At 37.2% G+C, this 129,786-nt stretch overlaps 7 protein-coding genes and 1 long non-coding RNA gene across 15 annotated transcripts; 5 read left to right on the top strand and 3 right to left on the bottom strand.

Annotated features, from left to right (window-relative positions):
• The first annotated feature begins 4,128 nt into the window (after nucleotides 1–4,128).
• LOC113058991 (odorant receptor 131-2-like) lies at nucleotides 4,129–5,103 on the top strand. Its single transcript, XM_026227230.1, has one exon. The coding sequence runs from the start codon at nucleotides 4,129–4,131 to the stop codon at nucleotides 5,101–5,103; it is 975 nt and encodes a 324-aa protein (XP_026083015.1).
• Nucleotides 5,104–14,690: 9,587 nt separating this feature from the next.
• On the bottom strand, nucleotides 14,691–21,415 carry LOC113058990 (E3 ubiquitin-protein ligase TRIM39-like). Its single transcript, XM_026227229.1, has 8 exons — nucleotides 21,342–21,415; nucleotides 17,524–17,571; nucleotides 16,866–17,365; nucleotides 16,666–16,761; nucleotides 16,278–16,511; nucleotides 16,059–16,200; nucleotides 15,689–15,715; nucleotides 14,691–15,593 (listed from the first exon to the last, which is right to left on the bottom strand). Exons 2-8 carry the CDS (start codon nucleotides 17,549–17,551, stop codon nucleotides 15,055–15,057), a joined length of 1,566 nt encoding a protein of 521 aa, XP_026083014.1. The 5' UTR covers nucleotides 17,552–17,571; nucleotides 21,342–21,415; the 3' UTR covers nucleotides 14,691–15,054.
• Nucleotides 21,416–25,888: 4,473 nt separating this feature from the next.
• LOC113058363 (uncharacterized) lies at nucleotides 25,889–41,312 on the bottom strand. The gene is made up of 3 exons (XR_003277961.1): nucleotides 41,169–41,312; nucleotides 34,341–34,345; nucleotides 25,889–25,900 (listed from the first exon to the last, which is right to left on the bottom strand). It is a non-coding gene; the product is annotated as an uncharacterized LOC113058363 (long non-coding RNA).
• LOC113058362 (transmembrane protease serine 5-like) lies at nucleotides 28,500–35,900 on the top strand. The gene is given in 13 exon segments (XM_026226180.1): nucleotides 28,500–28,919; nucleotides 28,922–28,963; nucleotides 30,401–30,533; nucleotides 30,662–30,760; nucleotides 30,875–30,988; nucleotides 31,583–31,718; nucleotides 33,440–33,553; nucleotides 33,639–33,682; nucleotides 33,774–33,936; nucleotides 34,825–35,009; nucleotides 35,102–35,200; nucleotides 35,315–35,457; nucleotides 35,567–35,900. Coding segments are annotated over 13 exon segments (1,692 nt in total). The 5' UTR covers nucleotides 28,500–28,664; the 3' UTR covers nucleotides 35,732–35,900.
• Nucleotides 41,313–41,728: 416 nt separating the features above from the next.
• Nucleotides 41,729–46,545, bottom strand: LOC113058899 (dixin-A-like; the record flags this gene model as incomplete). The annotated part of the gene is made up of 9 exons (XM_026227165.1): nucleotides 46,164–46,545; nucleotides 44,202–44,311; nucleotides 43,968–44,122; nucleotides 43,547–43,633; nucleotides 43,381–43,434; nucleotides 43,197–43,247; nucleotides 42,846–42,950; nucleotides 42,662–42,715; nucleotides 41,729–41,923 (listed from the first exon to the last, which is right to left on the bottom strand). Coding segments are annotated over exons 1-9 (834 nt in total), but the record flags the coding sequence as incomplete, so codon positions are not given.
• Nucleotides 46,546–47,932: 1,387 nt separating this feature from the next.
• LOC113058989 (alpha-crystallin B chain-like) lies at nucleotides 47,933–50,417 on the top strand. Its single transcript, XM_026227228.1, has 3 exons — nucleotides 47,933–48,528; nucleotides 49,356–49,478; nucleotides 49,832–50,417. The coding sequence occupies exons 1-3, from the start codon at nucleotides 48,340–48,342 to the stop codon at nucleotides 50,021–50,023; spliced, it is 504 nt and encodes a 167-aa protein (XP_026083013.1). The 5' UTR covers nucleotides 47,933–48,339; the 3' UTR covers nucleotides 50,024–50,417.
• Nucleotides 50,418–51,982: 1,565 nt separating this feature from the next.
• Nucleotides 51,983–57,833, top strand: LOC113058361 (coatomer subunit delta-like). Its single transcript, XM_026226179.1, has 10 exons — nucleotides 51,983–52,190; nucleotides 53,745–54,008; nucleotides 54,086–54,265; nucleotides 54,381–54,583; nucleotides 54,668–54,832; nucleotides 55,552–55,717; nucleotides 55,861–56,008; nucleotides 56,101–56,209; nucleotides 56,439–56,643; nucleotides 56,723–57,833. The coding sequence occupies exons 1-10, from the start codon at nucleotides 52,188–52,190 to the stop codon at nucleotides 56,810–56,812; spliced, it is 1,533 nt and encodes a 510-aa protein (XP_026081964.1). The 5' UTR covers nucleotides 51,983–52,187; the 3' UTR covers nucleotides 56,813–57,833.
• Nucleotides 57,834–59,661: 1,828 nt separating this feature from the next.
• LOC113058358 (pleckstrin homology-like domain family B member 1) lies at nucleotides 59,662–129,058 on the top strand. Of its 8 annotated transcripts, none has more exons than XM_026226170.1 (27): nucleotides 59,662–59,987; nucleotides 71,057–71,155; nucleotides 73,738–73,861; nucleotides 75,147–75,317; nucleotides 82,163–82,288; nucleotides 85,846–87,338; nucleotides 97,311–97,577; nucleotides 98,241–98,387; nucleotides 98,592–98,729; nucleotides 99,081–99,140; nucleotides 105,051–105,179; nucleotides 106,507–106,662; nucleotides 106,744–106,854; nucleotides 108,303–108,392; nucleotides 110,156–110,281; nucleotides 112,445–112,603; nucleotides 112,822–112,929; nucleotides 115,129–115,245; nucleotides 115,425–115,527; nucleotides 115,822–115,872; nucleotides 118,667–118,967; nucleotides 122,028–122,118; nucleotides 122,217–122,363; nucleotides 123,883–124,102; nucleotides 124,773–124,858; nucleotides 125,060–125,089; nucleotides 126,689–129,058. In XM_026226170.1, the coding sequence occupies exons 1-27, from the start codon at nucleotides 59,961–59,963 to the stop codon at nucleotides 126,827–126,829; spliced, it is 4,818 nt and encodes a 1,605-aa protein (XP_026081955.1). In that variant the 5' UTR covers nucleotides 59,662–59,960; the 3' UTR covers nucleotides 126,830–129,058. The 8 variants fall into 8 exon arrangements, with proteins under 8 accessions (XP_026081955.1, XP_026081954.1, XP_026081957.1 ...); XM_026226169.1 differs by lacking the exon at nucleotides 125,060–125,089 and adding an exon at nucleotides 108,760–108,864; XM_026226172.1 differs by lacking the exon at nucleotides 110,156–110,281.
• The last annotated feature ends 728 nt before the right edge of the window (nucleotides 129,059–129,786 follow it).

Here is a 129,786-nt window from a genome sequence, read left to right as displayed (position 1 = left end):
TACCTCCAGACTTCACTGGAGATGGCAATGAAAGCTTGTTTCAGTGGGCTCATCTTTTTAAAGTGTGTTCTGAAATCTCAGGTACGGACAAACCTCAGCTTGCCAAAGTACTTCCTTCAAGATTGGCAGGTGCTGCATTCAGTTACTGGGAGAGTTTGTCGCATGACATAAAAGCTGATTAAGACACCACTTGTAGCAAATGAGCTGCAGTTTTCGATTTTAAAAAAGGCATTCAAGAACTTGTCAAAGTATTTGCCATATTCAAATTGATGATGATAGCAAGGTGAAAACTGCTTTTACTACAGGTGATTCCCTCATCATTTTAAGGTCATGCAAACGAGTCTTACTAATGCCAGCCAAGACTTTAGTATATCTTGATGAGATAACAGTCTTCAGTAAGACCTTTAAAGACCACATTCATGGTCTCTCTGAAGTGTGTAGATTATGGCAAGCTGGCCAACAAACTCCATCCTCAAAAGTGTCAGTTTTTCAAGCAGTCTGTACTCTTTCTAGGACATGTTGTTTCGAAAGAAGGCATTCAATCAGGCTCCAAATGGACTGAGAAAGTGATGAACTGGCCTTGTCCAACTACACCTAAAGAGGTTAGAGCTTTCATACACCTGTGTTCTTATATATCTGCATTATTTCAAAGACTTCACAGAAAATGCAGTCCCTTTACACAGCCTTACGAAGAAACATGCCAAATTTGCATGAAGTGAACAATGTGGGGGCACTTTTCAGTATTTTCAACATGCTCTAGCTTCCACTCCTATTCTTACCTACCCTGATTTCAGCAAGTCTTTTATTCTGTATACGGATGAATCTGACCATGCCATTGGTTTTGTTCTTGCTCAACAACAACAGGGTGTTGAAAAGGTAGTAGCCTATGCCAGTCATGTGCTAAGCCCAACGGAGTGCAACTGGTGCTGAGTGCTGGACCCTAGACAGTCAGGTCACAGGCCTGAAAGGTATAATGATTATGTTGTAAAATAAGAAAATAATAAAAATAAAAAAAGAACCTTTTAGAACCTTTGCTGCAGTCCACATAAACACACTGTATTGTGTTTATTGAACATTTTGGTTGGATTGCACCACTGGCTTGTCTGGTTTCAGGACATTGCTACTCTCTATATGTTGAAAAAGTGGACATTTCCCACAGGGTATACCTTCTCAGTGAAAGCTGACAAACCCAGCTCATGGAGATGTTAGAAGTGTGGGAAGGAGGGACATATCAAGCTTGATTGTCCAAGTAAAAAAAAGGAATAAATCCCACAAGGCTAAAAATGTAACATATGAAGATGCAGAAGACTCATCTGAGAGTGCTTTTATCACTAAAAAGGCGAACCAGGATAAAAGATGCAGCGAAATGAGTGGTTGATCGACCCTGGAGTTTCAAAGCACATGACGTCAAGAAGAAATTCTTCAAAACTACCAGCAATTTCCAAGACAACAGTCTGTAAAGCTCAGTGATGGTAGAATGGTTAATGCCCTAGGATTTGGTAACGTTAAACTGAGAATGACATTCAAAGACAGTGATGTCTAAAATTTCACAATGTTTGATGTTCTGTATGTTCACAAGTTTCAGGGAATCTCTTTTCAGTGGGAGCTGCTGTCAGAAGAAGAAACATGGTGCAGTTCAAGAAATCTCGCTGTTACATCCGTAATAAACATGGAGATCTCCAAGGAATGGGAACATAAAGACCTGATGCGTTGTATCAATCTGGATGTCGAGGGAAGTTCGCCCGACTGTCACTGTGTGTCAGGTGTTTTAGTAACAGCCAGCTTGTGGCACCAGCGACTTGAGCACACCGCCAAATTGAAGGAACTTAAAAATCTGGTGAATGGAGTGGATCTTCCTGCAGAGAAAGAAGTTTCCTTCTGTAAAGCCTGCGTGGAAGGAAAGATGTCCAGGAAGCCAGTGGGAGAAATCCATTCTAAACGCAAACTGTAGCTGGTCCATAAGAAAGAACAAGACATTAATTGAAGCAGCAAGAACCATGCTCTCTCACGCTAAATTGCCTAAAAGACCTACTGGGAACCATTACATATAGAAATGTGAGTAACATGAAAGTGTAACACATTGGTTGTGTACCTTATGTTCCAGATGTGGAAATAAGCAAACTGGACAAGAAGGCTGTGAAGCTCCGTTTCGTGGGATATGCCAATAATGTAAAAGGCTACCACTTGTTTGATGAAGAAAAAAGAAGGCAGAATCAGAAAACCACCCAATAGGTATGGATATGATAAGTTTGTTGACCTAGTGATTGTTGATCATTATGCTAGTGTTTGTCTGGTGGCAGAGAGATATAAGTGCAGACTCGTCCCTAAGCAATACTCACAGAAGTATGGTGCTGACTATGATGAAACTTTTTTCACCTGTAGTAAGATTTAGCTCATTTCGTATGTTGCTGTCCTTCGCCATCCAGAATAAATTACAAGTGCATCAGATGGATGTAATAACTGCATTTCTAAATGGACACCCAGGTGAGGAAATCTACATGGAGCAACCAGAGGTATTTGTCAAACCAGGGGAGGAACATTTGGTATGCAAACTGAAAAAAATCAACATACGGGCTAAAGCAGTCTCCTCGCTGCTGGAGAAAAACTTTCACAGAGTTCCTGAAGAACACTGGTTTCAAAGAGAGTACATCTGACCCATGTGTGTTCATGAGATTTCAACAGGAGCTGGAGGTATTGGCTGTATATGTTGATGATCCGATTCTGATCACAGAGTTGATTGAAAGCATGAAAGAGCTGAAACTTGCGCTAAAGATGTGCTAGAAGATGAAGGACATGGTATATCACTGTCCTATATCTTGGGTATCTCTGTCATCCAGGATGAGGAGAGAAACTGTGTTTCTTCATCAGAAGCATTATATCAAAGCCATCATTCAAAAATATGGCATGCATGATGCCAATCCTGTTGGCATCCAACTGATGCAAATGATGGCGTAAGCAAAAATGACGGTGTAAGCAAGCCTGTAAACTCAAGTACTTACCAGTCCATGGTATGTAGCCTACTGTATGCTGCAATGGCCACACGTCCTGACATTCAATTCAATTCAAGTTTATTTGCATAGCGCTTTTTACAATACGAATCGTTACAAAGCAACTTTACAGAAAATTATGTTTCTACAATATTTAGTAGTAGCTTATGGTGGTGACATAGCACAAGAAGTGAGTGTTGTATCAAAGTTCAACGCCCATCAAATTGCTGTGCATCTGACGGCGGTGAAGAGGATTCTACGGTACTTGAATGGTAGCCTGAAACTTGCTCTCAAATATGAGTGATCAGAATCTAAGAACTTTGATCGGATACTCAAATGCTGAATTGGTCGAATCCCACACCTCATCCCAAAAGCGGAGGATGAGTATGTTGCACTTAGTCAGGCAGCTCAAGAATGCGCATGACATAGAAGACTACTGAGTGATCTTGGATTGCATGTTACACCTGTGGTGATTCTGGAAGACAACCAAGGAGTCATTGCACTAAGAATCCAGTTGATCATTCACAGACCAAGCACATAGACATTTACTATCATTACATTCGTCAGTGTGTGCAAAATGGTCAAATTCAATTACAGTACTGCCCTACAGATGAAATGAAGGCAGATATCTAGATCAAGCTATTAGTAAGACAAGTTTGAGAATCTTAGGAGTGAGATTGGACTTAATTTACTTCAAATTATCGTAACAGTAAATAGACTAGATTGTGCTTAGTGTTAATTATGTTACGATACAAAATATCTCCACATGGTAAAAAGACAAAGAAAAAGAACATACAAGTTTGTATTAATGTGATTTATTGTATTTTGACACAGTAGTCTTTTTTTTTTTTTTTTATTAAAATGTACCATTAAAATTGCGTAAAATTAAAGTTTACCATTACATTGCTTAATGCTATTGGAAAATTAAGTGGGGGTGCTTCAACAGATTCATCCCAGATGATGAAATCTGATGCCATATGAGTGTCTGTAAACAAAATAAGGCCCAGCCCATCTAAAGCTCTATAAAAACTGCGAGAAAGTGAGGACAGCTAGGAGGTTTTCACCATTTGCCTTGAGGTACATCACAACTCACATCGTCTGACTTCGTGATGTTTTTCCATGGCTAATTTTTGCTGTGAAGATGAACTTAACAGAAAACAACAATTTGAGCAGCACATCTAATTCGAGTAAAGAGAAGCTTTTGCTGGTGCAGGTACCGGTGGGGATTCTTCTCTGTGTGAACGGACTGATGATTTTCACCTTTCTGAAGAAAGAGACCTTTAGGGAAACACGCTACGTTCTGTTTGCTCAGACTCTTTTTGTTGACTCTACTCTTATGGTGTTGACTGATTTAACTCTTGTGGGGTCATCTAACAAGTACCCCGTGCACATAATTCCTTGCTATATCTTATGCACACTTTTGTCTTTGTTCGCTATTAGTTCACCCATGACTCTTTTAGCCATGTGTTTGGAGCGCTATGTGGCCATATGTATGCCTCTGAGACATGCCAGCATCTCCACACCTAAAAACACCTTCATTGGGCTTCTTGTCATATGGAGTTTCAGTTTTGTCATTCCATTGTTTATTTTCATAGTCTCATTTGTTTACATTCCTCCTGATGTCTTGTACCTTTATGTTGTGTGTACCTTGGAGGTGATGTTACAGAAAAAATGGCTGGCAGACATGAGAGTGACGAGTCTGCAGCTCTTATTCATCATAATGTTTTGTGTTATTGTTTCCACCTACATCAAGATTATGTTGGCAGCCAGATCTGCCTCCTCCGAGAGGAAGAACTCCACAAACAAGTGTCTCAAAACTATAATTCTCCACGGTGTTCAGCTGCTTCTGTGTATGATGCAGCTTTTAATGCCTTATATAGAAATGCCTTTATGGAAAGTAGATGTCATTGTATTTGTGAATGTAAGGTACACAAATTTCATATTGTTTTTGATCTTGCCTCGTTGTCTGAGTCCCTTAATTTATGGATTAAGAGACAAAAAGTTTTATGATGCTCTTAAATGTTATACCTTTTGTGGCATTTTGGTTTATAATAAGAACAAAACAGGAGATGATAAAACCTTTAGAGGTGTAGTAAGCACTTCCATACACAATTAAACCTCGCTCAATGTTTAGTGTATTGATTTATTCACATGAACAGCACTATTGTTAAGCATTCATTTTAATCATTTATAATAACTCATTTCTAAATATATTTTGGCTCACAGTGGGTATGCTACTGTATGTATCTATATGTCTATTAAATATAAAAATGTTTGTGACGGTAATATAAAAGATGCAGATTGTTTTTATTAAGACAAAGTCAATAGGATGTCACTATATATTAAAGATATGTTGTAACAGTGTGTCAGGTGCTAGCTATTGGTGAAACAATTTTTCATATATATATATATATATATATATATATATATATATATATATATATATATATATATATATATATATATAGTGCACATACATTGTCTTATTCATCAAGATAGTTTTGGGATAGGCCTATACTGACAAATGATCATCACACAGATAGCCAAATGCAGATTGTGGAAAGAATTCTCCTTCAAAAAGTTTTATCAATATTTTTCAATGTTTTCTCATGTAAAAGTTCTTTATAAACCAAGAATGACAGCTCTCTACTCTTCAGAATATATTGTATATGTTACACTACTGTATGAAATGATTTTAGATCTACATCTAAACTTTTCTGTGTTGTATGTTCATATAATCAATTCTATATAGAATACCAATTGCTGTGTTTTAGAGCACACTATATGCATCCTGTAATATCTGTACAATACAGTATACAATATCAAGGTTATTGCATCCCACTTGGAATAAAATACATTATTGAAGTAGTATGTAACCTGGATTTTTTCAAAGTATGCATCCATTCATGCGTTTTGGTCAATATCAGCCACAACCCCCTAGTGGGGTTTGTGATGCTTTATGTTCCACTTTTTTAATCTGTATAAAAGTGCTGATAAATATAATGCAGGTTGTGCCACAGCAGTTTTTAAATGCACAAACCGAAGTTAATTAATATTGAATATTAAAGTAATGATTTTAATGTTAAAACTTATGCAAAATACAGTATGAGAAGAGAGGGGATGAGCTGTGACATCACAGGTAGAGAGCAGGTGAGAGCTTTCAGTGCATGGAAACTACACTGAACAATTTGGCAAAATATTATTTTTAATCAACAGACCATATATATGAAATGGTATCACAGTTAAGACAACACCATTTGTGGACTGCAATTTAAAGTTTGATATGTGCAGAAATTTTGTCACACAACAGAATCAGGAAGCACATGAAATGCAGACAAACTGAAAGCTGAAGGTAAAAACTATGCTTGTTTTACATTGATATTTTACTATACAACTGATTTGTGTGAAAACATTTAATGTTTTTGATACTTGATTTTGTTTTCTTTTCCCCATTTGTTTCCAATAATTTGTGATTACATCTGTAAATAAATAAACTAATAAACTATTAAATTAAAGATAAACATTTATATTCAGCCAGGTTTGAGATTATGTGATCAATTTAGTTTTTGTAATATTTTGTTATTATTTATATATATATTTAAATTAATTAATATAATATAATTCAAGTCAACACTCTAAAAAAACGTTCTTTTTGATCATTTTGACCCATGTGTACAGCATGTTTAACTGCCAACAGTTGAATCAGTGAGACATTTCTATATTCACATATATTCACATAAATGTGTATATTTTGTGTTTAATGTGAATAGAGCGAAAAATTAGCGATGGCAGAATTTTCATCAGCAGCACAAAAACCAAAATATAGGAGGACAATATGAAAAGTTTCATAAAATCATATCAACTGCCAATTATTATTTTTTTTCAACTAATTGTAATTATTAATTTAGATGAATGGTGTTTGTTCATCTTACTCTTCAGCTCTGTCAGAAGAGATCCAGTGTTCGATCTGTCTGGATTTGTTCACTGATCCAGTCAGCACTCCATGTGGACACAACTTCTGTAAGAGCTGCCTGAACCAGTGCTGGAACAACAGTCAGACCTACAGCTGTCCATTCTGTAAAGAAACATTCAGTAAAAGACCTGACCTCGAGATCAACACAGCACCCAGACAGAATAAATCTGAGGTTCTCTGTGATATCTGTGATGTTATTAAGATGGAAGCGCTGAAGATGTGTCTGGTGTGTCAGAGCTCTTACTGTGAAACTCACCTGGAGCCTCATCAAAGAGTCGCACATTTAAAGAAACACAAAATGATTGATCCCGATGCCACAAGCATCACAACACTGTTGCTGTAGAGGAGGAGAGTGAAGAGAGGAAGGTAACAACAATGTGACCTTGGCAGATAAGGGAAATCTGTTTTATTACTTGGGTATTGCAACAGATCTGTATTGAAACGTCCACTGGGAGGTGCTAAAAGCCAATTATTTTTTTTCCAAAACACATGGACATAATCAAGGTTGAATTCGGATACTAGCATACTACTACTAAGCCTACTTTTACCATATATTTTTAAGCAAAAATAGTTAGAGTTGCATTAATATGCAGTTCCAAACTGATCAACTATTTCTTTAGATTGATTACTATTTCGCTCCATTGTAAACACTCCATTGAGAGATGTCAGTCTGAGCTGCTGGAGATGATGGAGCAGAAGCAGAAAGCAGCAGAGAAGCAGGCTGAAGAGCTGGTTAAAGAGCTGGAGCAGGAGATCACTGAGCTACAGAGGAGAGACACTGAGCTGGGGCAGCTCTCTCAAACTGAGGATCATCTGCGCTTCCTACAGGTCAGTGTCCTCCTGTCTGCTTACATCACAACACAACTCTCCCCATGCTGAGGGATTTCTGCTCTCTCCTGCTGTAGATTTACCCATCGCTGATCAGACCTACATACACCAGCAGCTGGTCTCAGATCAGTATTAGTGACACTCAGCTGAGTGTGACGACTCTGAGAAAAGCTCTGATTCAGCTGCAGGAGACTCTAGATGAGAAACTCACCAAGTCTGGTAAGAAACTGACAAATGCATTGTACGTGTTTTCTTTTTTTATTAAATCATGTTTAATATTTAAATGTAAAATAATGTAATTTAAGGAAATCAATTATAATCAACATGCAATACCATTTTATAAATAGGTCTAGTGTCACACAAATATATAGTTAATTTTTAAATGATTCAGTTAATAGTAAACAATATGGGGTTAAGTGAGGTTAACTAAAGTTCGCGAGCAGGGCCACGCCTCAAACAATCACCTGACTTCCAAACCTCCATATATACTGGGCCACCTCACACCGCTCTGCTAGTCTCGTTCTCTCGAACCCACCCTTCCCTCCCTTTATCATCCATTCAGCCAACCTTATCCCACATTATATTTCTATCAGGTTGTATCAGGGGGTCCTCATTGTCTGGCCTAAATATACGCTAGAGACGGTACCCCCACCCTGAGTCTCCCTGAGCCATCAATTCAAGATGCCCTGATCAACCTGACCATCATCCCTTTCCCTCGACCCCCTTCATCATCTTTCTACTCTTCCCCAGTTGGTTTGTGGCGTGGTCCTAGCTAGTCAAACTAATAGTGTTCAACACAAAATTAGATGAATTTATTTGGACACGGTTTCTTTTCATATTTTATTACCATTTTCTAAACTATAGCGAATAAACTGTGATAATGTGTGAAATGTTTTACAAATATCATGAATTATTAATAAATGTATTTACAGTTTACTTGAACTAACCTTCCCTTGTCATAAAGAGGTAAATTAGAGCTGCAAAATCAACTAATTGCATCCAAAATAAAAGTTTATTTTCATAACATGTGTGTGTTATATAAATACATGTATATGTTTAAGAAATTGAATCATATGAATTATATTATATACAAATCATATGATCCTTAAATATATACATGTATATGTGTGTATATTTATATTAACATATAAATATACACAGTACACACACAAATATTATGTAAAAAAAATTTTTTATTTAGGATGAGATTTTTTTAGATTAATCAATTTCACAGCCCTAGGTGAATTTATCTGATATTTTAAGAGACTGACCGACAGTTGGGTCTGTCAGGTCTTCTCTATGATATTTTCTGCAAGTTGATATCACATCACTTGGTTGGTTACAAAACATGAATTTAATTTGATGGACAAAATTTTAATCCGATTAAAATGTTAAAATAAATGTTAAAATAAATTTTGCTGCATCCAAGTCATGCAGTATATGTGAAATGCATATTAAATGAGTAGATAATCAAGTCTATGTTCAACTTTGTTTTTATATTAACAATACCTGGGAAGAAAGGATGGAGCAGGCTCATGAGCATAAGTGCGAGAAATATCAATATTTTATCCTTGAGAGCCAGCAAAATGGATGGAAGTCCTGGAATTTACCAGTAGGGGTCGGCTGCAGAGGTTTTGCTGGGCAGTCACTCTGGAGAACCCTTGGGTGGCTGGATATTGAAGGGATGGCCAGGAAATAGATGGGCAAGGTTACCAAACAGGATGAAACAGCATCTCAGTGGATCTGGATGCAGTTGGAGGTGTGGTGGCAGAGCCAACCAACTGAAAGGCAAAAACTAAATAGAGTTGGTGGTGGTCAGCAGGGATAGATCCAGGACACTGCATCTGCTGTTGAGCCTTCCCGAGGTGACATGGGCTTAAATCGGTGGAACACCAATGAAGTGCGGTGCCCATTTTACGACCAGCTGTAACTACCAACTACTGTAAGAGAGAGAAGCGATACCACTGGCTCAGGGCTAAGTACATGGAAAGGTGGGCCAGTTGAGATGGGCTTATTGTATTTTGCTTATAATGGTGGTTATCAACTCTGTCACACTGTCAGAATACTTTAATTTAACCCTATGAAATTTACTGTTGCTAATATTAGTTCATTTTATTGTTTAATGTGTATTGCCATTTTAAATTTTATGAGCCCCCGGAGGGAGATGGGATAGACCCCACCCAGTTGTGTAGTCAGTGCTATACATATGCCATATACTTTTTTACTTAGCCCTGAGCAAATGGTATACACCCATTGGTTCGTGGCTGTTTGCATATTATGACTTCTAAGGATCAATATTTACATATATCCTCCATATATTCACTTGTTTTGTTGCTTCACAAAACTGTAAACTACTGTCATATTAGCTTCCCCTTTAACTGTGTCCGATACTGTAGTGTGAAACTCGTGATTCTTTATTGTAATTTGTGCATTACCAGTCCATCATCGACTGAGTATGTCTGCTGCAGCGAAAGCATAATAATCCCCTTCAGGCCCAGTTCTACATGGAGTGCTAGAGGCTGCTGCTAACTCTGATACTGAAGCCTGATTTCTTTTATGTTTGTGTAGCTGCATGAACAAATGGTGCTTCAACCTACCAAAAGGGTGGAGCTGACTGCTATATAAGTCTCAGAATACCATTCCTCAGAATCTTTTTACATAGGGACAGTCATCAACTTGCATGCAGCCTTATAGCACAGCAGCTTATGCAATGCTCATTCCCTTATCTCCAGGAAGGCTGAGGTACTGCTTTGTACACTTATGGGGAATGCATCCAATAGTGCCATGCTATAAGCAAGTGCAGAACAAAGCCATTCTGTGAGCCCAGCCCTGGAGCGCCCATAATGCGGGTGCTGAAAAAAGCAACAAAAATGAGACCTAAGCCTACAGACTGGGGTTTACATAAGACCTTTGTAACTTATTCATGGGATTAGATAAATTAAGCAGACCAAATCCATGTCTGAAGGGCAGGGACACCCAGGATATAAGATCTGGTGAAGGTATAAGGTGAAGACAAGACGGCAGCCGCATCGATATCACAAATTGAAACTCCGTTGGACCAAGCCCAGGAGGAGGCCATTCCTCTGGTGGAGTAGAACCGCACTCTGATAGGAAACTTTAAGCCTGATGGGGGGAAGAGCCACATTCACGCACTTCGTAAAAGTGTGCAGGGTTGGAGACAATCCGAATGGCAGGACTGAATATTGATAAGCCACCCCCTCGAATGTGAATTGCAAGAACCATGAGGGGTTGTGATGACGGGCTATCTGGATGTCGAAGTAAGTATCTCTCAGATCCACCACTAACAACAGACCCCTGGATATATCTGTGTGAGGATCTGTTTCAAAGTCAGCATCTTGAACATCCAATAAAGGGCAGAGATAAGCAGCGACCGCCTTTTCAAGAGGACAGGGCATGCCATAACATTTCTCTTCAGTGCCATTAATGGAGATGAGGGCAGAAGTGTAGCAAATAACAGTGTGAATATGATGCATGCGGTGAGTGTGATTTCACCAAGTACAACATGTTCCTGGATCAACATCCTTGTTGATCCTGGAACAACATTCCAATCAACCAATCAGAATTGAGATATAACTTTTCAATAAATATCTATTTTACGCTTACAATGGGGGTTAGTTGCTTCTACAGCGTTGTTAAACAGCTATCATTTCCCACTGATTTTAGGAATAAATTATGTGTAGGGTTAGGTTTAGGGGTAGGGATTGGGTTTAGTCAATAATGTTGATCCAGGATAATCAAAAGATGTTCATCATGAATGGGAAAAATTGGTCGGGTGGGAGGATTGACCGCATCCTGGCAGGTACCACTCATCTAAGAGGCTGCGGGTGGGCTCTTCCGGAGCCAACCAGTCTAAGCCCACTTCCTCCACAGCCTCCAAGAGAATGCGAATCAAACATGCTGTCCAGAATTTCTTGGTGAGTAACACAGCACTGTAAATATTGTTTCCTCAAGTAACCTAAAATGTGCATCATTTACACACTTTTTTATGTACACACTTTTTTATGTTCACAGGTCTGATATAAAGAATGTTTTTTTAACGTGGCCGAAATTTCCCAAATAGAGAAAAGTTTTGCACCGCAAGAAAATAATTTGAGGTAACATTGCCCCCACACCCTTGGTCCCTGTCACGAATAAAGCCTTTGTTCACCAGAGGGTTCTATTTCCTGAATATGGACTCTTTTTCATCCGTGAAGTGCTCCTTAATATCAATAATACAATTTCTGATACTGTTCAGAACAAATTTTTTAAGTATATGGTATAAGAATTAAATTATAATGCATTAAATATATTGTAACGCTATAAAAACTTCATAATCAAGGGAAGAAGGAGGCGGGAACTGGCGGACTTTTTAATAAAAACTTTAATGATAAAATAAACACAAAACAGCGCGAAAGCCCTTCACGGACGATTGCCGCACACAAACCAAAACGCAAAATAAAATCCAGGCCTGGTCCTCTCTCATCCTTATATGTTGTAACTAAACCCCATTACACTTCCAGAGCTCCTCCGTGGGACTCGAGACCGGTGAGTGGTGCAGGTGTCGCTCATTTCTAATCACTCCACCAGCCTCGACCCATTCCCACGGCTCTCAGCCCCACCCCACTCGTCAAATACAATCATTGCCATTCGCAGGCTGCGGGTACCCGGGAGACTCCCCCATACCCCCCCCCCCCCCCACATTTAAATCAAATGTGTTTGTTTTGATGACCTTCTATTTTAGTTTTCTGCCTTGCAGTGTCAGAGACCATATAGCACAGATACACTAAATCTGGTAAGATGGTTCCAAACCCCATACACTACTCAGAGAGAGAGAAATGTTTACATATATTTCTGACATTTATTCATGAAACATATAAACATCTTAAAACCATTTTTATAAAGAAAAGAAGGTACAGATTAACCTCAAAATGCTCAACCCTGATAATTGAATTAAGGAACAACCAATCAGAGAACACTTGTAACTATATGCAATGCTAAGAAGAATCTCCTTACACCTAATCTGAATTACATAATTAGATTCCAAAAATTAAGTACTTGTAAATTATATAATATACCCTATAGAGTGTATTACATTTTAAAATGATCATACTCAGATTACAGTCACTTTTTTGTGAATTACATAATTACTTATCCACACAATGGCAGTGTATTAGAGTCTCCCTGATATGTATTTTTCTTTTTTAATGCTTCTTTCTTAAAATCCCTCTATTTACTATATTCACAATTGTTGTGTAAATTCATTTGCAAACCATTTTATTTATTCATTAAAACAAGTTTGATTAATAAAAAGTAATCTAGATAGTAGTCATATTACATTACTTAAAAGGACATTAAAAAGACAACATAGATTAGGGGTGAGCAGGGCACAAACTAATGCGTGGTTAGTTGTGACATGCATCGATAAAACTTTTCTACGCATGATAGCATAACAAAACTTGCAGTATTAACTAGTTGTATTATCAACACTATATAAATAAAAAAATGTACCAAAATTCAAAAATCTTTTTGATGGTATCACTGAACATGCTGGCTTAAAGGGGTCATATAACGTTGCTTAAAATAACATTATTTTGTGTATTTGGTGTAATGCAATGTGTTTATGTGGTTTAAAAAACACATTCCTTAAATGTACATTATTTTTTCTCCTCTACAACCTACCTTTCTGAAATACTTACATTTTTACAAAGCTCATGGTTCTGTAAAGTGAGGTACACTGATTGGCCAGCTATCCAGTGCATGTGATTGGCCGAATACCTCAAGCATGTGACAGAAATGTTACGCCCCTTACCATAATGTGATGCCTTGTGTCCTGGCTCAATGAGACAAAACAAATAAAACCCATTATAAACTAGGCATTTGTTGCATCCAGTTGGGACATAATTCGCATAATTACTGATTATAATGACTTATACTGTCATTTTTCACGTTGCGTTGAGTATCGCACCACGTAAAAATAAAACCATATCTGCATTTGGGATTGGAGAAACGACAAACAACAAGTGGTACTCTACAATGTTTAGAACTTGCGTATGAATCATCAGTGGCAAATCCTTTAAATATAAAAACATTCTTACAGACTGTGGGTCAGAAGAGCCAGAATGACCTTGCAAAGTTGGAATTGCCCCACATAAAAAAAACAAAAAAAAAACAGACAGTGGCATTTTAGGCTACTCTCACAGGAAATAGTCCTCGTACTCCACAAAATGCGCTGCACACATCTGAATAATTGGGTTGAACTATTCCGGGACAGTGAGTGTGATTTCACAAAGTGCAGCAAATATCTGTTTTAGGCTTACAATCAGAGTTAGGTGCTTCTACACCCTTGTTAATCAGCTATCATTTCCCACTGATTTTAGTAATAAAATATGGATAGGGAAAAGTTTTGGGGTTAGGGATTGAGTTAAGTCTATAATTTTGGACAATAATGTTGATCCAGGATCATCAAAAGATGTTGATCCAGGAACATGTGTTACTTGGAAAATCACGGTGACCGTTCCGGCACAGTGTTGTAAATACAACTTAACCACTGATTTCTAGTTGTTTTGGAAGGCCAAATAAAGTAGCTTCACTTTCACAATGAAACACTACATGGTGCCGGGGGCAAAAGCAAGAATAAAATTTACGCCTTCTTTCTTTGGGTGAGGATTTGGGCAGGGTTGTTAAAAATCTTCCAACATCATGACGTAGAAATGTGGGGGCGAGTTGGAATGAGCCTTTTTAAGTAGGAGTGGTTGACATTCAACTTTTATAAAGAATATCTCTTTGGATTTGAGACTTTAATCTTTGCAACTTTACAGATCTTCTTTATGCACCAAGAGCGTGTAACACTCCAATGAGAAAGAAAAAGATTAAATTGCATCATATGACCCCTTTAAGTAAAATTTGAATCTCAGTATTTTTAATTTATTGAAAATGAGACAAATGGGGGAAGTGTTGTGTTTTGAATGCGTTTCTTCATCTTTTTGCCCACACATAGCTGTGTGTTGCGATCAGGGTTGTTCCAGTGGGGCCTTAGTTGCAATGTTTTCCAAATTAGGTTATTTTTAATTCTTAGAAAAATGCCATCACTATGAGTACATACATATATCCATTAGATCATAACATATATAGAGTATATACAGCCGACCCACCATTGTTCCTCCATCATTCTTCCAGCACCCCAATTTTCTATTTGGGGGTTCTATTTGGTTTCTCTACTGTTATTATCCCAGCTTTAATTTAAAGTTTCATGTTTTAATTGTAATTTTAACTGACACGTAAAATGATCAGTGGATCTAAATTTTTGCCTTCCTTTTTACTATCCGGGCTAAACAGTGGGTAGAGTTTCTCAGTGAAAGACTGACCAGTGAAAGAATACATATGAGATCTAGATTCCACATCATAAAAGGAGACCAGACCCTCCTCATAATCCACAAACACACCTACGACCTGAGGCTTCACTTTCAGAGACAGAGGGACAGAGGGAGATTCACGAGCTCTGTACTGATACCCATCCCTCATAACTATAGCCCAATATCCATTCTCAGGACACTCTGAGATCATTCCCTTCCTGTTAATGGTTTCTCTGGCCACTCCTAAATCCCAGTCAGTCTTTCCCTTTACCTGCACTTCAAAATAAAATCTTCCTGAGCTGAAACCCTCTTTTGCCAGGACAAGGGAACAAAAATTAAACCGTTCTGGGTTATCTCTGAGTACAATATCAAAGTCTGCACTTGTCACTTGTTTTCTATCATCAGATAGAATGAGTTTTGGAAAAGCTGTATCAGGATCCAGAGTCACATCCACTGAAAGACAGACCAGATATGAATCACAGAATGTATAGTATATGACTTTAAACTCTTATTTGTGACAGTCTAATCAAGCACATCACAAACTGTACCTGCATATTGTTGCATCCTCTTTATCACTGTGAAGACAAATGACAATGGACAATTATTGCAGAAGTTTTAATATAATACAACTTAAATACAGCTCAAGTTCCTATTCAAACTCCGGTTTGTTTCTCTGCTGGTTTTATTATTGCTGCCTACATATTACTGAAATCAACATGTTTAAGGTCAGATCATTTCTATGGTTTTATTTAAATATATCCGTGAGAGGAGGGACAGCAAGTATATTAGTTTGTGATGTTGATTTTTTTTTTTTTTTTTTTTTTTTGTATGCATATTTTTATTATCTGTAGGATACTTTTTCCACCTTCATATTAGCTTTATTCACTGCTATCAAAAGATAATATTCTGTTTTCTTACCAGACTTGCTGAGTTTCTCGTCTAGAGTCTCCTGCAGCTGAATCAGAGCTTTCCTCAGAGTCGTCACACTCAGCTGAGTTTCACTAATACTGATCTGAGACCAGCTGCTGGTGTATGTAGGTCTGATCAGCGATGGGTAAATCTACAGCAGGAGAGAGCAGAAATCCCTCAGCATGGGGAGAGTTGTGTTGTGATGTAAGCAGACAGGAGGACACTGACCTGTAGGAAGCGCAGATGATCCTCAGTTTGAGAGAGCTGCCCCAGCTCAGTGTCTCTCCTCTGTAGCTCAGTGATCTCCTGCTCCAGCTCTTTAACCAGCTCCTCAGCCTGCTTCTCTGCTGCTTTCTGCTTCTGCTCCATCATCTCCAGCAGCTCAGACTGACATCTCTCAATGGAGCGCATCAGATCAGTGAAGAGCTCAGTACTGTCCGCTTTCTCTTTTTCTGACGCTGTCTGATAAATCAATAGCATTTTTCTTTATGATTGAAAAGTAAATCACAGCATATACAAAATGTTTTCAATGATCTTTATAGAAAATAACTCTAAGATCTAACCATTTTTTTTAACATCTGCATTATTTCTGCAATAATTTCCTGAGAGTACTCACTTTTTTTAGTTCTGCTGAGTGTTTGATGTCTTGAATTTTATTCATTCTCTCCTGGATCATCTGCTGCACGTCTGTCTGCATGTCCTCCAACTTGGTCTATAGACAAAGACACATTTTATCTTTAATATCTATTTATAAATTAAACACGAAAAAAGAAAAAAAATCATGTTGTTTAAATAAATAATGCATGTATCTCCAACCCATCTGGCTCTGCTCTCCTCCTCTACAGCAACAGTGTTGTGATTCCTGTGATTTGTTACAGCACAAAGCAAGCACACACATGTCTGATCATCTCTACAGAACAGCTCCAGAGGTTTCTCATGTTTCTGACAGATATAGTCCTCAAGATCTTCCCGGGGATCGATCAGTTTGTGTTTCTTTAAATGTGCGACTCTTTGATGAGGCTCCAGGTGAGTTTCACAGTAAGAGCTCTGACACACCAGACACATCTTCAGCGCTTCCATCTTAATAACATCACAGATATCACAGAGAACCTCAGATTTATTCTGTCTGGGTGCTGTGTTGATCTCGAGGTCAGGTCTTTTACTGAATGTTTCTTTACAGAATGGACAGCTGTAGGTCTGACTGTTGTTCCAGCACTGGTTCAGGCAGCTCTTACAGAAGTTGTGTCCACATGGAGTGCTGACTGGATCAGTGAACAAATCCAGGCAGATCGAACACTGGATCTCTTCTGACAGAGCTAAATAGGAAGAGGAAGAAACACAATTTATTATCTGCATTTAGAATTTATGTATACATAAACAGGAATATTGTAAAATCAGTCTAACTTGATGGGATGTTTTTTTCTCTCTTTATTTCAGCTGGAGGTGTAGCCAGAAGTTTTCTTTACGTTCTTACTTTGTTTTTGTGAAGTTAATGAAGCCATTGCTCTTCCCCTCTTTAAACCTATTCAGGAAAAAGTCATAACACATTTCTCATTTTGTGAATGAAACATTATTTTATATGTATTCTGTAATATTTCCCAGATCAAACTACTTTTTCATACAGTATACCAGTGTTTCACAAGTTCACGTTTACATATAATTAGCTGAGGTATGGTATGTGTATTTGGCATGCTGTCCAGGGAAGGGCGCCGAGCTCGGGGAATGGCCCGAACCTAGAGTACCCCCCCTTCCCCGTCTATTCATAAAGTGAACTCAAAGTGAGGAGATGGGGTGGAGGAGGGATGCTGATAAACCGTCAATGGATAGAGGAAAGTCAGCGATATTTATACTATGGGACTGATTACTTGATTATGGTCCACCTGTGTCGATTAGGCTAAGTATCTGATGCGCTCCTCCCGAATCTTGTTAATAAAAACGTAATTTCACTAGTTCACGCTTACATATAATTAGCTGAGGTATGGTATGCTTATTTGGCGTGCTGTCCGGGGAAGGGCTCCGAGCTCGGGAATGGCCCGAAACCTAGAGTACCCCCCAAAAAGCAAATGTACAAGAGGACAGCCGCCAGTTTAAAGAACGCCCCCCCCAAAAATGGCATAGAGTACTGGCGGGGGCTGATTTGATTTTCTGAGAAGTCATCTCGTTGGCAGGCCGGAAGGGCCTACGTACTCTGGTGGGAGCGACTTAGGCATTGGAAGAGTAGGCCCTACCGGCTGCAGATACTGAACTACATGGTTGTTGGCACCCGGTAGGTAGGGCTCAAGCCGATGCTCAACAGAAGCTTGTGGCGTTGGAACGGTGAGCCCTACCGGCCGATGAGGAGGAGCAGCGTGGTTGTGGTGCCCGACCGGGAGGACACGAGTTGCCTCGACCGGAATAGGTCATGGTGTCGGCGTACGGGCCCTACTGGCTGATAGTCCCTGCTATTCAGTGGGCAAAGGGCCTAATGCTGACCGAGAGGGTCCATGAAGCCTCCGACAGGAGATTGAGACTCAGGATGACGGACGTCTGGGTCCTCTCGGTTTGGTAGATAAAAAGCTTTGGGCTGGCCGACAAGGAGGACGGTTAAGCCTCGCCTACCGGCAAATGGAAAAGTAAGTTGCGTGGCCGAGAGACTCTAACGACGTCCGAAGGGAGCACTCGCATCGAATGGGTAAGCCTCGCTAACCATAGAAAAGGAAAAGGTAAGGTTGTCTAATTGGGAGGCTCTTGCCGGCATCCGAAGGGAGCACACACATTGAACAGATAAGCCTCTCCGGATGTGGGACAGAAAGGGTAACATTCGGTGGCCAGGAGGCTCTCGCCAGCATCCAACAAGGACTTCCTGTTCCCGGAAACAACTGGGTGAGCCCTGCAGGCCGTAGGATGGAAAAGGTAAGTTTGTGTGGTCGTGAGGCTCTCGTTGACGTCTTATGGGAGTTTGCTACTCACGCCATGAGACGGGTACACCTTGACGACCGTAGGAAGGAGGGTTTATTTGTGTGTTTGGTACTTGCGGCATCGGACGGCTTGCTTATTGGGTTTTGCGACCTAGACCACGTGGAATGGTAGTGGTTGTCTGGTCAGGAGGCTCTTGCCAGTGTCCGATGGGAGCACTCGCATCGAACGGGTAAGCCTCGCTGGCCAAGGCTGGAAAAGGTCAGGTTGCCTAGCTGGGAGGCTCTGACCGACGTCCGATAGGAGCTTACCTCCAGGAATCGAACAGGTAAACCTCTCTAGCTGAAGGACGGAAAATGTTGTCTAGCTGGGAGGCTCTTACCTTCGTCCAACAGGAGCTTAGCTCCCGGAATCGAACAGTTAAGCCTCGCTGGCCAAAATACGGAAAAGGTAAGGTTGTCTAGCCAGGAGGCTCTCACCTACATCCAATTGGAGCCCCAACTCCATGCATTGGATGGGTAAACCTCTCCGTACGTAAGACAGAATGGCAAAAAGGGTAGCTGGATGATTTCACCTACGTCCGAAGGGAGTGTGAGCTCCTGGCAACGAACGGGTAAGCCTTGCTGGCCGCAGAATGGAAAAGGTGAGGTTGTCTGGCCGGGAGGCTCTCGATCCGATGGGAGCTCGAGCTCCTGGCATCGAAGAGAGAAGCCTTGCCGGCCATAGGATAGAAAAGTGCTATCTGTAGTCCAAATCTATGCGCAACCACACTCCAGATCAGCAGGTGGCGGTAATGCATCTTTACGCTGGTTTGCCAAAACCGCCATAAAACACGAGTAGAAGAAGACGGAACTGCGTCATGACGTCATTTAACAAACTTTAGCCACGAACCTGCTTTTAGATGCAGCACTTTGGATGCCAACTGCCATAAAAATCCAATGAAGAAAAAGAAGAACCTGCTTTTAGCGTTTTCACATGAAAATGTATTGGTTAACGTTGCGCGGTCTGCGCAGCTAGAGGAAGCGGCCTCAAACAGCCAATCGGTCGGAACGCCGGGGTGAAAGGCTGAGGGAGTGAGGAAGGTGGGAAGTGAGAGAGGCTTGCTGTGGTGAGAACTGGGGTTTCGGCCTAGGCTGGTTGGATTCCTTCTGCTGCAATCCAGCGCTCGAGGAGAGCTCGGTCTTGGGCGGCACGATCGTTGTGTCGAGTGAGGCGAGCTTGGAGCTTGCACGGTCTATTGGCCACGACGTATGGCTTTGCGAGGAGAGCAGCTGTCGCGATGACGCTTAATGCTGCTCAACGGCCGTGTTTGGCTGGGTAGAAATGATCTTGGGTCCGGCAAAAGCAGCAGGTCTTATAAATCCCTGGTGTAGCTCTCTTCGTTGGTATGAAAATTGTGGCTGTGATAAGGTGACAGACGAAGCGAACCAGCATGCTGATAAACCGTCAATGGATAGAGGTAAGTCAGCGATATTTATACTATGGGATTGATTACTTGATTATGGTCCACCTGTGTCGATTAGGCACAGTATCTGACGCGCTCCTCCGAATCTTGTTAATAAAAACATAATTCTACAACTGGTGGGTCACAGCAACTTTAGGGTAAGTATTGTGATGTGGTTGTCTAGCAAATCTAGCCAATAAGTCTGAATAACGCTGCATGATTTTTGCACAGATTTGATCAAAATCACTTAAGTAGAGTTTAGCTTTAAACTTCATTCACCTCAAGTTTTAATGTCTCCTAATAAATAGTAGCAATAACAACAGAGTTCCCGGTAAAACATGTTTGTTTGTATCTGTGGCTCAGATAGGTGCTTGCTGTGATAGGAACGTCATTTGATATAAAGTATTTTAAATACTGTTCCCGTTTTTAGATTAGCATTTTTAGATTGCCATGTATCATGATACACCTCAGGTCTATCTGTTTCTGACAGTTCATTTGTATGTTCTTGATTATTTTAGTATCTGTAGCATTTGTGAATTGTGCATTGTGAATCTGTTTGGTAAAAAAGCAAAATTAACAAGATCAGAAATGGCAAAGAGGGACGGGGACATCCTGTGAAATATTACTGAGCACTTTTTATAGTGGCATGTTTGTAACATTATATAGATTATTAATTTTGCATAATTTAATTAGAATTATTTTTAATTTACAATGTAAACATTTAAAGCATTTATCTATCTATCTATCTATCTATCTATCTATCTATCTATCTATCTATCTATCTCTCTCTCTCTCTCTCTCTCTCTCTCTCTCTCTATATATATATATATATATATATATATATATACTGTATATACAGTATCATTTTATTTTTATATTTATAGATGTACAAATTAAACTACTGAGTCAAATTTACAAAATGTATGTCCCTTATAGAGAGAAAGTCTCCTTACCGATGAGTGAGTCTCAGCTGTAGTCTTAGATCACCCGAATAAACCTGTCACCTGTTGTGTAATGAGAAGAATAGTTATGAAGTTTTCAGACTGTTAGTCATCAGTTTTGTTTCTCTTTCACTGTACATCATAGCTCCTCCCATCCAGGAATGCAACAGAATTTACTTCATGAAGAAAACTCCACCTCATCTGTGTGATATATATATATATATATATATATATATATATATATATATATATATATATATATATATATATATATATATATATATATATATATATCCATCAGCGAGATGGTAACAGGTCTCTCAGAACATAACAAATGAGGGGGGAAGGTTGTACCAGTGTTTTGCTCATCAGTCCAGACAATCCTCTCCAAGCTTCTAAGGTGTGATTTCGTAGCTGAGCTGAACCAGACAGTTATAGAAGAGCAGAGGACAGATTCAGTGACTGCAGATTAGAATTTCAGCAGCTCCTGTGGCAGGTTGAACTTCCTCAGCTGGTGAAGGACATGCAGCCTCTGCTGAGCCTTCTTGACAAAGCACATATCAAATGCACACATTTATGCCTTACTCTGCATGACTGTCATTGGTTCTGTTTCTGTTTAGTTTTATACTATATTATACTAACACATAACAGAAAACTGCACCTAGAGAATGTAGATTTAGCTGTGTTTTCCTTTTTTACTGTTTTGTTCTTTTTTCCCTCACCCATGGACCTGCCTTCTGTTCAGCTGCTCTGCCTGGAGAACATTTACATTTATATTTATGCATTTAGCAGACACTTTTATCCAAAACGACAGTGCATTCAGGCTATGAACATGTGAACAACGTCTCCATGTCTCTTTTTGGGTCTCCACCTCAGCCAGCTCCATCGCAGAAGATCACATCTCTGGTCCATCCTCCCAGAGTTTTAACATGGCTCCTCCCTCCTGTGAATCCACCATAAAAGATCTCGCTGACTGTGGCCTGGGTACCTGTCTGGCTTCTCCTGCTCCTTGCTCCTCCTGCTGTCTTCACCATATTGGTTTCTCCCACTCTCACCTTCTCACAGTTCCAAACCTTCTCCTGCTCAATGCCCTCTTCTAGAGACCCAGCCCTCCTTCCTCATTTGGACATTGTTATTTCTATGGCACAAGGACTGACCTTCCGGGAGGGAGAAGTTCTGTTTTTGTTTAGTTTTCTCCCTGTTCCTGTATGCCTGCCTGAGTTAGTTCTATGGTTCTCAATTAATTTGTTCCCAGACCTGTTCTGTTTCCCCCTTATTATGTTCCTTATTTAAACCCTCAATTCATTGTCTTATATTGCTTGTTTGTATGTTTGTATCTTGAGGGTTTCTCCTTGTGGATTTATTAAAAAGGACTTCTTGGAATCCACTTCCTTTGTTGTGTGCTTTATATTATACACACATAACAATGACCATATTCTCCCTTAACCCTTAAATATATCAACAACAACAACTACCTTACTTGCTATCAACAAACATCAAATAAGAAGTTTATTAAGAGAAAATTCTTAGTTAATAGTGAATATGTAACACTTAATCTAAAGTGTTACCATGCATTCTGTAATGTTAAGATTGCATATTATTTGTCTAATGTCTGATGCAAGGTTTGGTACAGGTCAAGGATGACATTGTTAACCATACTGATCATTGTTTCCCAAACATTATAAAAACAGTGTAGGTGTGAGTGTTAACATGACTTTTGTGTGTTTTAAGTGGAATGTAGAATATCAGCTCACTTAATCGGGGCACATTCTCTGAGGAGGCAAGGAAGGGAGTGCCTCCTCAAAAACATTGATTATCAGTGTTGCATAAAATATCCAATCTTCATACTTCAGTAAAAGTACAAATACCTTTATGGAAACTGACTCAAATAAAAGTTAAAATTACTCATTAGAAAAATACTAAAGTAAAAGTATTTAAAGGGCTCATTTGAGTTGCTAAAAAGAACATCATGTTGTCTGTTTGATGTAATGCAATGTGTTAATGTAGTTTAAGATTTAAAAGCACATTATTTTGCATATAATGTACATTATTGTTGCTTCTATATGCCCCGACTTTCTGAAAAATGTTGATTTTTATAAAAGCTCATGGTTCTGAAAAGCGAGGTGTACGCTAATCGGCCAGCTATCCAGTGCATTGTGATTGGCCGTAACAGTTCCCCCGGGGATGGGGGTGGGTGGTGGGGTTTCAGGCGCCCTGGAGGCTGGTGCAGAGTAGGAACAGGGCAACAACTCAGGAGGCCATGACGGCTCAGGGGACTCAGGAGACCATAGCAGATCTGGAGATTTTGGAGACCATGGCAATAAGTGGACTCAGGTGGCCATAATAGCAGATCCTCCGTGACCTGAGCCTGCTCGGTCACCACGGCAATTGGAATATGTCCCTCCCCCCAAAAAAAGATGATTGGGGAAATTGAGGAATTCTGGGGGACACTCTGGAAAAGTGGGAACTTGACGGCGCTCTGGAGGAGCGGCCACTTGAGGGGAGTCTGGAAGAGTGGACACTGGAGGGCACTCTGGAAGAGCGGGTTTTGGAAGCTGCTCTGGAGGAGTGGGCGCTGGAAGGATCTCTGGAGAAGTGGAGTTCTTTGACACAGGATGCTCAGGAGATGAAGGAGGGCAGGATGGAACCAACGGAGGCTCAGGAGACAAAGGAGTGCTGGATGTTACCAGCGGAGGCGAAGGAGATAAAGGAGGGCTGAGGAGGGGCCGAGAACTCAGGAGGTAGCGCCATGTCCAAAATCACTGAGAGACCAGTGGCCGGCAGGCTTGACTTCGGGGAGGCCAGCGGCCAACACATAACAATGACCATATTCTAGATCCCTTAACCCTAAATAACAACTACTACAGCATCAAATTAGGAGTTTATTTAAGAGAAAACTCTTAGTTAATAGTGAATATGTGTTCCCTAATCTAAAGTGTTACCATGTATTCTGTAATGTGTTAAATGACTAAGCAAGGTTTGGTACAGGACGAAGATGACATTGTTAACCAAACTGATCATTGTTTCCCATACATTATAAAAACAGTGTAGGTGTGAGTGTTAACATGTATGTTGTGCGTTTAAAGTGGAATGTAGAATATCAGCTCTCCTAATCAGGGCACATTCTCTGAAGAGGAAAGAAAGGGAGTGCCTCCTCAAAAACATTGATTATCAGTGTTGCATAAAATATCCAATCTTCATACTTCAGTAAAAGTACAAATACCTTTATGGACTCAAATAAAAGTTAATGTTGCTCATAAGAAAAATACTTAAAGGGATAGTTCACCCAAAAATGAAAATTATGTCATTAATAACTCACCCTCATGTCGTTCCAAACCATTAAGACCTTCATTTATCTTCTGAACACAGTTTAAGATATTTTAGATTTAGTCCGAGAGCTCTCAGTCCCTCTATTGAAACTGTATGTACTGTACACATATTGTAGGTTCAGGAAACATTCCTCTATAAAATACATCACACAACGTCACACTCTGCATGCTTGATTGAAGAACGGCCAAGGGGTTAGAGTGAAGAACAGCCGGCGTGCTAGAGTGAGGAATGGCCGGTGGACTTGAGAATGATGTGGCCAGCAGATTCAACGAAGGAGCTGGCTGGGCTTGGGGCAACCACATGTGACGACCCCAGGCTGGACTCTGCTTTATCCACGGTAGAAGCCGATCTGGCGATCCACAACACGAAACTGATGCATTTCCTCAGCAACCAGCACGGATCGACTGTAGGAATTACGACGCAGATATTGTCTTCTTTTGGAAGGCCAAATCTAAGTTTCACAACAAAACATACAGCGTTTCAACAACATAGCGGTAGCGGCAACAGTGAGAATAAAAGTTGCATGAACATTTGGGCAGAGTTATGCAAATCTCCCCACACAGTGATGTAGACATGTTGGGGTGTGGGGAGTGGACAAGTCTTATCTTTTATATCTTTTTTATATCTACACTGTAAAAAATTTCTTGTTGTTTTTACAAAAACTTTTTGGCAGCTGTGGTTGCCAGAATAATTTTGTAAAAATACAGAAAACTTTAAACACATTTACGTCAAAAACTGTTAATTTTACAATATAAAGCTGTAATTTACAAACAAGAAAATGTGAATATAAACCAGTAAATTCAACAACACACAAAATTAAATCTGTTTTGTACCTTGAAAATACTGACAACCACCATAATAATAAAGATGGTACTGTATAAGAGAAAGCCACATGAAGTATCAAAGCTCATCACAAGTAGCTTCACCACAAGCAGAAGTATATATTAACATATAGAAGGTGCACATTTATGGAAACACAAAACACCATCATGGTAACACACGTGATACTTAAATAATGCAAAAAACTTTCATTAAGCAACAGAAGATGTAACATAAAGCTCAAATGTACATAACTGATAACAAGAACTATTTAAAAACATGATTATTTAAACAAAATACTTTCAAACGTGGAGTGTCACGCAGGGAATTCTGGGAATATCAGTTTACAGTTTTAGACTGTAAATTATACATTGATTTGTTCTTTTTTTACTTCTGAAAGCTGTATAATTAACAAAATTTTACTGTAAATTTACATTAAATGCTTTGTTAGATCTTTTACAGTTTTTCCCTGTATATAGTACGGGAACTTACTGTTAACCTAGTATCAGTTTTTTTTCCGTAGCGTTTTTACAAAATTTTACAGTTAAAATTACACTTATTTTTTACAGTGTACATATCAAGAGCTTGTAACACTACAAAGAGAAGGGAATAATTTAAATCACATCATACATTTTAAGTAACTGATATTAAAATAACTTAAGAATCAAAAGTACAGGTAAATTTTATAAATAATGGTACAGCTGATTGAATCTATGACAACCTAACTGCGAGTCTGGATATGTAGTATGTGATATAAAGATTCTTGTACACACACACATGTTGTAAACAGCATGAATAAATGAATAACAATTTGTGGGTGAACTGTCCCTTTAACTCCTTTACGTGCAAGGCCCCAGTTTATTATTGTTTCACTTTCACATCACATTCAAGAATGGCTCTAAACTATTCAGTGAGTGTGTCTGTTAGATTAAAGTTTTGGTGACTATTTGTAGCCTTTATGCAATCAATCATTAATTGGAAACAGGTGAACCAACCCCTGTGGTGTGTAGCAGCAGCAGCACAGAATTCTGGGAGAATGAACAAGCAGACAAACAGATCCAGTGTAATACCATGACATTCTGAACCACATTAAGTAAGATGGGTCATATGTATACCACAGGTTCATAAAATAGCATTTACAATGTCCTGCATATTCAATCAAAGGACACAGATATGTAAGTTGTGCATGTGAGCTTATTTGGGTGTGGGTGAGTGTTCTGATGTGTGTGTGCTTGGTTACCAGTGTGGCCAAGGTCTAGTTCTTGTTTTGTCTAGATGTGTGTATTATGTGTGTATACCAAAAGGATATTACAGAAGGACAGTCAAAAGTGAAGCCTTAGAAATATTAACAGTGTTCTACTACAAATACATTTTGATCCACAGTACAACAAAACATTAAATAAACAGTAAAATATGTAGAGACCTGGGTCCTCATTTTTTAAATGTTGCGTATAAACCATGCAGTGTTTCCCACAGCCTTACCCCCTATTTGTGGCGGCACTCCCCCGTCCCCATATATACATATATATGCAAATCAATTTTCTTCCAACAGGTGGCTCTTTAAGAGCCTTCCAGTCTTTTAGGTCCCCTTCTAAATCCAGCAGTCCCACATACACAATAAGCTCATCCTCAGCCATGGTGCAGTGGGTGTAGCTCCTCTCTGGCTCCTGCTGTCCACATTTTTTTTCCTCATAGCGGGCTTTATAGCCGGTTCTTGCACCTGTTCTGACATCGGTAGCAGCTCTGGCTCCGTGGTGATCTTCAGCTTTGTCACCCCATATGGCAATGGCTCGTCGGTTGTGTTGGGCTTGGGCTTTCCGTCATTGGTGCGGGCTCTGGCTTATGCTTCACACAGCGAGGTGATGGTGGGCTGGACTCTGGGTCGGGCTGTGCTCTGGATCTGGGCCGGATGCTCTCCAGACACCGGATGATTGCCTCCCTCCAGCTCAGTCCAGTGCTGTCTGGGAGGTCTACGGGGCAATGGTAATTTGCCCCGATACAGAACAGTGAGTTCTCATCCGCATACTCCAAGATGGGAAGTTCTTTACAGGCTAGGGCTGTGAAATCAATAGCAAGGACATCCATGGGGGAAAACAGGAAAAAAACTGAATGGAAAGCAAACTGAAGGAAACACATAATATACTTCTTTTTGTAGGTCGGGTGTTCTGTCAGGAACTGTTTTGGAGTAACGGACGCAGAGCGTGGATCAAAGGGACAGGCTTTAATGCAATCTAGAACAGGAGTAATCCACAATAGGAACATCTGAAGACACACATACATAACATAGTAGACCCAACAAAGACAGAACGCATGGACTGAGACTTAAATACATGGGTCAACGAGACTAATTACAAGACCTGGATGACGTGAACACAATCAAGCACAGGAGAAACTGGGTCATGGAGCACATGGGGAGGGAAACATATCAAAACGGGTTCATGTTCCTTCCTGACAGGTCCTTCTAACATGTTTCACAAAATAATCAATAAATCAATAAATAAAAATAAAAACCAACAACAAACAAACTTATTTTGTGGGAAACACAGTGATCAAAATTAGAGCAGCAGCCACTAGCATGAAAGAAGATTCCAACTAAAATTTTGGAGAGATAAAGTTTAAATAAATACAGGAAGAAGCCCTTGTTTTGAATTATTTCATCACATCACATTTGCGGCCACAAGACATCACTAGTTTCCAGTGTTGGGCAACTGCGAATTATTTATTAATGCGTTACTGTAATTTGATTAAATTTAAGGAACTTAAAGTAGTCATTTAACATTTTCCAAAATAGTAGTTTTGTGGTAAATAATTTTTGTGCTAAAATTACATATAAATAGGGAAATTTTGAAATAAGCATATTTGTGTGTAAACATTTTTAGTGATATAATATCAAACCATGTGTATTTAGCAATTTAACTTGGATGAGCAGAAGGTCAAATTTGTAGAACAATAATTATAGAACAATAATATAAGAATAATAGAACAATTGCAGCTCTAGCTGCGACGTGTAACACCATACAACAAGAAATACTGAAATTCTGTAGCATACTTGCTCTCCATCTGTCTGCTTAGAAATTCTTATATCCTGATATGAGACTTTTCAACATATTGTAATTACAACCCTTTCCCAGAAGCTGTGAACTGTCAGGTAAGCTCCATGACACACCTCTGTTGGCGCAGGTAAAAATGGTGCTAATCAGTCTGTATCCTATCAGTAACAGGTGGATATCTTTGGCCTTACAAAGGGCTAGTTCAGGCAGCCGGGATAGGCCCCATGACCCCCTTGGTAAAACAACGGGTTCATTCTTTGCTCCACTGCTGACCTCATTGTCTCTTTGTGGAGTGAAAATCCAGAGTTGCATTCTGTTCAGTTGTCAGCCAGCTGCTGGTTTGCAGCATCTCTGCTGTAATGGAGGTGAGTGGATGAGAGAGCAGTCCGAGCAGCTCCCTCCAGGAAACACCTGGATCCAAACAACCAAAACATGGTGAGTTACTCCCAGCATGTTCATATAAAGAAACATATCTAATAATATGCTTTTTTCAGCAGTATGTGTTATATTTTGCAAGATTAAGATCATATCTGTGTTATATTTTAAGTCTATATGAGTATTTTCTGCTAGAATGATTCTATTTGCGGGTGTGTCTTCCTAAAATGTGTTTTATCTTTAGTGACAATTAATTCTTTCAACTTAATTTAGTTTATTATTTGTTTATCAGGGGAAATTATTGTATACATATTTAATAAATGCACAAAGGAAGCAGTATTTCTAAAGACAACTCATCACACTGATTATCATCATATCGCTATTTTTCTAAGTTCTTTTTTATGTATACAATGTTACCTGAAATAGCAATAACTTCATAGTACTACTGCATAGAAGATAGCAAGAGTAGTCACAACAAAACACATTTACCAGTGTTGTGCTCTTTAGTGCTCCTTGATAGCTCATGATTAAAATGGTGTGCTATTTCTGAAATAGTGTATGTTATAGGTTTATTCAAATATAAACCTATTTAGAAAAAATAAATTCACATGACCCACAACAATTTGTCACAAATATATATATATATATATATATATATATATATATATATATATATATATATATATATATATATATATATCCATAATTTAAAAAACAAATGGTGACAACATATGTATTGCATTTTTTTATTTGCCGTACAAAGTTTGACTAAATCAATGTTAATTTGTATTTAAACTCAGCACAAGTATGAACGTTATGAAAGCAAACGTCAATATTTGTTAATCTACTGACATCAGTACATTAAACCAGATCTCTTTTATTATGACTTATTGTATGAAAGAACGAACGACACTTTATTGTCCCCATACAGACTCAAGGTGCATTTACATTGACACTTATTATAATAATATAACAATAAGCACATTGGATTGGGTCAAGTCTATATTTTTGAACAATAATGTTGGTCCAGGATCAGAAAAAAATCCAGGAACATGTCTTACTTTGCAAAATCACGCCGAGCATAACAACTCTAGGTGATATTCTCTTCTGACATTCTCTTTTCCCTATAGTCTTCCATATTTCAATTTTGAAGGAATGCGCAAGAATGATACTATAATGTTACTAAACCATGCAGTCATGGAGTACCATCTCCTACTGAGCTGGGGTCAAAATAATCGCCTCAGACTGTACTTTTGTATTTAAAATAAAGTGGTTTAGATCACACCATTCTACAGTATAAACCTTGATACCTCTAAAAAATAGACCGACGGATCAATATGTTCATACAGAAGGATCAAAACAGCATTGTTGTCTGAGAATTTCACTATGAAGTTATGAAGGGTTATTACAACTTGAACACTCATGAACAAAATAGGAGCATTTATTTTCATATACAATATGACACTGATATTGATCATATCAGTGGCTCTGTTACAGAGTCTTAGGAGAGATGCTGTGGCAGTGATTGAGAATCCTGTGGTCAGACAGACTTTCCATCCAGAGCATCTGCAGGTGGACAGGAATGAGAATAATCCCACCTGGATCCGAGAGCTACAGTTTCTCCATCCAGGCAAGATATAGATTGTTTCAGTATTATTCTTTGTAATTATTTATTCTTTCTAAGTAATACTCTTTACCAAAATATGATTATTATTATACATTTTTTTGACATTTGTTGACTATTATTATTTAATAAAGTGCCTGGCAAAGTGTCGGCCCATAAACTGGTGAGAGCGTTTGCAGCTCTGTGTGTACTCTGTCTGCTGGGAGGCGTTGTCATTGGAGTTTGGTTCATAGGTAAGAAGTTAAATAATTCAAAAGCTTTGGTGAAATCCGTGCACTTGTAATGTATACACACAGTAGCACTCAAATGAAATATTTCTGCATTTAATGTCTTTAATGTTTTTCCAGTGAAAATTCTCTTAAGGCCAAACTCAGCTCAGAGCCCTGTGAGTTTAGGAGACACCAAAGACACATCCTTCTGCAATGTAACCGATGACACCTCTGTGACAGATGCCAGGAAAGGTAATAAAGGTCCCTTTATTTGCTAATTTACAAAAACAATAGTGACCCAGCAGGTAAACACACAGTGTACATCCATCTAAACTCACTGGCACTATTAACAAAGTGACATAAACAATGACCAGCGAAAGCTGTAACCAACACATTAACAAGAGAAGCAAACTTAAGGGAGAGGACGTAAAAATTAAGTGGACTACATAGCTGGCATTGTAACTAATTAAAACCAAGCAACTCTATAACTTTAGTATACTATAATGTGTACATTTTTGAGTAGTGTGACAATAGTTCAGTTGTTTTCATGGTAGTTCTCCAATGGTAAAACCTTTACAGCAGCTTTTTGAATACATACTGCTGTTTTTAATGTCTGAGCAAATGAGAAAATCAAAGACACGCACCTAAACAATCATTTTTTATCATATTAAGCAATTGAACGTCTGTTTCATTCTGGTGAATCGTTCAACTTAAAAAGTCCTCTCCTTCATAAAAGCCTTGAAAATCTGGTCAGTCCTTGTGAACTGGTTATCCCCTAACAGCAGCCCTATTCACTGTGCTACAGTATGTTGTTTTAGGAGGGATTTTGACTGAACGTGGGCTCAGTGTTTTACAGGATCAGTGCTGAGAACTCTCTTCTGGAGATCCAGCTGGAGAAGCTACAGACGTGGCTGCCCGTATGTTACGAGAGGTGGAACTCCTCTCTGGGAACGCTCGTCTGTCGACAGCTGGGCTATCTGAGGTGAGCATGCTGACAGCTGAATCACACACACACACTTGCTGCTCTCAGCACCTTTCACTTGACTACCAGCTGTGGCTGTTTTCTATAGGTCAACCATTCAAAGAGTGACAGCAGTACTGAAATGTACTTTGAAGTCATGTTCGCTTCTAATTCAAAACATGACGTGTCCAGCATACAGACATTTTAAGGGGGTTTAAAGGGATAGTCCACTCCCAAATAAAAATTCTGTCATCATTTACTCTACTTCATGTAACTCAAAACTTGTATGAATTTTACTGTTGAGATTAGTTTTTTGCATAATCATGGAGCTGTTTCCCAAAACAGCTATTTTCCCTAAAGTACTGCATGATCTGATGGCTACAGCGAACACTGAGAAATTCTGTTTGGAATTAAAGCTGTGGTAGGTAACTTTTGAAGCTCTAGCGGTTAATAAACAGATCTGCTTGCGTCTTGCGGAAGAACATCGTAGCCGGAACTACTTCTTTCTGTTTATGTCTATGAAGAATCACAAAGGTACTGGGTTACTCTGCCGCGGTATCCCCAAAGCAATCTAAAATAGTCCGAATATAAAGACTTATTATAGGTGCACCCTAGTGATTCAGGACAAGCTAAAAACACAGCATCGATTCATGGTGTACTCGCTTATTATATAAATTTTTCTACATTTTGAAACCAAAACAAAGTTACGGACCGCAGCTCTGATTGGTTGTTTATTACCGGGAGCGGATGACTTTCTGCAAATGGCAATATGACCACTGGGATTATCTGTCTCATAAGCCCTATTCGGATGGGACTAGTTTTACAGGGGGTCATTAGAGACATCTGCGTTTCACAGATGTACTTGGTGATTTTAATCCCGTCCGAATCTGCAACGTCTGAGTTTTTCTCACACAACCTCTGTGATAATTCCAGAGCAAATTGCCTACCGTTTTTCAGCAAACTCAGTGATCCTCTGAGAAAACTAATCCTGTCCGAATGCTAATGTCTGTGATTGCTGGTGATATTTTATTTCACAACGCGTTTCCATGTGTGTTTTGGCCAACGTGAATTACCGTAGATGCTCTTACCGTGCGCATGTTTGACTAAGCAAATAAATAATAATAAAAAAATAATACAAATAATAAAATCAAGAGCAAGATCATGTAAACTGTTAATACCAACTATTGTAATATCAGCATCAGGTAAGATTACTCACGTTCATTTATATACTCAGTTACATAATGTTTTAATTACATTTAATAAAAAAAAAAAGGAAAACAAGTTAAACTAAAGGAACCACACATTAACATGGTTTTGCTATACTAGCCATTTAGTATTTATTTTGTAATAATACTAAGGCAATCATTCTGAATGAATGCAATGCAAGCATACAGAGCGCGTGATCTCTGTGACGCCCAGATGCACAAAACAGACCCTCCCACCTCTGTAATAAACACGGAGATACTAGTCCCGTCCGAATTGGTACATGAAAATCACAGACGTCAGGTGGTAAGAATCGAAACTCAAACTTAGTTTAGAAAACTAGTCCCGTCCGAATATTGCTATATTCTACTATCAGGACATAATGACAGGTTTAACAAATATGTAAAAAATATATTTTTACAAAAGTTACCTACTGCAGCTTTAAATGAGAAATTTGAATTAAATGAAAACTTTCTTTTTCAAAAAGACAATTTTTAGATGAAATATATCAAGTGTTGTCAAATAATCTCTCCTTTCAGATTGTCAAAGCACAAAGGGGTGAATCTGACTGATATTGGGCCGAACTACACAGACGGATTTGTCCAAATCACTTCAGAACACCAAAGCAATTTTGAGAGTTTATGGCGTTTCAGGTAGTAATGAAAAATACAAATTATGAATTTCCAGAACAACTGTCACACTTTTTATTTTTTATTTAATTATTTATTTTTTTTGCAGGGGAAGCTGTAGTACAGGAAAGGTCATAGCACTGAAATGTTTTGGTGCGTCTTAATATATTAGTCTGAAATAATACATACTATCCATATACACTGTCTGTCTGCAGCTGAGTGTTTATTATTTGCTTCATTGTAGAGTGCGGGACCAGAGCAAAGCTGCCTAGGATTGTTGGAGGAGTTGAAGCCACTCTTGGCAGATGGCCCTGGCAAGTGAGTCTCTATTACAGTAACCGCCACATCTGTGGAGGATCCATCATCACCAACCAATGGATAGTTACAGCTGCTCACTGTGTCCACAAGTAAGATTCTTCATTTACAATAACTGTGACTTTGGGTGAATCTCACCAGAGTTTATCACTTGCTCACCAATGGATCATCTGCAGTCATTGGGCGCCGTCAGAATGAGAGTCCAAACAGCTGATAAAAACAGTAAACCACATGACTCCAGTCCATCAATTAACATCTAACATCAATTAAAGTAAAAAAAAAAAATGCATGTTTTGCAAGAAACAAATAAAGGCGTTTGAACCCAAATAAGAGTCCATAATCTATAATAACACTTCCTCCAGTTAGGACTGTTTTCACTTGTAAATGCATCTTGATTTGTACATATTTCTCTCCTGATTCAAATTTAATTATTTATTTTTTTCATTGGAGAAAGCAATATTATGAATATAAGACTCGTTTTTTAGTCTGAAGAAACAGTACCTTGATTTTATGATTATTTAAAACATGCAGCTTCTTAATTTACAAGACATTAATTGATGGACTGGAGTCATGTGAATTATTGGATAATTGTGATTGTGAGAAGACTCTCATTCTGACGGCACCCATTCACTGCAGCCAAATTTCCCCAAAATCATTACAAAGAAGAAACAAACTCATCTACGTACCAGATGGCCTGAGGGTGAGTACATTTTCAACAAATTTTCATTTTGAGTAAACTATTTCTTTAACCCTAAAAGGACACGTTTTTGTGAGACTCACCCACTGTAACTATGTAGTTGTTGACAACAGTGTTGGAATGTGGTGCAGTTAATACAAAAGACACAGGGTTAACCAGATGACAGGCACTGTAACATGAAACATAATGCCACTAAAGTTTCAGTTTCACATTGAGTTCTGCAAAGGAATTTACCATAATACAATTAAGTGTGCATATCATCTGATTTGCTTGCTTATTGAAGCTACAGGCTACCTCAAGTGTCCAGTTGGGTGGTTTATGCTGGTATTGTAACCAGCAATTCAGCTAAACTGGCTCAGTACCAAGGCTTAGCTGTGGAGAGGATCATCTACAACAAGAATTACAACCACAGGACTCATGACAATGATATCGCTTTGGTGAAATTAAGAACTCTTTTGAATTTCTCAGGTGACCAATATCTAGTAAATTTGTCACTGTGTATGCCATGTATTTCATACCTACTAGTTGTTTCAGGTTGTAAATGTTCTTTATACACCCAGACACCATCAGACCTGTATGTCTCCCTAAGTATGATTATGATCTACCAGGAGGAACCCAGTGTTGGATCTCTGGTTGGGGATATACACAGCCAGATGATGGTATTGTTTTTCTACAAATGCATATTTAAATGCATGCATATTAAAATGATTTAATATTTGTTATTTTTAGGATTTAGACATTGCATTATGTCATGTATCCAATCTTTTTTTAAGTTCATATACCAGAGGTTCTCAAAGAGGCACCTGTACCTTTAATAAGCACAAAGAAATGCAATAGCTCATGCATGTACAATGGAGAGATCACCCCTCGAATGCTCTGTGCTGGATATACAGAAGGAAAAGTAGATGCATGTCAGGTGAGCTTCATTCTACTCTAAATGTTTTTTTGTTTTTGTTTTCTAAATTAAATTAGATTTATCTAATGAGTTGGTGAGAATATGTATTAATGTCTTCACATTTTCTCAGGGGGACAGTGGAGGTCCTCTGGTTTGCCAGGATGAGAATGTCTGGAGGCTGGTTGGTGTCGTTAGCTGGGGAACAGGCTGTGCTGAGCCAAACCATCCAGGAGTTTATACCAAAGTGGCTGAGTTTTTAGGGTGGATATATGACATTATAGAGGCAAGTAAATGAAGAGACAGGCTTCAATGACCCTTGATATATAAACTGGAGCTGTTAATTGACACTATGCTTTCAACTTGATTCCTTTCCTAGAGCTACTAAAGACACGTTTGATAGTAGAAGGGAAGAGAAGAATATCCTGACCATTTATAAATTGTGGCCTTTTATTTAATTTATTCTATTTGATTATGTAAAGCCTTAATATTTATAAAGAAATGTAATGATTACATTTAGATGTTTGTACATTACATGTTTTGCTGTATTTTGTGTTACTTTGTGGTTTTAAAATAAATGTTTATCAAAAATGAGTGCTGTTCTGTTGTTGTTGTTGTTGTTGTTGTTTTCTTTTTTCATTCTAAAAACCCCATAAACTAATAATATTGAAAAAGAAAACAAGTTTCAGAGGTCGGTTGAATAAACTACTTAAACTTGTCTTTAAAAGTTAGCCATCATATTTGTTTTCTTCTAATACTGGTCATTAAAGTCAATTACCAAAATGTAGATTGGCTCAATTTTAATCAGAAAAGTGACTTGGCTAACTGTTAGTTGGTCAGACTAGCTCATGTGTGATTATTGTTCTTTAGCTCAGGTATTTATTTATTTATTTTTCTGTCTGGAAAGCCTAATAAAGAGTATTTAATTAACTACGCGAATTTACAAGTTTTAACACCGCGTACATCAAGAGTCTGGTACTTGAATGCCAGGGCCCGCTGCTATCACGTACAAACTGTTACTTTTCTCAGCGCTGATTAGCCTGGTCCAATCATAGTCGCTTGTGATTACGCGCTTCGATTTAATACGTTTTACAAATTTGTAGAGACTATAAAAAATCATTAGATGAATCACCAAACAATTTTACTGTATTTAAAATCGCTTTTTAGAGTTTGTAAACGTCTTTAGTAACACAAAAAAACATATTTAATTCGGAAGATCCTGCGTTCTGATGCCCCTGGCAGTCCTGAATGGAAACAGTTATTTTGAGTAAACAGCGCCATCTATCAGAGGACAAGGAACAGTGCATGTATTAGATTAGTTTTTATGGTAACCTTTTATGAGTTTAGGGAGGGATAAAAGCTTGTCCTGAAATGATCATTTATCTTTCTCTTTAACAAAATATTGTCGTGTAAGACTAATTATTGATAGGCTATTAACATAAACATCCGTGTACCGTTAGTTCCAAACAGTTTTCATATTAGTTTAGTCTCTCCACTCAGCACGAGTAACGTTAAATTGTTGCACTTCTTTTGGAAGGATATTTAACAAGCATTTTGTTTAGTGGTTACAGTGGTTTTCGTACAATTTGAGCATGGAATCCCTGGCTATGATTATAAGCTCTGCAGCAGGTCTATCCGATTTTGAGGATTGTAGTGCAATCTTTGTGTAGCCCCAACACTCTTGCAGCAGATCTCCTCACTACGGCTGGCTGAGAGTAATGAGGACTCAACCATCCAGCTGAACATTTAGAGCAGGAGAAGAAACCAGCCCAATCAGGTCTCACCAGTACGTCAGCTTTGTGGGGTGACGTGTTAATTACAAAACTGTTGCCCTTTTTGTTTTATAAATTGAATTTTCCCAAGTTCTGTTTTTTTTTTTTTTTCGCAAACCTTATATTGTACATGTTTCTTGAGGGTTTTATTCATGTTGTGTACTCAATAAGAGGGTGTTTCTTTATTATTTAGGGTGATATTCTCCTGGATGTAGGAGACCTGTATTATCTTCATCTTCAGTTTCCTGAGTTGGTCAAGGAAGACACATGCACGGCAACATTTAATAAGAAGAAACAGACTCTAAAAGTTACAGTGACTGTAATGAGAACACCTAACTCTTATTTACCAAGAAACTGAAAATATAAACACTATAGTTGTTATTACAGACTGTTGTCTCCAAGTTCATGCAATGAAATTCACTTTTACATCAGTAATTATATAGATCATTCTTGGCCTCAACAGATATATTTTATTCACAGACTATGAAACTATAATAGATATTGTCTAGGGATGCACCAAAATAAATTCTGTTATAAACCAATAATTATTTCATGTTATTGCTGTTGAAAAAAAATAATTAATGATTTTAATAAATATTTGATTTAAAAAAATATGTTATTTTGTTTAAATAACTTCAAAATACAACAATCAAAACTTAAATCTCTCATTTTAAAGGGAATTTAGACATAGCATCATAAAATACAGTATGGAAATGGATATTCATTCATAGATTAGATGAAGATTACATTTAGTTTAGCTTAGAAAAATGAAATACAAGTGTCTAATATCAGCAAATAACCAATATAACACAGATATATTGTGCATTGCTGAGATTTTAGAAAATGTAAAGCACATAAAAAAGCCTCCACCTGTGCAGAAAAAGGTAGATATGTGTCAACTGCATTTGCATTCACAACACTACCATATACTATGAACATACACCTTAGTGAAAAATTACATTTTTGATATGCTTTCTTAAAATGGCATTTTAACTTTGGTTGAGGCTGCTGCACTAAGAACGGGGCTACTGTGAGAATGAGCCATCTCTGAAAAAAATAAAAATAACAAAGAATTTATGGAAATTGGTGTGAATCAAAAGTTAATATATATATAAATATATTTTAGCTATGCTTGAAACTATTGAATTTGTCTTAAATATTGCTCCTCTGTAGAGAAAACTTTGAATGTTCTATATTTAAGCATTTTTTTTTTCTTTTCAGTGAATTGCTTCATAAAATAAAGCAGGATAATTCAGTTTGAATGTGAATGATCTTTGAATCCAACAACCACAAACGACAGAAAGGTTACAGAAAAGCCACTCATTGTTCTAAAAAGTGGTACCCTGCATGAATTTCTAGCAGAATAACACTGAATTGACCTACTTGAGCTTGATGGCCATGATTCTCGGTCTGCGTGATTGGCTTTTCGTCCAGGAGACCTAGTTGAGCTCTGGTAGCACAAAAAAATTCACAAAATGCATCGCTTAAATGCATGTTTAAGATTTTTTTTTTTTTTTAATGTTCTGAACTCAAAATATCATAACTAGACAAGTGCACTATGGACTATGGACTTTTTTTCCCCTGGGACTGAAAATGTCAGACTTCTCGGTGGTGATGCATGCAGGACAAATGTAATGTTCTCTTAATGATGTCTCTAACGTTCACTTTGCCAAGAAGAAATATTTCATTGTCAAGATTTTTATAACATAACATCAATGTTAGCAAGCATTCTTGGAATATATTTTTGTTAGTAGTGATGCACTGTAAAAAAATTTGCCGTTAAATAACAGTAATTTTCTGGCAGCAGGGGTGCCAGTAAAGTACTGGTAATTTACAGCTCTTAACCATTAATTTACCACTCTTATTTTTTAACAGTATTTTACCGTAAATTCTACCATGGAAATTAACTCCACTCCCACTGCATCAAACAGTTCGAGATTTTAAAACTAGCATTCCTACGATGTTAGTACTATGAACTTATTTCATTTGAGTTCACTGAGAAGGAATATTTCTTAATATAACGATGCAAACACTTAATGTGCAGTAATAAAGTAACTAAATACATGACTTTTACTCAAATCACTGCAGCTCATTGTCAGCTATAGCATACATGTATGTGCTGAAGTACTTAACACAGAGATCACCACTGTATCAGCGACTCCACATTTACTGTCTTTATATAAAGCAGCAAAAGATCAGAATTTGTGGCTCATCATTGACTGAAGCACAGGCTCTACTCTACAGCACAATGGTGAACTACAAAACTACATTAAACTAAACGATCTCTCTTGTGCAAACACACATTAATACAGTCAAGTTCAGTATTTACTCTCATTATCAGTGTTTGACTTTGCCTAATTTTTTTTCTATGGATGTTCACAAATATTTTAGTTAAATTAACTTGAACTAAATCTTGAACTAAATCTGACGTTTACATTTTACAGTATATTACTGTTTTTCCTTGACTTAACGGCAACAAACTGTAGAAAAACACTTTTTTTGCTGGCAACCATTAATTTACGGCAAGAAACAGTAGAAAAACTGTTATTTACTGGCAGCAGGGGTGCCAGTAAATAACTGTTTTTCTACAGTTTGTTTCCTGTAAATTAATTACAGTTTATTACTGTTAAATTATGTTTCATGCTGTTTTTTCTTCATCTTAAATCTTTAACCCTTTAAACCCCACAAGAAAATCCTCAGTTTTAAATTAACACTTATAATGTGTGCATACTACAGAGTGTTAGAGTAACACTGAATCAGTGAAGTTAATGAGATAATTCGGTGATTAATTGATGATTGAGCATTAGTGATAAACACCTGCAGAATCACTGAAGGAAAGAGAAACACAAGAACTACAAATGACTTCAGCCACAGCCTTAGATGAAATCAACTGAATAAAAGAATACATCAAATCTCTCAAGATCTGATTAAACAACTACTAAAACAGCTTCACCAGATTCACATTACTAACCAGACTGACTTTATTTCTGTCAGATGTCTACAGAAGAACTTATGGAGAGTTAAATAGGTTTAGGTGTTTTTTTCACTACCATGATGGAGATCAGTGTTTACTTTAGTTGGGCTCTTGAACGTGACTTTTCAACAACTAAGGTTTTTTTTTTTTTACATGCTGTAACAATGTGCCTTTGGAACCTGTTATAACAAAACAAAAGTACACAGAAGAAAAAATACCTGATATTGTTGTTTTTAGATTGACAAGAACAAATACTATTATTTCTGATCTAATCCTGTGTCTCTTCTCTTATTGAATATTGACTACAGCATAAGAAGGAACACTGCTGAGACATAAGTGATAAAAAATACTGTTAAGAAAATTTCACTCATAATAAAAAAAAACCTTTGCTGAAGTTTAGACAGAAACATCAAAAATCAGTGTATGAATCACAACAATGGTGACAATCCACAAAATAAATGAACAGATCAGTTCTGAACATCACAACACATGCTACTAAAACTTAAAACAAATGCAAAATTATAAGCACATAAGAATTCAAGAAAATAAGTGAACAATTCAGTGGCATAATGTATTCATGCCGCAATGCATGCTGGGAGTCATGGATGAGTTTTATCCTGTGCTGGTACCCAGCATGCATTGCATCATAAACCTTTTGATTGTCACCATTGTTGAGATTAATATGCTGATTGTTGATGTCTCTCTTTCAATGTTGTGAGGACTGCTGCCCAAAATATTTAAAGCTCAAAATTTTGTTAAATCCATATCCAGATAATCACATTACCGTTCAATCTTATAAAATTGAAGAAACAAACAAAAGAAAAGTGTTATTCACTCATATGTTTCAACACCAAATTATTATTTGACTATTACAGCAACAAGTCAGTCTAGTAGATCATGCCTGACAGAAACAGTCATAATCACTTGACCATCAAGATTAATATTGCTGTAACAGATGTATCATAAAGATACAAATATAGCAATGAAACAAAAGTCAAGGGTCAGGAGCCCAACTAAAGCAAACAATGATCTCCGCAATGGTGATGCTAAAATAAACTAACATTATCATCTACATCTCTGTAATTCTCAATAAGATCTTTTGATCGCTGATCTGAAAGAAATAAAGTCAGTCTGGTTAGTAATGAGTGAAGTTGGTAAAGCTGTTTGTTGATTGTTTAAATCTTCCGTTGATTTCATCTAAGGCTGTGGCTGAAGTCAGTTGTATTTCTTGTGTTTGTCTTGTTTCTTTTTTCTTCAGTGATTCTACTCGTTAACAGCAGCTGTTGATCATTGTCTGAATTCACGCATTAGTTTTCATTCTCTCTGTTAGGTGGACTATATTAGTAAACTCATGTAGGGAATAGTGAATGAGAGTGTAGGGTGTGATTTGAAACACAGCCGCTGAGTGTCGACTTTGAACATTGTTAATTTACGATATATAGCAGCAGGCTACCTTCTCGAAAACGATGAATATTACCCAGAATGCACTGTTTTACTGAAAAACAGTATGTTACTGTCGAAATTTGGCCGTTTTTTTACAGCGATTTTTAACAGTGTGGATACAGTTAAACGTCGGCCTTGCCTTTCTCTCCTGCCTTTTCTTGTTCTCTGTGGTGTGGAGGCGGTCCACCAGATTGTTCACTCCCTGCTCCAGCGTGTCCAGCGTGTGGTGCTGCGGGTCATGACCACTGAAACTGTCCCCCAGACCGCGCAGAGCATCTCGCACCAGCTGTAGCTCATCCCTCTGACACACACACACCCAGCCAGAACCAAAGAACACACGATACACACATTTATTTGAAATTAAGCAAATTCTTTTTAAACTGAAGTATGCCATGACTCACCATTCTGTGTTGGAAAACATCAGAGGATGTGTCCATCATGTGACTGTAGAAATTATTCTCACAGCCTGACAATTGGAGCAAGCAGTTTTTGTATTTTTAATGTAGAACACTACGAATTTATGCACTACAAATTCATTTAAAGTTGTTTGTGCTTATATCTTAATCCATATTTTATGGGAATGTCTAATAAATACAAAGCTAAATAGATTAGGAAGGTCAGGAGACTCTTGGTGCGCTATGGCTTCCACTAGTTAAATAAATTACAGCTACAGAGTGTTTATGTGCAACATTATAATATAAAACTTTTTAAAGGACAAACAAATATTGAATAAATAGGCCCCTAGTAGTTCATTTAGTTACCCTATGAAAGCTTTCACTGATCCTGAGCAATGCTTCATCCACTTTTGCTCGCTGCTGCTGAAGAAGTCTGTCTTTCTGCCCTAATTCTTTCTACAAAGACAAGTGCATGTGAGAGAAAAAGTATTTTCATGAATGTACTATATACAATGTTCCAGCGGGTTCCAAAAAAATTGCTGCAAAACCACAATTCACAAAAGTAATAATAATTTGTCCATGAAAGCACAAAAGATGATTAAAGAACACTAAACCCTAAGCATGATTAGGATGAGTTTGCCTACTTTATATCCACTCAGCAATCTGTTCCGTTCACTCAGCTTTCTTTCTAGTTCGACCTAAAGAAGAAGAAGAAAAACCGTCAAATACTTGACACATTTATAGAGAAGAACCAAATGCGATTGGATATTTGTATTCTTTTAGTTTATTATTCTTTTCTTTTATAATTAGCGTTGATGTCAGACTCACATTCTGTCCCTCCAGCTCCTCTCTGGCCATGCTGGATCTGAGAAGCTCCTGCTTGAGCTGCAGCACTGAGTCCTCCTGCACAGACATTCTCTGCTGCAAGGCATCCTGGGTAGACAGATGGACACAGGGACCAAATTACATTATCCCAAATGGCAACAAATCTGGTGTACTACACTGCAAAAGCTAATGCTGAATAATTATGAATAATTACCCACACTTCTACAATATAATATAATAACATAAATTAATATATAGTTTTAAATTTTGAATTATATTTTGTATATTTCATGCAAATGCATACATATGTTTTATATATAAAAACACACTACACTGATTGTCATGTGGTCTCACCTTTATAGCCTGCAGATTACGTGCCTCCTGCTTGTATCTTAAAAGTTCTCTCTGCAAAAAAATACATTACAACTCTCATTTAGTACGCAAACTGTACTATGTTTGCACTCTATATATCTGTCTGTCTGTCAGTCTGTATCAGTAATTGTTATCATTCATATTTGTTTTCAGCAATATAATTTACCTTCAGATCTAAAGACTCCTCCACACTCTGGTCCAGACGACTCCTGGTTAAAATCTTCAGTGGCAGGATAAAATGAATATGTCATTAGTAATAGACTGTAAATGAGACATGCACAGCTTCTCACATTACTCCTCAGAAAGCACAGAAAAGCAGAATGATAGATCACCAGCTGTTGCTCTGAGCTGGTACTGTCTCCAAAGCTCAGGGTAGATGTCTGCTCGTCTTCAGGTAGAGAGCCATGCAGCAGTAAGGCCTGAATGAAGACACGGGTACAGTGAGTGTGAGGTTTTTAAAGCACTGAGGTAACTTACTGTGAATTAAACTAGACCAAACAACAGTCATCATGTGATCAGTCAGACTACATTGTCTCGCCATGGCTAATTTTATAACTAGCATTGTATGTATTCCTTTATACAATTAAATCATATTTTTATGTAATATACACCAATGAAAAGTTTTGGGTCTGTACGATAAAAAAAAAAAAAAAAAAAAACATTTTCAAGTCTTCTGTACATGACTTCAGTATTTGACATAAAAAGCCTGATGTCACAAAAACAATGATATTTAAATATGTCTAAGTAACTTACCTGTAGCCTGGTCATCATTTTCCTGGTCTCCTGCATCTCCTTCTCCAGCTGTTCCTGCTGGGCACATAGCTGTTCCTCCCATGTGCTGCTTTCCTCTGTCCCATCATGCCCTGGGTCAGGGGATGGCTCTGTGGCTGAGGATTTCACTACATCCTCTACAAAGGAAAAAAAAAATACAAGAAACATATAGAAACAGTATGGAAAGTAGGGTCAAGTATAGGGAAAACCTCCTACCTAGGCTTTGTGGTTGCTCTGTGTGGTTCAACACTAGCTCTCCTGAATCTTCAGATTTGGCAATAATGTACTCTTCCTTGGGTGTGTGTGCTGGACTGGATGAACTGAGGCTGGAGAGATGTTCCAAAGAATCAGTTAGGAAGATAACCATGTATTTGCATGGACCTAATTATTATTCATATATAACCACCTGGAGTAATTTGATGACAGTGAAAGCTTTTCGTGTGCATAAGGTATAATGTGTTCACTTTTAGCACATGTAAATAATAATAGGGAATTTCCAGTTACAATAGACATGTCACCATTATCATACAGGTTTTCAGTTTCAAAACTGCTCTAATAAAGTTTCAGGGAATTCATAAGTCACATGCAATTCATCTGTTTTCAGTAAAGACTCTATCTCCAACACTCTAGTTGCTCCTCTGGCATGGGAATGCAATATTGAAATTGAGATCTAGCAAAGAAATTAAGACAGAATGAAGTCTGTCACACAGAATAAGACACAAAGCAACTCTCTCAGTTGATTAGAGTCATCAATTTAGTATTGTGTGCATAAACTGATTATGACTTTTTGATAAGGACTATTAACCAGGATTACATCTTCTTGATTAAGCTTCTGAAAATGACTACATTAAGGGATGTGTACACAGGCATGAAATCAAAGCAGACTGCTGCTCTGAGGGGTGGCGTATTACTAAATGTTGATTATTTATACAAAGAGGAACATGTTGATTTATTGTAAACCAGTCATACAAAATAATATGAATGGCTCATCTAAAACCATTCATATCACACTGTACTTTACATTCACTGTGCATTATGGACAATGGGTTTGTTTCATCACCCATTTTATTTTGTTACAAGCTGTGGGGATGAAAAAGGGAGAAGTTCAGTAACTCTTCGTGATGCTTACATGATTGTATCAGTTTGCGGTGTTAAGTTATTGTATTTGTGAGTAAATTATTGATTCATTCACTCACCCATTTCATTAAAAAAAAACTGATTCATTCAGGAATAAAAACTTTGTGAATGAGTCATTGAATCATAAACTCAACCAATTTGTTCAAAACAATGATTCATACAAAGAACAAATCTCATGAAAGTCTTTGAGTGAATCACTGAATCATTCTCTCAACAGTTTTGTTGAACCCGAATTTATTCCATTAGGCCAGAATTGTGGGTTTTTCTCAGAGGCACATATCGTTGTTGAATCTATTTTCATTTGGCATAGCAAAAATAGACTGAAAAAGTAACTGAAAATATATTTTATTTAAATTAACTTGAATAAAAGTAATATCATGTGTTGTTGGCCTGAATGTGGACGTTACAGTTATACTTTTGGAATTGCTTACAGTTGGTCAGCTTGTGAATTCAGATTGTAAAATCAGTGTTTGGATTTCCTACCTGTAAACATCCACTTGATGCATGCGTTTGACCATTGTCCTTGTGTCTTGCATGTTTTGCAGTGCCTTGTGCGTGACACTGCTTTATAGAGTTAAAAGTTGTTAAACTTTTACAAAGTATGTCTCAAGACCTTGGGTTTTTAAATGAATCTATACACTATCTTGTGCAAGTAACCTCTTAATCGTACTGTCACAGTGAAATTGCTTAAATATCCACTGCCATGACATATCTGTGTGACACATTAGTGTTTTGAAGCTGGTCCAAACAGACCAAGTAACCTGTTTTTAAAAAGACTAATTACTCTAAAACAATAAAACATTTACAGGTGAGAACAAATACATCAATATTATGGGCAGAATTCAGACATACATTCAGAGGTCTCACTCCTTATAGGTTATAATATATTCATATACAGCCACATCACAACATTGCAGTCAAATGAAGAAAATGATAGACAGTAGTATGAATCTGATTTCTTGGGACCATCCAAATGGAAAGGAATAGAAGATGGACACAGGAAAGAAGAAATGAGAGGGAGCTGTGGAACTTCATTCATACCATTTCATTTGTTTGCCTCCCATGATGTTATTTGCCCTTTTAACCTCCCATTCTGATCCAGCCCAACCCGTGGGGTTCGAGGAAGCAGCAGAGTGTCATCAACATCGCAGACGGCACAGCGGCGGTCCAAAGTGTCCTCAAATCCAAGTGTCCACGTAGCTCCCAGTCTAGTCTGATGGAGGACAGATCTCAGTCCATGCAGATGTTGTTTGGCAGGTCGTCCTTTGGCCAGCCCTAACACTTGCACTGTAAACCCTGATTAAATCCCCACAGACTCAACGTTGAAAATCCTGATCAGAGGCAACATGTGTTTTTATGATGAGATGCATGAGGTAATCCTGTTTTCAGTTCTGAGCCATAACGGGAGAAAAGAGCTTTGGAATGGTCTGCCGTCCCCCCCCTCCATCTTCACCCCTCCCTGGGCTCAGTTTCTTTCCTAACCTTTTGAAAGGGAAATTAGTTAGATCCCCATAATTTAGCATGGGAGAAAGAAATCTGCATATATATATTGTGGCTGAATGGATACAGTCCCAGTTTGTGCTGAGCAGGATGATCATATTGGCAGTGGATTTGGAGTGGAATTAGAAAAACCTATTACTGGCAGAGATTGCTCATGGCCAGTGGTGGGAAAGCTACTAATGTAAATGTAGTTTGGAAAAGCTTCAAGTTTATAATCTAGAGAAGTTAAGCAGCAGTCAAGCCTGAAAACTGTGACTCAGTTTTGTTCATTGTCTTACCACTCACATTTACAGCTTACATTTGACCCCCCCAACCCCCCACATTGATATATGTTTGTTCATCATATAAATAAGTATTGAACAAAGAATACGTAAAAGTCATATATGCATTATATAGTATGTGCTATAATGCAGAAATACATGACTGTGCTACATATTATACTCTACAGTATGCACTGCTATATGAACTAATATTTAGCATACTGTACATAGTGTGTTAGCATTTGTATGTATACTTTATACTCAAGCTTCTTTGAATATACTTCTGAAACGTATCTGGTACAATCACAGTGATGATCTCTCTAGTGGTTTTCAAACTTTTTGATTTGAAGGCAACAAATTGTCCAACAAAATAATCGAAGGATTGTTGGCAGTATAAGTTAATGATATGTGTATTATTTTTCCATATTACCTGCACCAAGAATTCACCATTTATTATTTATTTGTCAGCAAAAGTACACCAGATGATGATTTAATTAAAACTACAGATCATACTTATGCATTTTTGTAACCCCACTCATGGACAGGCTGATCAAGCCCAGTGCATTGTGGGTGTTGAAGTTTGCTGAGGGCTTGTGCCATATACCCTAATTTATTTAATATAATCAATAACACTATATATAGAAGTATTTTTAAACAAAAGTATTTAACTATTTATTTCACAACAAAAATTACTTTTTTCTTTTCTTTTTTTATGACTGAGTGAATTTGGTTTTTGAATGAGTGAACCTCTTATCTAACATTAATCAGACTTCTTGCTTGAGGAGCACTCACTGTGTTCCTTAATGTAACTATGTCTACAGTGTGTATATTTTAATCACAAACTTGTTGAATAAAACATCTGCAATTGTTTCCAGCCCCATTCCAGAACACCTGATGGGACAGTGGTGATGCTCTTGGCCTAGAGGATTAATTTATCACGTATTTATCTGAATTACAGTGGATCACCAGTCTTGCTGATTCCTGCAGTCCTGTCCATTTTAGCGCATAACATTATCTTTCTGCCTGAGTTCTCCTCTGATAGCAGCCAGGAGGGAGCAGATAGTATCTGGCCGTGTCCCGGGCAGAATCCCTCCTGGCACAAGAGTTTGCTGTGGATGTGGCCAGTTGACACGGAGGCTTCACTCAGAACCATTCTAACTCAGCCAGGCACATATTTTTCCAGGCTTGTGAGCAGAGGGGCATTAACACTATTCAGAGCCCGGCGTTTGAGACTGTATGATCTAAGAGAGAGTGAATGGTGATTATATAGCTTTTTGTTTGAATGAGCCAGAGGGGAAGGGGGCAGCAGAAAAACACTTTAGATCATAACTGGAGATGGATCAGCGGGTAGCTGGGTAGTTAGCTGACATAAGGTTTACGGATGGGGAATAAATACAGGGCCACAGCAGAACGTGCAGCTGATCTGCTATCATCTCAAGCTGCTTCGCTGAGACAAAATGGAAATTTCTATCCAACATCCCTGGCACCGCCGACTCTGGTTCCCAGGCAACTGCCCATATCGAATTAATGACCAGTATTTCGGAGAGCACATACCTTACAGTGATCTTTTTTCACCTTTCAACACGTTTTACTATCGACCTTATTTCTGGCGGTTTCCAAACTGCTGGGACAGTGGCATGTCAGAGGTGAGTTCAACTTCTTAAATTGATACAGTGTAGGCCTAACAAAAACACTTTTCTATAAGATTAATATTTACTATACTATAAGAACACTTTATGTTAACATTAAGGACATGCGTAAGGTATCATCATGAACTAGCAATAAACATTGTTAACAGCACTTTCTAATTAATGTATAAAGTAAACTATTTTAATTCATCATTGTTAATTCATGGTAGTTCATAATATTATTCAACTAATAAAAAACATGTATCAAAAACACTACCATTAAAAAGTTTGGTGAGATTTTGGAAAATTTTGGTAAGATTATTATTATTATTATTATTATTAATTTAAGAAATTAATATTTTTATACACCAAGAACACATTAAATTGATGTGACAATAAAAGCATTATGTTACAAACGATTTACACTTCAAATAAATTTGTATTTTAAACTTTACATTCGTCAAACAATCCTGAAAAAATTTAAAATTATAGTTTCCACAAAAAATATTAAGTAGCACAAGTGCTTTCAACATTGATCAATAATAAATGTTTCTTGAGCAGCAAATCAGTAGAATGATTTCTGAAGAAAATCACGATAAAGACTGGCTGGTGAAAGTTTGGCTTTGCCATCACATGAATAAATTACATTTTACAATATATTAAACTATAAAACAGTTATTTTAAATTATAAAAATATTTCACAACATTTATTTTTTACTGTATTTTTGATCATTACCTCCTTGATGAGCATAAGAAAAATCTTAACCTCAAATAAACCATCACAATATTAGACACTATGCTTTCACAGATTTTGCATATTTAGTTTGCCATATTCTCCCGCACAGATGAGAATGGATAGAGATCGGTTTGTAATCAACCTGGATGTGAAGCACTTCTCTCCAGATGAACTGATGGTCAAGATCAATGATGATTTTATTGAGATTCATGGGAAACATGATGAACGACAGGTAACAAAACACAGTTACTTTCATTTTATTCAACATTTTGAACTTAAAGAGTTTTTTTTTTTTTTTTTTGTAATATTGTGCAACACAGATAACATATTAAAATAGAATGCAGCTCATTTTCAATGGCCAATGCCGCAGGAAGTTGAGTTGGAATGAAAAGAAAACATTCAAAAATCAAGACTGTGTTCATTTTGAATTTGATATCATTCATTTTTCTTGTTAAAAGATGAATTTAATTAATAGAATTTCAGTTCTAGTTTCTGTTTTCTCCCTCAAGAAAGCATTTTCACCTGAACTGGTAGACATTGTGTAATGACCTCAGTTCGAAGAAACAGTATCTGTCTCTGTTACAGGACGAGCATGGCAATGTAGCAAGGGAGTTTTACAGGAAGTACAAGATCCCGGCCGGTGTAGATCCAGGTGCCATCACTGCTTCTCTGTCCTCTGATGGTGTGCTGACCATCTGCACACCACGCCACCTGCTGGACATCCCTGAGCGCAACATCTCCATCACCTGTGGAGAGAAGCCACCAGCGCAGAAGTAAACCTGTCCACAGCTGCACATCTGCCTTTGTTCCAAAAAAAAAAAAACACCATTAAATCATCTACTGTATTAAGACCATGTGCTTTAATGTAACACAGTAGAGCCAAACAAAGTTATATAACCAGAAATAAACCTGTCCGTTGTGAACAATACAGTACCTTGCAAAACGCACGGTAATTCAGTGTTTTAAGTCAGTGAACGCAAGCTATCATTGGAGTTGGGTTTGGTTTGATATATTTCTGGCCTACAGTTGGACATTGTATGTAATTATGTGGCTGACTTGGATTATGTTTGTAACTTTGGTTTTGTGAGGAAGCAGTATTGATGTGGGATGTTGTGCAGCACTGGCCTCTGTTTTTGACTTAAATAAATCCCCAGATCAAAATACTGATAAATGCTGGTACTATTAATTCATATTTCAGCATATGTTGTTCATTTCAATGTAAAGTATGCTGCACTTGTTTATACTGATACTGGGGTCTAAACACACAGACTAAGTTAAATGTGTTTTGCTGATGTTGTTGCATTTAATGGACAGTAATAAAAATGACCTTGTAAACTTACATATTTGATGATTGTTGACGTAGAATCTGTGACACGATAAGACAAATGTGCCTCAGTCAATGCCATGGATCATCAAATTTATGGTTGTCACATGTGAATGAAAAAAATCAGAAGTTTGGATTGCTAAGAGCAGGGGTGTAGTTTACTGAAATAAATAATTATTTTTGTTTAGTCCACTGTCATGCACAATATGTTTCATATTTTATTTTTAATACCTCTTAAAGTGCTATGTTACATCTAACAAGTGTGACTGTTGCAGTAGCTACTTTCACCATAAAAAATAAAAAATAAAATAAAAAATAAAAGTCTAGAAATAAATGGCTGTTTCCACAGACAAGGGCATGGTCTTCTGAGGCATTATTATATAGCAGTTACAGTATAAAACAGATCAGACTGTACACAGTTTGCCACAATTTTTACTCAGTCATTAGGGAAGAAAAGGTTTATTTATTTATGTATCAATAAGCCTTTTTAGCTAACAGCATGTTAAAAATCAAACAATAGATATTTGTATTTTAAGATTTTATTCTCTTTAAAAGTCTTATTTCTAAAATGATTAGAATTATATTAAATTGTATCAAAATCTCTCACACTTTTCTTAGTAACTATGATTTTTTAATTGAAAAAATCTAAATAAATTATTCATAAATAAATTCTACTTTCTCCAGCAGAGAATCAACAAGGGATTCGTAGCACTCAGAAAAATTTCAAGGTACATCAAAATTACTTAATGATTTCAAATAAGACAAAATAAGCTTTAAAAATTAACTTTACAAATTATTTCTCATAATTTATCCCCTCAACACCTTTTTCTTCTTTTACTTCCTTTACGTAACGTACACGTAGCACGTTTTTTGTTGTTGCTGTTTGTTTGTTTGCTTGTTTTGTTTTTATACAAATACAAATAAAACAATCAATAGAACAGAAAAAGAATAGATAGCCTAATGCTTGTGTTAAGAGGTCATAATTTGTAATAAATAAAAAGAAAATAAGTAGAAAGAAAAGAGAATGCTAGTGCTAAAGACTTTTTTCTTTTTAAATAAAACAAGTAGTTATAGAAATAGAAATAGAGGGTCAAATGAAGATGAAAGAGCTGTATTTTCAGCCGTTTCTTGAAAATGATTAATGACTCTGCTTGGATTGAGCTGAGCAGGTCATTCCACCAGGAGGGAACAGTTAATATAGAAGTCCATGATCACCCTACTGTACATAATACATATTTTAAAAAATGAATCTTACTGAGCTCAAACTTTTTGAACGCTAACGTTAGTGTATTTTCTTCAGTCAGAAAGATCCTGGAAGAAAAAGCTCGTCACGATAACAAGCATGCAAGTTGTTCGCATGCGCAGTAGCTGTTGTTCACCGTTAGATGTCGCCGTCTGTCGTGCATCAGCTCGCGTCTGCTTCTGACACAGCGCGACTTTTTCCGGTTGGACTCTGAAGACGTGGCTCTGTTTCTTCAGTATTACGAGTTAGGATATATGCTACTGTTAAAACCCCGCATAAGTCACCACTCTGAGATTTTGAGTTGTAGAAACAGGTGGACGGGCAGAGTCCGTGACTGAGTCCACTGACGGATCCGCGTCTGAAAGGGAACAGAAATGGTAAGTTACAGTTGTTTTGTTTGTGTTTTTAGCAAGATAGAGCTAGCAGCTAGCGCTATAGCTCATACCTCATATAGTCTAAAACTCCATTAATTCCTAGGGTCAATTACTACTAAATAATGTCTGTCCCATCTGTTTTTAAAAAGACATCATAGAAGTAAACATTGGAAGATAAGCTTTGGTATCTGAGACCTATAAGCTAAACAGCTAAAGGTTAGCTAGCTAATTAGATGGTCTTCAGAATTAATTACAGTTTAAAGAAATAAACAAAATTAACTAGTTTCAGGTGTCTAACTTATATGACAAAGGGTTGATTTAATAAATTACCTTTTATTTTGTCTTTTTAAAATATTTTAGCTATAGATTGTTTATACAGGTAACTAAGGTTAACAGGTCGTAGCTAACTGACTTTGACAAATCAGATGTTGACTTGAATATTAATGACCTGATAATAAAACCTATACACACACACACACACATATCACACTGCTGTTCAAAAGTTTGGGATCAGTAAGATTTTTTATGTTTCTTAAAGAAGTCTCTTCTGCTCATCATGGCTGCATTTATTTGTCCAATCATCATGAAAACTTTAAAACAATAAAATAAAATACTGAGCCCAAACTTTTAAACCGTAGTGTATAAATATTTATATTCAGAATAAATACTGTTCTGAACATTTTATTCTCCAGAGAATCCTGAAAAAAGGACCCCCCCCCCCCCAAAAAAAAGAATATAATAATATTTTAAAAATATTTTAAAGTATATTAAAATAGGAAATCATTGCTTTAAATAAAATAATATTTTACATAATTTATATATATATATATATATATATATATATATATATATATATATATATATATATATATATATATATACATGATGTATGTATGTATTTGTATATAATTTATTTAATTTTTTACCCAATTTTATAAAAATCATTAGGCATTAAAACAGCATGCATTTATGTGTAATATTATTTGTTTACCATTATTCATGCAAATGTTTTCTTTTTGTCTTTGTTTTATCCAATGTTTTATTGCTATTGCTGGATTTTCCTTAAATATTTCTGTTAAACTTAAATGTATTTTAATTTCATTTCTTGTTTACTTTAACTTATTTCATTTCTTTTAATTGTCAAAACAGCATTTTCAACAACATTTTAAATTTTTTTATCTTCAAGTTCTTAAACGTTGATATTTCTATTAAATTTTATTTCAGCTTCATTTCAATAATAAAAAAGCGGTTTTATTAGTTTTATTAACTATTATTATTATTATTAACTTATTAACCGTAACAACACTAAGATATACTTTAATTTGAATCTATGTTAACTCATTGAACTTAACCTACTGATCAGAAGTTTACGCCTCAACCTAAATGACCATTTGTATTAATTATTATTTTTACAATGTATGTTGATTGTCATTTCTGAAATAGATGTTGTGCTACAGTCTCATTTCTGAATGCCATCAACATCATAATCCAAAAGCCCAGTTATCTTTGTAATTGTGCTTAATGTGATTGTTTTTAACGTCAGTCAAATCTTTGCAGGTGCTCTTGGCAGCGGCAGTGTGCACTAAGGCAGGAAAAGCCATAGTGTCCCGACAGTTCGTAGAGATGACGCGAACTCGTGTCGAGGGTCTTCTGGCTGCCTTTCCCAAACTGATGAATACAGGAAAGCAGCACACTTTTGTGGAAACAGATAGTGTGCGCTATGTCTACCAACCGCTGGAGAAACTCTACATGGTTCTGATCACTACGAAAAACAGCAACATTCTGGAGGACTTAGAGACGCTGAGGCTTTTCTCCCGAGTGGTAAACCTACTTTTTAATTTTTTGCACTTCTTGAATGTGTCTTGAATAAGTGATTGATTTGTGTGTGTTTTTTTCAGATTCCTGAATATTGCAGAGTGCTGGAGGAAAGTGAGATCTCAGAGCACTGTTTTGATCTCATATTTGCATTTGATGAGATTGTAGCTCTGGGCTACCGGGAGAACGTTAACCTGGCCCAGATTCGCACTTTTACTGAGATGGACTCGCATGAAGAGAAGGTCTTCAGGGCTGTCAGAGAGGTCAGATATTCCCTTCAGTTTAATGAAACATCCAGAGCTAAATTACTGTCTGCTTTCAATTTGTATTGAACTAACTCTAATTTTCTTGGTTTTTATAAATTTTCCACTTTAACAGACCCAAGAAAGAGAAGCAAATGCTGAGATGAAACGCAAGGCAAAAGAGCTGCAGCGAGCAAGACAAGATGCGGAACGTGCCGGAAAGAAATCGCCGGGCTTCGGAGGTTTCGGAAGTTCAGGAATGAGCAGCAACATATCAGCCACCATCATCACCGATACAATAGAGCCAGAGAAACCCAGAGTGGCTCCTGCTCCAGTCAGGTATGAGCTGTGACTGTGAACTATGACACATCTAGTATAAATACATAAGCAAACAGAAGATAATCTGTCCTGTTCCTCTTGTAGGCCGAGTGGCTCCAGTAAAGCGCTGAAGCTGGGTGTCAAAGGGAAAGAGGTCGATAACTTTGTGGACAAACTTAAGTCAGAAGGAGAAAATATAATCGCATCCGGTGCAGGAAGGAAGGCATCAGAGGCATCTAAAGTCCTTCAGCCTCCAGTGAATATAGAGAGGTATTGCTGCCGTTTTATTTAAGTATCTGGCACATTCTACACCATATGCTGGTACCTACACTACCAAAGTTACCTACATTTCAAAAAATTGTGCTCAGTAAGGTGTTTTTTGTTTTGTTTGTTTTTTTTGAGAGAGAGAGAGAGGGAGAGAGTGAAAAGTGGCAGGAAAGATATTTCCAAAAAATAAATAAATGCAATTTTTTTTTATTTAAATTTCTTTTTTTATTTTTTTATCACAGTTTCCAGAAAAATACTTCTTTTTTTTTTTTTTCAAAAAAAATCTGACTTGTTGAAAATAAATAAATACAACTTTTTTCAGTGTTCATAAAATTAAGAAATATTTCTTGAGAACCAAATCATCATATTCAAATGATTTCTGAAGGATCATGTGACTCTAAAGAATAGAGTAATGGCTGCTAAAATTCAGCTTTGTATCACAGGAATAAATTACATTTTAATATATATTTGAATAGAAAACAGGTATTTTATTTATTTATTATATTTATTTAAAAAATTTCACAATATTACAGTTTTTACTGTTTTTTTTTTTTTTTTTTTTTTTTTAATAAGCAGAAACTTTCAAAAATATAAAAAGAATCATATCGACCACACATTTTTGAACTTAGTGTTTTTTTCTTATTATAATGTTATTATTTTCCAATTATGCCAATTGTTATAGTTATATAATAGTTCAATAGCTCATGAGCTCTGTTTCTCAGCGTACATCTGAGGGTGGAGGAGAAGATCTCTCTGACCTGCGGTCGGGATGGTGGACTGCAGAACATGGAAGTTCTGGGCATGATCACTCTGAAAGTCTCCGATGAAAAAAATGGCCGCATTTCCATACTCATCAACAACAATGACAAGAAAGGAGCCCAACTACAGGTGTGTGTGTGTGTCTGCAACAGGTCTCAGCGTGTCAAGGTCTTCGCGTGTATTTTGAAGAGGAAGTTGATGACAGTGTGGTATTTTTAGAAAAGAACATTGCACTGGCCGTATTACTCAATATTGTATCGTTTATTTTTCAGACTCACCCTCATGTGGATAAAAAGCTGTTCACCACCGAGTCCCTGATCGCTCTGAAAAACCAGGAGAAGTCCTTCCCTCTCAACAGTGATTTGGGGGTGCTGAAATGGAGGTTACAGAGCACTGATGAGTCCCTCATTCCTTTAACAAGTGAGTCTTCTTTTGATTCAAGTGTTCATGAATTAAAGTTTTTGAGCTCAACACAAACATTTCAATCATGCACGTACCTTCTGTGCTCTCAGTTAACTGTTGGCCATCAGAAAGTGGAAGTGGCTGTGATGTCAACATTGAGTATGAGCTTCAGGACGCGGGGCTCGAACTCAACGATGTTGTCATTACTATCCCTGTGCCGTAAGTGCTTATTGAGATCATTATATATATATATATATATATGTATGTATATATATATATATATATATATATATATATATATATATATATATATATATATATATATATATATATATATACACATTGCATTTATTTAAACTGTATTTAGAATAATTTTTAACTAGCAAAATACACAAACGTGTTCAAAATCCATATCCATAAACAACCTCTGTCTCGTGGGATCATGCAGGTCAGGCGTAGGCGCTCCTGTAGTTGGTGATCTGGATGGGCAGTATAACCATGACAGCAGGAAAAACATCCTGGAATGGTCACTTCCTGTCATTGATGAGAAAAACAAGAGTGGCAGCCTGGAGTTCAGTATGGATGGCAAACCCAACGACTTCTTCCCAATCCATGTTTCTTTTGTCTCCAAGCGAAACTTTTGTGACATTCAGGCAAGTTCTGCAGCTTTCCATACAACAGAACTGAGCCCATGTGAGAAAGGAAATGACTTCATATTCATTGTTTCCACAGGTGGCCAAGGTGACATATGTAGAAGGAGGGAGTCCAGTCAGATTCTCCTCAGAGACGTCATTTGTTGTGGATAAGTATGAGATCCTGTAAATGTTTCCTGGCGGAAGATCGTTTTAAGCTGCCAGCCAGCTTATCGGATCAGCGAGCACGCTGTATGTCAACAGAAGGCTCAAACCATTCTCTGACATGGGCTGCAGTACTTCTGTGTTTCTGTTTGTCTTAAAGGAAAATAATCGGCCTTTTATAAACTGGACCTTCAGCTGCTCAAGCACTAAGTGCAGTCAGCTACACCTGCCAGAAAAGACGAAAGGAAGTAATAATAAAGCACTGCACCTGTAGACATCAAGGGAAGATCAGTGTCATCCTACAGCAGATGCATTATAAGCCCGTATGAACCCTCCAGACACTTCAAAGAGAGAGATTCAAATTCAAAACTTAAATAATTGTTGCATGGAATTTGTATAGAATTGCAACCTAATTGATTTCTTTTCAGCATTGGTTCATTAGCAGTCATAGGCTTTATTTCGAATCGTTGCTGGTTTTCTAATACGGAAACAGACCTAATATTGTCGTACCAAATGAATGTGTGGGTGATGAATAAATCAGCTGTGCTTGTGCAATAAGAACTGACTAAATCCAGACTCATACTTTTTCATCTCTTTAAAATGACACCTCTGCTGATTAGCTTTTAGGCCATATGAATATCATCGTCTACATCAAAAAAGTACAAATGCTATTTGCCTTTTTGTTTTTTTCCCCCCTTTTAATTCAGTTTATATTTATATAATACTTTGTTTGAAGAACCTAAACAGAAAGATTTTTCATTCTTTGTTGTTTTGTAAGTCATTTTACACATAATCTGTTTAAATGAATCGTTTTATTCATTGCTGCGTAAATTTGGCTGAACAGGAAAATACATTCTCTCCGGCTTCCCAGATGTTGTTAAGAACTATTTTATTTCTTTTGTATTTCCATAACGTTAAAAAAATAGATTTATCAGCGCACACTCAAAGGTGATTACGGAACGCCAAGGGGAGGATGACGACATTCCAGTCTGCTGTAAAATACTTATGAGTACCTTTAATCAACAATAAAGTCCAATTTAATTCAAGTGTATTTTCTGGGCTCTTTCTGTTTTAATAAATGGTTTTGCTTCGAGTTTTGAATACTCTAGCTGTATAGTACGTATATTAGTAATGCAGGTTAGAGTTAGGGGATTGTTTAAAATCCCTAAGTCTATGTATGAAAGACAGCAGCATAAATCAGTGCCTCAAATCATGTGGCTTGTTGAGCAGTGGCATGTTTAAGCACCTGGAAATCCCTAGCAACATGTTAAAAACCTCTCGGGTGGTTGATTGTAGTCATTGTTTTGCTGTAAGAATGGCAAGTATTATCTGTAATGATAAATTCAATACCCAGACCTGGTTTGGGCTATGGCCTGGAGATTATTCAGGATTTTTACAGGAATGTGAGGAATCTCAGAGACAAGGCAATGGTATTTGGAGTTGATAATGCATTACGTGTGGTTGAGAGGAGGAGATTCCTGCCAATGAATCACTTCCACATTGATATGGGCACCTTGATCTCTAAGAGAGATGATGTGCAGCCTGATGGACATTTTCACAAAATAAACCATCTTGTCTCAGTTTAAGTCATTATAATCAGGGGTGCACTCTCTTTATTATAATGTGTGTGTGTGTGTGTGTGTGTGTGTGTGTGTGTGTGTGTGTGTGTGTGTGTGTGTGTACATGTCTATATGTAGAAATATTTAGGAAATTATCTATATAGATATATAGATCATTTCCTAAATATTTATTTTGTGATTGCCTTTGCCATCGTTTAATCTTTAAATCTCAAAATGAAATTTTAAAACGTTATTGTTAATTTAAACTAATAAAACTCATTAAAAGCCATTGTCAATCACTGAAATGTAGCTAAAATAAAAGTATTGGCTGAAAAACTTGAACGAAAATTTGAAATGTCTTGCAGCAAAATGAAATGTTACTAAAATTAAAAGTACTGAATAATAAAAAAAATTACTTTAAGTACTTGAATTAAAACAAACAAAAATAAAGCTAAATAGAAATAAATTATAAAAAATAAAAAGAATGTTTATAAATACAATAATAGTACATGAATAATAATAAAATAACTGGTTTTTGACGCGTTAAACCTTTAGTTTGAATTTTTTTGTTTTTTAGACAGAATGTTGCCTATTTATCAGTTAGTGGTCAAAACATTACAAAAACATTATGTGTGTGTGTGTGTCCCTAGTGAATCCCTAGTGCAAGCTTAACTGTACTTTATCCCTTTCTTAATCATTGGGTCTTTGAATAACACTTGATACAGTCTTTACTTGTTGACTCATAAATTTGTGTTGCTGAATATTTTACTAAATGTCAAAGTCACAGTCACTGAGCACAGCTGAAGGGTGTGAAGTGTGCCCCACATCTACAGAGATGATCTGTATGTGAAACACTGACCGATCAGTCTGGTTGAATCTGCCTCAGTGTTTGATCTTGCCTATAATCCACAAGGAAAGTTTTAGGGCTGGAGCTGAGAAAGCAAATTTAACATCTGATTTGTAGGTTTGAAGGGAATGAAGGGGTGTGGGCCGCACAAATAGGGACTTTATCTGACCTGACCTAATTTCCTGTCTGACCGCTCGCAATGAAGGAATAATGAGGTGAATTCTGGAGGGAGTGATGCATGGCCAGTGTTTGTAAGAGAGAGAGCGTCAGATGTAAACATGCAGTAGTTCTCAGTCATCGGTCGGTGACCATATGGTTCCTTGAGAGCAGGAGAGGGGGTGTATCCCGTTTTGGGGTTGAGGTAAAAGAGGAGGGGTGTTAATGACCGCTATCTCGGTCATAAAAGAAGGCGGGTCTTTCTTTCGGATGAATAAACAAACAGATAAGTACTGAGCCAAGCTTTGTTAAAGGGTCACATGAAAGAGTTTGAGGGGGCAGAGGGACTAGCATTGGCAAGGAACTTACATGGTCACAAGGGATTTTAGGACCAGTCTGAGATTCATTAAAAACATTTTAATTATTTACGAAGGATTAAGTTTTGGGAGTTAATAATTGGTGAGTTTGCTGGAGGTCAGTGGCATGTATTGCTCTGTCTCTCAGTATGAAATAGGACATTCGTTCAGGTCAGCTAATGAGGAATACGACAAATCCTGAACGTTCAGGATCCCAAGATACAGCAGCAAAGCGTCCACCATCTGGAATCTGATATGATGCTCAAGAAGGTCCGGTTTCAGGTTAGTTCCATGTTATTTCTGAAACCGAGCCACGGAACCTAACATTGATGTCAGTAACTGGACATGTGGGGTTTCGTATGATTTCACACTTTTGGGTTTGTGTGCGATGTGACATGTTTTCTGTATTTGGTTTCTTAGATTTGTGTCTTCTTTAAATGTGTATATATCTGGAGTTTCACACAGAATGGAGAGATTTTCCAGTTCTGATGTATATATAAAAAGTACATTTATATTTAAATGAATTGTATATTTTACTTTAGTATTAGTTAAATGTTACACTTCACCTTTTTTTGCAGTATCTGAACAGGCATCTATCTATCTATTGAAATCAGTGTATGTTTTTTTCTGCATGCCGAATATAAAAGAAAATCCAGAAGCTAGTTCACAGGTTAAGCGGTTGACAAAATAATCCCATTCTTCCAGAGGCCATCGCTGGGACACTTTCCCGCAATAAAAGTGAGAGCAAGAGTTAAATTCCTCCACACCTGTCATAGATCCTCCAGCTGCCCTGCTTTCCCCGTCTATGGTGACAAGCCTTTGAGCTGGACCTTTAACCTTTGAGACACACAGGCAGAAATGAGATGCATTCTGAGCGAGCATGAGGAATTTCCTTTAGAAGAAACAGAACAAACAGCAGTCTTGCTGGGCTAGGAGTTGAGTGCTTCTGCCATGGGTTTCTTTCACATTTACATGTTACATTAGGAAAGGGGGATGAGTAAATAGCTGGCCAGCTCAGCTTTATTTTAAAGTTCAGGATAATAAAGTTTCTTTCTAGATTATTTGCATTGAGGCAACACTCAATATGAATTTGAGATGAGGGTTGCTTACCTGGTCCGTCTAGGGATGTTGTTTTAATGAGGTGTTTATCAGTCACTAGAGGGCACTGTTGCCTCATCTTTCAAGTTTGTTTACACTGACACGGATTGCGAAAATTAAAATTTTGAATTGTTCAAAAACCCAGGCGAATCCGTAGCATATTATTCCATTAGCCTTGACTGAAGTCTCAAGGGAAAATTGCCCGAACTGAGTCACACTGATAGTCCATAAGCGTACGAATCTTTTAAAGATACTTTTCTGCCTTACAGTTGATCTCAAACGTATCAAACATATGCAAATAATCAAATAATTTGTATAAATATATTTATCATATTATACTTGGACTGCAATTGCAACGAATTCAATTGAAATACATTTTGTACTGGCATATAGCCTATAATAACTATATCTCACAATGCATTTATCTCAGTCATGATTATGATATTATGATTTACCAAAGAGCAGGTGTGTGTGTGTGTGTGTGTGTGTGTGTGTGTGTGTGTGTGTGTGTGTGGTGCCAGTAAGAGTCAGGACTGACACTAGACTATGCAAACAGTGATAAAAGCCGGACTGACCTCAGGTCTCCAGAACTCTGGCACTTTCCCAAGAAACACTCAAAGAGAGGAACAGCATTGTGGATACCAGTTTCTTTTGTGGACCTTCTGCAGACAAGTGAGTTTTTTAGCCTTTCCTGAAATGGACTTATTTTGCAGCAGGGGTCTCTGCAAGGTTGGTGAACAAGTGAGGCGTTCCTTGACTGAAAGAAGGAATGCCTTGTGTCAGACTAGGAGTGGTTGACAGAACAGGAAGGTAAGAAAGAGTGAGAGGGGGCGAGAGACAGTCACAGAGTTAGACGACTTTTGTCCTGTGCTGGGGAGGAGAATCTGCTTTGTGTCTGTGATGGTTGGGTTCGAGTGTGTGCCAGCAAGAACCTCACAGCATCTCGCGACCATCCTCAGGACTTTATCCATCTACATAATTTCATCTCCATGAGGAGCCATGTGTTTGCCATAAGAGGGTCTTGTTCCATAGGCTGCCAGAAAGTTTGTAAAGGTAAGGTCTCCTGTATGGCTGGTTTTGCCTCGGTAAATATTAGCAAAGGTGGCTGTGAAAATTTATCTGAATAATTAATCTTTTAATCTTCCATTCAAAAAATTCACTAAATTATAACCTATCATTGAAGTAAAACAATGGAAAGTGGCGGGGGGATCTTATTATAAAATAAATGTTTTTTTTTTTCTCTAGTTCACATTAGCCAAAATTATTATTGCAATTCGAAGTGTGTTACACACAGGTGAGTGGGCCTGTACAAACCACCTGTAGTAATACACTCTACTCTATGTGCACTAGTAACTTTTCACACACACTGTTGTGTACATAATCCCACAAAAGACTCAATAACATGTTATTTACATGCTCATGCACTACTAATCATCTTGCACTGTTTCCCAGCCAGCTGCTTGACTTTCTCTTTGCACATGTGAAGCATTTTTGTACAGTTTGTATTATGTATAGGTCGTTATTTATATAGCATCATATTTATAGTCAAACTCTCTCAGTAGTTGTGTTTAGGTTTATACTGTTTTACTTAACCGTGGTCCTGTGAGGCACGACATTTCGTTCCACTGTATGTCCCCACGTTTAGCGGAATGACAACTAGTTCATAATAAAGTGATTTACTTTTCTTTTCTTTTTTTTTCTTTTTTTTTAATTTATTTATACGAATATTTTGTTTGTATTGCAATTTTGTAACTGGAATTTCAGGGGAAATTAGTATAATTGTCCTCAAAGTAAAGTCATAATGAAAACAAAATCTTAAAATAGGCTTTGTTTTATGTATATAATACTTAATTACTTATTTTGAGGTGAAATGACCTGGAAATGTTCTTGGCAAGATTTGTGAGATTCTGATCCAAAGATCTGGTCCAGTCAAATCAGCTATGTTACAGGCAACAGGAATGAGCTTTGTCCTTGTTTTTTTTTTATCAGTGCTGAAGACACAACATTAAGCAGCATTGTGAGAATCTCAGACTACAGCTATTGACCTCGGGAAATAAACGACAGAAATAGTGAGAAACAAGACGGTGACAAGGTCTGTGCCTCATCTTTCATTTACTCAGAGGAAGACAGATAGAAAGAGACCAGAGGCACCACACTCAAAGTACAACGTTAGTTGTTCTCTCTCCTCCTGATCTCCCACCATAAAGTAGAGCTGTCCATTGAGCTAGTAGAGAAACAGGCACGGGGGGAAGTGTGGGGCCTTTCCGTGATCAATTCGGAGAATATTGGAGAGTCTGTGGTGAGTGAAAAATGCTCCATTGGTTTTGGTTTTGATAATAAAGTCTCTATTGTCCAGGACATCTGTTTCTCAAAAAAAAAAAAAAGAGAATGGGCTGAAATCACAGGCCCTGCCGATAACTGCGTGTTTCACTGGGGCATTTTAGAAGACCGTGATTGCTGGAATTAATTTGTTTGGAAGTAGAATACAGACACATTCATAACAAGTGTTTGCTAGGGGAAATATAACAATTGCTATTGGTCATTCTGCTCATTTAAAGGATAGTTCCCCCCCCAAAAAAAGAGTCTTCTGTCATCATTTACTCGACTTTGTGCTGTTTCAGACCTCTATGAGTTTCTTTCTTATGTTGAACATGAAAGAATATATTTTGAAGGATGTTGGTAACCATACAATTTCTGGCAGCCATTGATGTCCATAGTAATTTTTTTCCATAAAATAAAAATCAATGGCTACCAGCAACTGTTTAGTTACAAACATTCTTCAAAATATCTCCTTTTTAGATCATTTCTTTAAAAATGTGAGATACAAGGTAGTGGATTCAAAAAACAGCAAGGTCTAGAGATGCAACTGCATGTGCTCTCCAAATCTTGCAGAACTACCTAATAACTACAGTAGCTACTTTGCAACATCTTCCTGGCATCATGGCAGTTCATTTTGAATGTTTCTCCTGAAAACGTAACAAGGATGTGCATGTGTGTGTGGCCTTACAGCAACAACTGCCCTTCACAAGACCAGTTTTCCAAGCTGATCTGGCTCTTCCTCTCTCTGTCTGAGATATCCTCCAGACACTTAAACAGTTTCAGAGGATCACTATTCACCGCTAACACTCCAGCACTCAGCAGCCCTATGCCAAATTACATTTGGGATTTGAAAAGAGCTCTCAAAGAAAATGGATTTCTTATCAGACTGGCATGATGTCATGTCAGACTCTGAGTAAAAATGGCTCCAGCTGTGCTCGAAAGGTGCTGGAAAAGCTTTGTAATTTTGGTAAGTGATGATGTCATCTCTTTTTCACACTGTCTACCTCATGCTTTTACACCAAAAGGGCAAAACAAGGACTTTCGGCTGGTATACACTATACATGACTGAATCTGAACAGATTTTACCACAAGGCATCACACACTTTCTGAAGAAGATTACAGAGAAAAACTGGACTTCAAACACCTGAGGATCACACACCACCAGACTTAAGTTGCTCAGAACAAATTCTAAAAGAAACGTGAGTCTCCATGACACGTTTGACAAGTGAAAACACTATTACTGGACCCGAAATTGCATATTGTCTGAGCAAGTACTAGATTTCAATAAGAACTTACTGTGCTGCTGTTAAAAACACATTCCACATTGTATGAATGAAAGCCGGATGTACTACTTTCGCCATTTTTTCATTGTCGTGTGACTTATGATTTCAGTTGCATCACTTCACTGCCCTTCAGTTCACAGTTCCTCTCCCGTATCCTTAAGGGATAGTAAAGTGTCCATCAGATGTGCACTTTGGAATCTCAGCAGAAGTAATAGGTCATCTGGGAACTTTTCATCTACTCTGTTATAAATGCTATGGATTCTGATACTTTTTTGCCCATTTGGATGCAGGGTATGTATTCTAAAATTGGCATAAAATATCAAACATGTCTGATGCTCTTCGACTTGACAGATTCATAGCCTGAAGCTAGAATCTGACTCTTTGCACATCATACACAACAGTATAGTCCGCAAAATCTGTCAACTCTTGTCTGCCTAAAATCTGCAGACTAGCATTGACTTGTCCAGACTTTAAATTGGGGCTGAAATTTGAGCAAAAGTCATGTAGTGTATTCCAGCCTTTACTAAAATATTGTGACACAGTCTGAGACAAAAGAACGGTTGGAGGAAGGAGGTTGTTGACAATATTTCCATCACACCAAGAGATTTGCAGAGCAGTTTAGTTTACTCCGCATCCACCAGCCCTTCTTTTGTTACTCTCTGAAAAAAAAAAAAATGGAATACATACTGGAGACCAGTTTGGGTAATAGTCTCTATGCATACTTCCTGTGCAGCTCATCTGATGTCTGGAGGAGTGTGGATAGTCAGGAACTAGAGTTAGGAGGAGAGGGGTGAGTCTGGGACGCTTGCTTTGGCAGCAACTCATTGTATCACAACAGCTTTTAATAACACAGCGAAAGGAGGTGTTGACATCATTCTCCTTCTGCCTTGAGGCTCTGAGACCCTGTGTGTGAGCCACTTTCTGCCACTCTCCAGCTGAGGTGAAATTCTTGGCTTTGAGCAGCTCACATTTTTGGATGGAGATTAAAGTGATGATCTGAGGAGTTTTGCCAAGGCGTTGAGGGTCGCACACTGGCACAGAGGTCATTGCCAATGCCTGGTGCACCTGAGCGAAGTCTGACCTCATGTTGTAGTCATGTGAATCTCTTTCTAATCCAAGATTATAAAAAATTAAATAAAAATAGAAGCACAAAACTAAGCTTTTCAACTGGATTTGGTGGCATCAAGCTTTTGGACCAAGCATTGGAGATTTGGAAGAACTGGCTAAGGCTTTGGAGCGTCCATTCAGAGGATAAAAGCATGTGTATCGATCCCATGAGGTGCTGGTTTCATCACTCAAGATCAAAATCAACATCTGTGCGAAGGTAAAGCAATTCTTTGAGCATGAAAATATAGAATTGAGTCTTGAACTCTGACCCCACGACTTGACACATTAAACAGGGCTTTTTCTGCATGCTTTATGGTCTGTGTGTGGGTGCTTGTGTCTCTGAATTTGGAGTTCGGGTCCTGTGGTCCTCAGTAGAAGAGAGCCAGGCCCCTTCGCCACTCCTCTGCAGGGATTAAACACAGTGAAAAGAGTTCTTTGTGCCGGCTGCACTGGAATGCCCGTTGAGCCCAGTGTATTTAGGAAACAAACAGTCAAAGTCAACGGAACATTTGAGCAAGTGCCTGTTGGAATATTGTGTTCAGTCGAGCCCCTGCCTTGTGCAGCCCCCTCAAATGGAGCACCAGAGAAAGAGTGACGCACAATAGTAGCCTTCAAGCCAGGAAATTATTAGTCTGATGATGCGCTATTTGCGCCTGAAAGTCAGCGTTCACACAAAAACACACTCTTCAACCTATGGAAGCCTAAATATTTATGTTTATGTGTCAGAATGACTGTATTATATTTTTTACATAGAGTAATGTGGCTTTCAGTCTTGCAATTGTGACTTTAGTACTTAGTACTGATATTTTATTTCCCATCATTTTAACTAGATTTCACATTGTGTCTTTATCTTGCAACTATTTCTCTTAATTTTGTCTTCATATCTCACAATGCGACTTTACTGTGGCTTTCAACCCTGCAATTTTGACTTTGTTACTCGCCACAGAGACTGTATTAATTATATTTTGACTTAATATCTCACAGTCGGGACTGGTTTATTCTGATAGATGGTTTCTTCAGCTTAGAGTAGACCACCTTAAGTGGTCAAGATGTTTATTTTGAAAATGTCAATGGTCAACCTGTTAACAACTAGCTAAAGACAATCTTGGACTGGCTAGAAAACAACTGAATGTTTCTCCAGTGGAGGCTTGTATAACCCCCTCCTCTGGCTGGTTGTCAACAATAGACTCTTTCTTGGCCTTGGATTCTTATCTCAGGGTTATATATTTCACTGACATTGACATGAGCATGTACACAAGAGCCTTTGATGTTGTTCTGGTGGCCTTTGCCCATGTGTCTTCACTGTGCAGGTGGTCTGCTGGTTATTAGCTTGTAACCTTAACACAATGAGTGATGGAGAAAGCAGCATACCAGAGATTTTGCACAGCACTTAAAAACATCCCACAATGTTAAGTAAGTGTTTTAGCAAGATTAGCTTTGATGCTAAAAGCAAAGTTCTGATAAGCATTTTATTATGTCCATAGCCAGTAAACATGGGATAGGATATGATCCGTAAATAGCAATGTTCATCATTTTGCGTTTTTATTCAGTTGCCTTGTTAAGACCTCTTGAAAATCAATGTTACATAATTGCACTTGGTAGTTGAATTTCTACCCAATGATTGCTATTTCAAGTCACGTTCAGGAGCCCAGTTCATTTTCACATTCCTCTACTTTGCAACATTTTTGTGGCCTGGTCTAAAAATGGAAGAAGCTATTTAGTCAGCCACATCCATGTGTTTGTCTGTGGCCATAATCATACACTCACAGAAATGGCAGTATTTTATCATCTGCCCCTCAATTTCCAGTCTAGATATGAGTGCACGGACCAATCTTCAATGTGTATTGTTTTCTTCAATAACATCCTCTGAAGTTTGGGCATCTTTGGCTATGAAGAGGTCTTAGGCATTGTGATCACATATGTAAGCAAACGGTTGAACAGGAAGTCAGGGTGGGACATAGAGCAGCTCCTCCCCTTTTTAAAATAACCAATAAGTGAGAATGTTTATATCTGCAAATTCTGTCATTCTTTTGGATCAAACTACTGTAGCTTATAAATAACCTTTAAGGTATGAAATTTATTATACTTTTTGTGCATGAAGAAAACTAAACTAATGATAATAAAATTGTTGAATAAAGTCAAAAAAAAAAGGTCTTGGATTTCAGCTCTTGGCCAGAAAGCTCTCGTATTTCTCCAAAAGTATCTTAAATTGTGTTCTGAATATGAACAAAGATCTAACTGGTTTGGAACGACATGTGATGTGATGTGATGTGATATATGATATGATATGATATGATATGATATGATAAATCATAAATTTATAGTAGATAAATTCTCTATATAAATCAAATTTAGTAAAATCATACAATTTTGCTTCTTAAATAAGTGAATATTGTTTTAATATTTTTGTGTGTGCATATTAATATAATTGATCATTTAAATAATATTAATATATTTATACAATATTAATAATGTATATTTATATATAATTAAATTATAAAAATATTATTATTATTATTTACTTATATATTTATATTTATATCATTTTATTTATTTTATTATGTTGCAATCATTATTCTTTTCTCCATCTGTCCATACCCTGATATCAGAACATACCTGATTTTGAGAAGTACAGTTTAAAAGCAGTGCTTCTCCAGCAGGTGGAGGTCTCGGAGCAGGCAGATTGCAGAAGATAACACACTATTGAAGAAGCTCATTATCTCTCTCTCTCTCTCTCTCTCTCTCTCTCTCTCTCTCTCTCTCTCTCTCTCTCTCTCTCTCTCTCTCTCTCTCTCTCTCTCTCTCTCCATCTCTGTCCCTGTACTTTCAAGCTCAGCTGAAATTCCACCAATGAATAATCCACTGCGCCTCAAGGCAGGAACTAGAAAGCTGTTATTACACTTCAACAGTTAGGACTCACTTCGAGCGTCTTGTACCACATCTCTTCATTCTTTTATAAACCAATTACAAATTTCTTCTCCTTCAGCATTTCTTCAGCATGCACAATACTATCTTGAAGGAAAATCCTTTAAATGGTCCTTGGTGATATGTATGAGAGAGTAAATGTGGTGGAGCATCTAAATTCCAGAAACCACCATCATGTTTCTCCATTCAGACCTGTATCAACCATAAACCCATGGCCTCCTTCCAGCCCACAGTGCTGTCATTTTGAAGAGCTGAATACTGTGTCATCCATCTTTCAGAACGATCCAATATCTCTTCTCTAAACTTGACACTTAACCATTATGAATGCAAGCATCAGGGCCTGAAAGTTTGAAAAAACATTTCAACTGAAGAAGAAATATCAGTGTCTTTATCTTGTTTACCAGGAAAAACTTCTAGACATACTTTAAATAAGATAAACTTACAGTACCAACTATATTTTGAACTAAGTTCATTTTTATTTCCCTATTGATATTTTTAAATTGTTTTATGGCTGAACCTTATTAAATCTGATGAGAATAAATAATAATGATAATTGAGGCTGAAACTATGATATGATATGACAACAAAATAACTTATTTGAATTATTATAAATTTAATTCATTTTTTTTACCCCATTTGAAATGTTTTTAGCATAAATCTCAATAAATTTGATGATGATGGTGATGATTATGGTAATACAAATTAGGAGCTGTATAATATTCAAGATTATTCAAGATATATTCTTCGTATAAAAAAAAAATTATGGATTTTTTTTTTCTCTCAAGTAAACAGATTTTTAGGAATGTTTTGTCTCTTCACTTATGTGAGATACAGTTTGTATTCACTGAGCAATGAACCAGACCTACATGCCTTCACTCGACCACATCTCTTCATCTTTTTCCATTGCACTCTTCAGGCAGGGTGCACAGAGAGCATCTCTCCCATTTGAGCACACCGAAGAGAGACGATAACAGCTTTTATGGTGCATGCTGGAAAAATGTGCTGTTCTTCACCGATTGTTCCTCACATGGGTATGATATGTGTGAGCGTGTTTAATTTGGAACAGAATCAAACTCTGTATAAAGACTAGCAGGGAAATGAGACTCATTGCCCCTTATATAATGCAAATCATCTTTGATGAGCTAAGAGGCATGTGGAAATAACAGAGTTTTAGTCTGTGACCCAATCTCAGTCCGTCAGATATTTTGTCTGTCTGCCTCTCAGTCCGTTTTTGTATATTTCCCAGATGACCTACAGTATATATACTATCTATTATTACTCTCTTGTGTTTGCTTCAGTATCTTAAACTCCCTCTCTTCACTGTGATTCTTGTCTCTTTTATGGAGATCAACCTTTTTATTGACCACAGGGCACTAACATCTGTTATCAGGGCTGTAGCCGACAGGCAGGAATGTGGGATTTAGCTGAAAGCAGCATGTACAGGCAGGTCCGTGCTGTTTTGAATAGGAACGTGTATCTTCTAAATGAAGATGTAGAGGGACTAGAGAGGCGGAACATTGCCCAGTTACATTTCCTAAGACATCAGGGACTTTGATGTAGCAGTACGCTCAGAAATGGAGGTGCTATGTTTGTTGGACAACTGAAATAAGGTAAATGTGTGTAATGTATTTCCTTTTTCACATTTTAAACAAAAAGCTGGTTATTTCTTATCTTTTTTTTTTTTTTCTTTTTTTTTTATGGATATGCTCTCTATGCTGGTTGATACATTTTTAAAACCTCATCACAATTTTATGTGTAAGCAATTAACTTTGTAGATGCAGTTTTTGAATTATACAGGGGTCATTTTTGTTCAGGTTTCAAGTATTTAAAGGTTGGATTTGTGTAAAATTTGATTCAGTGAGTGCCAACCTTCTTCTCCAATCCCATAAAAAGGTGCTATCATTGAATCTCACAGAGTAATTATAATAATTACCTCCGATTATGCTCTGTTACAATACAGAAATAAAAGCCCTTAAAGAGGTTTTCGCTGTGATTCGACTTGTATACACTGTGCTGGTTGAACTCTTAGACAGCATGTTGAGTAAGAGCACAGGAATGTTGGGGCAGGAAGGTCTGCCTGTGTCTGTGTGTGTATGTGTCAGGACTCAGAGGAAAAGTTAGCTTGCGGCCGCTGAGAGTCAGTGTGAGTTGGGTCAACGGGGTAAATCAGCATTATCTGTTCGCAAATGCCATTTGTGTGAGTGCAGGCTCTATTCATCAGGGCAGTGAGTCAGCTGAGGATGCAGACGGGGAATGCCAGAGGCTGCATTTCTCCCACTATCTGTAGACACTTGACTGGCCTAGCAGTCGTCAACACTAGACAAGACACCAGTCAGAGAGAATATATAGAATATATGCAAGTTTGTACCGTTTCCTTACAAATGGATAGTTCTGCCACAAAACACAAAATTAAAAGCGTCATCATTTACTCACCCTCAGATCTGTTCTAACCTGCTTGATCATGCCATGTAACACAAATACAATTCTATTGCAGAATGTTCGCACTTTTATAAGAATTGACTAACAAAACTGAGTAAAACGATATTGGTGGATATTATAAACGAGATTAATTGGATAAGATTTGTGAGGTTGTTTCAACACTGTTTTTGCCTCTGGCAGGATCCTCATGTCCCGGAGCGAGTAAGTGAAAACACGCTGGTCATGGATAGTTTGAACCAAAACTTTACCATTGGACATCAGTCTCATCAAGTGCTCCAGGTGAGACCAAACTTTAATTACCACATGTGACAACATTTTATGTAAATATATATATATATTTTTTAGTTATTTATTAAGATGTATTAATTTATTCAGCAAAGATGCATTACATTGACAATAAAGACATATATAATTTTTAGAATATTTTATAACAATATACACTACCATTCAAATGTTTGCAGTCAGCAGTCAGTTTGCAGTTGTATTTATTTTTTTTATTTTTTTATTTTTTTAAAGAAATTAATACTTTTATTCAACAAGGATGTGTTAAATAGATAAAAAAAAGTGATACTGAAGACCAACGCTATCTCATGATAGGCTGTAAAGACTCTGATATTGATAAATGCTGTTCTTTTTAACTTTATATTCTTTAAAAAAATCCTGAAAAAAAGTATCACAACCCCCCCTCCCCCTCTCTCTCTCTCTCTCTCTGTCTATATATATATATATATATATATATATATATATATATATATATATATATATATATATATATATATATATATATATATATATATATATATATATATATATATATATATATATATACATATACATATATTAGCAAGAACAATTGTTTTAAACATTGATAATAAATCTTCATATTAAAATGATTTCAGTTGGATGACACTAAAGACTAGAGTAATAGCTGATTAAGTCATCTTTGCATTATAGAAATAAATTGTATTTTAAAGCATATTAAAATAGAAAGCCATTATTTTTAATTGCAATAATATTTTATATATTACTGTTTTTATGAATTTTTGATCAAATAAATGAAGCCTTGATGAGCATGAGAGACCTCTTTTAAACTTTACAATTCTTACTGATCCCAAGCTTTAAATGACAGTATAGTATGATCATATTATTTCTTGTTTTCTATTCATAGTTTTTATTTCATGAGAAAATAAAAGGGAAGCTCACAGAGGTAGAAAGGTATTTTCTCCTCCCCCCAATTATTATTATTTTTATTATTTTTACAGTTTGCATGTACAGTAAGTAAATCCAGTTCTGATAGCAACACCTCTGTTCAGCACAGCTACTTGGAGGGAGCTTTTGTCTGGCCATCAGGAGTGTTTGTGATACGAGGTGACAGGCAAAGTGTGAAGCACACCCTTGGGGACATCATTACCATCATCATCACCTTCTGCTTCAACATGGCTGCCACATCTATGTAGTTGTAGATAATCTATGGCAAATGTGTTGATGGTTCTTTATAAAACACAATGATCTGCTCTCACTCACATCCTGTGCTTTAACCCATTAAACTAATTGCCTTCTGCTAATCTCGTTTAAGCAGTCGGGTTTTATCCTAAACCCAACCGTATACTGCAGCCCTGAGGTGATAATATGTAGATGTTTGGGAAGGTGGCTGAACAGCAATTAGGCAGCTGTACGGTTGAAAATAATATTCCTATATTGCAATAAGCCGGAGCAAAATGAAATTCTGTACACATTTAGCAAAATAAGTTGATGGATTCAGCAAATTTCTAGTTGAAAAATGATGTCATTGCATGATAGCAGAATTACATCGTACAATCTTCCCCTCCCAGACATCACCATTTCACATTGTTGCCATGACAACCTCCTCCATGCTGAGCCTTTAAGTTTCCACGGAGGTCTACTCTCAAGACGTGACCGAAGGCACTTCTCTCACTACGGTTGAAGAGAATTGTAAAACCGCCTGCTGAGAGCTCAGATTGAATCACTACATTGGAACTTCTTGTTATGAAATATTAAATAATTGTGGACAATTTTAGCTGATGTATGAGTTGATTCACTATATTTATGGTTAGCATTGCAGCAGCACAATAGCTTTTGCTTCTTAGATCAGACACAGACATTTAAAGCAATGTTTCTCAACCTTTTTGTTGACAATATTCTAAGACTTAGTAATATTCTATGAATCTTCTAGCTGGTCGTGTTTTGTTTATAATATATATATATATATATATATATATATATATATATATATATATATATATATATATATATATATATATATATATATATATACTTTTTTATCAGAATTTTAACCTAATAAAATATTCTAGAGTTTAGAATATATTAAAATGTACTGTATATTTATATTCAAATATCCCCCTTAAGCTTTACCATTGTTTTTAATTAATTATAATTTTTATTTTTTATTTTTTATTATTTTAATGTTTGTTTTGTCATTCCAAATCTGTATGACTTTCTTTCGTTCATGCTGATCTGTCCCATACAGTGAAAATGGATGGGGACCAGAGAAAGCACATCCTCTGAAGCCATATATTAGCCTTGTGCCACTTAAATTAAAATGAATATTCAATGAAATTTCATGGAAAAGAGCAGCACTGACATTCTTATAAATAACTCCATTTGTGTTCCATACAATAAAGAAATGCTGTGTCCAAAAATGCCTATTTCTCCATATAACATGCATAAAACAATATAAAAAAAAGAGTAGTATACCCGAATAAATGGTATTAGAAAAACAGTAAGTGTAAGTCACCAAACACTGTAAAAACATGTAAGGATGGGAATATGATGACTTTTTTTCATGTTTGAGTGAATATATGCTTCTTCTTTTTTTTTAGAGCACTCCACTGGATTTGATTGAGACTGGGAAAGCCCTGAAGGTCCAAGCAGAGCGCCCCCACTTGGTTAGTCTGGGAAGTGGCCGTCTCAGTACAGCCATCACCCTCTTACCCCTGCCTGAAGGTAAGATTATTTTTAAACGTATGCTTCGGGTGACTTTTTTAAAAAGTTCGCAGTGATCTTAGATGCATTCGATCTTAGAGAAAAGTGGAACATTCTCAAAATATGAACCAATCCTGTTATTGTATGGGAAGAAACACTCACCTTTATATAAAACCAATATACACAGATGGCCAAATCCCTGCGTCACCTCTCTGTTGTGATTGTAAAAGCCAGTAACCCGACTCTGAGCCTTAAGCAGCATGGGGTCTTTAAAAACACCATCTCTTATTAGAAAAGCCCCTTGTTTCATTAACCACCTACTTACTTTCTCTGACACTGACCAGCCATTCATACCAGTGTCCGTCTGTCTGAATTCCTCACAGACACATGGAATTACCATGAAGGCTTTGAGAAATTACCTTATGAAAAGGGCACGAGAGAAGAGGATTTGAATGCTTATTTAATTTATATCAGTCACTGCACTATATTAGTATTATAAACTGATATACTAGCTTGTGTGATTCCTCTCAGGTCACAGGCTTTTATCTCGTGCCTAATAACAGATGAGGGTTGACGGGGGCAAATGGGAAGCAGGGTGAGGAATGTGGTTCATCTCACTGACAAAAAGCAGGCCAACATCAGTGAATTAGCTCACTTTAATTTAACATAACAGACATCACACTCTGCTAAAAAAAACACAAGATGCCTACTGATGTAAAGTTACATCTAGAACTATTGATGATGGGTGTTTCTTCAACTACAGGCATTGTTGGCCCTGTCTCTTAAATTGTTTTTCTAGTTCATTGAGTTTATAATAACCAAAAACAACATAGTTATTTAGTCTATTATTGAATTACTGAGGGGGGAATGAAAAAAAATAGGTCTTACTTTCTTACTATGGCTAATTTGATAGCTAGCATTTATATATCCAATATATATATTACAGTTTTTACTTTAGAAGAATGACGACTTGACTAAAAATTGCGCACAATAAAAATATTCTGTTCACAAATGAAAATTACCTTTTGTTTAGATGTCACGTGTTTCATATTTATATCAAGCTTTTTACTGATATTTATCTCCTTAATAACTTAAAAGTACTTCAAATGTAAATTATATAAATAAAACTTACCAACCTCAAAACTTAGAACAGTAATCTATCTAAAAGTAAAAAAGACATTAAGTGCCTGGGCTTTCGTTGAATTCTCTTTTCACCTGAGTACTTTTGCAACCAGAAACTTAATACATGTTGTCTGAGAGCAAACAATCTTTGAAATCAACATCCTGTGGGGGTTCTTTGTTTTAGGCAAGACCACTCTGGGTCATGGAGGCATGGACATCAACATCCAGGGCCCAGGGATCTCAGCTCAGCACTGCTTTATCGAAAACCAGGCAGGACTCATCACGCTGCACCCCTGTGGAAACCAGTGTAGCATGGACGGACTGCCGGTCACCAAACCTGTGCGCCTGTCTCAAGGTACAGTACACAACCACATTATCCATTTTATTAATTTACAGTAAACCAATCCTCAGGTCTTCATTCAAATTAAATGCAGCCAATAATCATATCCAATAAGCCATACTAATATCCAAACATGATTCCGAAGTGTAAAATCTCTTATGAAAGGGAATCAATGCGCCCAAACTGAACGAAAGCCTGTCCCTTCTCTGTGTCTTTTGTCTGAGGGAACAATTTGACTAAACAGGTTGGGGGGAGGGGTGTGTTTTGGGTGATCTTCATTGTGCCAGCTTCTAGTGTTTCCCTATTGTTCAATACGTTTGCTCTGAAATATTCAGTTTGATGTTTAGAATAAGAGCCTCATTTAGTGCAGCCCTCGATTTTTATTATCTTGTATGTGTGTAGTCATAAAAGAGCAGGAACCTGTGGAAAGAATGTCGAATGCAATAACTGAACCAGAAACCCCCGTCGCCCCCCTGACATGCAGAGATTGCGGCTCTGACTCAGGGGGTGAGCAATTACACCTCCTCCTTTCCCCATCCCTTATCTGAGAGGGAAATTAGTTGCACCAGTGACGGAGACAGCTGTTCAAGTTTTCCACCCATCACTACGAGAGCGTGCAGGGGTTCAGTGACGTCAGAAGTGCTCGGATACAATACGGCACCTCTGGGTTGCCATTCAGTGGACAGGATTATATTTCTGTGACTGGAGTTATACGGTTTATAGTGGAAGCTATATCGACTGCGTACGGTGGACACTTATTTCAAGGTTAACGATAAAGAAATCAGTTAAGGCATGGGGAATAATTGACGGATCCTCTATGAACAAAGGATTTACCACGACAAAGCAAGTCAGTCTCTGCATGCTACAGCTATTAGTATTAAACCATGTGCTCTCCAGGGACAGATAGGATGTTGCCTACAGATGGGATGGGAAGTTGATCGTTTGGATTTAAAAGTAAGGACCTAATGAATTTGTCTGAGTAGTTGTTGTTGTTTTTTTTTGGTGTGAATATTCAAAAAAAGATATTTATAAGCAACAGATTCTTCTCAGATATAAGCTCTTTGTGATGAAAGTTCACTTTACAATGTTGGTGTATTAACATATATATAGTTTTCTATATTTTATTTTGAAAGAAATGTATACCTTTTTTCAGCAGGGATCTATTAAATTGAATAAAAGTTGCAGTAAAGGCATTTATAATGTTAGAAAAGATTTCTATTTAAAAACTATGCTTCCTATTCATCAAAGATTCCTGTAAAAATCACGGTTTTATCAAAAATATCAAGCAGCACACCAATTTTCGACATTATTGTTTGTTGAGCAGCAAATCAGCATATTAGAATGATTTCTGAAGGATCATGTGACACTGAAGACTGGAGCAAGGCTGGCTAAAAATTCAGCTTTGCATCCTAGGAATAAATTACATTTAAAAACATATTCCAATAGAAAATAATTATTTTACATTTGAATAATATTTAATTGTTTTCAGTCAAACAAATGCAGCTTTGATAAGCATAGGAGACTTCTTAAAAAAATATTGAAACAAAAGTGGTGCACATGAATGCTAGGAATATGACAAGTATAAAAACAGTGGCATAAATGTTATATCATCATACCATGTGTATATACACAGGGTGCATAACCCACAATAAACCAGTCCAAATCTTGCAGAGAGGTTTTCTCTTGCTTGTTGGCAGGGGCATGAGTGTGTGTATAGTATTACACTTCTATTCCTGGTCAATGTGACCCAAGAGTGCTGCTAATCCTGTTTCTATGCAGCCCTTCCTCATTCTCCACACACTGTTTGCTCTGTCAGACTATCTACACATGCTTTTATTTGTCCTGAACATATACTGGCAACCCTGCTGGAATAGCTGACTAAAGATAAGGGGATTTTATCTTATTATTCTGCTTTAAGTTCCCTGTCGTCACCCAGTATGTTCATACTTAACCTCCGCAGTTTGTGTTGGGTCACATTTGAACTAAATGTAAAACCATCTACTGAAGAGATAGCCACTGTCTAAGAGGTTGGTCCATGCATTGAGAGTTAGATTTTTTTATTTTTTTTGTGGGTGTGTTTGTGTCATGCTCACTTTGCATGCAGAATGATCCATTACAAAGAGTTTTCACAGCTTGCACATGATATAAATCATTTGTATTTTTACTTTTAAGCTGCATCACTCAGGACCTGCATGCTACATGCTTTCTGGAATGTGTGGAATTGTGTAAAGGTTAGAATGAAATACTGGTTTGCTTAGGTTTTTGACCTTTCCAGGCGCAGTAAATCTAAATACTGTGGCAACCGTTGTGCGTTCTTCTTGGGATCTCTGTCTTGACATCTTCTGTTCACATTGCTGTGTTTTCAGTTGGAACAGTTTGGGACCCATGACTCCTCATACTCTACATCCTGCCAGCTTTATTGAGATCTAAACTATAATGCAATATAATGCGTTTGGTTTGACTCAGATCCAGCACTCTTATTTTACTGAAAGTGCATGAGGCAGATCTGTACTTCTCTGTCTTCTGTGGTTTGGAGAGTAAATAGTTCTGTCAAAAATGACCAAACTTTAAATGCAACCCTTTTCATCCCTGTGATATAACAAGTCAGGATGAAGGCCCGAGTGCATGCAGATATTTTGCTGTATCTCTGAGTCTTTGATGTTTCTTTTCCCTGAAATGTTAACTCTTCCCACTATATCTGTGATGCACCACTGGGTTTGTGCTGTTTCTGTACTGAGTCCAAGTGTTAGAAAATGAAGAGAACAGAAAACATTTTAGAAAGTCCTCATGTTCTTTAAGGGGTGTGAAAGACCATGAGGGTCTCTCTTGCACATGAGGGACACTTAACATTGAAGGGTAAAGATGTATGTTTTATCAAAAATCCCAAAACTAATGCAAACTGATTTTAGATTAAATTTAGTGCAGAATATTATTTATATTTAGTGTCGCAGACACCACAGTTACAAACATGTAAAAATATAATTAAACATTATATGTCATTTATCTATGTAAAATTATATGTAATAATAAATCATGAATTATATATAGCATCATGTCATACATAAATAACATATTGTAAATGATGTATAATAATGCATTTAAGTACTATAAGTTTATAATATTTAAATACATTATTTAAATAAATTTTATGTAATCGTATATACCCCACCTGTTTAGCTTATATAATACATTCAGATATATCATATTTAATAAATGCAATACTGAAAAAAAGAAAAGTACAATTAAATGTAATATTATATTTTTTTATTCATAATGAATTATGTATTAATTATATTGATTGCATTATATTATATATAGTTGTAAAAAATTATAATAATGTTATATATACTTAATATATTGTACATAAAATATTAATAATGTATATGTATTTAAATACATATATAATATTTAAACTAATTATTTTAATACACTGTATATAATATTTTATGTACCGCCCATTTATATATATATAAAGAGAGAGAGAGAGAGCGAAAGAGAGAGAGAGCGATTTTAACGTATTTAGATGCATCATATATAATAAATACAAAATGAAATCAATATAAATAAAGTACAAAATGTATTTTAGCTTAAAGGAAGCAAAATAATAAGATGGAATAATAAGTGTTATAAAAGAAAGTGCAAAGAAAAAAAGAAAAACAAAATCTTCACTGCAATGTCATTTATTAGTTCTCAGGTGGTTCTGGCATGAATACACCTGCACTTTCTGTAATGAGTTTGGCTTCTGAGAGTGCAGTTATGGCTGTTGTAGAGGAACGGTTCATCTGAGAGCAGTGGGGAATCAATCTCTCTGATTAATGTTGGGGAGACGGGCTGTGCATGGGGAACAGCCAGTCTCCTGCTGTGCTTTTCAGATTCACACGCCTCTCCCCACTCTTTGTCATTCAGTAGTGAGGTCTGTCTTCTTGCAAAAGGCCTCATGAATTTGATTACAAAATAGCTCTTAGTCATGCTTTGCTGAGGATGACATCTTTGACAAGGAGAGGTTATTTAGTGCTTCTGCTCTTCAGAACAGGCCACACTGTTCTAAAATATGTGTCTTTTTCAACAGAAACAGAAAAGTTTGTCACCAGAATGCTTTATACTCTTTTTAACCAATATTTTTGTGGTAATGCAAAGTGGCTACAGATGCACAGCAGTGGTGTTGAAATAGGGATTTTTACTATAATAAATTAAAGTTAAGTAAGTTTTGCCAGTACATTTTTCCCATTTTGGAGAAAAGTATTGGACTAAAAGTTTCCATTTTCTTTTTTTTAATATATTAACGTAGAAGTCAACAAAATATTTATTCTTAAAAATAAAGTATAAAAGTGTTTATATTAAGTTGGTTTATGCACCTCTGTTTATAAATGGGGTAAAAGGGCTGCACTGAAAGCACCACGATCGCTCATCCATATCTGTGGGGGTTGAAATCATATATCCTCTTCTTGACTTTCACCAAAAATATCTGTGTTAAAAGTATCCATAATGACTGGCAGAGAGAGAGAGAGGCCAGCTATAGACAGGGAAGCACTGTCCATTTTTATCTTTGGATTTTAGATTGCATTTTGAAACTCAGTGCCCCCCTCAGGACAGAATCATCCGTGACTGTGGGTGGTTTGTGGGATTGATGTCAATGAACACTACTTTAAAGTAAAATATGTATCATATTAACTTCCGTAATATTACTGTACTCAGTACTGATCTCGGTTTGACGCAATGGGAAGTTTTTTCCTCTTGTTTCACTGTTGATATTAGTCTATCAGTCATTTCCTTCATGCCAACACAGACCTTTTCTCTTTCTGCCACACAAACAAAGACATTACATTTGATACCCCACTGTTCTCTGTATAATAAGAACTCTATGTTTCTGTGAAATGATTCCAATGAAAGAAAGCTTACAATAGTGCTCAACCACTTCAGGTGAGAACCTTGCTCTTCATAATGATAAAAGACAAGTTATATTTACATACAGTCAGCTGAAATATACCTGACTTGTAAAAATGGTTTAAATAGTTCTCTGTTAGCACTGAAGGGTAAGATGCTAAGCTGTGGTCCGGAGTCCGTTTGAGTTCTGCACGCTGGTGGATCTCAGCTATGACAATGCAAGGCTTTACTGTCCCGTGCTATATAATGAAATGTTTATAGATAGATATATAGATACTATGGATGGATAGATAGATAGAGTACAATATAATACGGTATACAATACAATACACCACACTAAATATGATACCGTACAATGGATAATACTGAACAATAAATACATTTGATATGATACAGTATGTTAGATACGATATGATACAATGCGATGGATTAAAAGCTCTATGATGAGTCAAAACAAGGTTATTTTGAGGAGAAAATCCCTCTAAAATAAATGTGTCCAATAACAATGTTTTACCTTTGTTAAACCAGCCTAAGCAACATAGGCTCCGCTCCGATGGAGCACATGATGTGTCTTGAGGGTAACATCTTGCACAAAAGTAATTTTAGAGTTTTGAAACCTTTTCTCTTACAGTTATGCAGATTAATTGCACAAGCTTGCTTGCTATCACAAGCACGTCTTTACAACATCCCTGAATTAGCTGCTGTGCATCATTTGGCACATCTGTACAAAGACAAATTTGAGCACAGTGCTTGTAGATCAAAATAGGAAGGTAGTGAAGCTGCTGTTGCATGTGGGTTTGCTATTTGGCTGCTGCTTGCCAATAATGATAGTAAAAACACTCAAATATGATTTTGACAGGGCACACAACAGGTCATGCTGGAAACAAAGTCTCGCCAATGTGGTTTACACCTCAGACCTCAATATACTGTTATTTTAAATAGAACATTTGATGAGCAAGCGTGTAAACAAGCCCATTACTTAAAACACTACTATACCTTTCTGTTTGACGTGTGCTTTGTGTATTTTGAGTTTCTTGTTTTGTAACAACTACTCGTCTTTGAATGTGTAAGCAGAGCATGTCAAGACTTGAGCAAGCCAAGATGAGTCTTTTTATGACAACAACCACCAGTAAACAGTCCTCATTCTCCTGTACAGAAAGAAACAACATGAAACATCTATGCGAGAATACCTCTTAAGGACACAAATCGTAGTCATACCTTGTCCTGTCAGAACCTGAGGGGTAATCAAATGTTCTGCCTGGAACAAAAGGGCATCTGGCACTCCGCATTCATCACACATCTGCTCCAGCTGGAAAGGTTTCCATTAGACCTTTACCTGCCTTGAATAAATCCTGTGATTGGCCAGACTAGCTCTGGCAGTTTAATATAGCAAGAGTGCTTTGTATGTGTGTGTTTAAATCACTAATATTGGCCGATATGGTAGTGACGTAGAAAATAAATTAGAGCACAAATAAATCAATAAATATTCAATACTGACTTTGATATTGGCAAATATGGTACCAATATCTAAAAAGCCTATATAATAGGGCTAGGCATGATTTGATCTATTGAAAATTTATTTATTTGTTTAAAATTATCTTTATATGATAGATAGTTGCATTATAATAAATCTATCATTTACTTTATGACCAGGAATGTATTAGCAAAGCAAATAGGGTTAATTTAGATCTCATGTTGACTTTAACTAGCTACATTACCAGCTATTTTCCCCTCACTCAGCAAGCCAGGGGTCTGATCCGACACCACAGCGTGAGATCTTCTTGCTTGTTCATGTAAAATGGGGGGCAAACATTCCTTTCCCCCTTTTTGTACCTCTCACACAGCAGTACAAAACTGGTCTAAAACAGCCAGGATCCTAGTCAAGATCATTTAAAATGCCTTCTTCAGACATGTGTTTGATGCAAAGTGCATTTTCATTCTCCGCGTCATTAAAAGATGTTTTGCTTTGTGTGCAGGCTGTATGCTGTGTTTCGGCCAATCCACCTTCTTCCGTTTCAACCACCCCGAGGAGGCTTTCCGAATGAAAAGCATGATGCCTGAGGGAGGACAGACAGCTAGTTTGAAAAACCGGGCCCACACAGGTAATGCAATATCCTGCAGGAGAACACACCTTGACTGTGGCATAAATTATCTAACGCTTACCACAAAACACTCAAAGGATGTGCCGTGCAGGACGTCATTTGTGTGGAAAATACATTCCTGTGTACAACCTCAAAACCTTATTTGTGTACTGTCTGAAATCACAATGCAGAATAATATGTGACATCCCTGACATATTACTCACTCTGCTACATACAGATATTTTTAGGCATGTTAACATGTTGAAAAACAAACAAACAAAGAAACAAGTTGTATTTCCTGTGCACGCACTATAAGAAACAGATACAGATTTACAAATGGGCTATTTATACAGAATTTGGTCTTAAAGGGTGTTGCCACATGGCTGAATGGCAAGGTTTGTTTCGATAGCACAGGTAGTGGCTTTCAGCCGACCCTTACTGCATTTCCGTTTCTAACTGTTAGTAATGCAAGCCTGTCTGGATCCTGAGTTGCATCCATGCAACTTTTATGAAGAGCTCATTCCTGTGGCTCTCCTGACAGAGAGCTCTACATCTTCCACTCCCACTCACAGCGCTACACAGCAGCCGATGTTTAAACAGAGCATTTAGAATATGCATTGAGATGTTTTCCTGAATTTTCCTATTGTGTGACTGAAAAGGACAAGTATAGCATATAAACAAAGCTGGTCTAGTATATTTCCTGACTTGGGAATCAATTATCTCTACCATGAAACAGTATTTTTGCAAAAAACATACCCGCTGCATTCCTGTTCAATATTTATTTTTCTTATTTTCATTATGTATATAATGTATATAAAGCTGTCCTTGTGCTTTTGGCAAACTGATATTTGTTTATAGACTGATTTATAGAGGAAACGAAAACCCCTTCACACGTTCTCTGTGCCAGAGCTATTTCCTCATCCATGTGTCTTCCAGCCCAGACAGCTTTGTTGGTCATGCACAGCTTATTTAAAGTCGAGGGGTATCTTTTTCAATATCTATATTTATTTAATCACCCACCCTGTTCTCCAATCCCCTCCACTGTTCCCCTCATACTCAACCAATATCCGGCTGCCTCGTTCCCACACAGCAGGTCTGCTTGATGTTCTTGATGATATTTCAGTATTACTCAGAGAAGTGTGCGATATAGTAACAGATATGCTTTTATTGCTGTCTGTCTATATTATCTCACTTATTACTTGGCATCTAAAATAAATATTATATTGTATTGTATTAAGCTAGTATGTACAGCATATCAGCTGCCAGTTAAGAAATTCTCATATAAAATATTTATAGGAAAAAAAAAATGAACATATTGATTTAAACTCACAGTCACATCAGTGTCCATGTGAATTTACCTTGGAAATGTGCACTGTCGCTTTAAGAATGTAGGCCCCGCCCCGTGCAGCCAGCAGTCACATCAGCACCGTGGACAGGGGAGGGAGGGGGACTCAACGATGGTGTAGCGGCGCCAGGCTCACCAAGCCCGGCTGGAAAATCTCATCTGCGGCGTTTTATACTCCTGCCTTGGTACCCTGTGGCCGGTACAGCTGGCCTACGTCTCGAACCGGAATGCGGGAGCCGTGTTTTGAAACAGAGCTCGGTTACGGGTTATAAACCAAGCGCAGCTGCTTAGCGTTTCCACAGGCGTGTTCTCATCTGTAAGTATTGATCGTTATAGAGGCTGTACGTTTAAGCTCGTAGACGGAGGTACTGTAAGTAGCATATGTATCATTTTATAGTCGCGACTTGTCAAGCTTATATGTATCAGTCACATGAAAGACTTCATTTATTAGCCAGTCTTTATAATCATTATATCTATGTGCTTGTGCTTTCTTGAAACCGTTTCTTGTTGAGTGGGATTTAAATGGAAAATTGAGGCAGAGGAATTGTCAGCTGCTCTGACTTATTTCTAAACCACGATGACTATAAAAAAATAATAAATAACATGAGGAAAGGGGGTTGTCTTTTATGCATCATTTGTGAGGAGTTTGAACAGAGTGTGTTTTGTAATCATGAGAGATTTGTGGGATAGAAACGCAAACACTGAGCTAAGAGCAAGATTGATCAAGTTTTGGATGTTGTGAAATCAGTTATGTGACTGACTTAGAATCAGTCTTATGTAGGCTATACATAACACCTATGTAATAAGTTTGATATAGGTTTAAATCGTTTACATCTGGAGTGTTATATGAAAATAATAATAATGTTCTGATGAATTGACAGGGAAAAACATACATTTGGCATTATTTTGGCATTATTTTAAATAGTGGATTAGACCAGAAGTTTTCGAACTTTTGTGATTCCAAGGACCTCCAGATATGAGAGATCCTAATGATTTTGTGTTTAAACTTGAGGATGAGTATTTTCAATTAAATTGTATTTTGAATTAAATCAGATTTATTTGAACTGGATTGTTTTTCACTGTAAAAATTGTTCCAAAGCAGAATATTACCATGAAATTACCTTGCAGTGACCCCCTGGGGTTTCCCGGACCCCAGTTTGAAAACCACTGTTTTAGATAATGACTATGTTTGCTTTGTAGGTCTGTCTTAGCAGATGAACCATTTCCATTGGAGATAGTCTGTTGCCTGAGAGATAGATTGAATTACCAGCAGGGCTGTCTGTGATTTAGCTATATGAGCAGTGAGCACATATTCATTTGACGTTTATCCTCTCAGGCTGGAGCCTGGCAGACTTTCTCTCTGACTTTCAATTTGGTAACCACTATTTCTACTTGAGCATTCATCTTCTGTGGGTTTGGCAGCAGTGTTAAATTTGTAGGCTGTTGAATGGGGCTAATGGATTAAATCCATCTCTGCAGTGCCAAAAGAGCTGCAGGTACTTGCATTAAAAGCTAAGGTAGTACTGAGGATAATAGTTGGGGTTAGGTGGGGTGAAGAAGCCAAATGCATCCACTTACTCGTAAGTGCTTTTCCTGTTTGCACTCTGTTGGGCTCATGTGTCTAGTGATGGGAATTCTGAATCATTATTGAGAATCGATTCTTTCAAGTTGTTTCAGTTAATCAGTCAATCATTTTTTTTTACATCATGTAGTTGTCATCAAATGGTCCCTAACATCTTGACATGGTCAAGTGAAGATATCCGAAAGCATGTATGATGGTTTTATTATGGTTTTTCTATTAAGTTTAAATCCTTTGAAACCTAAATATTATTTAGCATTTATATGAAACCGTTATAAATTCACTTAAATGTATAAAGTCATTAACATATTTCTAGTATTTTTTATTTGTAAAATTTCTGCTATTCAACTAAAGTATCTTACTTTTAGCCCAATGAGTCAAATCCTTAAATATTGTCCAACTACTCACTATCAGATTGTCCATTATTTTGAAAAAAGACTTCCTTCTTTTTTCGAAAGAGTCATTGTTGACTCAAAAACTTTTCAATCTAATGTGAAAACAAATCATTCAGATTGTTTATCTAAACCATTTCCACTCATTCAGAGGAAATATTTGTTTATTAATCAATTACAGCTACACCTTAACTGTTCTAAAAGATATGGATTTAGATTTTTGTGTATGGCAAAGGCTTATGATTGTTATCTTTTCCTTCAGATTCCGGGAACCTTGTCAATGGGAACCACTCGTCAAGTGTGCCGAAATCTCACTTGGTCTCCAACGAGAGAGTGCGCCCTGAGCACAGTGCCATCGTCAGTTCCATTGAGAAGGACCTTCAGGACATTATGGACTCATTAGTCATGGATGACCCTCAGCCCTCTTCCTCAAAGAAGCCCTCTGGTCAGCCCATCTCCCAGTCTCCCTTGTCCCCCATGTTAAATGGAGGGGGGCGCTTCCTTCTCTCACCCCCAACGAGCCCTGGTGCTATGTCTGTGGGCTCCAGCTATGAGAATACCTCCCCTCTCTCTCCTCTCTCTCCTCTCTCATCCCCATCAGCTGCCAGCAGTGGCAGCTACAACAGTCCATCTCCGAGTGGTTGTCAGGACCAGCTTCACACACTTCCTCCTGTACCAATGAGGTCTTCTAGTTACAATTTCACCAGCCAGCCACCCATACCTCAGCCACGGACCATACTGCCAAGCTATTCTGGTGGGAACAGTGAGTCAAAGGTGTGTGAGAGTCCCAGACTCCAGCGAAAGGCTCTTTTAGAAGCACCGCCAAGCCCAAAGCCAAGTCGTAGGGGGTTGAACCAAGACAGCTCGGTGGCTAAAACCCCAGACAGCCCCATACAGACTCACAGTCTGCCTGCAGTCTCAATCTCTACTGCTCCGACTGATTACCCATCTGTCAGCCGGGTTCTAGTTCCAGGCAGTCCCAGACTGACCCCCAAATTCTTCACTGCATCCCCATTCTCCTCACCTTCTAGCCCTAGAAACAAAACTGCCATTGTTCTGCAGGATCGGTCATCAAGTCCTCAGCCTCAGCCAGATCGCTCCTTGACCTCTAGCCCTTCTAACCAACTCTCCCCACCCTCACGATCTTTCCAGCCCCCTTTGGACCCCATTGTCCACATCATTCAGGGTGGACCTCCACAGCCACATCCTCGCACATTGCAGCCTCCAGAAAGTCCGCGGCTGGCCCGCAGGAACCTTGAAGGGAGTAGCATGAGGGAGCTTCCCCCTCTAAGCCCCTCCATAGCTCGCAGGGGGGTTCCTGTGCTCCCCGGAGCTCTACCAGGAACCCTGCGGACTCCAGAGAGTCCATCCCCAAGAATGGTGCCAGAAAGTCCCAGACTCAGGCGGAAAGCAGGGTCTCCTACAGAAGAACCATTCAGCCCTCGTGGGATACGTGCTCGTAGTCCTTCACCTACTTCTGGACTGATGGGGGAAGGCAGTGGATGGAAGGATAGTTTTGGGAACTCGCTCTCTTCTGCCTTTAGCCTGGGTTCTCTGCCTGGGTCATCGCCCCGATCCAGTCCCAGGAGCCACAGAAAGATGTCAGCAGGCCACAGGGACCTCCGGATGCCTCACCCTGGTATGAGGGAGCGCAAAAATAGCATCTCAGAGATCAGCGACAACGAGGATGACCTTCTGGAGTACCACAGGCGCCAAAGAGAAGAACGACTCAGAGAGCAAGAAATGGAGAGGCTGGTGAGTGAGATGCAGTAGTACGTTTACATGCATAACACAATATCAAACCAAGTAGGATTTATGAGAAAACTGTCTTCATTCAGTAAATCCACTAAAATGACCTTGAGACCAAAGTAAATTGCAGTTAGCTTTGAGGAAAGATCTAACACCATTTTTTTGAAGATGCTTACTTGAAAGCCACATCACTCAATAAATAATACTTCTAAGAAATACTTTGTCTCTGTTTGTACATGTCAAGTAGAGTGCTGCCTCTGCATGTCCTTCAGTGATATGTAAATTGCAAGTTTCTACAGTTAATATTTTTAAGTTTTTATAACACCTAGCAAGCGTTAACAATTGTGCTTTTGGTGAGAATTCAGGACATTTGGAGGAAATGCTACTACGCATTTCAGGCAAAACTGACACACTGACTAATCTACTGTCATGTTGAGGCAGAGGGCTCTGATCATACCATGGCAACCCCATTGTTTGTTGTCTCTTTTATTGAGAGGTGGGAGGGAACTGTCGACATCTTGGTCCAGTTTGCAGTCCACAATGAAGCCGCTGAGGCAAAAGCCCCTATGAAGTTTTATGTGTTTGTGTCTGAAAAAGCTCTTGTCTGCTTCTCTTGTAATTACCCATTGTGGTTGTTTATTGCTCTCAGAAAAGAAGGTGATCTAATTGAGCATACAGAGTTAATTCTCAATACTCCCAAAAGAGACAATCTGTAATGTTTTTCGCTAAGCAAGAGCAGTTCTAGAATGCTCCTATTATGCTTTATTTGGCTTTTTGCTGATAAAATGTGCTGGATAAATGGCGAAAGAATGAGCTACAATAAACGAGCTTAACATGCCAATGACCTCATCCTCATCCATGTGCTTGGTCTTCAAAAAGGTTCAGTACAGTACAAATATTTGCAAAATGTCAAGTGTAAATAGCAAAGAATGTTTTTTCAGTGAAGAAAGATCAGATTTTCTTTAGTAAATGTGACTGTCAGACATTATGTCACCCTCTGTCTTGTGAATTGAATTTTAACATAGGTATTTTGACATGGTCTGATGGCTGGATCGGCGACGTTCAGCTGATTGACTGCCCCTTGGCTCCTGCTGGGAAGGAGCACGAGTCTGCCTAGCATGACAAGCAGAAATGTGCTAAAGGGAGTGTTGCAGCAGGTTTTGATTTTTCTGGCAACTGAGGAGAGGTCAGGCAAAACACAGAACGCATGGCCGGCACTAAATGGAATCAAGAAGGAGACTGTGGTGTTTATAGCAGTCTGGAGGCTAAATCTGAGTCGCATTGAGCAAAGGTGGCAGATTTCGAATCGGATACTTACAAGGGGTCCTATGCTAAGCATCTGGCATTGAGATGAATGCGATTTCTAATGGATAGGTTTTCAGGAGTAGAGGTGTACAGGTTTTTACTAGTAGTGATGCAACTAAATCAATGCAGTAGTGATGTAGCCACCTCTTGATATTTCAACCATACAAATTTTACATATTGCTATTCTAACATCATTTTTGGTGAAGTGAAGTGCATCCATACTGCTGATATTTTTACTTGTTGTAGCTTATCCTAATCATGGCGTATGTACCTTTGTAGAAATGCTAATTAAACGCCACTGTCTTGGTCAATGGTTCAGCCCAACCCAATTTTTATTTATTTATTTAACATTTTTTGTTCTGAATATTCTTGGTCATTGATATATGCGCTGTAAACAATATTTAGTGTTCTGTTATAAATATTGGCATATTCTGCTTTGTTATTAATTTACTAGTTCACATGTAGTCAGATGCAAATAAACAAAAAGGGCTTTCTTGACCATGAACTTTTTTTTTTCAAGAAAGTATATATATATTTTTTTTTTTTTTGTGCATGTACAGCTGAGTAAGTGTGAGCAAGTCCAGTCTGCGGTGCAAAATTTATCATCCCTAAACTGCTACAAGGCTCCAGAGGCACACATGGTTACCTTAGATACAGCTTTGGCACACACACACTTGGCATATGGCGTCAGTCACTAGAAGACCGTTCTGTCAGTCAGCTCGAGTGCTATTCTGATGCCAGCCCTGCTAAAGATGACCTCGTTTCTCCCATGATGACATTGCATTTCCATTACTCCATAAAACTGACATTTGCTGCACGGGAAAAGCAGACGTGTCAGTGAGGAAGTACCACTGATCTATATAAGATTTTATTGATCGGTGGGAAGCACGCTGTATAATTATATTATATTATATTTATAATATGTTAAAAACTGTTAAATGAACTGGAATGGTTATAGGTTGCAGGGAGGCAGGCAGGTCGATGGAAATTGTTCTACTATGAAAACGTAACCACTTCCATGTTGTTGGGAGAGCAGTTATGGGTCATCTGCCCAGGGGACACAAGAAGTCTGTATGACAAGCATCTGTCCCACTGTTCTTGTGCATTAGCAGACTAAATATATCACCTTTCACTGGCCACATGCAGATACATAACTATGCATGTTTGTAAAAGATATGAGGGAGGAAGAGACAAGAGCTATTGTAATTCATTAACCGGGCATTCAACTGCGTTTTGACTCAGTGAAGTGCAATTCGAATCTTTTCGATGAAGATAAAAGCAGTATCCTCTGACACACAAGACTCATATGAGCTCCCTCTTGACCATTTTGTTGATGGTTTTATGTGTTTGCTTCCTGGGTTCTTGCAGTTCAGTGAGTAATGTTCATTGTCCGGATTAATAAAGTCTTGTGATTTTATTATTAGTAGCCATTGCTCATACTTAATGTTAGAGATTTGAACAAACCCTAAAGTAGCAAACTAAATTACATTGATCGTCCAACAAGTTTGCAACTAACACAAATGAAACCACAAATTAATGCAATTTATTGAGGAGAGGAGAGGATTTTGTTTCTTTTCATTTTCCCTGATGGTATTGTGTCTTTGTGTGTATGACCCTGTGCACCGTTTTTGATAATTGTCCATTTTTGACAAGGGAGTAGCAGGAAAATATAAATGTGTAGATAAAATGTGAGCAGAGACCCTTCTCTCCCTCCACACTGGTGTTTTTGTGAAGAGCCGGCAGTGATACTCTTACTGTTCAAAAGTGTGCCAAGGGATTCACACGAGCGGCAGTTAGTTCTGTCCTCCCGTTACATCTCGATGTTCCAATCTTGGCCACGAAATGACACAATGAGCCAAACTGATTAACCTGAGGAGGCCACAGACCACTCTATATCCTTAATGCATTATACAGATAACATGCAAGGTCTAATATTAACCACTATTTATGTCTTGCTCTTTTGGCAGATATCTGAAGGCTTTTAGAGAGGGCCCTGTTTTCTATCTTTGGTCGTCGAGGATAATGCATCCATTATGTGAATTATATGCCACAATTCTGCACAATGCTCAAGTAAAAGTTTTTTTTGTTTATTAGGCCACAAATATACCTTTATGTGTACATTCAGAAACACAAAGACAAATCCTTGAAGACTACAATTTGAATTTAAAAAACAACCTTATTTAGGTTCTCGAATACTGTGTGTTTATTTATGTAGTTATTGATGAATCAAGGACTAATATGTGTATTTCTCCATGGCATTTTTTTTGGATTCCTCATGTTGAGGGTGAAGCAAGTTTCCCATGTTTCACAACTGTGCATGTCTAGACGTTTTTATCTATTCCAAAAATGTAGGCTGTTCTCCCTGAAATTAGAGGTTCCCATTATTTTGGAGTGCACCATGATCCGATGCATCTGGTCCTGTTGACTTGGCTTGTGCTAATGTCCTGTTTTTCCAAGACATTCAGAAAGAAAGCAGTTGTCTATGTTGTTGAAAATATCACATATTTCAGCAACAGAAGTGTCGTCCCAGGATGTTTACTGGAGGACTGTGCTTCATTTAGTCTGTGTTTGAAAATATTAGGACGTTTTTCACACTATGGGTTTTCTGCAGGCAAGCTTTGAAAAGAGGAAAGAGAAAGACTTCTTTATTCGTCCATGAACATTCATTCATTCATTCATTCATTCATTCATTCTGTATCTATAAGGAAACAATTTTTATAGGTTTATTTTTCCAAAAGTGATAGTGGGAGTGACATTGACTCAACCAGTGGCATGAGTTTGGGGCGGGACTACCCCTTTATTCAACCAAATGCAGATGGGGTGTGTATTCAGGAAATCAGTTGGAGAATGATTATTTTTGCAGTTCAGTTTAGGCACAGAAATTACACACTTCAGTTCGAAATCAACATGTCAGCATGTGAAAAAACAATATTTAATAGAAGTATTTGATGTGTAAAAACTTATTTTAATATTATTTTTATTTAATGGAAAATGTATACAAATATGCATGTGCTGAGAGCTCTCAATATCACACTTTAAAAATCTGTTGGATGTTTGTTTTGGTTAGCCAATACGGAAGCATCTGAAGTCTGTCTGGTTAAAGGTTTTCAAGCAGTCCGGGCACATCACAGCAGTAAGAGTCGCACCGTGAAGCCGTCACACATTAAGAGAGAGAAAAAGGACGGGAAAAGCAGGAGAGAGCCTGTGACATGGCTGGGGGTTTGAGAGGCTCTGAAAAAGGATTTGAGGAGCTGTAGGTTTGTGTGTGTGTCATTCCAGACAGAGGGAATACAGTGGAATGTAAGAGCTGGGATCAGAAGGCAAAGCCCACATCTCCTGAGCTCTGATTGGTCCATGTGTGGTTGGAATGCATAAAAATGAGTGAGCAGAAATTAAAGAGCTGGAATGTCTTTTTTTTATTTTATTTATATACAGTATGAATCTGACTTTATTAAATTCACAGGACACATAAACAGCAGTAATTTTCTGTTTTCTTCTACTAATACTACTACTACTTCTACTAATTATTTTTAGTCAGGGAAACCAAACTGAGGTTCTTTTCCGAATTTAATGTTCTTAAACAATGAATGTCTGTCTTTCAGTCATCTGTTTTGGAATTAATAAAATGTTTACATCAATCTACGTTTGCATTTAGCATAAAATTGCAGTTGATTTACTTTTAAAATAACTCATGAATTACACTATATTAAATATTGCACAAAAAGGTTAATATTATATATGTGTGTGTGTGTGTATGTGTGTGTGTGTGTGTGTGTGTGTGTGTGTGCATATATAAAGTATATTAGTATTATTCAATAATTTATATTTATCATATTAATAGGTTGTTATTATTATTGGATGTACACTATTGATTAATGGCTTTGAGCAACAACAGAAAGTAAAACTTAAAGTAATTAGACAATAAAAAGCAATGCTAATGATAATTCAGAGATTTAAGAATGAAACTTCAAAGTTTTTAGAATTTGATATAAGTTTTATATTATAACAGATATGATATAAATGACCACATAAAGATCATTTTAACTTCTTATTTAACTAGATTGGAGAAGAAACTCAGAATTGGCCACTTTACAGATCAGTGTAAATGGAACCATTGCCATTTTCCTGAAACGTACACACCTGAGTGAGAAATGTACCTTTAAGACACACGCTCATCAAAAAATCATCGCGAAGTTGGGGATATTTGTAAACAGAGAGCTACAGTACGTCTGTTCATTGCTGTCATCTGGAAAGTATGAAGCACTTTTATCCTACAAACCCGTTCAGCGGAAACCATCTTTATTTTTCCATCTGGCATTCAGCATGTAGCATTTGACTGAATTGTAATTTTCACATTAACCAGTCTCAAAGAGAACATTTGACCAGCACCCACACAAACAGCGTTGTTGTTTACCCTGAGTGGGTTACAATGAATGCTGGTTAAACTTACATCTGGGCCTCCCCTCCCTTGTGTTTCAAAACCTTGATGAAACAAGACATCCATTTCAATAAGTCTCTGTGAACACCGATTCATTTTATCATTAGCAGCCACCAGCAGAGAACTAAGCCTGATGAGCCAGATGTAGTGCGATCATAGCTGCCGGGACAAGCTGTGAGAAAACGGACCAGAGAGTGTATGTGTGTGTGTGTGTGTGTGTTTGAGGCGGAGGGAGTAGGGGCTTTAATTGTTCATCTGCCTCAGCGTGTGTTAGTTCTGGAGAGCTACTCAGTGAGGAAACATCTGAGAGAACCACAGGACTCTAACTAGTGTGCTACTTTTAACACGTCACCATGAGGGTGAGTGAGTGGTTTTCATTGCATTCTTTTATCAGAGTTAGTTTTACTGTGCATATAAAGTGTATTTAATCCAAATGTACCATAAACTAGTGTTTAATTACTAATATTGTACTTTTACACAGATTAGTCTGACTTACAGTGTGCTTTCATATATTGGTATTTACATATACATGTAGGAATTTTGTCTGCAATTATTGAGTCAAATATGTTGTTACATGACTGTAGCGTGAACGTGTTCCCTCATGTGTTCTATTAGCACTACTTTACAGCACAATTAAACCGCGTATAGCTTTAGAAGTGTTCAGGTAGTGCTGGCTTTGATTGAAAACATTCTTCAAGCATGGCTGTAAACTCCAGGATCAGATGCTCAAACAGGCCCTGGATGGAAGCAGATCAAATGATTAGACTCCCTCCTACTGTTCCCTCAGCTTCTGTGTTTTTCACAGCACTTTTAAGACTCAGGGTGTGCCATGATCTTAAACAATTTCCTTCCCCTGGGGGACTTGTAATGACAACTACACAGGGCCCTTTAAACTCATAAATTAGTGTTGTGCACATTGGGCTCTGTTGTAGTCCTGGTCTAAAACGGGTTTAAACGTCTCTTTTAGAACTGAGAACCGTTTTAACAGGTTTTGACTGAAAAAATCTCTTAAATGGGAGATGCTGCTCTTGGTTTTAAAGCAGAGATAATTAAGGTATTACAGTATATACAGCAATTATTGGTGCAAATTGAAGTTGACGAGAAACGTTCTCTTCTGTATTAGAAGGGTGTTAGGGTTGTTACGGAGCCTGGCTGGAAGCCTGAGGAATGAAAGCACGGTGGCTTTTTGTAATTCAGACGTGTAATTTTTTTGATGAGACAGCCCTTTCAGGTGAAGACATGTTGATGTGGTTCTGATCGGTGACTGAACATTCTCCTGTGTGAGGAGCTGTGTATGTTTTGTGATCTATGTCACAACGGATCAGATATAGAAGCATCTCTCCGTCTGTGATTCGGTAGTTTGATGGGAGAGGGCCATGGGAACAGTCTGAACCGATTCCCCTCAGCAGTGTTTCTCGTTTCAGTGTGGTCCTGGAGATTCGGGAGGCTGATGATTACAGGTTGAGCTAATTAAGGGTTTGTAGAATACTCATCACAGTCCTCCACAGATCACACTGTGCTCATCTAGTCTCTAGAGCACATCAAAGAGAGCGCACACAACCTGCCGGAGTACCAGCATGCCTCTTTTTGTTTATCCTTCTTTTCTGCTGTGAATTTAATCATCATGTGCAAATATTTTACATCCTTCAGCAAGGTTGAGATTTATGAAAATTAAATATGTATTTTAAATGTACGTATACTACTATTTAAAAGAGTGGTGTTAGTAAGATTTCATAAAGTTTTATGTACTCGCCAAGGCTGCATTTATTTGATCAAAATAGAGTAAAAAGAATAATATTGTGATATATTACTAGAATATATTACTAGAGTTTTCTATTTGAATATATACGACTCCAGACTCTTTAATAGTAGTGTATAAAATTAAAACAAACTCTAAAATTAGCATTTCTTAAAACCTCAAAAGTAATTGGCCCTGTCCCAAATGGCACACTCTGGACTTGTGAACTTCCTCAGAGTCCACACTTTGGTGAGGTCATGTAGTGCAGACCTATAGGGCCCTTGGCGCGAGTCCACGAGGGTGCATTGAGAGGTATTTTTGGGACTGACTCGATCATCACGCCGGAAATAATGGTCTTATTAAATATCACAAATATCTTATACAAATATTATAATATTTAGCATCGGGAACAGGTTTCTTTTCTTTTGCCAAATATTATTTCTATGTCAACTACACAGCATGCTTTTGCTTATGCCACCTGGGCATTAGACAATATATACATGTTTATTTAAATGATGTATACAGTTGTAATAATACATAATGTTCCATTTGAACTAAAATTTTAATTTTAACACATAATAAACATGTGCGTGAGTTTCAGATGAATTTATAGGTTTAAATATAAATACTAGGTTTACATATGACTCATTAAAGCCCTGACATTTGGTTCTATTTATTTAATGAATCATAATGCTATCATATTATTCAACGCGGTATTATTATGTTTGAGATATCAACCACTGGTCGATGACCATAATGTTTGTATAAACTGTAGGTAACAACTTGTAAAATGTACACCTAGGTTATAAAAACCGTAATGATACCTACACTTAAAGATTTTCTTCTCAGCGATGTCATCAATTGCTCTTGAGCGAAATCTCCTCCCATCTGTTGTCTGATTGGCATTTCGCAAGGATTCCTGGGTAGTTAAAGTGTGCGTAGCCTGCATCTATGCGGGCTTCATGGAAGACCGCTTTAAAGGTACAAAGGGGGCGCTGGTGAGCACACTTCAGAACGTAAAAATTCAGAATGGGACGGCCAAAGGACTCGTAGACTCGGCGAGCATACACAATTTAAGTCCACGAGACCGAAAGTCCACATGAAGTGCGCCATTTGGGACAGGGCCATTATATAATTTAGATCCTAGGATAAAAGTTTGTAAAATAATAAAAATATAATATACAGATTATGGGAAGTCTGTGTAATATTCACATATTGACATAATGAAATACATATAGTAAAATATATTTGAAATTCATTTATTTTGTGCTATATATACTACAAAGGCATTTGCATATTTATGTGCTTAATAAAAAATACCCTGAAATACTTTTGGCTTACCTAACTATTAAACTTGAAGTCTGCTGACTTAGAACAACTAATGTTGTGCTTAATGCACTTTAATTGTGTGGAAATAGTGTTGAGGTCCAGCTTAAGATATACTTAAGAATGTCTGATTGTGCTAAAGTGGAACTATTGCAATGTATACTTCGCTACACTTTAAAAATCTTTCATATATAGACTGATATTACACGGAAATCATACATCTTTATTAATAGTGATATTAAAACACATTTTAGGCATAATATTAAGAAATGTGCATTATATAGAGAAATTCTCCAAATTAAGTTTAATTATTATTTTATATCAGTAAGTCTTAAGTGATATGTCAGTAAATATGTTAATGGATTTCAAGTATACTTAGTATGAAATACATGTATTTTAAATAAATCATGTCATAGGGTTTTTTTTTTTTTTTTTGCTAGGGGAGTGTCAGCCAATCATTGAATGTCATCTCAAGTATATACAAATTTCTGAGTGCTCATTGTTCTCACAGTAGTAACTCAGTTTTTCAATTAATACCTCTGAATACCTCTCTGCATAATTTAACAAGAAACTGCACTTGCATGAATACATTGCATTCATAGAACCCCAAAACCATTGTTAAATGCATTTTTCCACACAATATATTACAGCCAATTGTATAAACATTTCTAGATATTAACATATCATAAGAAAAAGTATATTTTCTCCATTTGCATGCAATACAGACTGTGTTACTCAGCAGAGTCGGTGCCTCAGTCTGGGGCAAATGGCTTATAATGGCGAAAGGTCACACTGAAAATGTGTCTTTGAGGTGGGCCCGACTCACTTAAGTGGTCAGCTGTTACCAAGTTCAGACCCCCCAGGCTGACATTACATGAGTTCTGTGTAGTTGCGTAGTTGTTTCAGTGTCTGCCGTAAGAGAGGGCCTGTTCTGACAAGCGCTGGGTGTTTGTATGTGCTGAAAGCAGGGCTGCGTCCTATCGCTTGAGGACAGGGTCCTGATAAGAGTCTCTCCAGACAGTGGCGCTTCTGTTTATTTCCTCTCCTCTCTTCAGATTTGCATCAGTAGGATGCTGAGTGCCTGTGTCTGGCGCAGAGGAAATTAGATAATGTGAGGAAAACTTTTGCAACCCCCTGACTCATCTAATAGCTCATCTGTGTTGTGTTTTAGGAACGGCAGCGGCTGGAAACAATCTTGAACCTCTGCGCCGAGTATAACAAGGGTGACGGGCCGGCGGGAGATCTGGGGCTTGGCTCAAGGGACCAGCTTAATGTCAGACATCCTTCTTTGGACAGTGTGAGCAGTGCTTCCCTAAGGGTGACGCAGAGACATCGTGGAAGCCGAGAGGAGAGCCTGAAGGAGGACAGCAATAGCACTGAGAGTGCACAGCAGGACCGACGGACCCCACCAGCTCTGCTAAATGGACAAAATGGACAGGTCAGAGTCTGTTTACTTCTTTAAATAAGGACAATTGTGGTATATATGTTTGCACTATTAGCAATGTTAGTATCTACATTCAATCTATCTATAAAATATTAATGTACTTTTCATATTACATATTTGTATAATAATTCAACTACAACTGAAGTTACAGTAAAAAGTTTTTTTTTTGTTTTTTTTGGATGAAATTAATACTTTTGTTCATATTTTTATTCAAAAGTGAAAGTAAAGAAATTCATAACATTACAAAAGATTCCTATTAGAAAATAAATGCTGTTCTTTTGACTTTCTATTTATCAGGAAATCACGAAAAAATTTTTATTACGGTTCCTACGAAAATGAACAGTTTTTAACACTGATAATAATAAGAAATGTTTCTTGTGCAGCAAATCAGCATATTAGAATGATTTCTGAAAAATTCAGCTTTGCCATCACAGGAATAAACTGCATTTCAAAATATATTAAAATAGAAATCAATTATTTGAAATTGTAATAATGTTTCACAGTAGTACTGTTTTACTGTATTTTTGATCAATAAACTGCCTTGGTGAGCATGAGAGACTCCAAAAACATTACAAGAGAACTTACTGACCTCAAACTTTTAAACAATAGTATATAAGAAAAGTTAATTATATAAACTGTGTGTGAATTGTATTTTAGGCAGAGGACTCTCTGGGATCGGGCAGCATTGGCCGTCTGGAACTGGGATACCTGGAGGAGGAGCGGGTTCGAGTGCTGGCAAAGGTAGATGAGCTCAAAGCTCGAATCACAGAACTGGAGCAGCAACTTCAAGAGTCCAAACAGGAGGTGAGCCTCTCTCATAAACATTGTTATATAGCTTGTTAAATACACTGAAGGAGACACAGGAAGTCCTTTCCTAATTATAGAGGATAAGAGTTGGAAGCAGAGGGAAGTGATGCGTAGTGGAACAGAGAATGTCAAATGGAGCACTTGGGTGTGTTTATGTGGCCTGTGTGAGAATTGCTCTATCTGACGGGTTGATCTGAACAGGCGGAAATGGAAAGAGCTCTTCTGCAGGGAGAGAGACAGGCCGAGCTGGAGCACATTGAGGCTGAGACAGAGATTATCAACCAGCTACAGCGCAAACTCAGTGAACTGGAGAGCACCATTCAGAGAGAGAAAGACAAGGTAGGATACACACACCACGTAAAAGTTCACAGAATGTAATTGTCTATATATTTACATGTAGAAGTAAAACTGTTTCCATAAAGGTGTGGTCATATTTAGCATTGCTTAGGGATCCACATCATCTTAGTTAGACATAAATTTGCGGAACGGAAATCTGGTTGGTTTAAAAGTGACCTCATTGTAAGCAGTTATTTATATGTATACACTATTGACAATAGAATGTTTTTGCTTGTGAAATTTTGCCAAAATGTGACTGCACCTTATTCTTAAGAGTTTCAAATCTTTTGTGTTTAATACTGTTGAGCCTCTCTGGACTGAACAGCCTTTTCTGGTCTCTGACATTCCTTAAAGGCATGCTATTCTGCTGGATGGCCACTCAAGGTCCATTCTGGTCTCAATTGCCATCCCCAGGTAAAAAAATAAAATAAAAAATAATAATAAAAAAAAACGAAAGAACGACAGTGCTCATTTAAACTAGCCAAACCACTTCCCATTACATCTGGTCATTCTACATTCTACAATAGAGGATCTGAAGATGATAGTCAACTTTTAAATGCAGTTCACTGGTTTCGTTTGGGCAGAAAGCAAAGGTTATGTGTAGTAATCAAGCATTCATTCACAAGAGGTGTGGTCTTTTTCCTCTTCTTTTTGTGGTGGTTCTCATCAGGTCCTCTACAAAGCTTGGCAATACTAACAAGCCTTCATTAACCTCTAAACTCCTCACTGCTTTTTTACGCACTGACAGTCTCTTGGTTTCTTCTGCTTCCCCCTCGGGTTCAAAACTGTTTAGCTTAGCATAAACTCAGGCTTTGGGATTAGCGCGCTGGCTATAAAGGACAATAGCTCCAGTGGTGCAAGTCTCTTTGACTTACAGTGGGTGTCTTTTAGAAAGTCTTTTTCCTGACCGCTGTTTCTTTTATTTCTTATCCATCAGATTCTGGGTTTCTCTGGGTATTTTAGTCTCCTTTTTCGATTCTGCCAAGTATTCGGCTCTTGGAGATATCCTTAAAGGAACAGTTAACCCAAAATGTTTAATTCTTTCACTATGCCTTTTGTTTTTAATGGACTTACTTTCTGTTGAATGCAAAATGGGAAATTTTGAACACTGTGCTCAGTTTTCTTTCCCATGAATTTTCAGTGAATAGGAAATGTAACTCTCAAACTTCAAAAAGGATGCAAAGCAACATAAAATGTTAGTACAACAATGCACTTTATATTCCATAAAAAGTAATTAGTGGTCTTACTTGGGAACCTCTGAGTTTAAGAGAACAGGCCAATAAAAATTGGTGAATTGATTTTGCATGCCAAGCCACTCTCCTGTACATATGGGGATATAAGTTTATGGCCTGCATCCACTTTAGATTTTAGCTTTGGAGGCGAATATTGTTTGTGCACTGCAGCAATACAAAGCCGCAACTCATAAAGGAAGTGTCTCTTTCTGGACTGGCAATTTAATGCTATAACAGTAACCCCATTTACCGTTATTCCCCTGGGCGCTTCAGTTTTACAAAAGAGTCGTTTCTTTAAGAGCTATAAAGGATAGTTTGCGTTTTTTTAAAGATGCCACTCCATGTCCTCTTGGTTGAGGTAATTTCCCTGTTCCCTGATGATGGCCACGATCGCTGTCTTTCATGTCTGGGCATACAGCACGCTAAAGATGCATTTGCAGATGGTTCATGCACGCACTGTGAGCATATTACCATGGCAATGCTGGCCCATCTCTGCTAGAGAATCAGATGTTGACAACAGCAAGAAGATCTGGCGGGGCTGCCGGGACTGTTCGGGTGTTGAGGCAAATGCTGAGTCCGACCCAGAGCTTATGGCCATGCTTGCCTGGGCAGCCGTGAGCATCAGCTTGGAGGTGAATTCAGCACCCAGCCCTGGATGCTTGGTTTCTCAGCATGGAGCATGGCTTCAAAACTGCATCCTACTTGTTCTTTTCTTCCCAGAAGTGCATGAGGTGGTCATAAAGTTGTGGATGGCCCCTTTTATGGCCAGAAGCAGCTCATCGACCTCCTCCGGTCCTCTCGATGGTTGTGCTGCTAAGGGGTACATTGATGTTGCCCACAAAATGCCACCACCTGGAGGAATCGTCCAAGCCTGGAAGCTGACGTCAGCTCTTGCTGCCAAGGCTTACAGTGCTGCAGGCCAGGCCGCCTCTACCCTGGACACCATGGCCATCCTGCAAGTCCATCAGGCCAAAACACCAAAACAAATGCACGAGGGTAATACTGAAGTGCATCCTTAGATGCATCCAATTCCAGGATTGGTTTTTAGTGGTCATCCTGAAAGACGCATAATTTCATGTCTTGATTCTTCCTGAAAACAGACCTGAGTTTCTTCAGAGGTAAGACAGTAGTGCCACTGAAGCAATTTCAGAGGTACCTGGGGCATATGACAGACAGTCACACTGCTCTGATTGTAGGGCTGAAACGATTCCTCGAGTAACTCGAGTTACTCGATTGCAAAAAATGATCGAGGCAAATTCCTCTGCCTCGAAGCCTCTTTTTATTTATTTTAAATCTCACATCAGGTTATTTCGCAATGCTTGTGACACAGCGAGTTTACGTCACCCACAAAGCGGAAGGAGACACAAGCGCGGAGTCTGAAATCGCATAATGCAAGGAGTCAGCAGTGTTTTGATTTGAGGGCACAGACAAACGTAAAGAGAAAACGCGGAGTGAATCACGGAATCCAGTCATAAAAACGGATTTTACAGTTTAACGCGGAATGGCACGGAATTTGCCAAATTTTCGCAGAAATTCGCAGAAGCGCGAGTTCCTTTATCACACACACTGAAACGCGCGTGCTGTCTCACTAAGAATAAGCCAACTGCTCTGACAGTCACTTCATGAGCATTTGACCATTTGATTTGAGTAAAACTAGCGTCACATCACACACAGAATTGTAAAGGTAAGTCAAGCCGTCACAATAAAAGACCGTTTTTTAAGGTTTAATCACACAACATTTCTTTCATGTTTTATTTTTAATAGTAAATCCCCTTTGTTTACCAAAAAGTTAAATTTGCTTAATTTTTAATAATTAAAAGATAAATTAAATGAATGTTTTATGTGTTTAATGTTTAATGTGCATCTCAGAAAATGCTTTATTTTAAACCCCAACTGAATGGCACTTAAATGCACTTCATTCATCTGTCAACTTTATTGTCATTGTTCACAGTACAAGTACAGACAGAGAAACAATGGGTCATAATTAAATGTTTATTTTTGATGTATGCATTGCATTTTATGCATTTAAAATGAAAAAAAAAATTCTAAAAAAGGAAACTTAGTTGGTCATTTTAAGAAACCCAGGAGTCTTATTTTCTCTTGCATAATTTATATTGCACTTTAATTAAGCAAAAACACATTTTATCCGATTACTAGATTAATTGATGGAATTTTTGATAGAATACTCGATTACTAAAATATTCGATAGCTACAGCCCTATCTGATTGCTCCATATAAGACCACTTCACCACTAGTTACACAGCTGAGTCCCAAGATGGGCATGGCACCGTGGGATACATCACTTGATCATCACGCTGATGTGTCACCACACATTCAGCCCCTGATCGGACCATGCCTTCCTATGAGCCTCTGCTAAAGGGCAAGCTCGTGTTGATCCACACAGACAACACTGCAGTTGCATCATATCTATCAACCACCAGGGTGATCTACAATCACGTCACATGATTGTTTGTAACTCACCTGCCATCTTTTCTAATCCACATTCTGGGGAGCTCAATCTCTCATGGCAGCTCACCCTCCCCGGAGAAAGGTGACTCCATCCCCAGGTGGTCCAGCTGATCTGAAGTCAATTTTGGGATGCTCCGGTATATCTGTTTGCTTCCCACGAGTCCACCCACTGCCAGTTGTACTATTCCCTGACCTTTGTATGCACTAGTCTATGCAAGAATATGTTTCACCCAGTGAGCCTTCTCACACAGACATTATGCAAGGTCAGGGAAGACGAGGTACAGGTCTTGTTGGTTGAGCCTTTCTGGCTCACCTGGACCACCTGGACCTGATTTTCAGAACTCATACTCTTCACAACAGCCCCTCACTGTCGGATTCCCATGAAGAAAGACCTTCTTTCTCAGGGGCAGGGGATCATGTGGCACCCCATCCAGATTTCTGGAACCTCCATGTCTGGCTCCTGGATGCTGGCTCATGGTCTTAACTTCTCAGCATAAACCTGAATGAGTGGATTCACTCTGCCATCTTATAAACCCGTATGCACCAGGGAGTGGCTTGGCATGCAAAATCCACTCACCAATTTTCATTGGCCTTTTCTCTTAAACTCAGAGGTGATTGGGTCTTCCAAGTAAGACAAACACAATTTTCAGTGAAAAACACACCAACGTCTTTACACAGATGAAACTGTCATATGATTTCTAAAAATAACAAAACACTAGTAAAGTACCTTACACATACAAGTGAAAGTATGTGCAAGTGACATACGATCATAGGTGATCAGTGACTGAAGTGATCATCCCTATCACCTTGGAGTGGTACTTTTGAGTGAGCAGGGCACATGCATGCTATTTTGTAGTCATTTTGGAATGCACTTGGCAAAGGGAGTGATGAAATTTCTTCATCTTCATCTTCAGTGCCCGTGACAATGCAGCATGGTGTCCGTCAGCAGATCTCACTGTTTTAATGTCATAAATGTATTGTTATTGTAGTTAGCATAACTGTTGCAAATAAACATACATTTTATGTTAAAAAGTTTTTGAAATATGTTAATATATGAAAATTAATATGTCTAAAACTTTTTAAAATTTAAAATGCATAATGTCCATTAGTGAATCTGCTGATGTACACGGTGCTGCGTTATCACGGGAACATGCCATCTGTTGATAATGAGGAAATTGTCTCCCTCTTTAACAAAGTGCATTCCAAAACAACTACATAATGGCACACATGTATGTGTGTGTGTGTCATTTTTTATTATGCATGCATGATGCTTGTATGAACCTTTTTGAAGCTTGAATGCTCCAGTCCCCATTCTTTGTAATTGCTTGTAAAAAGCAACAAAAATTGTATTTTTGTGTTCCACAGTGGGAGAACAAAAAACCTCAAATGGGTTCATAATGACATGGGCAACCAAACAATTTTCATCTTTGGGTGAAGCATTCCTAAAAAATGTAATATATATATATATATACATCTAAATATATTTTATTCAAAGATATTGCAGTACTTTGGATTGCAAAAAGCAATATATATATAAAACAGGATTGTTAATTCAGATCTTTACTGATCAGTTTATTTGCTTTGAACCCATTGGCTACCACCTCATGTTTCCTTTGGCTGTAATTTGTACTAGATTGATCTTGACCACAAACAATCTGTGCAGTGTTTGTGCAAACATGGAGACTTCCCCTATAAACCTTGAAAATTGCTTTTTAAAGTTCTTTAAACAGAATCTGGTTCTGTCTGTGCTTTGATATATTAATGTTTTGACATGCTATGAATGTTCTCATATTGGTCTGGAAAAGAAAACCATGCATGAATTCAATGTGCAGTAGAGCAGCTCAACATCTAGCCTTAGAAATTTCTGGTGACTAACTAAAAAAAAAAAAAAAAAAAAAACAATCTCATGCATTAAGTATGATGCTATTGCAAATCTTCCTTTTTATGATAAAAGAAAGAAAAATGGCCAGCTTCAAACTAGCCAACGATGCCAAACAAATCAATTCCTACTATCTGATATAGCATAATCTTATCTAAAAAGCATATAACTTCGGAAATTCCATAAATCTGAAATCATTGACCAAGAAATGCCTGAGAACAGAAGTCTGTTTGGCCCTGTTGATGGCCTACAGTCCAGTGCCACGTAGTTAATAGTATTTTATAAGGCGTAATGCCCGTACACACCAAACACAATAACTATAAAGATAACTATATTAGCGTCCATACAAGCGGATTATATCATCTGTTCATTCCATGCACACGCTCGTCTGCCACTTAAAATTATCATGCTTGTTATAGCAGGATTGATTCTGATTGACTGTAAATGTTTTTATCATTCTTCAGCTGAAAAAAAAAACCAAATCTTCCAAGTGATTCCAATGATTTTTTTTTTTTTTTTCGCCTTTATCATTATAGCTGTGGTGTGGACTCTGTGGTGTGCTATTCTTTAATATTAAAAATTATTTTTAGAACTATATCTTTATTGTTATCTTTATAGTTATCGTCCGTTGTGTAAACAGGCCTTTTTTGAGTTCATAATTTCTTGCTCCACCCACTCTGTTGTGAACTCTAACCACGGATGCTTCTGCATGGTGTGGATTTGAGCTGTGTGTTTTCTTTCTAGGAGAGGGCTAATGTTGACGCAGAGCGGGAAGCCCTGGAAAGGCTTCAGGATGAGTACAATGAGTTGACGAGCCAGCTTCATAACTGCCCTGAGTCTCTGAGGGAGCAGTTACAGGAACAACTCAAGAGGGTCAGTGACCATCAGGAGCAGCAGCACTTTTAGAACTGCTTCCGTCCCACAGTCCTGGCGTTATAAACCCCACCTTTCAGAACACATTCCCAACTAAGCTCCTTTGGGTTGTCTATACACCCAATCCACCATGATGATCCTAGTAGAACTATTATTCCATGTTTAGTATTCTTAAGAATGATTTCTGCTGGGAATATCATGTTGTTATTCTTGTCTGCCTTAGTTTAGTGCACTAAAGAAGGTGTCAAATTTCCTTATGGAAGGTAAAGTGGTGTTAATTTGGTGAAATTTTGCATGTTTTTGACATTTTTGGATGTATTTTTTAGTTTTTTTACATGCTAATATCTGGTGCTGAAATAGTAATAACACTTAACAATCTACTAATCTATTAATGCAGAAACTAACATAACGCTAGTTTTGTTTGGATACCCCTCACTTCTCTCACATGATTATTTCCCTCAAACCAGTTAAACAAAACAGGTTGGGTTAGGGTTAGGGTTAGGGTTAGGGTTTAGGATAGGGTTAGGGTTAGGGTTAGTATTTGTTTAAGTATTATACAGGCAGTCAGCTGTTATTTACATGGCCAATGAAATCTTTAATATTGCTGAAAGGGTTTGCACTTAACTTGTTTGGGGGAAAATCATGCCCTTCTTTCTATATACCACACATATTATAATATTTTGGCCAAATTATATTTTTACAATGTATTTACATTTTATTTGGGTAAAAAGATACAAAAATACGCAGTATAACAGGAAGTCATATTTATCATATTTATTTTGATTTGCATAGTTGAAGGAATCTTATCGGACAATGCTCGGGCAGTATTTTTGATGACTAGCCCTTTTTGCGGTCAGAAATATCCCAAGGGTTGCATGAGAGAGAAGGGATGTCGTGTGTGCACTGAGCCTTCAAGCTTCGCAGTATCAGAAATGCTTTGATGAATTGACTCTTTTTTTCAGTCTTTCCCAGTTTTACCGTCCCAGCTGACAGTTTAAATGATGTTTGATGCACTTGGGTTTCAGTTGTATGTATTATGATAGATCATAAAGGATTCTGGAAGAGTGTATTATTTCAACACAGATCTGTGTGTAGCACCAGGGTTTTAATATTTTAATAAAATACTTTTTAAACTATTTTTAATTTAGGATTTTTGTATTGTATTGAAATAAGGATTACAGACCATGTTGCATAAAGTTTCTTCTGGTTCCTCCCTGTGGTTTCTAAGCTGACTCAGCTTGACTGCTGCAGAGCATGCTTAATGCTGTAGTTTTATGGGATGCTTTGACTAGTGTTTGACTCCAAGCTTGGATGTACGTGTGTTTAGGAAGCTGAGACCCTTGAGGCTGCGACTAAGCAGTTTGAGGACCTGGAGTTCCAGCAGTTAGAGAAGGAGAGCAGTCTAGAAGAGGAGCGCGAGACCATCAGCCAGCAGCTGCTGCAGGACAGAGCTCAGTACCACAGCAGCATCACCAAAAGAAAGGTAAAAGAAATATAGACACATATAATAAAGCATGGATGCACCAACAGCACCGCAACCTAATGTTCAAACTTTTGTTTCCAGGAAAAAGTTGCATCATTGGAAAGCCAGGCCAGTCAGCTGGGAATACAGGCCACTCAGGAGTGTGAGAGACTGGCTAAGGACAGAAGTTTGACCTTGCAACTGCTACAGAAGGTATAGGAAATTAAAATTAGTTCCTATATTAACGTTTAATGTTCTTGCTCATTTTAAAGGTCCTATATTGTCAAAGTTGAAATTTCCTGGCTTTTTCACGATAACTAAGGTCTAGGGGCTATTTAACTAACATGTAAATTTCAAAACAGTCAGTCCACAGTAAAATGCACACAGCCTGCTTAAAGTAGCTGTGATTTTTCACGAACTGTTGTGACTTCTGTAAAAAGTTGACATCAGAACTACACAGTCACCTCCTTCAGTCACCACCCCAAGCACCGCCCACCGTCCCACTCTCCTACTGTCAAACCCTCAGACAACATTGCATCCGTGCCATTGCTGAGCAATGTGTGCAAAACCGTGTGATGTAAGAAACATGTGGAAAGAAATCTGTAGACTCGTACATAACAACAAAAGACAATACTTTATTGAACCTTTTCAATAAGTGTGCGCTGCAAACACAAGCATTTTTGACGATAGTTTCTCTCCTTTCCGCTCATTTTATCGCGTTTAACCACAGCGGTCACCGGTGTTTTGTCTGGCAGTGGCAGCAGATATGCGATCAAATTTCTAATTTGAGGCTGTATTACGTAGTTTCTGGCACCCAACATCACAACAAGATGATATTTTAAGCTCCTTACTTAGCCGAATCTGTGCTGGTTTGAGTGGGCCGCCTCCAGCTAGCGCTGTGACGTCGGCTGAACCTAGTTACCTGTGGTTGGCCTGGCCATGCATCACTCGGGAAACAACAGGCCAATCAGAAGAGAGGCTTATGAATATTAATTACACAGGCTAAAATCGACCTGTTTTTAGAAAACCTCCTGAGAAAGGAGCTGTAAAAATATAATGGTTTTTGTTAATAATACCACAAATATATATTCTTAAGGACATCAAAACCTAAAATAAGAACACCTTAGGCTGAGGAATTGCACCAAATAACTCTAAAACTTTATCCATGGCAATGTCTACATTGTTGCTTGATAAAAAAAAAAACATTTAGCATAAAATGATTGAATTAAAATCTGCGCATTGGGATTTAACTAACTAAAAGTACACATTTGAATGAATTGATTTGTTTGGATAGTTAATGTAAATAAACGGTGTCACTTTTCAAACATTTTTCTAGTTTTATTCGTTTTTCAAATATTTTAGTTAGGTTAGATAAATGTATTTTGCTCACCAAGGCTACATACATATTTGATCATAAATACTATAAAAACAGTACTATTGTGAAATATTATTATAATTTATAATAACTGTTTTAAATTTTAAGCAGCCATGACTCCAATCCTATTCTTTAGTCACATGATCCATCAGAAATCATTCTAATATGATTTGGTGCTCAAGACATTTCTTGTTATAATCAATGTTGAACACCATTGTGCTGCTTTATATTTTTGTGGGAACCATCATACCATTCTTAACTGATTGACTTGGAATCTGTGTTTCAGGAAAAGGAAAGGCTGGCCAGCCTGGAGAGAAGATACCAGAGCTTAACTGGTGGAAAAACGTTCCCCAAAAGCTCCAACACTATAAAAGAGGTAAGCAGAAATATAATCCAATGCCTCATGAGCCTGCTACGCTAGCCTACAAGATATAACTGCTGAATATTTGCTCCCCTGTTTGAAATTATAATGTATTTGTTGGCTAACTTATTTTTAAATGTTACGTTTTTTCCAAGTACAGTATGCTCTCATGTGAACTTCATATGGTTAATGCGGATCCTTGCAATACATCTTTGTAGTTTGGTTTTCTTGGGCTTGGAAAGCTATAAGGTTTAGCTTTGCAGACAGATGTTCATGGTAGCATATGCGTCCCCCGTGCCATCCCATAACAGTTTGGCTAGCGAATCAGGAAATGAAATCTTTTAGACTCAGGATATTGTTTGACCTATAAACCTCTGCCCAGGATATGCTTCACATCAGCGAGGCTGACCTATTAGACAGTGACCATCCCAACTCCTCCCCCTTTCATGCTTCCTCATTCCACTCATATCCCATGGTGCCTCAGGAGGTAACTGAACTAACTGTTGATGCATGCAGCCTGGAGCGTGCTCTGAGAACATGCCAGAACAAAGCATCTCAATTTGTGTTGCCTTATTGAGAGCAATTGGCTTGTTGGGATCTGATGTTTGCAGGCTTCCAAAGACAGATTGCACTTCCTCTGAAGTTTTGGAAAAGGTTTATTGATTTTGTGTTTGAAAAATGATTTGTGAAGTCTTAACATCAAGTGTCGGGAAATAGTTAACACAATTTTGCCATTTGAATGAATTTGTCCACTGTGTTTTATAGTTTTATGAGATTTATAACTGAGATTATAATTGTTTTTGTTCCATATAAATATAACTTTGATTACAAAAAAAAAAAAAAAAATAATAATAATAATCACATTTTCGTTCAAATATTTTGAGCTTAGAAAGTTTGTTTTAATTTATTGTGAAATAAATATCTTGTGCTTTTGCTAATGCTTTATACATATTTATTTAAAAATACAGTAAAAACAGTAATATTGTGAAACATTAAAATTACTTATTATATGTTTTATAATGTAAACTTTTATATTTTAATATATTTTGAAATACATTTTTTCCCCTGGATTCTCTGATGAATAGAAAGTTCAAAACAAAAGCATTTATTTGAAATAGACTTAATATATAAATGTAATTTCTAAATAAAAGTATTAATTTCTTAAAAAAGTGTTTGACCCACTTTGATACATTTTGTAGTTATGAAAACTAAATAAATATTGCTAAGAGTGTATTTTCTTTTTATTAAGAGTTTGCAAAATAGTTACTTTTTCAAAAGTAATTTGACTATAGTAGGACTACTTGAAACTATAGCTGCGTCCCAAATGACGTACAATGCACTCATACACTATGTACTTATGCACTATGTACTCAACCGTGTAATGTATGAATTATATCAGGTTCTTTTTTCATTCATAATTGGAGTCTGATAGGCCCTCCCCCTTCGCCACGATTAAAGCTGCAAACGTTGAGTGCATGCAGGGTTCAACATTCCACACTTATTATAGTTATTTAAGTGCATCATCTAGGTATTTAAAGTGCTTTTTATTTTTGGAATGTTCAGTGAGAACAAACTACTTGCACTATTTATACTACAAAACAGCATAGAACACTGCATAAGTATGCAATTTGGGTTGCACTGCTTGAATAACTTGTAATTCGTGATTCATATAAAGAGTTAGATGGAGGCATGCATATGACAGTTTGGTTTTGGATTTGAGTAAACTGACAGCTGAACTTCTGTCCTGTGTGAATTGATTGACTGGTAACATCTCTCAGGAGTACTTGAAGCTATCGGATGTTTATAAGATGTATGGGAGTGATTGCCATGACATCCAGCTCACCAACGCTTCCTCACACGGCCTCTCGCTTGCCCTTGACCCAGCTGTAACTGCCCCCCGTGAGGTACCAGAGCTGCTCTCTTCTTGCTGCTTCTCTCTATTAAACGTATTTTCCTTTCTTCATACCTATAGTGCTACTTATGTGCTGTAGATATTTGTTAGCTTGGCGTCATATACAGTACGTGACCAAAACCAAGCATTATAGTACTAAGGGTCATGCTCGGAAATGAGTGCCATTTCCAGTTTAAGGAAATGTATCATAAATATTCTGACAAAGGAATAATTGAGAAAATGAAAAATTGCTAAAAATGTACTCCGCTTCAGGCCATCTAAGATGAAGACGAGTTTGTTTCTCTATCTTAACAGATTTGGAGAAGTTTAGCATTACATAACTTGCTCACCAATGGATCCTCTGCAGTGAATGGGTGCCGTCAGAATCAGAGTCCAAATAGCCGATAAAAACAATGCAATAATCCACATATAAACCACACTACTCCAGTCCATCAATGAACAATTTCTGAAGTAAAAAGTGTTTGTAACAATCATTAAGGCATTTTAACTGTAAAATGTAACTTTTTAACCATAGGTATTGGGGAAAAATACCAAAAATACAATGCAGTGAGAGTGATTACATTTTCAATTCAATTCAATTCAATTAAAATCAAGTTTATTTGTATAACGCGGGATGTAAATCCTCTGGCAAAACAGAGAAACAAATAGAGACATCATTAGCATAGCTGCTGTTCCAACAAAGTAAAATTAATTAGTTAGCCCAAGCTAAAGAATAATAATGCCCATTTGATCAGATACAACTGCAGTCACAAATAATGAGATGCATTATTTGAATGCTTGGCTTCAATCTAGATTAAAACAGAGAGAGTGTGTCTGAACCCTGAACATTATCAGGAAGCTATTTCAGAGTTTGGGAGCCAAATGTGAAAAAGCTCTACCTCCTTTAGTGGACTTTGCTATCCTAGGAACTACCAAAAGTCCAGCAATTTGTGACCTTAGGGAGCGAGATGGATTGTACCATTGTATAAGGCTAGTTAGGTATGCAGGAGCTAAACCATCTAGGGCCTTATAGGTAAGTAATGATCTTTTGTAACTGATACAGAACATTTTCAGCAAATTTTCATTTATAAATGAACTACTCATTTAAAAACCTCAAAGGAAATACAATGAATGTTATATTTGAATTAAAGTTCAGCTAACAAAAAGTTCAGATTAGCGTTATCATAACTAGAACTTTTAAAAACCGTTTTGTTAATTGAATAAAATTGAATAAGATAAATATTGGACGAAAAACGAATGAAAATTTGAAATGCTGGCTTGATAACTGAAATAAGTTTAGTGTAAAGCACTGAAATTAAACATTTAAACATACATAAATAAAAGCTCATTTAAAACATTAATATAAAAATATACCATATAAATAATACTAAAATAAACCGTTGTTTGCATATAATTATGCTTTCCATAATAATAAAGGTTTATGGTAGCAGTTGACAGTTTTACAGTTTAATTTTGCAGCCATGAAGGTCACGAAGCTACAAGATAGATGTGTAGATGCATATATATAATAATGGTAGAATTCTAGCTTTTCTTCATATATATTTTGTTTTCAATAAAATGAAATGATTTATTTGAAATTATTTATTTGATAATAAAGTAAGCAGTTGGAAACAGAGGTGGGAAAGATAAAAAAGCATGAATGAATTGATTGATCGATCGATCGATTGATTAATTGACAAACAAACTAGCACAAGTGGCACCTGTTTTATAGAATGACCCATTACTCTAGGCTTGATGCAATAAAGCAGTATCTTACATGTTCGGTTTTTTTTTTTTTTTTTTTGTCCTAACCAGCTGCAATTTTCTCATTCTTTGATTGCAGATAGCCCTACTTATCGAGACATCTTACTGGGTCACTATCTCACTCCACATAACTGTAATTTAAAAAACAAACATGTTCTAATTGTCTATTTTCGCTTTAACTGTAGACAGATAAATTACTGTACAGTACCTGCTGCTGGAAACTTGTTGCATTGCATCTAGTTAGGACACAATACAAGAGCTGATGTTTATGCATTAAGTAAATGGAACTGAAAAGCATTGTTAAACTTAATTATGTGCTCTTGTTGCCAACTTTATAACTTCTCTTTCCTGCTCTGCTTCTTCTTGTTTTTTGCCCTTCTGTCTGTGTCCGCGTGTCACTCCTGAATGTCAGGAGTATGTGACCGTCGGCCAATTACACCAGATCTATGGGATGCCGAAGGTGGAGTCTTCCCCTACCTCACCCATCCAATTACTTCAGTCTTCTCTCGCAGACTCCGCCTTCTCCTACCTCCCCTCCCCTCACGGCTCCTCCCTCTCTCTCTCCTTCGAGGTGTGTCTCTCCTCTGTGTTCTCTCTTGTTTTATTCCTGGTTAGGTCTGGGTATCGCCAACGACCTCTATCATTCAGTCATTGAACAAATCCTTCAGTTGCTCATTAACACTCTTCTCTTTCTCTCTCTGGCATTCCACCGTTCCACCTCTCTCTCTCTCTCTCTCTCTCTCTCTCTCTCGTGCTGTCTGTGCTTATGGATGTGCTGCGTGTGTTAAGCGTCAGTCGGACTGGGGCAGGCCTCAGATGCCCGCTCTAAATTTAGAGCACTGGTACCCTCCTCTTCCCCTCTTGGCTAAAGCTTTCTCATCACGCAAACCTGTGCAGGTAACAGCCAGAAGCTCAGCTCTCTTTTACTCCCTTTTGCTCTTCCACATTTTCACATTTCATCTTCATAGGCCTGTTTTATATTGATGTGTCTAAGTTTGTTTTTGTGGGTGTTTTGCATATTTGGCTGTCGATTCTTGTCCAAGGTCTCAAGGTTTCTATCTTCTGTTGTTGTACTGTTGTGTGGAGAACCATCTATAGCAGATTCCTATTGTTAAAGGGGGGGTGAAATGCTCGTTTTCACTCAATATCCTGTTAATCTTGAGTACCTATAGAGTAGTACTGCATCCTTCATAACTCCATAAAGTCTTTAGTTTTATTATATTCATAAGAGAAAGATAGTCTGTACCGATTTTTCCCGGAAAAACACGAGCGTATGTAGGCGTGACGTGTGGGCGGAGCTAAAGAATCACGAGCGCCAGTAAGCTTTTGCGTTGAGAGGGTCTGGAACCTGTGACATTACGTGAGGACAAAACCAACCAAACCAAACCATTGCTAACTTTCAGATTCAGCGTATATTTAAGATCCAGAGGCTGAAATTTAACAAGAGCAGCAGCAACAACAGCGGCTCTATGTGGTATGTACTGAAACTGTATATATATTTGCTTAGCGGTTTTGGAAAATGATTAAGTTCCACTTTGTCTTTTTTTTTTTTTTTTTAAGCTGTACATGTGGAAAGTGAAGTTTGATGACAACATCGCATGTTGTTTACTTGATGTGCTTACGCGCCGATAGCTAAGTTAACAACACAGAGATATTTGAAGCAGTTTTACTCGTGCAGTTTGATGACAACATCGCATGTTGTTTACTTGATGTGCTTACACGCCGACAGCTAAGTTAACAACACAGAGATATTTTAAGCAGTTTTACTCACCACATGCGGTTCCAACACACGATCGTGACCCTTTTTCGTTGGGACTGCATTATCCTTAAGAAATAAACGATACGCAAATCCGTCGTCAAACTGGGCCTTGTTTGTAAAACAAGCATCTTCGAAATGCAGGGAACAAACACAAACACTTGCACAACTCCGTTGATGCTCTGTAAAAATAAACTCCATCCACTGGTCCCTTAATGCTGTTTCTCTTTAGGTAATCTGTGCAGGGTTGTCTTGCCCTGGCAACCAAAAACAAACTCCTTTTGTGACATTTCGCGACGCTCTCGCTCTGATCAGTGAAGTCTGTTGTGCTCTCAGTGCTCTGCTCTACGGGAGCGTGTTCTCTTCCGGCAGACGTGCCCTCAGGACCCATATAAGGAAATTCCACTCCATCTAACGTCACACAGAGCCATACTCGAAAAAAAAACTTTCCGAAACTTGTGACAAACCCCCCTTTAAAGGAATAGTGCACCAAAAAATTCTGTTAGTGTTTACTAGTGTTGTTTCAAAGCTGAATGACTTTCTTTCTAAAATGGGACACAAAATGAGAAGTTGAGCAGAATGTGCAAGCTGCTGTTCTCTGTTAAAGAGTAGAAGGGGACCAGAGGCTATCAAGATTAAAAAAGGATGTGAAAATACATCAAATTTGTCTTTATTGTTTCACGATTTGATTTGATTTGATTGCGATTGCGATGATCATGTCAACGATCTGATTCAATTCAGTATCACAATGCATCATGATAAACCTGCACATGGCTACATTTTCATATTAATTTCATATCAAATTTATTGTGTGCATTTTTATTCAATTACATTAGTGGACTACTTTTTTAAATAGTTACAAATTAATAATAAATCAAAAGAATTGTTAAGAATTTAACCAACTAATTATAGCTTCAAAACATGCAGGCAAATATAAAGTAATAAAGTGGGAAAAGACAATTACAAGTGATAAACAAGAAGTATTTGCAGTGTTTGAGAGTGCTTTACTCAAAAGCTTACAGACAAGTTATGGTTGAGATTCAGTGTTAATGCTGTTTACTGATGACATCATTGTGGCAGCTTTACTCGGCTGCATTCACACTAATGCACAGATCTCTTTTGACATATCAGATGTTTTGTCCTGTTCCGAAAACATAACTGATTGTGTTTACATTAATTACGTATCGTGAAAGTATTTAGAGGTACAAGTGTATTTAAGTCCACTGCCTCAAACTTCAGCACAACAAAAACAAAGTGCATGTAAATGTCTCTCAATGATGTGAACAATAGTAGCATGAAATGCAATACTTGGACTCACAATGAATATTTCTGGCCTGCAGGTGTACCGCTCTCGACTGGACAGTGATACCAGCCAATCATCACTGAGACCAAAAATCAGCACTGGTCTGTCCCCCACATACACTACGGCTACACTGGGACGCAACACTCCCACCAGGGTAAATAATGCATTGAGACTATTTTAGCACCACGCCAGAGTAAATTCTCTCTGTTACACCCCTGCCAAGGTAAATAGTGCAGTTATCAGAATCTACTGCATCATTTAATGTGGTAATTAAGCTCCCTTCTTTATCGTTAAATATGCTGGTGGAAATAATTGTTTGTTTTATTTACCCAGAGTCCTCTGATGGTAGCCAACAGCACCGGGAGTCTCCCACGCAACCTGGCAGCCACCCTTCAGGACATTGAGACCAAAAGGCAGCTGGCTCTTCAGCAAAAAGGTAATGAGGAACACAGCAGCTTGAGAGCTGACATTTCAGAGCTGATTGTTAGATCAACATAAATGGCTGATGAGCCATCAAACTTCAAGGAGTTGCTCAACTAAAAATATCATTATTTACTCACCCTTGTGTTGTTCCTTATCCACATGCTTTATTTAAATTTCCACATTAGTTTGATTTTCCATATTCATTGTGACCATAGGATGCTAGTTTCTTCTTTGGGTGTTGTCTTCCTTAGTTGTCTTTTCATTTTTGATCATCAGTCATCTTTTGTTGTCCCTTGCCCTCAAACAGAATTCTTGCCCTCCATGTTTGAGTCATCCTCCAGTACGGACAGTCCCACAGGTAGAACGAGCTCTAAGTAGCATTGGACTGCCCTTCATCGTAATCAGCATCCTCATTAATTCTAACTCAGCATTTTGTGCACTTCCTCCCCCATTGGAACGGTCTTGCCTGTGTCCAAATGTTCTTTTACCAAGGTTATTTTCCACTGATGGCATAGCTGTGCATGGATTGAATCATGATATCAGTGATAATCTTGTAGTTTCAAATATTTAAAGCACTTTAGCTGCACTACCAGTCAAAAGCTGTACACAGCTGAATTTGGTTGTGGTGATCTCAAAACCTATGACCTAATTTAAGGCTTATGCTGAAATGCTTGTAAATATTTTTTATGCAAACATTGTACCTAATTCAAATATAAGACCAGTGTAATTCGTTTTAAATTATTTGATTTAAATTTTTAATTTGTTCATGTTTTTGTGGTTACTATAAAATTCCTTAATCACAGGGAGCATTTTTTTTATTATACTTTGAAATTACTTTTGTATTATTATACCTAACTTACAAATAAATAAAGACTTAATATTTTTTTTATTTCTATATATATATATATATATATATATATATATATATATATATATATATATATATATATATATATATATATATATATATATATGTATATATATATATATATAGTAAAGCTTAAATATAAAACCAGTGTAATTATTTGATTTGATTTGATTAAAGCTCAAATATAAGATTTATATTTAATTCTCATCTTTATTATATTTTTTTAAAAGTAGTGGAATTATGTTAAAATGAATTATATATATATATATATATATATATATATATATATATATATATATATATATATATATATTAGTGCTGTCAAAATTAGCGCGTTAACGCATTCGATTAATTTGAAATATTTAACGCGTTAAAAAAAAATAACGCAATTAACGCGGTTGCAGTTTTTTTTTATTTCCAGTTGTGGCCTATGTGTGTTCAACGTGCAAAGAAATATGGATAAGCCCAAGGAAGGACTTTTAGACGGAAAGTTTCAGTATAAAACTCTGCCGGATTACTAATCTGCCACAAGAAACAGCAACATTAAAATCATGAACTCAAATGTCATTGTTAAAAAAAACAAAAAAAAACAAACAATGACTGTAACAGTGCGTAAATCAGACCTTTCTGTAACGCTAACGTTAATAAGCTTAAACGAAAATAAGGAAATAATTGTGTAGCGGAGTATTTTTTGTACACAGTGCCGCGAACTGTCAATCACTCCTGTGCGCGTGCATCACTGTCCTCCTCAGCTGCAGCAACTTGCGCTCTCTCTCTTCATCAAGCTTTAAAACAAAAAGGGGACAAAAAGATCATATTGTCTTTGTGCATGGGCTATAGATTAATTAGATAAATTAATATCTAAATTTGTGCCTTGCCGTCTACGGTATTTTTTTAGAACTTAGAAAAAAGATGCTGCAGCCAATGAACAGCCAGCGGGGGCTGCAGGACGACTCAACCTCCGCAGACAGTTTTTAATGTTTATCAGACAATAAATACTCAAGATTTTGCTTTAGTATAACTCACAACGAGTTTCACACACCTTCTCCGGCCACGTTGAGTTGTTGACACTTAACAGTGGGAAAAGTGACACATGCGCTATTCACTTGTATAACTTAAGGGTGAATGGGTAATGTAGTTTCTGCTCTGGGTGGGATGAATTAGGAAGCTTGCATTGTGAAGGGCGCTCTGAAAATCGGCAGTGCAGGTAAAAGATTAAAACCTCTATTAAAACAGATGTCCAAATGAGCGTACCGGTACGCTACAAGCACGTTCTGGGCGCACGGAGAGGTGGCAGTACGCTCAAGAGCTATATTTGGAAGTGGTGGTACTGAGTACTGGTGTGTACCAGCCCACTTAAAGCACTGGCAATGACTATACTTTGGAATTTTTTTGCAGTCCACTTAGAATTCAACATAACAGAAATCATTTTTGTTTTTTATTGGCATTGATTGTTTTGAAATTCAAATGGTACTTACATGCCTGTGTTTTTATTTCTGTAATAAATATGGCTTTCAAGCCAACAGTTAATTTGGAGGATATTGATGGTTTATTGCAGGTATGTTGTTTACATGGGAAAATCTGTGTTACAAGTTAAACAAAAATTCCAATAAACAATCATATTTTGAATTTAAATAGTTTCTTTGTCTTGAGTTTACATTAATTATTTACATTTTACATTTACATATCCAAAAAGTTTCAGTATTTTAATTGCGATTAATCGCGATTAATCGCGATTAATTTTAAAAAATTGTGCGATTAATTAGTTAATTTTTTTTAATCGATTGACAGCACTAATATATATATATATATATATATATATATATATATATATATATATATATATATATATATATATATATATATATATATATATAATTAAATAATAATAATAATATATAATTCATGTTAACATAGTTTCTCTACTTTTAAAAAATGTAATAAAGAATGAGTAGAGGAGTTTTGACTGGTAGCGTACAAAGGAATCTTGATTTAGAGTTATTGCTTGGGCTGTTTATTCAGTGCACATACGTTGCATATTTATATGTGTATGTGTGAGGCATGATGAAGCAAATTATGGGCAAACTGTGCCATCCTTAATGGATGTGCAGTCACTTGGGTTTCAAAGCACTTTATACTCCGATAGAGGGTTTGGCAGCTATATTTGATCTATAAAATGCTTAGCTTGTTCAGTTGTGGGCACATTTAGTTCTCTGCATAACCTACACGTAAATTTGACTTTCATATATGTGTTTTTTTTTTTTTTTTTTTTTATCTACATCAGGCCAGCAAGTGATTGAGGAGCAGCGGAGACGTTTGGCCGAGCTGAAGCAGAAAGCTGCAGTAGAGGCTCAGTGCCAGTGGGAGGCGCTCCATGGCTCTCAAACGCAGATCAACAGTCCCTTTTGTTCAACCTCGGGGCCAGTCGTGCATCACTCCATCCTGCACCACACGGCGCCCTCTTCTGGGGAACAGCCTTATGACACCCTCAGCCTGGAGAGCTCGGACAGCATGGACACAAGCATCTCCACCGGAAACAACTCGGCCTGCTCTCCTGACAACATGTCCAGGTTCAACATTTCCATGTACTTTCCTGAATCCCTTTCTCTGAGCGCTTAGCCAATGGCTCTGTGACAGAAATTAGTGGCGGCTCTGTGGTTTTCTCTCCACAGGCCTGTCCCAAGCTAAATGATCTACCATCTGCTTAATGGCTTTCACTAAGTATAATCCAATTTGACCAATAACGCTTGCAAAGTGGACTTCATAGGGTGTTTAAAGTGACACTTTAGTGTAAATTAGATTTAATATTTTCCCATTTATTTTCATTTTAAACATTGCATTTATCAGTAATTGGGAGGGGTTTGAGTATGACAAATTATATTACTTTAAATATATAAATGAAAAGTATTTTAATATACATATTATATCTTATATAAAATTATAATAAACACTACTGTTGAAAAGTTTCGAGTCAGTATGGACGTATTAAATTAAAGTGACGGTAAGTCACTTTAAAATGGGACAAAATATTTCTATTTCAAATTTAGAATTTTTAGTTTTGAAAATTCAGTTTTGTCATAAAATAAATTTTAGATTGTAATAATATTTCACAATATTACAGTTTTTACTGTATATTTGAACACATGAATGCAGTCTTCATGAGCTTAAAAGACGTCTTTAAAAAACTAAAAATATATTTTGTATTATTTCATACTTTTGACTGATGTTCTCTATGTATTTTAAAATAATTTTAAATGTATTTATTGTAACACTATATGTATAGTCTGGTTAAATATTAGATATTTTTTCTTTTTAATTGTAATGTAATTCATAATAGTGTTATTAATTATCCTACTGGTCCCAAACAGTTTGAACTATAATGTATATTGTAATTTTATATAAGAAATAATAGTTATATATTTTTATATACATTTATATTATATAACGTCCATGTGCAAAAGTGTAAAATAATGTATATTTGAGATAAATTCACATGCATGCAGTAACTCTGTGAATCAGGATGCAGCGGCCGTGCTTCATCCCGCCCACTTTCCCGTGAAAAGCAAGAACAAATGAACGGCTTCGGTGCTTGAGGCTACAGATTAGGTTGTTTCTGGGTTAAACGGACTGCGTGAAGACACCTCACCTCTGTAGGTTGTTGCTGGGTTAAAAGGGCTGTGTTGAAATGGTCATCTGTTCAGTTTCCACTGAACAGGGACAGTCAGAACTCACATAGGACTAATTGGGCAAAAATGTCAACAATCGAAAAGGCGTCTTCCATAAACACATGCCTGAGGTTTTACTGTTTGCTTATCCACCCTTCCTGTCATAAATGCACACCCACTTATTTGTTTCTGCTTTCCACCATCCCCCTCGCTGCATATACGAATAATCCATTGTACTTGTGTAAGCCGTACGTATATATGGCAGTTAAGTGTCCTGTTTTACTTTCATCAGAATTTGACATTCATAGATAACAGATGAGCCGAATGAAGAAAGGAAGTATAGGTTGTGGAAATTATAATGAGGTGCAAATACCGGCACGTGACACCAGGGCTGAGTGAAAATCAGAAATCAGTTCATGAGTGTGATTTGAATTGAATCGGTCACGCTGCAGAGCGTGTTGGAGTGGAATTTGATTTGGAATGACAAAAAAGAGAAATGCACTTAATTGTAATTCAAAGAATCTTCACATAACTGATTTTTTTCTACACACACACACACACACAAATAATAATTTATACGGTAAGCCTGCTTTGTATTGTTTGTCTACATTTTTAAAGACAAAATTAGATTATTCTGGGAAATTTTGGGGATTACATGCATCAGAGTTCATAAAGTAAAAGTTCAGCTATTAACATAATGTAATATTTTATATATGCATATATAGAAAATGTATCTATGTTATTATATTATTAAAATTAATATTAATTATCGACATGTAATTTTCTGCAATTGTTTAATGTAATATATGTTTTTTTAATAAAATGTTTTTGAAAGATGTTTCTTATGCTCATGATGCTCAGATGAAGAAAAGAAAAAACACTAATAATGTGAAATATTTTTTTTTTAAATATATTTTATTTTATATTTAATTTTTCAGCATCATTCCTCTAGTCTTCAGTGTCACATGATCCTTCAGAAATTATTATAACATACTGATTTGCTGATCAAGAAACATTCTTATTATCAATATTAAAAACAAACCATGATAGATTTTTTAAAGGATTCTTTGATGAATAGAAAATCAAATAAACTGTTTATTTGAAAAAAAAAGAAAATAAATATTTTGTAACATTATAAATGTCTAAATAAGTATATATGTCACTTTTAATTAAGTAAATGCATCCTTGCCAAATAAAAGTATTAATTTCTTTTAAATAAAAAAAGTAAAAACAAATATCTCCCCAAACATTTGAACAGAAGTGTATAATTAAGAACTAAAACATTTTTTTTTATTTGAATGTCATTCCATTTCAGTTTAGATTCAAATATCCTTAAATTCCAATCTGGATTCAGGAATAGAATTTCAAAGACATTCTCATTTCAGTTCTGAATGGGCCACGACCCAGTTGTCTTGGTTTACAAGCGTTATCATGGGGAATGTGTGAAGACGTTGTAAACAGAAGCCTGTAAAGTACAGTGAAGCGGTGGAGCAGTGGAGCTGGACTGGAGCATGACGGCTTTGGAAACAGACGCCCTTCAGCTGTGTCTCTCTCAGGAGAGAATTTGTTTACTTGAAATGTTCTCATACAGTTTGTTTACGCTTGTCTTTATAAAGCCTCAAGCTAGTCTGGGACTCTTCTCTAGAGGAATCCATTACTCATTTTCTTTTTCTATGTTTATAGTCCACATGTGCTTCATTTCATGTTTCACGGCAGATTTTCATGCTTGTACTGTATGTGCAATCCAGTTGTATTTTCATATATGACGAAATGTTTCATAATCCACCGTTCTCCCTGCTACCAGTCTCCATTCCATCATTCACCAAATAGATCACCGAGGGGTAAAATCACTGAACGCTTGCGCAACTTTCGCTTGAGTATTTAAATGTTTGCTGTCCGTCTCGGTTCGAAAACATATAGTGAATTCCCCGCTTTACAGCTAATGACTTTGACTGATGTAATGTTTGATGTGTTTCACAGTGCCAGTTGTATGGATGCGTTGAAGATCGAGGAGATGGAGAAGATGTTAAAAGAGGCACAACTGGAGAAAGCTCGACTCATAGAGTCCAGAGTAAGTCATAATATCAGTATACAATCGATACAGTAACCACATTCAGCTTTTCTGCCTCCCAGCCTTGTCGATTAACATCTGCCTTCTTTTGGCTGCAGGAACGAGAGACTCATACCCGTAAACTCATGCTAGAGGAGGAGAGAAGAAGAAGAGAGGAGGCGGAGAAGAGACTGAAGGAGGAGACGATACATAGAGAGCAGCTGATAGAGAAGGAGGTGAAGATGAGGGCCAAAAACTTCTCTCAGGTGAGGAGTCCATCGTGATTCTACTAGAACTGTCCATTTAATGGATTCATTTTGAAATATTTATTTACTTAGAGATGTACTCTTTGTATTCATGTTGGTTTCATGTGGTTATTATGATTTTATACCATTTTTAAGAAAAGATTCAATTAAAAAAAAATTTCCGCTAAATGAATAAATGTGATGTAATTGCAGTTTAATTTTAATTTAAAAAAATCAATTTAATTATATAGTCATTCGTTTTTAATTTCATTATAAATTGTATTTTAATAATTTTCATTAGGAATTTAATTTAAACCTTTATATATATAAATATTTATTTTATCTTTATATATATATATATATATATATATATATATATATATATATATATATATATATATATATATATATATATATATATATATATATATATATATATTATACAGTTGCGATTACAAGTTTACACATGCTTTGTAGAACCTCCATATTTATAATAATTTTATAATTTGAACAAAATAAGAGGTATCATAAATTGCTTGTCAATTAGTACTGCCATGAATTAACTGTTGCAGAAATGTAACAGATGTTTGCACGTAGTCCACAAGAAAGCATAACTGAAAAATATGAACATTTTGTTAAAATTAGTAATATTTGTTAAATTTAAATGGTGACGTTTTGTAGATTCTGCGAGATGTACACTTACGAACACATTTCTAGAAATATAGTAATTTATAAGATGGCATTAAAATGTATTTACATTCTACAACCTGAACTGTCATTATAAAGGTGAAATTATCACGTCAGATATGCAGCTTTATTTTTTTTCTGTTTCTGCATTATGGTTATACCACTTAATTGATTTGGCCGCCAAAAGCTTTTCAGACATTAATAAGCAGTAAAGTTTTGAATGTTTTGTTATTTTTTAAATGAGAAATAATAATAAATGATACAAACTACTTAAGGTTTTATTATGAACAATACTTTTTTATTATGTTATCAATACAGTTATATCACTCTGACCTTTTTGAATATATATATATATATATATATATATATATATATATATATATATATATATATATATATATATATATATATATATATATACATATATATATGAAGAGTTCAGAGTGCCATCTGAAATTTTCATCTAAATTTAGGATTTTTATCAAGCTCCTATGCTTAGGTTGAGTCATTTTACTTTAATAGCAATGTGCAGGTCATTTTCCAGGCTATTAAAGTGAAATAACTGAACATAAATATAGGAGCCTGATAAAAATCATAATTTTAGATGAAAATTTCAGATGGCACTTAGAGGCTTTTGCATCTGAACTCTTCATATATATATAATATATATATTCAGATATTTTCAGAAATTAAAAACATGTTCCTCGTGGAAGATGTGAGTTCAAATCATTGTATGCATGAAGTATTTTTTTAAACCCATTTTTTTATCAATTAATTGATAGGATAAAAAACAACATCCATGTAATTAATCCTTAAATAACCAAAGCGTTAACCACATGTTGTTGATTTCCAGGCCCGTCCGATGACCCGATACCTTCCCATTCGCAAAGAGGAGTTTGACCTCCGTTCCCACATCGAGTCCTCAGGTCACAGCGTGGATACGTGCTACCACGTGATTCTCACCGAAAAGATGTGCAAGGGCTATCTTGTCAAGATGGGAGGAAAGATCAAATCCTGGAAGAAGCGCTGGTTCGTCTTTGATCGCCTTAAAAGGACGTTTTCCTACTACGCCGGTATGTGCACCACAGCGTCGCCTTCCAACATCCTCCTTACTGTGCACTATGCTAATGCTGCTCTATGAACGTGTCGTTATGCTTTCGTCGCCCTGAGGTTGGGGAAAGAAACGAGGGCAGAACAAAGAGTGGATTGTGGGTGAATCCAGCAGTGGGGGGATACGGATAATTAGTAATTCTTAAGCTCACAGTGGCTGCCATGATTTCCGATAGCCTCGGGTTAGCTAGGGGCATACAAATAACCAGAAGCCCGTCCGCATGCTGTCTGATGCTGATGAAATCTGCCGCAATGCTGAGGAAATCGTGCTCATCACCCAGCCGTGGCGCTCGGCAAAGCGTGAGCGCTCGCTCTTTATTTCTACGCGCACTGAAAATGAAGGGGTTGCACCGCAGTAACAAGGTCACATCGGTGCTTACCGAATCATTATTCTCGAGGGGGGTGGGGGCTTATTTGTTTTAGAAACCATCGCTGTGCAAAACATGTTAATCAGTAGTTTCGTCTTGTTCTCCAGTAAAAATACTTGGAAATGCTTGTTTTCGGGGAACTTATTCGCTTCAGCTTCTCGAGTTAATTTGTCTTATGATGTTTTCAAACAAAACCAATGCAATAAAATACTTATTAAGGGAACGATTTTTCGCAGGCTAACATCTCTGTTTCTCCCATTCGCAGATAAGCATGAGAGCAAATTGAAGGGTGTCATCTACTTCCAGGCTATCGAGGAGGTTTACTACGATCACCTGCGCAGTGCCACAAAGGTACGAGCCCCTATCAGATAAAAACCCCTCCGCGCACTTCTCCCGCTGGTTTACTGCTCTGCACTCCTGTTGCGCCATTTCATTTGATCTTTTTTCTGTTAGCTTCTTTCTTCTTTTTTGTCTCTTATGCTGTAACTCTGCTGTCAATATTCCCCGCCCTTCTTCTTCTTCATTCTTTTGCTTTGCCGACTGTTTTCACAGAAAGGATTTTTCAATCTGAATTTGGCAAACGTACGTATCACTCTTCACCACTTTCACCCTATCCTGCATGTTTGCTTAAGAGGAAATTGCTCTAATTCGTGCATTTTTTCACACACTTATTCCCTCGTGACATATTAACATACCTCATATTTTTGTGCAGTTACTGAGGATGAGAGTATAATGTAATTTACGAGTTTCTTTACTACTCCCACCTATGGTGAGATACTAAGTGTGTGTATAACATAATAGCCCCAAAGAAGCAGTTGTGTAGCGTATTGTACGCCATCAGCTTTGTGCTGTATAATGTAATAGTTTAACAGGAAACCGTAACATAATTTACTCCTTGACAGTGTCAGAATCATTTGAATGGATTTGTTTGTCCATTGCATGAATGGAGTGCTCTTCAACATTGAGTGTTTTGGTGAGGAGAACTCACCCCCTGCTCAACATCTGTATTAAAATTAGAGGTGGTAATAATTAATACTTTGTTAGTAATTAAATGGAATGACTTTCGATTAATCCACTTTAGCTCAAGAGTATTCGGTAATCATCTGGGAAATGCACAACCGAGCGCACGCTGTTGCTTGTGCTGCATGCGACGTAGAATTATGTGATGAATTATCGAACACTACCAGCATTACTTTTAATAGATATTTAGAAATATCATTACAAAAAAAAACATTAATTTTTCTACATTAAACATTAACTTAAGTTTAAAATCAGATCTAAAATATGATATGAAATGTGTATGTGAGGTGTGAAATATACCATGAACCACATAACAAAATTTGTGCATTATCCATACGCGTTATTATTATTAATACTTTTAAAATTAGTAAATTATATTAAACTATACCAATTGGATTCATACTGAATTATATGCATTAAAATACTTATAATAGTAGCACATTTCTTATATTTATTTATTAGCGTATTATTACATGTATTTGTTATTATATTAATTAGGATCAATAGTTTAAATATTAGTACATATCTAATGTTTAATAAAAAATGTATGATTATTGTTATATTTAGCATAATCACTTTAAATGTAGTTTGACCAGTTGACTGTAGTTATTGAATATGTGCATTATAAAGTATAAACATAAATAAAACTGATATAAGATTAGAAATAAGTCTATTTGAACTTTTTTACAATGTCTTGCAAACTATACAATGCACACAATAAATTGCATAAATAATAATAAATTTTAGCAGCATTAGTCATGCACATTTTTAATAATATTTGGAAAATTGTGAAACTATATTCAATTGAATTAAAATATTCCAGTTGGATTAATTCAAAATTTAAATGCATTGAAATACATAGCAAAAAAAAAATAAAAACAAAAACAAAGCAGTACAGTTCTTTTATTTATTTATTTATGTAGATTATATCTATTTGTGTAGTGGTTTTAATTGTAGTTGAAATAGTTCATGTGGTATTTGGCGTCCATGTGTGATCAATTTATTAAATATAAATGAAAATAAATGTTTTGTAAATATCTCTGAAAACTGACATCCCCTAATGGATAAGTATAAGATCATGCATATCCCTCAATAACTGAGTAGTAGCGAGACTCCACATGTGGCACCCTCACTGATCTGAATGTGTCTTTTTGATCCCAGAGCCCCAACCCCTCCCTGACCTTCTGCGTGAAGACCCACGACAGACTGTATTACATGGTGGCCCCGTCCGCAGAGGCCATGAGGATGTGGATGGATGTAATAGTGACAGGAGCCGAGGGCTACACGCAGTTCATAAACTGAGACAGAACCCACTGCTGCTCGCTGACCAACGCGTCAATACGGAAACCATTCGGCAGGGAGACATCAAATGACCCAGACCTGTTATTCCCAACGAGAGGAAAAACTTGATTTTGTTACTTCCTTTTTTTTCTTCTTCTTCTCGTGTTTCCTGAAGATGTTATATATTCACTCAGATGCACAGACAGATATCCACCAGAGGCTTTCCACATCTGATTGAAAAAGGGAGAAGACGAAAAGCCCCGGTGAACCAAACCTGCAGGTGGTGGCTCACTCACCTTAGAAGAAAATGCCTTTTTGCCGTCAGAGATATTTTTCAGTTGCAGTTCGGTTTATTTTGTCTCGATGTGGAGAAACGTGACTTTCAATGGTAAAGTTTGTCCCACGATTTGTAAAAATGCCAAATGCCATCAAGCCATTCTGGAATAGTATTGTGCTAAATACTTGATGGGATTGACTGACACGAAATGACTAGAGAATATAAATGAACTACATTACATTTAAATGATGATTTAAATTAAATGGAGCATTACACTCGCATTTAAAGGTCACAGAAACAAAGACTTAATTCACCAAAGCTCACCTACCAGCTCAGGAGTCTATATTTATTGTAGAGGTACATCAGCGACTCCTGTCCAACTTTATCCCACTGTGTCTCTGTGTTCCCAGCTCATTCTTTTAGATGCAGAACCACAAATGCATGCACACACACACACACACACACACTATTTGCCAAGTCCTGACAACTTGATCTTGTGATTTGGCTCCCTAGGGAGGCAGCCATCACCTATCACTGCCAGCCTACGAGAGTTTGGAATAGTTGCCACAAACAGGAGAAAAAGAAACAACATCATAATCATGCAGTGCCTTGATAATGACCCATATTTGTCACTTTTAGCATCTCAATTGTTACACTAGTGAAAAATAGCTGGAATAGTAGTCTTAAGGTGCGGCCACATTAATGAAATTTTGAGATTTAAAAAAAAGTTGATTGTCAGTTCTACACAGCTCACACAGAAGTCACGTTCAAAACAAGCAAGTTTTCTTGGTTTATGTTGGTCATTGCAGTGAATGTGATTGTTTATCATTTTATTTGATCGTTCTGTTTTGGAAAATCTTTTGTCATCATCGAAATTCCAGATTGCATGGATGCCTATTGAGATTCACCTTGATTTCACCTGCGAAAATTCACAAAACAACAGCAAATTTGTGCAAATTTTGTGAAAATTACACAGGCAAAAAAAAAAATACATTTAAATGTCTATTATCAATAGTGTAGCAGTGTTGGTCATCACAGTGAATTCACTTGGCCAAGATTCGAAATCTGGATTGGGAAGCCTCTCACCGTCATGCGAATTAAAATCCCAATTTTAATCCCAATTAAAATTTGCCTTGATTTCGCATGCGAAAATTCACTGACCAACAGTCAATTATTAAAAGGTTTGTGAAAATTTCTAGGCTGTCAATAGTGTAGTGACATATGAAGTACAGTTCACACAGAAGTCATTTTCAAACCAGATAGCTTTATGTTTGTTGAATTCGTGTGACCATCTGAACCCGTGGCGAAATCTGAATGAGAAATCGTTCAGTTACGCAACGTTCCCAAATACATGGATGCTTATTGAAATGACTGGATTATTACAGCAGATTTATGTTGGCTGAACTCCCAAGACCTTGTGAACCTGTTGCGAAATCTGGGCAGGGTAATCTTTCATCATCACACAAAATTTCAGAACATGTGGATTCATATCGAAATGACTGGATTTCGCCTTAAAAAATTCACAGAGGAACAATAAATGTGACCGCACCTTTATTCCATGATACATAGTGGGTTTTACTGTTTGAAGAGATTGTGAACAAACACGTACAGTAATAAAAAATAAAAAGTGACCTATTTAAATCAGTCCGATACTGCTTCAATACAATTTAAGAAGCTATTTAAAGCGTTTAGTAGCTGTTCAAGTATTATTGATGTTTTGCAGGCCTTTGGAGAACATAAAATGTTTATTTATGGTTAGCGATTTTACAGCTACAACACTGTTAAAAATGACCAACGTGTTCTACTTTCTCCCAAACCAAACTGTATGTTCAAATGCAATCTACAGAGAATTGAAATCAACATGAATAAGTGGTCTTCATTATGCGTGTAAGATGTCTCGAGTACTACCACAGAACTAGGTGAAAACGGTGTTGTAAAATGTTGAACATAAATACACTCAACGGTTTTCCTTATTTATGGTGTTTTTGTGTTTATTTGCCTAATTATAAACATGGACTTGCGGAAAAGACTGTAGCTCAGAGGTCACAACTAAAGTCAGACTTCAGATGTAAAAGGACAAGTAACCCTCACTGCTGTAATTAAGACTGCAACGCAAGCAGAAGACTTGCATCATAGCTACTGTGTTGTTTTCATGACACCAGACAAGAAAGCAGCATGCTAAATTAAACACCTACTGCTAAGAAGGGCTACGGTAAGGTTGACCCAAGAAAGTTTGGAGACCAAGTTTGTATTGTTTGGACAACACCCTAGTTAAACTGTTTTAATAAATTAACCTTGAAATAAATAACTTAAAGCCATATTTTAGAAGGACAATATGCTGCTGGCAGTGTGTGAAAATACTCAGTATTTTCATAGTTTAAATATTTCATTCTCTTTGAGTGTATGTCTTGTTTCAGGGTCTCTACAGGATTTATGAAAGTAAATGCAAACGTCTTCATTTAAAAAAAAAAAAAAAACAATTATCAAGATACATTTACTGTAGAAGCCAAATTACAAAAACTCTTGTTTTCTGAGAAACCGATCAAGTTGAAGTTTGAGTTTGCGTTTAAAATAAGAAAAAACATCCAATGGGCTCAGAAAAAAACTTAATTCAAAGGGAAAATGAGTTGAATAGATATTTGATTCTATTCAAATTCTCAGAAAAAATCTTGAGTAAATGTATTTTAATTTAAGGATGTTT

The sequence above is a fragment of the Carassius auratus genome, chromosome 40, assembly GCF_003368295.1.
Source record: "Carassius auratus strain Wakin chromosome 40, ASM336829v1, whole genome shotgun sequence".
NCBI lineage: Eukaryota > Metazoa > Chordata > Actinopteri > Cypriniformes > Cyprinidae > Carassius > Carassius auratus.
The sequence above is the reverse complement of the archived record's forward strand: the minus strand, read 5'-3'. Positions and strand labels throughout refer to the sequence as shown.

Coding starts and splice junctions, on each gene's coding strand:
- LOC113058991 (XM_026227230.1), top strand. CDS start 4,129: ATGAACTTAACAGAAAACAACAATTTGAGCAGCACATCTAATTCGAGT.
- LOC113058990 (XM_026227229.1), bottom strand. CDS start 17,551: ATGGCTTCATTAACTTCACAAAAACAAA. Junction 17,366..17,523: donor ATTAACTTCACAAAAACAAA/GTAAGAACGTAA, acceptor CTTCCTATTTAG/CTCTGTCAGAAGAGATCCAG. Junction 16,762..16,865: donor AGGAGAGCAGAGCCAGATGG/GTTGGAGATACA, acceptor CTTTGTCTATAG/ACCAAGTTGGAGGACATGCA.
- LOC113058989 (XM_026227228.1), top strand. CDS start 48,340: ATGGAAATTTCTATCCAACATCCCTGGCACCGCCGACTCTGGTTCCCA. Junction 48,529..49,355: donor GGGACAGTGGCATGTCAGAG/GTGAGTTCAACT, acceptor TCTCCCGCACAG/ATGAGAATGGATAGAGATCG. Junction 49,479..49,831: donor GGAAACATGATGAACGACAG/GTAACAAAACAC, acceptor TCTCTGTTACAG/GACGAGCATGGCAATGTAGC.
- LOC113058361 (XM_026226179.1), top strand. Junction 54,266..54,380: donor TCTTCAGGGCTGTCAGAGAG/GTCAGATATTCC, acceptor CCACTTTAACAG/ACCCAAGAAAGAGAAGCAAA. Junction 56,009..56,100: donor GTCCCTCATTCCTTTAACAA/GTGAGTCTTCTT, acceptor CTGTGCTCTCAG/TTAACTGTTGGCCATCAGAA.
- LOC113058358 (XM_026226169.1), top strand. CDS start 59,961: ATGATGCTCAAGAAGGTCCGGTTTCAG. Junction 99,141..105,050: donor GTCTCAATTGCCATCCCCAG/GTAAAAAAATAA, acceptor TTTTCTTTCTAG/GAGAGGGCTAATGTTGACGC. Junction 106,663..106,743: donor GCAGCATCACCAAAAGAAAG/GTAAAAGAAATA, acceptor TTTTGTTTCCAG/GAAAAAGTTGCATCATTGGA.